This window comes from Lytechinus pictus, chromosome 3, assembly GCF_037042905.1.
Source record: "Lytechinus pictus isolate F3 Inbred chromosome 3, Lp3.0, whole genome shotgun sequence".
Lineage (NCBI taxonomy): Eukaryota > Metazoa > Echinodermata > Echinoidea > Temnopleuroida > Toxopneustidae > Lytechinus > Lytechinus pictus.
Genome location: NC_087247.1, coordinates 18,173,961 through 18,318,139, shown reverse-complemented (window position 1 = coordinate 18,318,139; position 144,179 = coordinate 18,173,961). Strand labels below are relative to the sequence as shown.

At 35.8% G+C, this 144,179-nt stretch overlaps 3 protein-coding genes and 1 non-coding gene across 17 annotated transcripts in view; 2 read left to right on the top strand and 2 right to left on the bottom strand.

Annotated features, from left to right (window-relative positions):
* The window catches only part of LOC129255825 (uncharacterized), a 16,102-nt gene extending 12,287 nt beyond the window's left edge, over positions 1 to 3,815 (bottom strand). Inside the window, exon 1 of the mRNA XM_064096558.1 lies at positions 3,728 to 3,815. The gene's annotated coding sequence lies outside the window, so the exon portion shown is untranslated. The remainder of the gene's footprint in view (positions 1 to 3,727) is intronic.
* Positions 3,816 to 9,292: 5,477 nt separating this feature from the next.
* On the top strand, positions 9,293 to 43,639 carry LOC129256492 (ras-related protein Rab-11B-like). The gene is made up of 5 exons (XM_064096556.1): positions 9,293 to 9,657; positions 18,519 to 18,714; positions 34,131 to 34,324; positions 37,990 to 38,070; positions 39,629 to 43,639. The coding sequence occupies exons 1-5, from the start codon at positions 9,618 to 9,620 to the stop codon at positions 39,769 to 39,771; spliced, it is 654 nt and encodes a 217-aa protein (XP_063952626.1). The 5' UTR covers positions 9,293 to 9,617; the 3' UTR covers positions 39,772 to 43,639.
* A 927-nt stretch (positions 43,640 to 44,566) lies between these two features.
* TRNAK-CUU (transfer RNA lysine (anticodon CUU)) lies at positions 44,567 to 44,639 on the bottom strand. Its single transcript has one exon. It is a non-coding gene; the product is annotated as a tRNA-Lys (tRNA).
* A 15,387-nt stretch (positions 44,640 to 60,026) lies between these two features.
* Positions 60,027 to 143,663, top strand: LOC129257698 (histone-lysine N-methyltransferase 2C-like). Of its 14 annotated transcripts, none has more exons than XM_064096549.1 (51): positions 60,027 to 60,199; positions 67,537 to 67,683; positions 70,834 to 70,871; positions 75,079 to 75,173; positions 76,424 to 76,795; positions 77,031 to 77,261; positions 77,801 to 77,931; positions 78,128 to 78,237; positions 78,414 to 78,518; positions 79,371 to 79,428; positions 80,061 to 80,241; positions 80,867 to 80,981; positions 81,615 to 81,808; positions 82,193 to 82,353; positions 82,889 to 83,064; positions 83,538 to 83,687; positions 84,081 to 84,203; positions 85,056 to 85,190; positions 85,745 to 85,849; positions 86,547 to 86,728; positions 88,608 to 88,772; positions 90,485 to 90,663; positions 91,130 to 91,351; positions 91,854 to 91,994; positions 94,750 to 94,878; positions 95,492 to 95,604; positions 96,170 to 96,370; positions 97,040 to 97,163; positions 97,471 to 97,617; positions 99,318 to 99,419; positions 100,403 to 100,580; positions 101,117 to 101,331; positions 102,040 to 102,113; positions 103,889 to 103,939; positions 105,973 to 106,198; positions 109,817 to 112,630; positions 113,321 to 117,448; positions 127,149 to 127,322; positions 128,113 to 128,316; positions 128,723 to 129,405; positions 131,781 to 131,882; positions 132,214 to 132,323; positions 132,771 to 133,014; positions 133,439 to 133,551; positions 134,238 to 134,358; positions 134,736 to 134,898; positions 135,363 to 135,499; positions 136,179 to 136,309; positions 137,449 to 137,617; positions 138,477 to 138,779; positions 139,138 to 143,663. In XM_064096549.1, the coding sequence occupies exons 2-51, from the start codon at positions 67,677 to 67,679 to the stop codon at positions 139,228 to 139,230; spliced, it is 14,625 nt and encodes a 4,874-aa protein (XP_063952619.1). In that variant the 5' UTR covers positions 60,027 to 60,199; positions 67,537 to 67,676; the 3' UTR covers positions 139,231 to 143,663. The 14 variants fall into 14 exon arrangements, with proteins under 14 accessions (XP_063952619.1, XP_063952623.1, XP_063952621.1 ...); XM_064096553.1 differs by having other exon boundaries at positions 60,064 to 60,199; positions 77,028 to 77,261; positions 91,130 to 91,339; XM_064096551.1 differs by lacking the exon at positions 60,027 to 60,199 and adding an exon at positions 60,582 to 60,717 and having other exon boundaries at positions 77,028 to 77,261; positions 91,130 to 91,339; positions 91,851 to 91,994.
* Positions 143,664 to 144,179: the final 516 nt, after the last annotated feature.

The window sequence follows — 144,179 nt, the reverse complement described above, 5'->3', positions numbered from 1 at the left end:
CGGGTCCTTCTAGGGTGAAAGGGGCACGGAACACGTTCGTGAGGGGGAATTTTATGGTAAAATTTGGCACTGATGCGAGATATGGCACTTGCTAACACATAAGACAGGTCCTCTTCCGATGAAAGGGGTACAATACACGTTCGTGAGTGGGCTTTTTTCCTGCATAAAAAGGCACTTTTTCAGTGCTTCAAAAAGTGGGCGCACTGTGCACCCCGGCTCCCCCGGACCCCCCCCCCCTATATTAGAGTCAACACTATTCTTATCAAACTTGACATAGTATTTTCAATTAAAGTTGAAATAAGAACACAATCACAGATATTGCGATCTTTAGGGCCGTCTGCACCAGCCCGAGTTTTCAAATTAGCGCGCTATTTCTGATCTGGCAAATTATCTTGATCTGCAATCTCAAGATTATTTGTAATGTGAACGCAATTATCGCGCTAGTTCGCAGGATTAATCTCGAGATTGCAATCCCAAGTCAACTTGGGATTATTTGCAAAATAGCTCGCCATTTTACGAATAATCCCGCTAATTCTCAGGTGCAGACGCACAAAAAAAATTGTACGTTTCAATTAAAAACAAGCATTATTGCAGTCAAATTATACTGGATTAAACTGTCTGTTTTGTGTGGCATATTATTACATGTTATATTTTAGTACCGAGTATAAGACACACACCCAATGGGCTTGTGCCAGCAGACCATAATAATACACCTACGACATTCCTTTAAGACATGAAAAGAGGAAAATAGCCATGCATAAAGTGTATTTAATCGATCAGATATTCAAGCAAATTTGAAAGTAAGGATGTCGAATATACAATTGATTTATTTTAGGAAAGATGTCGCTTTGGTAAAAAAAAATATTGCTTATCTCGGGCCCCTCCTCTCCCACATCAGAATAAAAAACTATATTGTCATATATAGCAATGTAGGTGAGAATAGACAACAGTTGAAATAAGAACACAATCACAGATATTGCGATCTTTAGGGCCGTCTGCACTAGCCCGAGTTTTCAAATTAGCGCGCTATTTTTTTTTTTTTTTTTTTTTTTTGGGGGGGGGGGGTGGGGGGGGGGTTATAAATTCCCTGCACGTCTGTTTACCTGGGACATGGGGAGGGGGTATATCCCCTATGCTTTGCAGTTTGCACAATATAAAAACGCTGTATGAAATTTCATACAACATTGTTTACTATACAAACTTTACAGTAGTTGTCTATCAGTTTCCACATTTTTAACATTTAATCTTCAATAACTTAAGCATGGTTGTTCAGAACTGTTAAACAACTATGATGATGAAAAAAAAGTTTCATGACCAGAATGAAGGAGGAAAGAAAGAAAATAAAATAGAATAAATGTTCAGGATGAAATATTTTTTTTGTATTAGAAAGGTCAATATTTTTGCTTGCTCGCTCGCAGCTTTTTACAAATTTTGCAATGTTTATACGACATCATTGCCCCCCCCCAAAAAAAAAAAAAATATCCCTCACAGAATACAATATTTTGTGTCAGTCGTCCCCCAATTAACCAAGAACACCGATCGGCACTCATGGGTTTGGTCTCAAAATTTAATCGTTGGAGAAGCTTTCCTTGTGCGACAATTTATGATTTATTTTATCAAAATCAAGTGCACGGTCCTCTCCTGTATTATACACGCCCTCTGTGGTAAAGTTTGAGAAATGTCTGTCGAAATAAAGCTCTTCCACAGAAGACTTGATTTATCCACCTCTTCGATCTCGGCAAGCCTATATGACTTTACCAAATATATTTGTTGCTTTTATTAAATCAAATTATCTTCAGGATGATTTTCATATTCTGTTTAAAAGAAAAACATAAAAAGCAACGCTTAAAGGGGCAGTGAACTGTGTGTGGTCTCTCATTGACTGTGTTTTATCTACTAATACTACAGAGAATAAATTGACCTATAATGTATTCGTAACAAATGTTTTGAGAGGAAAAGTAATTGTTTTGCTACTTGGTAACATAATTATTGCGGTATAAATTAATGTATTGAGTAGGTAATTAGCATGTTAACATTCAAGTGGGTCTATATTACTAGACTACACTAGCATTATGGGTCAGGAAACTGGCCAGGCATGAGTAGTTGAGAACTCGAGATGGTTCGTATCTACTTTAAAGTATCAAGTTTTCACCATTCAAGTCAAAATAAAAATGAAATAAATAAAAAAATATGTTCAGTGGCGCTCATAAGCCTATGGGTACCTCTCAGTGTACGCTTATTCAATGGTATTGAATTGAAGTTTATTGTTATAGCCTGATAATCGTACTTGACAGTTGCGTGAAACGTCGAGTTGCATAATAATGTGGTCCCGAATGTGGTAAACGCTTCGTCTTGGTTGCAGATCTCAAGAGCGTCGATAATAGGTCCATGATAGGAGTAAGCATGTGTATCATCACGATATTTATTAATGGCTGTCAGACTCAGAGGCCGTTGAAAGTGGGGCAGGGGGAGACCGGGGGAGGCTGCTGCCACATGCGGAAAGATCAAAACCAGATAGTCCGACATTCATTGACCCCCCCCCCCCCCCGCGGTGCACCTCCCGGGTTCCGCTTCCCCGTGTCTGTTGAAAGTTCATGAGATGATGAGTACAAAAAAGTGCTTAAAGGGATACTCCGGGCTGAAGATATTTATATCTAAAAAAATAGAGTAAAATTAACAAAGGAAAATGCTGAAAATTTCATCAAAATCGGATAACAAATAACGAAGTTATCGAAATTTAAAATTTAGCAATATTTTGTGAAAATATAGTTATATGCACGTCATCATGACTATTCTTTAGGTGGGCTGATGATGTCACTTCCCGGCTTTCCCTTTTCATATGTTATTACATGAAATCATAATTGCTTCATTAAAATAATGATGTGTCCATTGTAATGAAATAAGTTGCAGCAATAAATAACTAATGCACTTATTCAGTTGTCAATCCAATTGTTTAAGTTCTTGGTAGAAAAAAATTTGAATAAACCTAATTTCATATAATAAAATAATAAAATCTGACATCATCAGTTTGCTCATTGAATATTCATGAAGACATGCCTAGAACTGTTTCACCGGAATAATGCAAATCTTTAAAGGAGAACTATATTGATTATGAATGTGGTCTCATTATATGTCAATGGAAAGGTAATGATGTGGGGATTATCAGTGGGTCATTCAAAAATAACGAAAATAATACATAAGGTGAAAATCGCCGATTAAAAAACGCTCAAAATGCCTCTCCGAAATATGCCTCGCATCGGTCTCTGAATTGACTTGAATTTGATGACGTCACTTTCTGTACGAGATGCGTGATTGGCTCTCCCACGTGAAGCTCCACTTGCATGCAAAACCTGTTGCGAGGGTACGTTTTCTCCACACTGTCACTGAATACCATGATCACGAAATGAAAGAAAACCCAGAATTTTATCTAGATTTGGATTTTCAAATTGATGATTTTGAAGATGAAGAGAATGATGATGAAATGAACAACAAAGTGACGTAGTTGGAGGTAAATTGGGGGAATTACGCCGATGATGATGAGTCGGACAATTCAACTTGCAACACGATCACATGCCGATTCGCTACCTAACTCATGCAGCTGCTAAGTGCTAGCTATACACCGCGCGGGCCAAATGGAATTCATGAAAATGAATTACCACACTGTCCAGACAGAGTCTCTTACCTCTGTGACTATGAAGAAGGAAAATAATGATAAAACTGTACTTACAAACAAGTGAATGTAATCCGAACCTGAAGGCATCTCAACGAATAGCAGCAGACGATATGCACCGACGATAAACTTCATGTGGCTGGGATAGATTGTCACTCGTTCTGTTAGATGTAATTTTTATCTCATTAATTTGACAAAATTACCAAACTCGGGGAATTATTTATCTATATAAAAATATAGTAACATCTCGTATTATTTTTTAAATTACGATAAAACCTTTTAAAAGCTCGTATATGTGATCGTAATCAAAATCACAAACATGCCGTATTGCTCGCTCGCCTTGGCTGAGAGAGTAGATCTATGCACGTGTTGCACAGCTCTCAATCAAGCTACGCATGTTGGGGATCTTTTACATCTAATTTTAATTTACCTCAACGTTTTCCTTCAAAAAACGTTTTATCGTAATTAAAAAATTATACGAGATGTTACTATATTTTTATATATAGATAAATAATTCCCTGAGTTTCATAATTTTGTCAAATTAATGAGATAAAAATTACATCTAACAGAACGAGTGACAATCTATCCCAGCCACATGAAGTTTATCATCGGTGCATATCGTCTGCTGCTATTCGTTGAGTTGATTTGCCTTCAGGTTCGGATTACATTCACTTATTTGTAAGTACAGTTTTATCATTATTTTCCTTCTTCATAGTCAAAGAAGTAAGAGACTCTGTCTGGACAGTGTGGTAAGTCATTTTCGTGAATTCATTGGCACGCGCGGTGTAGCTAGCACTTAGCAGCTGCATGAGTTGGTAGCGAATCGGCATGTGATCGTGTTGCAAGTTGAATTGTCCGACTCCTCATCATCGATTCCCCCAATTTACCCCCAACTACGTCACTTTGTTGTTCACTTCATCATCATTCTCTTCATCTTCAAAATCATCAATTTGAAAATCCAAATCTAGATAAAATTCTGGGTTTTCTTTCATTTCGTGATCGAAGTATTCAGTGACAATGTGGAGAAAACGTACCCTCGCAACAGGTTTTGCATGCAAGTGGAGTTTCACGTGGGAGAGCCAATCACGCCTCTCGTACAGAAAGTGACGTCATAAAAAATCTCCAATTTCGCGGACGTAATTCTGCGTGTTTGAAGCATTCAGAGAGAGAACTTTAAACTATCAATTTACTGAGTTCCATCGGTCTCCATGATAAATGATGTACACCATCGTGTTCTCCTTATTTTCTCCTTTGATTTGATATATGATTCTCCATTTTTACGATTTTCAATATATTTCTCCTTTAAAATTCAATAACTTTGTTATTTGTCATCCGATTTTGATCAAATCTTCAGCATTTTGCTCTGTGAATTTTACTCTATTTATTGAGATATGAATATCTTCAGCCTGGAGCATCCCTTTAAAAGGTTCCTTTGTTTAAGGTCCCAAACTGAGGTAGATAGACTATACAGCCTATATACAGGCCCATGCCCTGTCTCTGGCCAGTATGCCCCTATATATATCACAGGCGTAAATCCCGGGGAGGATGGGGGATGAATAGGCCTATATCCCCCACTTTTCAAGACAGAAACGATATTTGTTTAATTATCAAAATGATTAATACTACTGTTCATGCGTGGATTCATCTTTGAATGCAGTCAAATTGCTTAACTTGGCCCAATTTTGCATTCTAACAAAATGCAAAATTTCCTCGCGCGGTCGATCCGCTCTCGCGTTCAATAATATAGTTCTTACAAGAATTATATAGGTTATAACAAATCCCTATACGTTTAGCTTATTGCAAAGGATATTATCCGCTGCATCATGAGAGTATGGTTATAATAAGTCCATTTATGAAAACCAATGGCTTTCAAATATGGCTATAACTGATCATAAACAAATCAAAACCGATCAAAACATCATTTTTAGTGAATGTATATGTGTGTGGGGGCGGGAGGGGTGTCATATCCTGGAATCTTTGTGGAAGCGGGAGATAAAAACATTTTGTACAAGTTAAGCGCCAATTTGAGATACTGATTGCATTGACAAACTCAGTAAAACACAGACTCTGTATATCGATCGTACAGTGCCTCTGAGGCAAGGCAGGACATAAATATTTCCCCCACGCTTTACAATGTCATCCGTTTATAGAAGACTCTAATTCACATCTATTAACGTAATTAACGATCTGATAAATATTAATTTTGCTCAAAATTTTGAATGTTGCATCAGCTACCATTATAGTCTTAAATAGTATTCTAAATATTTCCTTTCTGTCATTTTTTTTCCTTTTCATTTGCATAATTGTGCTACTCCACATTTTTTAGAAGTTTATGTTATGGTTATGTGATGGTCTATACTCATTTCATAAAGCACCCTCATTGCTGATAATCATGATCCCATTTTTTGTTCATTTTCGGTGTCACCTTTAACCACTGAGCAAATGAGTTTTCATTGAACAAAATATGAACTGTTTAATCCTTATTTGCTCTCTATTTCTTTCTCCCTTTTTTCTTAAGTTTACTTTATTGATAATCTACCCTCAGTTTATCATCCTCGTGTATTTTTTATGCATGATCATTTTAAACTACTGAAGCAACTTTTTAAAGGCTTGCTCACTACCCCCCCTCTCTCTCTCTCTCTGCATTTCTCCAACAATTACTCACCCATTGAAAGACGAAATAGTCATCATTCTGTCTATCGTGATAGGCCTTTAATTGAAAGATGTACACATTTACAGTCGGCCTATACATTTCCCGTGACGTGCCTACACATCACTTGAAAGAGGTTTTTGGACACCATTCGATCTGTAGTCCAACTACTGATATTTGCTCGCTCGCATAATGATATCACAACAAATCCGTTACATCCATCGACACTGAATGCTGTTAACTGAAAGATGTACCGATCGACGGTTACCCCTGTAGTTGTATAGGCCATTGCAAGGTCATGGCCCTAGCCGGGGGTGCTGGTTCACTCACCCCCAAGATTTTCTTTCGGGGGGGGGGGGTGCTGCGTGCATTAATTTCCTAAGGCAGCACCTCCAGGAATTCTGAAAGGAGTGACAAAAATTGAGAAATGAAATGACCTTATACCCATCCCCCTCGCCCATGGGCGGAAATCCAAGGGGGACAGGGGGACGCGTCAGCCCGACTTAAAATAGTAGGGGACACAATATCAAATGTCCCCCTACTATTTTTGGTCTTTTGTGATGAAAAGAAATACCTCATTCAAAATCGAAATAAAACATGTATTTTGGACGAGATGACGTACGTCTTTAGAGGTGATAACCTTTTTTCTTTTTTTTTTGCTTGTCAAATTTATTTTGGTCGACCTTTCATTTGGGGTGATAACCTTTTTTTTTTTTTTTTTTTTTTTTTTGCTTGTCAAATTTTCCAGCCCCTTGTCCCCCTACCTTTTGGGAGAGATTTCCGCCCCTGCCCTCGTCCTTTTTTTTATTGTCGAAATTCTTTGGACCAAAATGACCTTTATTTTGTAGTGATGCTTGACAAAAAATGCTTGTATAATTTTCATCAGAACCTTCAGTAAAACAAAATCGTTTACAGGGCCCTGCCCTTGGTGTGGGGGTGACACCAACATTTTAGCTGCTGTCGATCATCCCCCTACTCGGACAGGATTTACGCCAGTGTCCTACATACAGGGGCGGATCCAGCCTTCGCCAATAGGGGTGGGGGCCCGGAATTTTTTCAGCCATATTTTCCCCGATCGGCCGCTCGAAGATGATTTTTGCCGGGATTTTTGGTTTCTTTGAAGGGGTAGTCATAATAGTCACTTCTTAGCTTTATTCTAATGAATAAACATAAATATATAATACCATAATCCTTATTTATACAATGTTAGCGCAAAGCGCGAGCTAACATTTTTATTGGAAATATTATGTTTTTTTTTCTAAAATCTTGAACATTCTGGGCAATGTTTGTTATCCTGAAAAAGATGTGTATGCAAATGAAAAATTACTACGAACGTGAAGCGCGAGCAGAATCGAACTGATGGAAAAGATACTGTTAAAGACTGCTTGCAGTTAGCCATGAAGACGCTGTACATATTTTAAAAATCAAATAATGCGAGCGCGAAGCGCGAGCTGAAATTTTTTGACAATTTTACCTAAGGAATGGAAATTCTAAGCACTTTTTGTAACTTAAACAGAATAGGTATATAACTAAACAATAATGATGCGAGCGCGAAGCGCGGGCGGAAAAATTCGAGATTTAAACCTACTGAACGAGACACTCTATTAAGGTTTTGTAAATCATGACAAGGATGAGTAAGTGAGGATCTTCCTTACATTAATAATGCAAGCGCAGAGCGCGAGCAGAAATTTTTTATATACGTTTTGAACTGATCGAAAATGTACCTGTTAAGGACTGCTTGCACTTAGCCATGAAAACGTTTCATATTTCAACAATCAAATAATGCGAGCGCGAATTAAGCGCGAGCTGAAAATTTTTGACTTTTCTTCATAAAGAATGTAAAATTTTAATCAATTTTTGTAATCGTGAACAGGATTATAACTAAACAATTGATGCGAGCGCGAAGCACGAGCGGATAAAATCGAGATTTAGACCTAAAAACGGGACACTCTATTCATGTTTTGTAAATCATGAAAAAAATGAGTAATAGGGGGTCTACCTACATTAATAATGCGAGCACAAAGCGTGAGCGGAAAATTTTTGATATTGTGATCTGAAACTGGATAATGATTCAGAGAACAAGTTGACTATCTGAATAAACATGCGCGCGCGTGTTTCATATTTAGACCTAGAATCTAGGCATTCTTAATACATCTTTTATTATGAAAATCAAAGCGAGCGCGAAGCGCGAGTTTAAACTGTTCGATTTCCGATCTAAAAAAACAGTTATAACTTCAGCTCTATTTTTCAAGAACTTTGTAGGAAAATTTTGAGGTGGATATGGATCGCACTTAATAAAGAGCTAATATTTTTAATTATTATTACTTTCAGTTTTAACATAGGACCGGGACATCCTTAGGACATGTATATGAAAATGATGACTGTCTTCCTATTTCTCTTGCTAAGTGCGAGATGAAACAAAATGGACAATTTAATCATTAAATTAATATCTTATTCATTAATGCATGAGGGCGCAAAATCTGATGATAGAAAATGTTAATATTCAGAACATAAAACTGACATTTTACAAATCACTTTTTTTAATCTCCATATTGAACACAATATGAAAATCACCTAAAAAAAAAAGTAAAAGGCAATGCGAGCGCGAGCGAAAATTTTATACAGTGACATGAAAGATTCTTTTTATTTTCCAAGTCTTCCCCTCATCTTATTTTATTAACTCATCTTCCTCCTCTCTTTTCCCTCCTTTCCTCCTTTCCCCCCTTTTTTTTTCTTTCCTTTTTTTCTTTTTTTGCTCCGCCAATAGGGGGCCCGGGCCCCTCGGCCCCCCCCCCTGGATCCGCCTATGTACATAGACCTTATAATGGTATGGAATATACATATCGTATCACAATATTTCTGTACTCTATTAATACACGTAGTTTTGCAATGATTGCGAACAAAAATTATAAGTTGCCCCAATAATTTAAATGTTTCTAGACCTATTCGTAAATTACGTGTGTGCATATATTGCAATTATTTCGGATCGCGAATGTGACGTCACACTACTGTAGGCGTTAGAAGCCGCCATTGTACCGAATTCGAAGACTAATGTCTATCTCAAATAACTTGGAGAAATCGTCCAAATCTAACGACATCGGTGAAGTTTACCCTCTAATATTGTTTTGATATTCTAATTGATAACCAATTCGAAACGATTGGATTTTTATTGATCAGATTATTGCTCATCATTTTATGTTTATTTGGGAATCCCTACCGGTGACATATCCGGAAGTCACTTCTCAGGGGCGTAACCGAACAGGTTGAAAGAATTTACGAAGCGATACAATTTACAAGATGGGCACGAAAGATGATGAGTACGATTATTTATTTAAAGGTGAGTTTTTAGTAAAATGGTATGTGTCTGTAAAAAGCGTAACTTTGTAGCTTTCAAAGAGTCTAGCGTACGTATTATTACAGTAAATCATTGTGTCTAATGAAGACCGGTTTTGTACGCTGTTGCACCAGTGATAAGCCGACATAAACCGTGTACGATACCCAACGTAACGTACATGTACCGCCTACCGGTACTGTCCGGACGTACAGATGTCAATTGGGCAATGCTGTTGTGCTGATTTAGAAAATTTGTCGTGAACGAACGATGATCAGCCGCTAGACTAGACAGCTGGCAGCCGTCTGTTTTGAGGAGTTTTTCAACATTTTTTATTTTTTTAATTTCTCCTCGTACACAGACGGCTCGCTATCGTGCAACGTGCAGCCACCATGATTAGGGGGAGAACAATTATGAATTAATGCAAAATCCCCCCGACGGGGCACATTTTTGTCTTTATTTCATAAAAATATTGAAAAAGAGTTGAACCAAAATAGAGTAAGAGATTATTCCGTTTTAGTCTGAAAAGCACCAAAACGGGGAAAAATAAACTTAAAAGGGGAAAAACAGTGACTTCGGCTGTCGCAACTTCACTTCCCCATTTTATCCTAACTTAAGTATAGTCACGTATTGTATTACCGGACACTATTGTGATTCCGGACGCGCATATAAATGCGTTCGAAAACAATTTCGTACCGTAAGACTTCCGCAATTCATTTTCACAGATCAATACATAGAACAAGATTGCAAAAACAAGGCGAAAAAATCAAATTTCTACCTTATTTATCTCTAAAATGACAGAAAATGCTTAAAATATCATATAACATAGTTTTGCATTAACAATTGAATGAATTGATATATTTTCTAACAGAAATATGGGCCTGATTTTCCGAATTTCAATCTCGTCGGCTCCTTCGATCGAATGATGAGGTGAGGTGTATTGTGGGTGATCGTCGACCGCTAGTTCTCAAGGTACCGTGCGTGAGGTTTACCGTGAGTAGACCCGTCGACGATCGGCTGCGCATCGATAGAACTTGATGAGCGTCACGATACGAACGAGCACTGGAAAGTGCCATGAAACATGCAGCTAACCAAAAAATAAAAAATAAATTAAGTTATCAAACACGAATTTATTACCAACATCTGTTCAGATTCGATATAAAAAAAGCAAACAAAAAGTTAGAATTTATTCATGATGTGATATAAGAAGAAAAAAATCACAGAAATTTATTCTTACATCATTGTAATCAAGGATATCTTTACCCGTCCGGCGCGCGTCCGGAATCATGATGTAATTTGTCGCGCACGAAAATAATTGTTTTTCGTGGAGGGGTATGCGGCAAGTGCGATGTAAAGAAAATGGTTGGTAAATATAAAATAATTTTATCATATTAATAATTTTCATAATATTTGGAATAGCAAGTGCGAATTTTTCTTGATTGTATTTCCTCTAGTTGTCATTTTTAAAGCACTGAAATAAAGGTGTCCGGCAATAGGATACACTGCCATACATAAACATGGCCATTGAGTCCCCTGTACAGATCGTGCTATAACTTTGGACTCTGTATTTGGTGAGTGGAGCCACCGGCCAACATAGTTCAGCAGAACAACCAACATAACAGAGACCGAAGCTTTTGGTCTACCGCTAGACTAGATTAAGAACAGTCACGTCATTGAAGTGACAATTGCAACATGTATGTGATTGAAATATCTGATCTGAGTAGCCAGGTCCCAGCCCCAGGAGGAACTTTGTCGTAACTTGGACAGTTGAGAGTAAAAATCATTCACTACCGGTATAAACGTCCGCGGTTAGAATGTAGATCTAACACTAAACAGTTAGTGTATGATTTTTACTCTCTTCTCTAACTAAACTTCTAAAGTCCAAGTATAATCAACAAAGTTCCTCCTGGCTAATGTTAGTAATAGAATGATGGGGAGACCTCAAGCTGTATGCACTTTGGTTTACTAACAATAAGCCCTACATGTATGCCAATTTTAACAATTTTTTTTCTCACAATTTGTAAATATCCTAGGCCTAACCCAGAAGAAAATATCACAAAACTCACTAACTTGGGTATAATGTTAGATCTAGGCCTAATAGTGATATGAAAATCCCAACGTATTTTCTGAACTCTTCTTTATTTCGCTGCCCTAAGTCATAGCTTTAAGTTTCGGACCCCTTCTAACGTTACATAGTATGTAACGTTAGAAGGGGTCCGAAATGTAACGTTAGAAGGGGTCCGAAACTTAAAGCTACGCTACACCAATCCCCAAATTCAAAGAACTCCTTGAAAGAATCCAAATAAATTAAGTACACATCCAACTTCATGCATTGGTGCCAAAAATGTATGGGTTAGCCACTACAGGGCTCCATAACACAAAGGTTTGCAATGGATTGCAAATATAAAAGAACCGCACTGATTGGTCCCTGGTCGGTATAACCAAATGCGCGTGTAACATTGATATTGATTGGTCAGTTTATTTAGCGATTGATCGCTAATCTTTGTTACGGAGCCCAGGGCTCCGTAACGCAGGTTTGCGACGGATTGCAAATATGAAAGAACTGCACTGATTAGTCCCTGGTCAGCATTTTAAACCAAATGCACGTGTAACATTGATATTGATTGGTCAGTTCATTTAGCGATTGATCGCTAATCTTTGTGTTACGGAGCCTAGGTGTGTTTGTACATCAAACCATCCAGACCCGCCCTTTTTATGCAAAGAAATAGTATTTCCTGTGTCTTAATTTCTATAGAGGGTCTACTCCATATTATTAAAGGAAAATATGAAATTAAAGTGACTATATTATTGCTGCCTCTGTAGAAAAAAATTGAATACATGTAGGAATGGTTCGTCACCCTGCAGTCTCAGCTTTACACACAGAGTGCGCATTTTGCACTTGAAATTGCATGCGCGATGATTGGTGCGCAGCTTTAGGACCTTTTACCATACTACTCATGATTGATGTTTGCATGGCAGAGATCTACTAGATCTAAAGCTTTTTGTCATGTTTGACTACATGTAGGATGCCCCTTTAATTTCCTTGTGCAGTTTGTGTTAAAACTTTTCCCTTCATACTAAACTCTATTTTTATTTTTATTTTAAGGTCTTCCAAGTCTGCGCAGTCCCCCTTGGCCTTGTCTGCACACACGCGCATCTGCGCGACTCTAGTAAAAGAAGAAGCGCAATGATCGCCAACCTTACACAGGTCTGCAATACATAGGCAGATATTCATTAAAAAATCTAACTCAAAATGGTGGAATAATAATGAATTTCTGGCATGTTATGTTACAGCCTCAAAATGCAGTCTTTCTCAGCAAAATCTCTGAATCGTTTGTAAGGTGCGCAGACAATGGGGCACCACTTTTTTGTTCAATCAGAAAATGACTGGCCTAGGTTTTTTCCAAGAAAATCATATATTTCTCCATAATTTTTGTGAATTTTTTGGCACTCTTATAAGAATTTAAGGAACATTATCAACTGAATTTTTTGCGGAATAAAAAGAAATTCAGGTTTAATCTTAAAAGTTAAATTTTAGGTGCGCAGACATGGGGCCCCCATCATACTAGTTTGCCGAGGGGGGGGGGGGGGTGATATTGGTTTGTAATGTTACGTCCAATTTTTTGCTTGGTAAGGCAAGGGCTAGGATTCTGAATTTTTGTGGTCTTAAAGACTTGACCATACACAACTAGTAATTAATTGCACATCATGACATTGATTTCAATGGCAAAGTAGACATCTATGCAGGGACTGCTGTGTGACAAACGGTTCTTATTAAAAAGCATCCAATGGATGTTTTTAAATAAGAACCATAGAGAACCTAGAGGCTGGCAGGATGCAAACAGCACAGGAACATAGCGACTGCAGTTTTTGTCTCGCCTGCATAGCAGAGCGAGACTATAGGCGCCGCTTTTCCGACGGCGGCGGCGTCAACATCAAATCTTAACCTAAGGTTAAGTTTTTGAAATGACATCATAACTTAAAAAGTATATGGACCTAGTTCATGAAACTTGGCCATAAGGATAATCAAGTATTACTGAACATCCTACCTGAGTTTCAGGTCACATGACCAAGGTCAAAGGTCATTTAGGGTCAATGAACTTAGACCATGTTGGGAGAATTATTTTCAAAATCTTAACCGAAGGTTAAGTTTTTGAAATGACATCATAACTTAGAAAGTATATGGACCTAGTTCATGAAACTTGGGCATAAGGTTAATCAAGTATTAGTGAATATCCTGCTCGAGTTTCTGGTCCCGTGACCAAGGTCAAAGGTCATTTAGGGTCAATGAACTTTGGTCAAGTTGGGGGTATTTGTTGAATTACCATCATAACTTTGAAAATTTATGGATCTAGTTCATGAAACTTGGACATTAGGTTAATCAAGTACCACTGAATATCCTGTGCGAGTTTCAGGTCACATGACCATGGTCAATGGTCATTTAAGGTCAATGAACTTTGGCCGTGTTGGGGGTATTTGTTAAATTACCATCCTAACTCTGAAAGTTTATGGATCTAGTTCATAAAACTTGGACATAAGAGTAATCAAGTATCACTGAACATCCTGTATGAGTTTCAGGTCACATGACCATGGTCAAAGGTCAGTTAAGGTCAATAAACTTAGGCCATGTTGGGGTAATTGTTGAATTGCCATCATAACTTTGAAAGTTTATGGATAGAGTGAATGAAATGTGGACATGGGTGTAGTTGACAAGTCTTAAGTCACCGTTCAAATGTCATTTATGGTCAATGAACGTGGTATTATGTCATTATATGAATGGTGTTTTTGTGAATGATTATTTTATTGTAGTTTTCAAAGTTAGCACTGCTGCTATATTAAATCGCGTAATGCAGGCGAGACTGCCAGAGGCGTTCCACTTGTTCCTTTTTACTTTTAACGTAAATTGTCCTGCCTCTGGGCTTTTGTCATGGAAGAAGATTATTCCGAAGTATTTGGGCTGGTAGCTAGCCAGCAAGACAATTGAAAACTTGTTGTTTTGATTCTCCAGCTATGTATCACTGTGTGTATCGGCCCATTGACATTGCGCTAATTAATGCTTTCCATGACAAAAGCCAAGATGGCTATGTAATATTTTTCTTGCTCTTTCTAAAAGAACTTGTATTCAAATTCCACAGTTCTTCAAAATCTCTGAGTATACAGGTTACATTACCAATCTCACATTAATGTGAATGGGCCTGGGCTAGATTCTTCGATGACGCACTTGTGAGAGCACGAATATGTAATTCTATCAATTGGATATTGTTCTGTACATCACTCCTTGCTGTGTTCACATTGCTCATAAGATTTCAAAAAAACATTACAGAATCCTAAATTAGGCTGAGAGTCTAAAAGAAGACTGGAAACGCTATCAGTTTGAAAAGAGTTAAACTTAAAAAAAAAAAAAAAAAAAAACTCCCTCATGACAAAGTCTTGTCTTGTCTTGGAACACGTGAGGTCATCGAGCAAGCAGGTTATCAGCTTTTGGGTGAATTTAGTTTTGAAGGAGTTCAGTGACTTTATTAGAGTTGTATCTATGTTCAATTTGTTCCAATCCTTGGTAGTTCAAGAGAAGGAGCTGTATTTATGAGCAATACACTTTTGACTAGTTGACATCGGAATTTGATTCTTTCTCGCCTAGTCTGCTGGCTGGTTTGTTGAACATGAAATTGTTGGGGTTGATGGCAATAAGATCTTTGATTATTTGGAACAAAGGCAAAGTCTACTAAACTACAGTCAGTCCGCAAGCCCTGAAAAAGTAGCTTCTTTTATCCAAGTGATATTCATGACTAGAGGGTTTTTGCATAGTTAATGAGCTTGGTGCGAACCAAAACACCTCTTTTTATTCGGCCATTGCTGCTCTAAATATTGACCAAATTTCATGTTTTTGGTATCTTTGTAAAGAAAAAGAATCATTTTTTCAGGTCATGGGTTTGGATTTTTAAAAGAATGTTGTAATATAGGAAAAACTTTTGATCTAAAACATGAAACAAAATATTTTTTTTCATGCAACAAAAGTTGTTGTTTTCAAACTTAATTTCTGTTTGGGCACAAATGATTTTTAGATCATGATAAAGCTGAAGATCTAAGCTTTAATATGATATAATTTTTATAAGAAGATGTATTTTAGATGGGTCAGCAGCCAGCTTTTCATAGGCCAAGTACATTTTGCAGCTAAAAAACAAGAATACTGCGCTCTGATTGGTCATAGAGACCACACACCCACGCAAATTCCAATGTTCCCCACACTGGGCCTCTGCAAGGTCACACTCACCATGTGGTAATCTCTTCAAATTACCCACGCCTGTTTGTTTTGAAAACAGTATTCAGCCAATCAGAACTCTGGATTTTATGTTACTCAGAAATTTCAGAAATCTTGTCTTGCATCTTGATGGAAAAAGCTGGCTGCTGACCCATCTAAAAGATGCCACATATCAAGAGTGACATTGTAAGAAAGTATAGAGTTTGAGCTTTCTGATGATATAAATAATGTTGGTGCCTAAAACACAAAATGTTGCACAATTTGCAAGTGAAAACAGAGGAAGAAAATTCTGTTTGATGCATCTTTTCAGGTAAAAAATTCACTTATTTATCAAAATATTTCATTCAAAAGAAATTACCAATATAAAAGAGTAACATTTACTCTTGCCCATGGTACAAAAATAATCAATATTACTCAAGGAAAAAGTGGTTAAATTCTTTGAGAAAGAAAGTCTCACAATTCACGAGATTTTGCAGGGACATGAATTCAGCCACGAGAGGACTTGGATAAATCTTGCTCATTTGCTCATTAATACAGGGGCTTGCGGACTGACTGACTATGCTCGTTTATCTTCCAGTGAGTCCCAGTGTAAGGATGTAACATGGTCGTGATGCTACTGGATCATTACCCTTCCAGAAACAGACTGCCTCTCTGAAGCTCTTATCTTTTAGCTTCTCTGAAGCTTTTATCTTCTTGGTATCCTGCTTGTGTTAGGGATCCCATTCAGGGAGGCGTATTCCAGGATTGGTCTCACCAAAGTTTCTGATACACCTGTTTCTCGGACACCAGTGGAATCTGGAAAGAAAATTCCTGACATGACTTGGCCCTACAATAATATAGATCAGTGAAAATTCCCTTGATTTTTACTTGTTCGATGCACTAATCCAAATTAACAAGTTTACTTTTTTTTTCTCCTGATCTACATGTACCATGCTCATTGTAAAATTGGTTTTGATAATTGTTGCCTATTTTCTGTTGATCTATTGGATTCTCACTGACTTTGATATCCCACCATAACCATTTTGTGATTTTGAACTTGAATTATTTTTCTTATGCAGCTTTCTGTGTGCTTTTGTGTGTGTATTTTTGCCATTAAAATACATGTACATTGTAGATATGAAATTGCAAATTATGTGTTCAATTGTCCAATGCATTCACATTGGCAATTGATGAGAAATTATTAGTAGGGACAGAGGACAGTTGCTGTGAATGTCCTGTTGGAGTTTTTCTTCCATGTGCACATCTCCTGAATCCTTTGCTCAATACAAAGTGCAAATTCGTGTACAGTAGAATTGCTACACTTTTTTTTTTTACCCCAATATGTAGTAAAATGAGGTTGTAAAGTAAAATTTCTGATTATTATTTTTTCCTTTTTGGAGAAATTTTCACTGTCATTTTTGTCTCGCCTGCATAGCAGAGCGAGACTATAGGCGCCGCTTTTCCGACTGGGGCGGCGGTGGCGTCGTCAACAACATTGAAATCTTAACCAAGGTTAAGTTTTTGAAATGTCATCATTACTTGAAAAGTTTATGGACCTAGTCCATGAAACTTGGACATCAGGGTAATCAAGTATTACTGAACATCCTGCCTGAGTTTTGGGTCACATGACCAAGGTCAAAGGTCATTTAGGGTCAATGAACTTAGACCATGTTGGGGGGAATCAATATCGAATTCTTAACCAAGGTTAAGTTTTTGAAATGCCATAACTTCGAAAGTATATGGACCTAGTTCATAAAACGTAGACATAAGGGTAATAGTGTATCACTGAAGATCCTGCCTGAGTCTCAGGTCACATGATTAAGGTCAAAGGTCATTTACGGTCAACGAATGTTGGCCATGTTAGGGTTATTTGAGAAATTGTCATCATAACTTTAAGTTTATTGATCTAGTTCGTGGACATAAGAGCAACCATGTATCCCTGAATATCATGTGCGAGTTTCAGGTCACATGACCAAGGTGAAAGGTCACTTAGGGTCAACAACTTTGGCCATGTTGGGGTTATTTGAGGAATTGTCATCATAACTTTGAAATGTTATGGATCTAGTTCATGAAACGTGGACATAAGAGCAATCAAATATCCTTGAACATCCTGTGCGAGTTTCAGGTCACATGACCAAGGTCAAAGGTAATTTAGGGTCAACAAACTTTGGTAATGCTGGGGGTATTTGTGGAATTGTCATAACTTTAAAAGTATATGGATCTAGTTCATGAAACTTGAACATAAGAGCAGCAGTGTATCCCTGAATACCCTGTATGCATTTCAGGAACATGGCCAAGATCAAAGGTCCTTAAAAGTTCAATGAACTCTGGCCATGTACAGTAGGGAGTATGTGTTGGATAAACAAGTATGAATGATTGTTTTGCACATGTCTTAGGTCACATGATCATGGTCAAAGGTTATTTTGGGTCAATAGGCATAATATTTTATTATCATATTAGTGTTTTCTTCTGTGAATAATATTCATTAGCTATTTTCAAAGGAAGCACTGCTGCTATATCGCATTGCGTAATGCAGGCGAGACTGCCAGAGGCGTTCCACTTGTTTTATTTTTTTATTGTCCTTGCATTGAATATGAGATTAATGATATTTTTTTTTCATTTTATACAGTTGTTCTCATTGGAGACTCTGGTGTGGGCAAGAGTAATCTGCTATCAAGATTCACAAGGAATGAATTCAACTTAGAAAGCAAAAGCACAATTGGTGTGGAATTTGCAACGAGAAGCATACAAGTTGACAACAAGACGATAAAAGCACAGATATGGGACACAGCAGGTCAAGAAAGATATAGGGCAATTACCAGTGCGTAAGTATCAGGGATTATAAGAGGAAGATAGTGGCTTGGAATATACCCTATCTTTGTGTTGTAACCCGCAAGTGAAAATCTGACCCGTACCGACCCGTATAATCCAATGATTTGCAGGCGGGACCCGCTGACCTGTCGGGTTTGAATCACATAATCTAGGTCTACCATGGGCACTCACTCAATCAAATGTGTTCATTACGACGTGATTGATATCCCCACATTATACAGGCTCACATCAGGACAGGAGGTACATTTACATGTAGAGTAAATTCACTTCCAAAATTGCCAGTTTAATCCACTTTTATTCTGGGGTGGCATTGTAAAGGGTTTGTGCCGATCTCGAAACTCAAAAGCATTGCGCAGTAATTCTCCGAGTCATTTTAAGAATCACTTTAAACAGTGATCATTAATGTTTAGTCAAAAGGTCCTCAAATTGACAATAAATATAAATAATGAAAAAGAATCTGCCATGTAAGAAACATGATCCTGAGTAATCTGAACTCAATTTATTTTACCTTCTTTTATTTGTGTGTTTTGAATGTTTTTATATGTGTCATAACTTCTCCCTACATGTACGCTGTATGGTCTGTGAGTTGGAGAATGAACTCGGCTCGCAACCCACAATAGGGGGCATCCCGGCAGGTTAACTCGTACTGCAACAGGTTCCCGTTACAACACTACCCTATCTTCCTGTTCAGTAAAGAGTAATGATTCAACCCAATTTTAATTCTTTTTCGAATCAGATCCTGGTGCAATCACTTCGCATTGTGTATGCTGTTTTTTAGCAATCAAACTGGTGTTAGTCATGTATTTTTTGAAGATACATAATACATGTGTAAGGTGATAATTTAGTCAACATTAATTTTTATATGCCCGTCTTACGGGACGTATCATGGTATCACGCTTGGTATCCGTTTAAATTCATTGGCTAATTATGTAGAAAGTTTCATAGCTCTAGGATAAATAGTACTTGAGTTACATGTACATGTCTTTAAAGGAGAATGAAACCCTTGAAACCAGCTGAATCCATATCAAAGAGAAAAATCAAAGAAACATATTGTTGAAAGTTTGAGGAAGATTGAATGAATAATAAGAAAGTTATGAGCATTCGAATATTGAGATCACTAGTGCCATGTAGATCCTCCCAACGGCAATGCGACCAAGATCTGTGATATCACACACGTACAACTCCCTCATTACTTTAGTACTTATTTCACTTATATTCTCACTTTTATAGAGTCTATCACAAGGTGAGGTGTTCTCTTTATGAGATGACAATTAGTACAGATGTTTCACAACATTATATCATTGATGAATCGTTTGTCATATGATTAGAATGAGCAAAAAGAGATGTTTTGGGGTATATTTTCAGTGTCCAAATGGGAGAGTTGTACGTGTGTGACATCACAGATCTTGGTCGCATTGCCAATGGGAGGATCTCCATAGCATTAGTGATCTCGACATTCAAATGCTCATAACTCTTTTATTGCTAGTCCTATTTTACTCAAAGTTTTGTTGATCTTATTCTTTGATTTTTCTGCTTTCACAAAAGCTAACTTGCTCCAAGAGTTTCATTCTCCTTTAAAGACAGACCACAAGGGGTGCTGCTGGAAGCGGTGCCACCTGTACAAAGTCTATGGGGATTTTCAATATTTTGTGCTATTTTGGGTAAAATATTAATATTTTTGTGGAAACTCGACTTCCAACTACAAATTTTGTATTAAATTAAATCTAGAACATTCTTCTTTGCTATTAATTGATCTAAAAATAAGTTTGGCAATGTCATTGTCATGTTAATAAAAAAAAAGGTAAAACAAAATACCATTGAAAAAGAAATAGAAAAATTGTTGAAATTGTTTACTTTTCACACTAATTCTTCCATATTGACAAATATTTTCTTCAGTAATTCTTAATATCAATGTAGCTTTTGTGTATAAAAACAGAAAATGTGATCTCTACTATTTTGTAGGATGAAAGTGATACTTGGTTTTGTTACAGATCTTAAATGTAAATGACATACAGTATTGCTCGGAATAAAGTTGACACCCTTCCGAAGGGTCACGCATCTACCGCGAGACAGGCGTGAACCAAAAAATTACCACCAGCCGATTTCGCGCGTGAAATTCACGCGTCAATTTCACGCATGCAGCTGGCAGAAGAGAGGCCCAATGCTCACGTAAAACACGAGATTTTTTCAGATTTGATCTCTATTTATCCATGTAGTTTGCGCCTCAACTCTAGGCACTTTTTGGTCAAAACACGACGCAATCCCGATGCAATCCCGTCGGTTTACTGACGGATGGTCTATTATCACTTGGTCTAATCATCAGATGGGCTAGCAACATTCGGGCTAAACCCACTTAGTCCAATTCTCTTTTAATTCACCATCCCGTCATTTGCACTTCAAGATATTCAACCCGATAGACAGCGGGTTGAAAATCCTAAATTCCCAATAGACAGCGGGTTGAAAAACTGCCTCAAGCGCGCGCATCAGACGAGTCCCCGCTAGAAATCCATGTGCCCAGCTCCTGACCGAGTGACCCAGTTATAGTTACATCTTTGGCTTAAAGGACGAGTAGATTATCTTTCCACTGTTTATTTATGGAGCTAGCTCCATGGTTTATTTTTCAGTGTTTATGTTATCAAAGACGTCTTCCGTTTAAAGGACAAGTCTTGCTTTTTATGCAGGTTCCCTCATATTTCACTCTTTTAAATTGTCTTTAATTCCAAATCGCTATTTTTTTTTAATTTGAATTAATTGTTATGCCTTGTCTGATTTGTATTCTCATAAGTTTTCTGATATTGTTTTCATAATTTTGTTTGTACTTGTGAAATATGTAAAATCAAGTCAAATCAAGGAGATAATCTTTTTTATATTTTATTATTTATCTTTTGTTCTTCAATTCTGTAATTTTAATCAGGTACGTATTTCATTCAAAAGAACGAGTATTTTCATCATTTTTCTATTCATCATTCAAAGAAGAAGATTCGCTTTCCATCATTTTCTGTTCATTGTTTTTTTTTTTTTTAATCAGTAATACATCGTTCATTTAAAGGACGAGTTGATTTGCTAACCATCATTTTCTGTTTATCAATTCTTTTTTTTTTCAATTTCCTCACTTACGTCTTTTAATCAAAGATTCGCTTTCCATCATTTTTCTGTTCATAAATTGTTTATTTAATCAGTTACGACGTTAATTCAAAGGACGAGTATAATTCAGATTTGAGTTTTATTATGAAGTTATGAAATAGAGATTTAGAATCAAGTTAGAATATTCATAGTTACAGAACATTTAAATAAAAATCACAACCTATGAGATATGAAATCCATTAAGAATGGAACAAATATTACTAGATTTTCTAACCGTCATTTTCTGTTCATCAATATTCTGTGTTTTTTTTTTCATCACTGACGACTTTTATTCAAAGATTCGCTTTCTATCATTTTCTGTTCATTAATTCTGTTTTTTTTTGTTTTATCAGGTAATTACGTCGTTCATTCAAAGGACGAGTAGATGCGTTTTTCATCATTTCTGTTCATCATTATTCTGTTGTTTTTTTCATCACTTACGTCTTTTATTCAGAGAAGATTCGCTTTCATTCATTTTTCTGTTCAATTCTGTATATTTTATCAGTTACATCGTTCATTGCAAGAACGAGTTGAATCCCTTTCCATCATTTTTCTGTTCATTGATTGACCCTTTTTTCATTTAATCACTTACGACGTTAATTCTAAGGACGAGTATAATTCAGATTTGAGTTTTATTATAAACTTATGAAATAGAGATTTAGAATCAAGTTAGAATTAATCATAGTTATAGGACATTTAAATAAAGAAAAAACACAACCTATGAGATGTGAAATCCATTAAGAATGGAACAGATATTACTAGATTTGCTAACCATCATTTTCTGTTCATCAATATTCTGGTTTTTTTTTCCATCACTGACGACTTTTATTCAAAGATTCGCTTTCCATCATTTTCTGTTCATTAATTCTGTATTTTTATTTTATCAGTTACGTCGTTCATTCAAAGGACGAGTAGATTCGTTTTTCATCATTTCTGTTCATCATTATTCAGATTGTTTTATATAATTTCATCACTTACGTCTTTTATTCAAAGAATATTCGCTTTCAATAATTTTTCTGTTCAATTCTGTATATTTTATCAGTTACATATCGTTCATGGCAAGAACGAGTTGATATCCTTTCCATCATTTTTTGAGTTCCATCAATTCTGTGTTTTGTTTTCATTGTTCATCAGTTACGTCTTTTATCTAAAGAAGAAACACTGTCCATCATTTTTTGTTCAACAATTCTGTATTTTTGTTTTATCAGTTACATCGTTCATTCCAAGAACGAGTAGATTCACTTTCCATCATTATGACGTTCAGAGGACGAGTAGATTTGCTTTCCATTTTCCTGTTCATCAATTCTGTGTTTTAATTGAATCAGTTTCGTCTGTTTATTCAAAGAACGAGTAGATTTGCTTTCCATCATTTTCTGTTTATCAATTCTGTGTGTTTATTTTATCGGTTACGTCTTTTATTCAAAGATGATTCGCTTCCCATCATTTTTCATTTTTTCGCTATCAATAACAGTTGATTTTATACCCAAAGATATTAATTTACAATATCATCATCATCATTTGTATATTTATTCTCCTCATTCAATTCTTCTTATGTCTTTCACTTCTTTTTGTTCCTGTTCTTCTTTCTTTACCTTTATCTTTACCATGTTCATTCGTTCATCCACCATATCATCTGTTGCTTCTCTCTTACCCTTATCTTCTTTATCCTTCATTTCTTTCTCTTAGACGTCGTCTTCTTCCTCCTACTTCGCCCACTTTTCTCTTCGATCGGCTATCTTGAACCCCCCCCCCCTTCCCGGAAAAAGAATACCCGCAAGTGGCCCTGCTTTAAATGCCTAGCATCAGCACTTTCTGAAAAATCTTATTCAGTCCCCCCCCTTGTATCTTCCTTAAATATTTTTTTTTTGCATGTTAGTGTTACTCTATTCCCTTTCTCTCCGTCCATCATTCCAGCAACAGCCTCCCCCTATATAAGTAATATATCGTCTTTTTACGCCCGCCCGTATAAGACGAGACGTATTATGGTATCACGCTCGGTATCCGTCTGTCCCTCCATTCGTTAACATTTCCTTATAAACATGATAACTCCAGTTTAACTTAACCCGAGGCTTATATCATTTGGTGTGTATATGATACAAGCGTCAAAAGGTCAAGTCACCACCTTCCACTTTTCTTGCTTGACCAATATACTCCATTTTCCTTGTAACCCGAGCGAACACAAAAACATTGACAAAATATCAAAAAAATGTTTGGTCAAACATGAAAATGTTTAAGGGAAATGTTAAAATCATATAAAATGTATGGTTTTCTCAATGCTATAAAACATTTTCCTAACGTTTAGCATTTAAAACGTATTTCCCTAATGTATTTTAGTAATAATAAAATTTTGCAATGATATATTTTTACGAATTGACTCGTTTTGATCCATTTGCATATTATCTCTTGCTAATTTGTTTATTTATATTCATTTTATGTTGCCGTGTACTGTTCGTCTATATAGAACAGACAACCTGGACTTATTGTGATTGTTTCTCTTTTTATCAAGAACAGGTGATTTTATACCAAAAAAATATCATTGATTTTCAATATCATCATCATCCTCCCTTCACATCAGCATCTTCCTCCTTATCATTTTTCTCATGGCCATCATCGTCACCCTCATCACCACTCCGGGCCCCCAAATGCCGACTATATTGGACAATTTGGGGGTGGGCATTGATCATAGACTGGCTTAATCACTGATCAGTGGGCCGGCTTAATACATGTTCTATTCAAACAGTTACACAAAAGATCATTGTGTAACTTACAGTCTTCTCATTGTTAGCTGTTCTATAATCTTCACACCTCTATTCATTGTCCACAAAACGCGCGAGACGGTGTAATTAATTGACCCCAGTCAAGTCCACATATAGCTAGGGTTGTTCAATTCAACCACGTTTCAAGAGTAATTAATATACGAGTAGACATTCCTGATCTTATCTAATATCTGTATAAAATAATGTACACATTAGATAGGGAAGATTGATACTGAAGAAATAAAACAATGTAAGAGTCTTGTACCGTCATACATGTATGACTGATGGAACGATTGAAGTTAAAGAGAAGAAAAGGCGAGAGAAGAAAGGAAAGAATGATCTGAAGAAATAAAATAATTAAATGTATATAGACTTAAAAGAGATTGAACAAGAACGGTATATAGAAGAATAAAAGATAGGACAATAACAATTGATAGTGAATAAAATAAAGGGATAGACGTAGAAGATATTCAACAAAAAATTAAGAGCGATAGAAGAAAAGAGGACCGGAACTATTGATATTGAATAATAAAATAAAGGGATTGACTTAATAGAGATAAGGATAAATTAAGATATAGATATATAGCAGGCGTATGTGTAGGCCTACGTGTAGAACAAGACAGGTTGATACTGACTATGAAAGCAAATGATGGATAAATTGGAACGACTGATAATGATTGAAGAAAAGAAATACATGTAACCCACCCCCTCACCCATGCTGATGCCAGGCCGTCCTCGACTATACCCGATGTTCAAACTATAACTATGTTGTGCATTAAATGAATAAGGTAAGTTTATCTTTCCACATTTCTAGCTGATTGTTTAACTTTAATCATTTTTCATACACATTCATGAAAAACGTATACAGCGCAATTAAATGTCATTTAATTGGATATATTTCTTTTTTTAATTTAAGTGTACTGCCACTTCCTGACATATTGTTTCCTTTATTGTTTTATTGCTTGGTTTTCCCTCATTCGCTCCCTCAATAATTTTAATCACATCATATCACTACTGAAATTTAGGGGTGGATCCAGCTTTTTCAACGGGCCCGGGGGGTTGTATGCTTATTCAGTAAAATCTTACAAGTTGATAAAAAAATGGGTTTCACTCCCAAATGAAAGTAATATATTCCACGAAAAATCTGAACAGAAAAGCAAAAAGAAACCTAAACGAAAAAAAAAGGTCAGTTCATGGCCGTATGCAGCGGGGGGGGGGGGGGATATTGAAAACTTAACATTTTATTTTTTACAAAATTCATTAAAGGCATGCACGAAATGCTTCAATTTCCCTTTACAGAATGGAAAGACGCAATGACAAGCTCGGTCACCTTTCTCACTTCCTTTCAATTTTTTTAATATTTTATGCATCTTGCCCCCCCCCCTACCTGCGAAAAATTTCTGCATACGGCCATGGGTCAGTTCACTTATGTATGTCCGATATTTACCACAACAAATATTTTAATGACTCTCGATGGAAAGGGGGAGGGTGTCTATGCCCCCCCCCCCCCCGATCCTCTACGGCTCAAATCTCAAAATTTTGCTTGTTTCGATTTCACATGGGATTTTCAATTTCAGAACAATTTTCCTTAGTACTTGTTCCCAATCTTTATAAAGTTCTCGCTATGCCTCTTAGAACTTGTTTTTTGTAGTATTTCTCGTTGATATTAGGCATAATCTATTCATTTTATTTTACTCCTAAATCATACCATAATTAAAAGAAAAAATCCATCTCGTGCGAGTACTCGTTTATGCTTTTGCAGATACCGTACCAGAAATGCACGAGCTCGAAAGAAAATCAGATTGCTCGAACTAAGTTACAACAAAATCACCAAATAGAAAGTATTTCGTGCTTTTTGTGCTATCCCGGTGATTGTTACTGAATCTACACTCATTCTCTTCGGTAAAATGATACAGGTATTGTATTTTTTAATGATGGACGTCCATTTTAGAGACAAAATCGGAAGTATATGCACTGTCACTGTCGTCCTCTCTGCCTCTGGTGGCTCTGCTCACATGTACGGTACATGTACGGTACCGTACGATGCCTACCTAGCTTAGCTACCGTATACTATTCTCGTAGTCGTACTAGTGACAGTGTGATGGTAGTTCTTCAAGACTTTAGTTTAGCCCAGGCCTAGCGTTGATCGTATAGGGCCTACCCATATATGCTTACTTTGTCTTTGACTTTGTGGCAATGCAGATATCGACGAGTGAGGGATATGTTAAGCAAATTACATTACAAGCCTTCACAAGGCACAAGCAATTTTAATAATGTTGTCTTGATTCTACTTGATTGTCATATAATTATTAATGTGAATGTCCAGTCAGATCCTTTTTTTTATGCCCAGTCGCCATATAATATTATTACCAAGTTAGTAAAGATCACTACCACTACCAGTGCCATTGTATCTACCCGTACCACTACCATTTTGTTGAAATACTTGTCTTCATCATTCAAAAATATGATTTTGAAATTGGATCATAATTGATCACATCTAGACATTGAGTCTACTAGTAGTAGTACTACACGTACACCGACCTGTCGATGATCGCCAACGTTAGTTGGGCCTACCGTGTCTTGTAAACATATTGGTACTGTAGATCTAGTAAAGGAATACGACCCTGGATTTTTAATAGGCCCTAAATCATTACCAATCAAAAACTGTCGAAGATCTATTTGAGAATATCGACTAGGATTGTAGATCTAGTCTAACCCATGCTCATGATTATGACAGTGCAGAGCTCCGATTTACCTCTAAATTGGATATGCTATCATAAAGAAATACAAAACCTGCATCATTGGACTGAAGAAGAGTAAGTCTACAACATGCACGTACTAACGTTAGGTCTACATTTTTTTTTAAATACAGAGACAGCAAATTAACAATTACAATGTAAATGTTAATTTGCTCTCTGTATTTTAAAAAGATGTAGACCTAACGTTAGTACGTGCACATGGACGAATTTGTATTAAGCAAACATAACTGAAGATATAATACTTACAGTTAATTGACCTGATGTTAATCAGGCCAATGTGATCCATTGTCTGACTTCAGTGGTTCATCTTTGTGCCTTCAGGCTAATCCACCGTTGGGTCTTAGTTAAGACCAAATCTTTACTTATAAGTTATATTGACAAGTATACATCTATATATGAAATAAATGCATGTTTCTAAGGAATGATAAGGGAAAAAATGAGTCGAGCAAGCATTAGCGTACATTCGGGGGGGGGGGGGAGGCAGAGGGGACAGACTGCCCCCCCCCCCTGATGAGTCACGACCCATGCAAGAGACGTATCCCTGCCCCCCCCCCCTAACGAGCGAGCGAGATACAGATGGCCCGCTCCTTTGAACTTGAAGACCTTTTTTTGGTCAATTTTTTTTCTGATATGAAATCCTTAATTTGTGGTTGAAGCCCTTTATTTTTCTTTTTCTTGTCAAAATTTTTCCTGGTATAATATCTTTTATTTCTGGCCGAAGACCTTTTTTTTTGCTTGTCAATTTTTTGACGAATTTGCCCCCCCCCCCCCTTTGGAAAATCCTAGGTACGCCACTGCGAGCAAGAGATAACAGCAGAGGTGACGTGATTCAGTGAGAGGAGAGAATATAAAAACAATTCTGAAAACTACCATTCGAACAATGAAGATTAATAAAAATTGATAAAGATATATGCTTATGACAATCCGGTGACAATAAATTGACACTTAAAAATTATTTTTTCTTTGTTAATTCATAAACACCAGATAGAGCGTCGCATAACAAAACAAAAACACATACACAAAAAAAGGAGTCAAAAGGATTGAGAAGAGTGGAGTAGAAAAACAGGGTAGGATCGAGGGAGAAGTGAGCTGAGATAGCGATAGAGCAGAAATTCAAGAGTGAGACATGGGTCAAATGGAAATATGTCAACATCAAAAACGATAAAAAATAAAATATGAGGAAACAAGGGAAAAGAACACTGATTGTAATTTAGCATGAGTCAAGGACATTCGTGTTGCAATCAAATTAAGCCCTGTACGTCTTGTGTTTGTGTGACTGGATCGAGTGGTGGGAGAAAAAAAAGGAGTTTATCATTCCTTATATCATAATGGCGGAAGAATGTTTGGCAATAATGCACTGAAAATATGATGAAATTAAATCATTCTGGTTGCAAACAAAGTAAGAGAATGACGATAAAGGAATGTAAGGAAATAAACAATAGGTCTGTTTTTTTCAGCCTCGGCGTCTCTTGCTTTTTTAAAATCTAGCCACCCCGCCCCCCTTTCTCTCCATTATCTTTTGCTCTCTCTTTCTTGATCATTTCCCCCCTCCATCTGTCTCTCGTATCTTTCGCTCTCTCCTTCTCTTGCTCGACTCTGTCCCTTCTTATCTTGGATGCTCCATTTTCTTATAACTATTAACTACTTATCCCAGAAAGTACATGATCTCATCTCGACCTGACTTTCATTCAACGAAGTTCAGAAAGATGTAAATTTGAGGTCGATGACACGAGCGTGTATTAAAATTGTGCACTCGCGCAAAGCTCAACAGCTGATCTTTTTTTGTTTGGGTTTCGAGGAGACGGCATCTTACGGCAATAAGTTGTTGCTGTACATCGTAATTTCGAGAGAGACATCGCGGCAAGTCAGGAGGGCTAATTCGAGCCATGTGAGTTGTCCAAATGGTGACATTTTATTAATTATCAAATCAATATCTCTTCGACAGAAGATCGTCCCTCCTTCTGCGGTATTATCGCGGTAATACACGAGATTTTCATTTAATTTCATTTAAAAATCTCGTGGTACATTACCGTGGTAATTTCTCTCAGAGCGCGACTCCCGCCGATGGGAATTTGCTGGTGGTAATCGCGCGCGACCCGATTTCCCATCGACTTACGCGGTAGAGCGCGGTAAAGTGTCAACTTTATTCCGAGCAATACTGTACATGTACATGTAGGTCAGAGACATTCAGACTTACAATAAATGAAGAACCTTAGAAGTATAATTTGGTCTTATGTTATTATAATTTCTTTTAAACTGTATTATACCTTAAATCAGATATTATGTACCCACTATGTAATGGTAAGGCAGGCAAAAGTAGCACACACAATACATACATTTCTTCATTTTTTCTGGAAAAAAATTGCATAGATTTTGGTTGATTTTGAAGTAATTTATTGACCATAATAAACCCAATAAAATTATACATTAATATACATTGTTAAAAAGGTCTGCCTCTGTACTGTATTAAGAAATGTGATTATTTTGGTCATTGGGGGACTACAGTATACAAGTTATTATAATCACAAATATGAGATTAAAAAAAATTATTAATATTTTTCTATTCAATACAATATAACACTAATACATGTACACACCTAATGCTATTTCTGAGTGCATATTTCTGTTCATTGAGCAATTTCCTTAAAAAAAATATATACTTAATTACTATCATAGGGTGTATACTTTAATATAGGGAAGTTTGAAGTTAAAAAGGCGATGCAAAAGCGAAAGTCACCATGTAACGCAAAAGTAGGCGACCTCATGACACATGGCCATGTATGTTATCTTGCCAAGTCAAATTGATAGTCTCATTATGTTGACATAAGAAATTATCTTGTTAAGTTAAATACAAAAACTTTTACGTTGACATGTCAAGATACATAATCTTGCCAAGTATACATTATCATTATCTATTACGTATCTGGACATGCAGACATTATCGACATATTACTTTTTTGTAGTCGACTTGACGAAATACTGTATCTTGCCATGTTAACACCTTACTTTTGACTGGGCAAAATAACTTATCTCACCGTGTTCATGTAGTAGTAAAGTCGACATGAAAAGATAAAACATCTCCCCATCGAGACAAGTAGATAGCACTTTTAAAGGGTACTCGAGGCTGAAAGTTATCAAGATGCGGTAAAATCAGACAAACAAAACAATTAAAAATTTAATCAAAATCTTACAAGCAATATTAAATTATGACATTTTAAAGTTTTTGATTATTTTGGTGAAACAGTATGAATATGCAATGAGCAAGCTGATGCTGTTTACATGTACATCCCCACTTTATAGTCTTTTGTATTTTATGTAAAAGTAATTATACATGTACTAGATTTGATATTTTCAGTTTTTGTTCTTTAGAGCTTCCATAGATACATGTACTGTATGCTACAGTATGAACCATCTACTACTTATACATGTACATTTTACATGTACATGTATATTAGGATTAAAATACTATTCAATATCTTTGTTTCATGCATCACTGAAACGATGCACACACCCTTTTTAAACTGTATCCAATAATGTGATAAACCATCGGTGGTACCGTACATGTTATCATAAAAATGCAGTTTGATTTCTTCTAGTGAAAAGGAAAGCACATTTTACATCCTGTAAATGTTTTTTGTTTTTTAGTATGCACTATTAAAAGAAAGAATGAAGTTATTTGTACATGTATGTTAACATTAACAATTCCACAGATTTCAGTCAGGACCGCAAACATTTTTATGTACAGTCAATCTCAATCAAAGATGTAAAATTGCATATCCAATTCATCAGGAATGATGATTGAATACTGGCCATTTCTCATCCTGTCACTGATTAATACTCTGTGTGCTTGTAAAGTGGTCTGAAGGGTATATTTGTGCATCATGTAACACCAGTTCTTGAAATGACTATGAAACTATGTGTGGCTGGCAGGGATGTAAACGATAGTCATCTTCAGAAGAAGTAGGCCTTGTCTGTCGATATGATTGGCTGCTTGGCAAGGTGTGATGTGTTGTTTATAAACCTGTATAGAAAGCTCATCCTCTCCCTATACATGTACATGTATAATGAATGATGACCATTTATTTGAGGAGGATACATCTTTTTTCATTATCATTTTTTATACCGTATCTCATTGATTGATCTCTTTTTAAGTACCGTAAAAAGAAGTGGAAGAAAGAAAAGTATTTTTGATCAAATGTGGCTAAATCAGCATGAATATCTACACTGATCGCCTAAAATCATTTTGTTGCCTAAGAGAGGGCCTGTTTCATTTCATTTGAATTGCAACTGACGATGTAACGTTGCCTTTATGGCAAAAAAGGGCCTACATGTGTACATGAATTTCATGTACCTTGGAACATGTTACCCACTCAATATATTTTTTTTTAATGAAAATTTTGAAATAAATTTGAAATATATTATCCCCATTTAAAGGACAAGTCCACCAAATAATTTTTTTTATTTGAATCAATAGAGAAAAATCCAACAAGTATAATGCTGAAAATTTCACCAAAATCGGATGTCAAATAAGATAGTTATGGCATTTTAAAGTTTCGCTTATTTTTCACAAAATGGTTATATGAACAAGACAGCAACATGCAAATGAGAGAGTCAATGATGTCCCTCACTCACTATTTCTTTTGTTTTTTATTGTTTGAATTACACAATATTTCAATTTTTACAAATTTGACAATTGGGACCAACTTGACTGAACCATAAAATGTTAAAACAATGGTTATTCCACATGTACAGAGAGAAACAAAACTTTCTTTTACATGACAAAAAGGGGAAAATTAGAATAATTCATATTTCATACAGTAAAATACAAAAGAAATAGTGAGTGGATGACATCATCAGTTCCCTCATTTGCATACAGACCAGGATGTGCATATAACAGTTTTGTGAAATTAGGCGAAATTTAAAAATGTCATAACTTTCTTATTTTACGTCCGATTTTGATGAAATTTTCAGTGTTATGCTTGTTGGATTTTTCTCTTTTTATTCAAATTAACTTTTTGTTGGGGTGGACTTGTCCTTTAAATAAAAGCATGAATCGATTCCTCTGAATATGATGAATGTCAATGCAATGACTTTTCATATTTGAAAAAAATTCAGGTTTGTGAAACTTCTTCATTTTTATTCATAATTTTGTTTTCATCGTAAATATACTATACTTTTCACTAACAAATCCTTTGTACGTGTTCATTCTGTAGTCCTACATGTACATGTACATGTATGCTTACATTGTACAATGTATATCAATATGTAAAATACATGAACATGTACAGTACATGTATGTTGAGACAATTTTGCATAGTATCATCTATTATGCAAGTAATGCAATACATACATTTACATCCAGTTATCCACCAGCACTATGACCTACGAACATAGGGAAGTAGTATCCAGTGGTGCTAAAAAATGAGTGAATCCTACCAGAAAATTAACACATTTAAAGTATTCAAGTTTTGCCATTTAGATATTTAATTGTGAAGTCAGGATGAAGGAGTGCATTTTGTTGTGGGGTTCACTAACTCTAGCTCAACTGAACATGTGAATTTACATTTACCAATGCTGACTGAGAGACAATGAAAATTGTATATTGCATACCTCTTCTAATGCACACAATTGAATCTCAGCATATTGCCCATCCTACCTTATGTACACAAACATTTGTATTCAATGAATGCATGCTTGCATTTCATTAGAATTTCTGTCATGTTTACTGTGAACAAACTTGAGGGGAATTGAAAAAAATGTACATGTACACCCTGTACCTGTTCATGTATTTTGATAGAATAAATAATTTCTACAGTTGTTGGGTCATTTTGTCGTACAATTATTCTATGAGACAGTATGAGTGAATTTAGCCAAATTTTATAGAAATCATTACATTTTCCTTTATTCTCAGTAAGAAGTTTAGTGGTTTTCATATGTTAACACAGCCCACACACTTGTTGAGTCAAAAGCCAAAGTAGATTTCAGACCAAATGTATTTGGTTGATATTTTACATGACAATGATGACATCATATAGGTGGGGTCTCTGAGGGAACACTTACATGTACGGTATTTTTGTTTACAAAGTGATTAATGGAGTGTAATATTTATGCATTGTAAATTCTTCACTTTATGATGGTCCTTAGTTTGGTTTGCTTTATACAGTACAGGGTATGAGTTACTGTACATAATTCTCATCATTTATCCCAAAGGTCCACAATCCTCATCCATCTCACTTCCCAGATACATCATTCATTGTAACATGTACTCTTTGTATCAAGAAGGGAATCAAAACTTGTCCATTTTCTAATGGTGGTTTCTTAAATACTTTCCATTCAATTTTTAGGTCAAATCTGGGATTATTGATTTGTACACCTACTCGACTAGGCTACCCCTACATGTACTTTGCTATACAGTGTAACCTCAAATTTCATCATAAAAATGAGTCCTTTCTTGAAATACACTTTACATTAACAGGCCTACATGTACATGTACTCCAATTTTTTAAATAATTATCATAATAAATCAAAATATGTACAGAAAATATGTACATTATCATTCATTGATGAACTTTAATATGAAGTATAGAGAAGCAGATTATACTTGTACATGTTTGAATGTTTGTTGTTTTTTTTAACCGATAACTCAGAACTACAGTGTATACACAGTCACAAACCCAACATTCTTTCTTGGACATTCTTCTATTACTGAAAATTGAATATTATAATATGTGAAATTATCCTTCTTTCTTGTTTTCACCATTTCCATTCCAGATATTACAGAGGGGCAGTAGGAGCGTTGCTTGTATACGATATTGCAAAGCATCTAACGTATGAAAATGTAGAACGGTGGCTCAAAGAACTTAGAGACCATGCAGACAATAATATTGTTATAATGTTAGTTGGCAACAAGAGTGATCTGAGGCATTTGAGGGCGGTCCCAACAGATGAATCCAAAGTCTTTGCAGGTAAGATCTAAACTTCTTTTTTTTTGCAGTTACATATCAAGTCCTTGTTGTGTACTGCCAACTTTAATTATATGAGAACATGTCAGTGCCTCAATGTGAACATGTCCAAAGATGTCCTCCAAGTACAAGTTTTGAATGTGCAGTTCTAAGTCTTTCTACATTGCAATTGTAGGTCCTGTACTGTCTGTACAGGGTCATGAAGATCAGAGTTTACATGGATTTTGAAAAAAATGTGCAAAAAACAACAAAAAACAAAGCATATGATTGATACCTCCAACCTATCCCCCCCAAAAAAAAGACAAAACACCAAGACTATGTTTAATAGTTGTGTTTCTTTTTTCACATTGCAAAACTTTTGGTTTTAACTTTTATCATGACGCTTTATTATGGTACACTAATCTATGTACAATGTACAACACGTACACTTGGCCACATGTGGGAGAATAATCTCTCTATAGTCTACATGTATACTATGATTACTCACTCCATGGACCCTACATGTACCACATGCTCACTCATTGGTAGTGACCCTGATGTGGTTGGCCACTTTGGGAGAAAGAGTCATAAAAATACTTGGTTTATTAGTAATGCAGTGAACACGTCTAGCTACATACTGTACATGTACCGGTATTTCAAACTACTGTATGCATATTACTCAATGCAGGGAAATCCCTAGACTGCACTATACACATACAGTATGTGTACATACATGTACATGTACACAATAAATGGAGGCTTACAAGTAACAAGTACATTGAATGAAGCATTGGGGTACAAGGAGATACAAGCTTTCGAGTTGGGTGACTTTGGATAATCTGAAGAGTCTGGACATGTTCATAATATTAAGAACACCTTCATGTAAATTATAGTACATGCAATATAATTTTCGTTTATCCATCCCATTTCTTTGTTGGATTACCAGAGAACCTTTTGACGAATCAACATCAAATTTTGTACAAGTACATGTGCTGTATGCATACAATATCTACACTGGCATGTGAGTCACAATGATCAGATTAGTTTTGGGTCCAGGACAATCGTCGTAGGTTATTTTTTATTCATTGTGACACTATTTCCAAACTTTTAATGGCAGATTATTAAATACTTTTTTTAATATTGTGCACAGTCAAGAATCCTGACTTCTATGTGACTTGTATTTCTCAATGTGATGATGTTTCTTACATGTGTTTCATGTAATAATGGTAATAAATAGTAACAGAAATGATGATATTAATTTTAAGAATGATATTAAGGTTATAATTATTTTTATACATCAAATATTTATATTATATTGGATGGCTCAGAATGGATTACCAGAAGAGTTTGGGAAAATATTCCACAAATCCCAGATGAGTGGATTATTGGCCCTAACGATTGGAATATTTCTGGTATTTCATGAAATAGAGCCATCCAACATAATTATTATCATCTATACAACCTGCCCTTCCCCCTCAAAACAAAAAAAATAGGAAGAAATTTGAGTTAACAAGCCATATCACTATCACATTATGGAATCATCACTTTAGAATCAATTTTGGTCATTGACATGCAACTTTACATGTACAGTTGTACTTCTTATGACGTCATTGTGCGTAATTGTGATCTATGCTGCGCATTGCTTTCATTGTTGTACGCTTTGTATATTTCACACATTTGCGCATGCGCACTAGACTGTTGAATATGGTCTCATACTCAACGGTAAATTTTGTACAGGAGCCTATGGGATGTTTGTTGGATTTCTGTCATTTTAGGGATTTACTCTGATACTGCACAGGCAATTGATGCAGACCAAAATACATGTTTTTAATGTTCCCCTAATATCCCCTGCAGCAGGTAGACATACAGTAGGAATTATAAAATAATGATAAATGTTGCCATTATTAAACTTGTCTGTGTCGGTCAGACTTCTATTTTTTGCTTTACATTTAGTTGTATATTAACTTCAAACACAATTCTTTCTGCAACGAGCCACAGGATAAATTTCCCTACTGTAATAGAAAATTCATGAAAATGACAAATCGACTACATGTATCTGAAGTCTGAACCACTTTTTTTTTTCTTCAGGAGATTCTGCATTTTATTCTTAAATCAATAACGAATTAACAACTACAGACAATAACAATGATATAAAAAAATACATTATGTATGTGATAATCGAGATGAATAATAATGTATAAGACTGAAAACTAAATAATAAATAAAGCATGTAAACTATTAAATCGGATACAATTAAAAGGGATAAAGTATGGGTCCTAAAAAGTCCCTGGTGACAACCCTGTATAACCATCAAAATACACTAGAAGTAGTGATGAAAAGACGTGATGTGGATAAATGGAGTTTACTAACCTTTTCATAAATTACATTTTTTATACATGTATCACCTGCTGTGTATTGGCAAAATTATTGAGGGTAACTGTATATGTTTAATGAAAAAAATAATACAGATCATCATAACCATCATTGTTGTCTTTTTGTCATGAGAGGGAGGAGTAAATTGAAAGAATACAAATTCATATAAGATGTATCTATTTGTGTATACCCCTTGAGAGTTGAGATGCAAAGCATTGTGGAGCCCATATCTGTTGTGTCTCAGAAAATAATGCTTTTCATTGTGCAATGAAAAGTGCTTTAATTCATTTTTATGCACTGTAAGCGGAAATGATAGATTCCAAAGAAAAATCAACCATTTCTATAAAACTAAGAAAGAAAGAGGTTTCTATCAAATCAACCTCTTTTATTTTTTTATTGAAATTCTCCTAATTTACTGTTGGGGAATTATCAGGAAGAATTTATGCAGTACTTTTTTGGTTTCAGTACTCAGTCTGGTCAAGCACTTCTTAGAAGTATTTAGATTTTTGCTCTTTATTGTAACAATGATTGAAATGTACATGTAGTACATGTACATTTGGCTTAAAGGGATGGTCCAGGCTGGAAATATATATGTCTCAATAAATAGAGTAAAATTCACAAAGCAAAATGCTGAATAATTGATCAAAATCAGATAACAAATAACAAAGTTATTAAATTTTAAAGATTTGCATTATTCTGGTGAAACAGTTATAGGCATGTCTTTATGAATATTCATCAGGTGGGCTGATGATGTCATTTCCCCACTTCTTTTGTATTTTATTATAGGAAATTAGCTTTATTCAATTTTTTTCTACCAAGAACTAAAACAATTGTATTGACAACTGATTAAGTGCATTAGTTATTTATTGCCACAATATACATGTATTTCATCATAATGGAGACACATCATTAACGGATATATTAAAAAATGAAACATTAAAAAAAGGAAAGTGGAGATGTGGCATCATCAGCCCACCTAATGAATATTCATGATGATGTGCATATAACTGTTTTCACAAAATATTGATAAATTTTAAAATTCAATAACTTCATTATTTGTTATCCGATTTTGATGAAATTTTCAGCATTTTGCTCTGTGAATTTTACTCAATTTATTTAGATATAAATACTTTCAGCCTGGACCATCCCTTTAAACACAGCATGTACACCGCCATGTACCAACTTATGATTTAAGTACATGTATACACACATTCACACAATCAAACTTGAACATTTACATTCCCTTGTAATATACTGGCATTTTGAATATTATATATATAAAACACTTTTCCTTCTTCCCTTTATCTCGTTTACAGAAAGAAATACACTATCCTTCATAGAAACTTCAGCCTTGGATTCAACAAATGTAGAACAAGCCTTTGTTCAAATTTTGACAGGTGAGTCTTCCATACTTTACATTTCCTTCACCCCTTTCAGCATTATTTTTCTTTTCATCCTGAATTTCATAAATAAGGAGGTCATTCCATGCTTCATGTAATTCACCCACGGGCTAAATCATACCAACTCCAAATTTGCTGAATGCATATATTTAGTAATTATTGACATTGTAAAAGCCGGAAAAATAAAGAATTTGCATGATGGCACGCCCTTTGTTGGCATTTTTGGTCAGCCCTTGTAAGGTAATGGGAGTTCCAAGTTTGATGTAAGTGATATCATTGGAAAGCGAGTATTAATTAAAGGACAAGTCCACCCCAACAAAAAGTTGATTTGAATAAAAAGATAAAAATCCAACAAGCATAACACTGAAAATTTCATCAAAATCGGATGAAAAATAAGAAAGTTATGACATTTTAAAGTTTTGCTTAATTTCACAAAACAGTTACATGCACATCCTGTTGGGTATGCAAATGAGGAGACTGATTACGTCATCCACTCACTATTTTCTTTTGTATTTTATTATATAAAATAGGGAATATCCTATTTTTCTCATTGTCAAGTGAAACAACAATTAAATCCTCACTGAACATGTGGAATGAGCATTGTTTAATACTATATGATTCAGTCAAGTTGGTCCTTATTGTCAAATCTATAAAAAATGAAATATTGTTTAATTCAAACAATAAAAAACAAAAACAAATAGTGAGTGAGGGACATCATCGACTGTCTCATTTGAGTTGTGCATATCACTGTTTTGTGAAAAATAAGCAAAACTTAAAAATGTCATAACTTTCTTATTTTACATCCGATTTTGATGAAATATTTAGCATTTTGGTAGTTTGATTTTTCTCTATTTATTCAAATCAACATTTTTGTGGGGTGGACTTGACCTTTAAAGATAATGTCACAGTATTTTGAACGTAAAGGGCTAGTTCAAATACATTGATCTTGTGACCATACTGTGTCCCTGAATTCAACCACATGGGTCAAATTATTTTTAGCCAAATTTTGTTCAATATACCTCTCTAGCAAACTGCATGTATTAGAAAACTGGAGACATTATTTCTTGTTCAGTTTGTAGCTTTTCTGAGCTCTGGCATACATGAAATAGCAGTCCCACACAAATGATATAGTGTTGGATATTGCTACAAATAACATAATTTTGTATATATGGATGTACAAACTTTGGTTTTTGAGACATGTTTTACAACATCTGAAGGTAAATTCTTAGTATGTAGTTCTGGTGTCAGATAGTTGCTAAACCAAGCTCACTTACAAAGTGTATTAGTTTTCAATACAGAGAGAGATCCTCTGATCCATGATTTTACATGTATGTCCTTTATAAACACTTAGAATTGTTTTAGGATTCATTCAAATTACTCTTAAAGTTATTTCCTGGAGAGTTGCATACTTGTATGTAAAGCACCCATCTTGTTTATTGTTAAATTGTTTTGGATTATTGCGAACCATATGACAAATTTTGATTATTTGTGCCTTAGCTTCTGAGTCTAGGCATCAAATTGACCAGTGTTCTAATCTGATTTTTTTTGTGTGCAGAAATTTACAAGATAGTGTCACAGAAGAACATTCGAGATGGTGGTAACGGTGAGGACTCGCCCAGTTCAGATGTGAAACCCATAACCATTCCACCCACACATGGCTACACTGAACCCAATAAGAGGAAATGCTGTCAATCATAAGGTCCAATCTTCTTTACTGGCTCATCACTCGCACACAGGGAGATGTTAAAGAAAAATAAGATATAATGAAAGGAAATAGATATTGAAAATATTATGTAATATTATCTCCAACTCTCTTGGTTATCCTGTTTATGGCCGAATGGGTTGGGGATTGATACCGTACGAGTCGTAGGAATATTGTGGCAGATTCGACCCTCTATCTTTTGTACAAATCTATTTGGTGTGTGTGTAATTTACGGAGATATTCTGTGAAACTTTGCAGTAAGGATGGCGGGGAAACTAAAACTTGTCTGTCAGTACTGCTGGTTGAGAAAAAAATGAATTAAAATCTATTGTACAGAAGATGAGAAATGATGGAAAGTCTTGCCTCTGTGGATAAACTTGTGGCTACATTGCTCTGGTTCCTACACAAACATGCCCCATGACAGGGAAAGACAGCCAATGTTGATGATAACACTCCTGTGCTATGCATATATACCATTTTAGGAACTTCCTGTTACTGTGATGGTAATGAGCAAATGCTCACCAGAGAGCTTTGTCATTTGCAGAGCAGTGTAGCTGTAAAACCTGTTTGATATTAAAGAAAATGTAGCAATTTTAAATTGAAAGAAAGATGAATGATTTGTGTGGTTAATTAGAGGTGAATGCATTCCATAGGATTCTGTAGGCTCCATAGTCTTATTTTAAATCTTAACTGGGTCTGTATGAACACTATTGAATACCCACTCTCTTGCTCTCTGTACAAGGAAATACTATTAAACTCCTGGCACATTTTTTAGTGCTGCAGTAGTTACATGTATGATAGGTTAAATCCCAGAGTCTACAAATTTAGACTCCCTCCAAAGAGGGAGATGGGTTGAATTGAACGTTCCCATATTTTACAAGTTAAATTTCCTATAAAAAAAGGGAAATGAAAGGGTTGTTTATGTTGTGATATTTTTCAGAATGTAGATAAAGGGCATAACTGTATATGTGTCAGCCAGCACTTTATACCAAAAGCACTGTACATTTGGCATGTTTTATGCTTTATGTGGGTGGGAAGGAGGAGGTTACTGTTTACTACGTGGTCAGTGGACTACGGTAGATGTGGAAACTGGTTTGCGGCCATTTTATAATTAATTATCTTGGATAAATTAGGTAATCTCCTCTTGAAATTAATTCAATGTATGCATTTTTTAAAATACTTCCAGAATCCAACCAATGTAGATTCACAACCATAGTAAACTCAATTAGGCAGACCACTTGAATTGAAACAGCATATATGGTCATGCTCTAGTGTAAGAATACTTTGTGAAAATATGGGATATTTTTCTGCTGTACGTTCTTTTATTTCTCATAAGGTTTTTTTTCTTCAGAGTATAATATTTTATAATACTAGAGTGATTATAGAATTATTTATGTTATTCCTGCTCTCATTATTTGAAAATGATTTGATATGTTTGTGAGCCTTTGTATATACTGCCATGATTGTTTTTCTTTAAATGCAGTACCTTGGCCGGGCCATGTACAAATCCTACAAATTGTTATGTTGATTGGATGGAAATCTGCTCTATGTGTACATGCCATGTACAGAGTAAACTGATTATCATCATTTCTTGGAAATGAGATGATTAAAATAGTGTTCGAAATGCTTTTATTACAATTAGGCCTTATTCACAGTATGTATAAACTATTACAATGATTTCATAAAAGAGCTAGCATGCACAGAGTACATTAGATATGTATGTCATCTTGTAGTAGATGACCTCATGATTATGTTGGTAAGGTACACGTATGTCTTAGATTAGCAGTTTCCTCGTTCATGGAAATTAACTTTGATTTTTAGGTAATAATCCAAGGAAATTTTTGTTGGTGCTGAACCTTCAGTGATATCGATTTACTCAGCTCATAATAACCCTATCTGTGGTATGAAGTTCCTCTTATATGGGATAATAAAGGATCCACAATTAATTTTATCCAGGGGGTGTAAAACTACTTTCCAGCAGTCCTTGAATTTAATAATATAATCCTATATCTTTAAAAATAATTTTTAGTAAGAAAATTAGTATTGGTCACACATCATTTGTTACAGGAAAGTGTCCTCTATTTTCAAAAGTCTAAGGCAGTAAGGCTACAGGGATACTTATTGATGTAATGTCTTATTTCATAGGAGTGGTTTATATATATTTTTTTCATTGTTGCAATGCTTGAATCTGTGCGCCGTTCATGTAACAAAGATACATGTACATCATGTAAATGTGAGCAACCATTTAGTGTGGATACTTTCACAATCTTGTCATACCTCAGAAGTGCATTATGATGAGCTTTTCTTGTAAAGAAAAAGAAGAAATCATAAAGAAATGATAATTGAAAAACATTTGTAGCAAAGTCATAGAAAGGAATGCTATGTATTGAGATAACTCATTATTAATTACTGGTGTTTTTTTCTTCTTTTGGTTACATTTGGTATTTTGTGTCATTTCAAATGCAAATGTGATCATAGATGCCATTCTAGTCATCTACATTGTGAAATGTGAATGGTACATATTAATATACATTATCTGGTTGCATCACACCTGTGTATATTATGTGGCTCCAGACTCCAGGTCCAGGATAAACATATGCATGATGCTCGCTATTTTAACTTCACAAGCCAAAGATTGTTGGTGAGGGCAGGGGGAGGATGAGACTGATACATGTATGAAAACTATTGATTGATAAAGTCTATCTAATTGGGTAAACAGATTTTGAGACTTCTTATTTGTAATTGACCATTTCAGATTGCGTGCAACCCTTCAAAAACCTCATCTGAGTTAACTTGTAAAAATATTATTTTGTTTGATAAACTTATGAGCATATTTTATTTAACAATACTTAATACATTTATTTACAATTGTACAATACATCAGCCACCAAAGAATGTTGAGCTCCCCTTCTCCCCCCCCCCCCCCCCTCTGGAAACTTCAGTTTTTTGTAATGCTAGCTACATGTACACATCTTTTAAAAAATTGAGAAGCGCCCATTTACATATGCAGATCTGCATGCAACGCAAATCATATGTACATTTTGAAATACATGTATGAAATCTCTTTGTGCAGTGTATGCAAGTTTCCACAGAAGGGAGTTTGAAGGGGGTGGTTAAACTACTTTGTGTATACCCTCTTTTTCAGTGTGTATGTTAATCTTGACATAACCCCCCCCCCCCCCCCCTGTAAGATAGTATCCTCTATAAAATGTTAAGACTTGTGCAGTTTAACAAACACCCATATTTTCTTTTTTTTAAGATTAAGAAGAATTCCTCCCTAAGGTCCGCAATAGAAAATGGTGTTCCTCTGTACTTTAGTAATTTACACTCTCCACATTTTTCTTTTTGTATGAGAAATTACAATATTATATTTATACTGTAAATTTTTGATTGAAGCAATTCCGATTCAAATGTTTAAAGATGCAATTGTTTTTTTTTTGGCATAAATGATGTGAGAGGAAGATGTTGAGGTGTATGTGTTTTAGGTGCCAAGATTCTATGTTCATGTTTCTTTCATTGCTTCACATAACAATCCATGAAGATTATCATTTTTATTTCATAACAGGTTTGTGTGTCTAATCATAGAGTCTGTATCTGCTTTTCTTGTTAACATGTGTTTAAAAAGGAAAATATATTGCATTTGGTACAAGTATGATTATTGGAATGAATTGTTGCTATATATATATTGAACTTTTTTGGTTACCATCTAAACACATGTTATTCCTTGGAGAGGGAACCGATGGATAGTCGAGAAAATTTGTATTCCTGTTTATGTAAACAAGTCTTGTCAATGTATCCTTGCTCTTTAAGTATTTGAAAATAAATTGCTTCATGGCTGTTACAAATTAAACAATGATAAATACATTCTTTTTGTTGTTTGTTATCTTTCATTGTACCGTCTGTTAAATTATTCAGTGCAGTATTTTTAATTTGATCGCAGATTGTTTTTATGAGGGGGGGGGTAAACCCCAAGTAAATATTAATGAGTGCTCTTAATAAATTTGGTTTTGATAATCTGAGTAAAATAAATAAATTTTATAACTATTTTACACATTGTACAATCTTGGTAGGGTACCAGGCCCTATTTTGGCAGTAAAGGGCAAGTCAAGTTGGTGTGAATGAATATAGAATCAGAATAGGTGAAAGATTTTGCATATTATTCAAAAGAATTACATATCCAATGTGCAAATGAGAGTCGATATCACTATTGTATGTTGGGGGGTATTATACTGTATTGCAATTTTTGCAGATAAGGAGACCATTAATTTGCATTAAGGAAACAAAATTTGTTTCACAATATAAGTAGGGAAAATTTTGAAATATTTCATTCAATATACAATTTTTTAAAGAGTAGTTAGAGGGTGATGTCAATGGTTCTCTCTTTTTTGCATAATACAAGGCTATGCCGCATACAACTGTTTTGAAAAATTAAAGTGAACCTTTGAAATGTACATCTGATTTTGATGAAAAGCTTGTTTATTTGTTTTAAAAGGGCATATTTGTTTTAAAAGGGCATTTTTTCCTATGTTTTTTTGGGGGGCGAGCACCCCTACCCACTCCCTCCCCCGGTTCCGCTGCCCATGTCAAAAAGGTAAAGCAAAGTACTTTTACCCAAATGCTGTTCAAATCGATGTGCGAGATCAGTGTAAACCAAGTGTAGGCCTAAATATATTTTGACACCAATTACTAATCAAACGCATGGATCTAGGCTTTTTATGTGACAAGAAAATAACCAATCAGAAGATAGACTATTAAAATCAACATAAAACATGAAAAAGAAAAAAAAATGTTCGCCCAATGTGGGGCTCGAACCCACGACCCTGAGATTAAGAGTCTCATGCTCTACCGACTGAGCTAACCGGGCTAGCTTGCCACATAGGTGTACGAAAAGCATTATATAGATGTCTAAGTCAGCTGTCGTTTCATTGGTCAATTTTCGATAACACGTTTGGGAGATCTATGGGCTATGGCACGCTGTTATGGTATAAAATACTCGTAAGACTCACGCTTTGACCGAAATATGTCGAGAATTTGCGATGAATTGCGCATGCGTTGTGCTACTTCGGACTTCTATACATGTATTTCGATAGAACTCGACCAATCAGTGCCATCAAATTCTATCGAAATATCGAAAATTAACCAATGAGCGCGACAGGATTCTATCGAAGTATCAACCGTAATATAAATGCAATTCACTGAATGACGTGAATGGCCTGTGTGCACTGGTAGAGGGGGTTGAGCTAATGTCATCAGTGCCTGTGTGTCATGCATGATGAGGGTAGATCATAGAGATGTATACTCTATGGGGTAGATCTAGTTTTAAAATAGAACAATAATTAACACGATTACAAAAGGTATTCCCTGAATATCCTGGACGACATGAATGGCCGATCTTGAGTAGGGCCTACTAACCCATGGATTTTGTGTAGGTCTAATTAGATGATGATCAAAGTAAATAATGATATAAAAAATTCCGGAAATTAAATCATCCGAATACTAATACACGAATATAGTAAAATCTAACTTTATAGCAGTGGCATGTACTAGTAGTTGGGTTGGTGCAAATTTGGACAAAGTGGACCCTCAGTTAATTAATTCAGGCCTGTAACCAGGACCAGGGGTACCCCCCCCCCCGTTTTTTTATCAGGCCTGCATATAGTCTAGAAAAAAAAAATCATTTTTTTTTAGTGGACCCTGCTCGTAGACATCCCCTGCACCACATATGAGTCAAGAACATGGACAGAAATTTTAGTTGTCAGTTTTTTTTCTGGAGGGGGGGGGGGGGGGCTGGGCAAGTGTATATTTTTGTATGTTCAAAATTAAAATTGAGTTATTTGGGTCATAATCTGGGGGAATTTTTAATTTACCCTTTTTTACTGATTTTTTAGGGGGCGGAACTGCCCCCTGCCTTCGACTACTGTGCAAGGCCATGATAGCAGAAGTTATCGTAGTAGTATCAATAATTAAAATGTTTTCCCCCTTATTTCCTTTTTTTCTTCCACCCTTTCCTCCTTGTTTACTCCGTTTGTGTAGCTGAGGTTGAGGAGTAGTTAGTGGACTTTTATTATATATTTTTTTATTTAATTCTTTAATACATAGGCCTATTTCTTGTATTTTATTAGATCTTGTATGACCCATCAGAAATTTGTAAACAGGTTTAAGATCATTTTTAATTATTGCTTAAATCAAGTCTTATTACATTTTATCAAATAGTTAGAAACTTATAGAATTGCCCTTTATTTATATTTTATCCCCCCCCCCCCTCTCTCTCTTTCTACTGCTTTTCTCTTTCTCGAACTCTGTCAGTCTCTTTGTCTCTTAACATTTCTTTGACTCTTTCTTACATCAATCAAAATATGAATGAACATCAATAATTGTTTTCTATTTCTTATATATTTAATTTTCTCAATTTCATAATTCAATAGAAATTATAAATTTGTAAACAGTCTTAAGTTCATCATTTTTTTTAATTATTGCTTAAATCAAAAGTCTTATTACATTTTATCAAATAGTTAAAAACTTATAGAATTGCCCTTTATTTATATTTATCCCCCTCTCTATATAATTCTACTGTCTTCTCTTTCTCTCTGTCAGTCTCTCTCTCTCTCTCTTAACATTTATTTGACTCTTTCTTACATCAATCAAAATATGAATGAATAACAACAATAATTTTTTTTTCTATTTCTTATATATTTAATTTTCTCAATTTCATAATTCAATAGAAATTATAAATCACATTATGAAAAATAAATAACACACCCCTTGAATTCCAACCAGCTTCACAATCGGACAGGTACATAATTATACAGGAAAGGAAACAAAATAAACTTCACATTTAACAATAGGGAAAAGAATTAATAGCTATCTTCTGTACCAATTATTAAACCCTTATCCAACGGGGGGGGGGGGCAATTTGACCCCCCAAATATATTCTGCGATTTATGCACTGAATAAAAATGCCATAAAAGGTACAGGGGTCCATTGTGTTTCAACGCAAGTCAAAATATCAATCGCAAGTCCCAAATGCGCGCTGTTGATTGGTTGAAAATCAAGTTACGCATGATTTTTAGAGTTGCGATTGATTGCAACTCTTTCTGCAACGGGCCCCAGTACTCTTTACATACATGAATATGCAGTGGAACTGATGTCATTCGGATGCAGAAGTCCAGTTACTGGGGCTCACCACAAGATTAGACAACTACAGCCCCAATAATGAACATCTTTAATTTGTGTCAAGTGAAAGGGGTTAGGTTTCACACATAAACCATTTTAATTCTTAAGGAAAAGGATTATTTTATATAAAAATGACATTACTTGTCTAATTACAACTAAAAAGCTTGCAAAAAAGAATTTGAAATCTATTTCTTTCTTTGCAAATACTGGTTTAAAAATATACATTTTTTTATGAGAAACATTTTGATTGCATTTCAGTATAACAAAACTATCATTTTGTGTACAATAATTATTTATGGCAATCAGAAAGTTTGCCATTAGGTTTAACATATGAAATGTTGATACTGTGCATTTTAGTTTTCCACCACCCTCCTATAAGAGATAGCATAAAAAGATAACATTGTTATTGTGATTTCTTACTCAATGAACCACATTGGTATTCTTAACACTGTTATAATTTACAATATGATTACAATTTTATTCATGGCACAGAGGTACAACACAATTGGTTAAACATTAACCACATATTCCAAAATGCTGTAACTGAAGCTATACCCATTTCCAAAAGTAACATTATATTTGTAATCTCGACACGAAGAAATGAGAGTGCTTCAACCCCAAAACGCGCTATACGTCCTTAACCTTAATCCAGACATTATCCATCATAATGATACATGTATGTCCCTTTCCATCTCTTTTTAATCCTTTCGTTTCTTTTCAAAGGTATTTAAGAAGCATTTTTTGTTTTACATTTCAGTTACATAATTTATAGCATAATAGAGTCTGCATAAGTCGACCTTCTCTAAGCCGAATATTCGCCTAAGTCGAAGCATTTTTTCAGACCATGTTGTGCAAAACATGTTATGTATACATCTTCTAAGCCAAATTTCTCCTTATTCAAACAGATTTATGTGGTCCCAAGAGATTCAACTTGGACAGATTCACCTGGATTTTACTCTTTTTTTTCAAATCACACATAAGCAGTTAGAATTAAAACCAGAGTTTTCAGGTTTGAAGGGGAAAACCCCCCATAAGATTACCTGATTGCTTCTCTAAAAATTCCATGATTATTTGAACCCAATTCTAGATTGAGACATATACAATGTTGTTGCAATATACAACACTCTTCTATTAAACTTATTACACAGGCATGAAATGACCTCCCTTCTTCCCTAACAGCCATCCTTTCCCAACCTTATGCAGAAAGAGGTTGATTCAAGGTAACTGAAGTATACATCACTGAATCACAGCACACTATTAAAGTTGCCAATTTCAACACTGGTTTAAAATGGAATATGTAGACTTGAAGGTCTACTCGTCATAGATATTGAGTTCAGCTAAAGTGTATAGTCTTGCAATGATACCCCCCCCCAAAAAAAAAAAAAAAATCCCTTACCATTTACAATCATTTTCAATACTAAAAATGTGACTTGAGTAAACTATTATCCAAATTCTGAATAGATATATTGTTTATTGTACATTGCAAATTTAAAGATGATGGATGCAATGCCTTTGTTTGAATAGCCTGTGAGAACAGTATGTACTGTTGAGCCTCCACAAATACCGGCTGGTTCCAATGACAAGGGTGCAGGTAATACAATGTTCCCCCATCTTGCGCGACACTCCAAACGCACAAAGGACAAATTACAGGTAATGACTTACTACCTTTATATAACCACGGCTTGACATTAGCAGTGGCTCAGGTCAACCAAAAATGAGAGCCCACACATAGTTTGAATAAATTCAAACTTTTTTTATTGATTAAGTTTCGCAAAATCTGCTCTTCGGGCCCCCAAAAATATATATTGATGATTTTATTGGGCCACCTAGAAATGAAACCAGTCTGGAGCCTTGAAATAACTCGTATATGACTGTATGCCATTCCAAGTTAAAAGAAACCTTTTCTTCACATCCAAAAATACATTTAGCTTCAGATCGTTAGTGCATGGGTCTGTCCTTCAGTATGTCACTTGATTCCAAACTTAGGAAATGAATGGTCTTGTTGCATTCTCAATGTCAATGTGGGGATGACAGGTTTGCATTCACACTTGATGGCTCCTTTGTTGCATATGACAGTGCTTTTCGATGCATGAGCAGCATAGTACATCAAACCTGGTGAAGGAGAGATTATGTAAAAACAAATATTTATTAGAACTGTGTATGACAATGGATGTGAAAAAAGTATTAATTTTAACCAGTCATAATAAAAACAATAAAAAATAATGAAATAACTTTTTTTTAAACATCTAATGAAATAAAAATTTACAAAACGGGGGGGGGGGGGGGAATGAAAAAAGGCAATTGTTGTTGGTTAGAGTCTCAGTCATACCATGGCCAAGTATCAAAATAGTTGTGTTTGTGTGTTTCTGTGCTATCTTTAGAAAATGGTTTTTAAGTGTGACTACTTTCCACTTTACCTTGAATAAAATATTGACATTTTGAGATGATTGTCGGATCCGTCTTCTCCAGATTGAAAAGTTTATACCATAGAAAAGTCCTGCATATCAACACAAATTTCTTAGTGAATGATGATTTAAATTAAAGGAGCCACAAAGAAATCCAAAAATAGTTTCTGAATCTCTCTGGAATGCTACTTCAAGTCAATCTGTTCTTCACCATGAAGTGGAAACCCGTACCTCATCTCAGCCGAGCGATTGGTTCTTGAGTCTCCTTACCACCATACGTCTGATAATAAAATTCGAAAATATAAACACATTAATTATCATTACCTTAAATAAAGACATGAATGCATACTTCTTTTCTGGCGAACTATTTAACTCCACCAGAAATCATCGCTCACTCCATAACATCCAAACTCCTGGAAGATGAAGTGAAAGATTGTTGCTTTAAGCAAAGGGCGCTTCATTCATGCTTGTTGCATGAATGATTTTAAAGCATGGTCTATATATGTCAATTTATGTGAATACACTGAGCTCATTTGAATAAAGCATGGTTTAAAACCATAGTAACGAGCATGAATCTATAGTGCCCTCCGCTATAAGCACGCCTTTAAAGTCAAAATCTGCTGTCAAACCTTTTTTGTGAATTCTGGTCATTGTGATTCAACAAAGTGCTTCCTTTAATGTCAAATCTGCAGAAATTGAAATATTGCTTATGTTAAAAAAATACAAAAGAAACAGTATGTGATTGTGATGTCACTGGTTCTCTCATTTGCACACCAGCCAGGAAATGCACATAAACTGTATTGTGAAATCAAGTTTCTCCTTTTTTTTCAGACTGATGAATTTTGCGTGCTTAATTTTTACATTTGATTGAAATTTACTTTTTTGCTATCGTAGACTTGGAAAGTTTTTATTATTCTACCATTTTGAAATTTTAGTAGCTGATTTTTTTTGGCCCGTTTCACGGTTAGGCGCCACTCTACAATTTTTTTCAGGTTTTGGTCCACTGTACAAAAAATCAGAATGAGCTAGATGAAATGTTTTGGTATGCACATGATAGACCCATATAGGGTCTACCTCCCATAGCATAACGAAAGTCCAACACTAAAGTGTGTGTGCACAGTAGTGCAAGATGTGTCCAAATTGGACCTAGCTGATGTCAACCTAGCAAACATGGCTTTCTTCTCAACTTTGCCATATCTTATAATCTAGATATTGGCCAAATGAATATAGCAGTTCTTACATAACGGGTAGTGGAAATAAATCATAAGACTTTGAAAAAAAAATCTGATTATTCTTTAGTACATTTTTTTTCAAAGCCAAATCTGTCGTGCGAATGTGGCATTGTCTGTTCACATTTAAGGGTCTGTTTCTGAGGGGTGTAAAAAAAGAAATTCAAAGCTGGTTGTTAAAATAAATCTCATCTGAGCAAAGTTTAGGTCAGTCATAACTTGTGTAAAAAGTTTGTCTGAGCAACATTCCCATCTGATGAAGTTATTGCAGTCTAAATGTGTAATTTGAAATGTCCGTTCACAATTTTGTCACATCCGCACAAATTTCAGAGTGCTATTTTGTTTATTGTGCGTGTGTTCTTTTAATTGTGGTGATATATTTATGAGTCCATGTGAGATGTAATATAATGCAAAACCATTCCGCATGACATTCAAAAGTTGTTATTTTATGTTGCGATATGTGGTGTCCGTTCACACCTGTCACATCCGCACACCCGTTTTCCCAGAAACAGATTATGGTCTGTATCTGCACTACTTTACAGCTGATTCACTTGGAATTTTGATATGTTTATAGCCTCTGGGATTGGCTTGTAAATAAAACTCATAAAAAGATTGCAGTTTTACTTTATTCTTTGAAATATTTCAAGAAGCTTGAAATGCTTGTGTGGATGTGACATTTTTAGATGTGAACGGACAATGTGATAAACATTTTGAAATAGTTTGGATAACTTGTCATTTTGGACAAAAAAGATGTTTGTACTTGAAAATGATACATCTTTTACACATTATCTGATCATTTTTTAGGTCTTTTTAATTTGCTTTATAATTAAAATCTTCTTTTCATAATAAGCATACAACATGGAAATTCCACTGTTTCGATCAGAGCAAATTTTTATATCATGTGTAAAATATCAATGCCTTTTATTAATTATGATATGATATGACTCTAGTCATTGCATAATAATGGTGGTATGTCTCCCCTTCGATGTAGTTGGAATATATACATTGACAGTTTTTGTGCGGATGTGACATTTTTATATGTGAACGGACATATTACCTATTACCAAATACCTCAGCTTTGCTAGGCCTTTAATACCCTAAAACAACACTTGGTGCAGTGTAACATGATATAAATTAATCAAAATGGTGAAATTAGATGAGGAATGAATAAAATGGGGATAATTGTTATCTATATATTATTGTTGGTCTGTCCGTTCACATCTGAATTGTCACATCCGCACATAATGATGTTGAAAATTTTCATCATTAGAATCTGAAAGGCGGATATTTCCGTGGGTGGTATACCCATAATGTTTCACCTCTCATTTGACGAAGAGGGCGACTGCCAGAAAAACAGTTTAACAAACAATGACTCCGCATAATAAGCCTGTTCACGGTTGTAAACTGCGCACGAGCAGAAAAAGGTCATTGGAGACAACCATGAAGATGGCTTTCAAATTCACTGACATAGGCATTTGTGATTTGATGATTATTCATATATTCCTTTCAAAATATTTATCACATCCAAGCTGAAGAGTAATAAATAGAGCCTTCATAATCACTGGTATTTGACAGTAGCCTAAACAATAGTCAAATGTGCCAAAGGCAGACAATAAAACAAATTTCCAAACTTTATCCCTGATGTACTATTCTAGTCACCTGGTCTATACAATGCCTTTTGTTTTTAGAATTTGAATACTCTACCGGTAAAGCTTACGCAACATCTACATTTGAAAATGATAGTGCTTATCCTAATGAAAAATCACAAAGGTCATTTGAGAAAAGTTGATCATGAGCTAACCGTAAACTGGCTTGTCAAGTCGATGAAAAAAATCAAACGATGGACGGACGATGCGGATATCAACTTCAAGCAGGAGGAATGAGCGTGTTTTTTGTTTGTTGTTTTAAAGCATTCTTTCTTGCTTCTTACAGTGAATACAAACATAAACTGACTTCATAAATTTCATAACTTCATAAATGAAACATCATAATAACTTCATAAAAAATACATCAAGGTACCAGTATGGTATTTCTTTTATAAATTCATCTGGGCCTTGTCCGAGGCCCCATGGGTATTTTGGTTACATGTGGGCTGTGTGATATAGGGCCTAGATAGAGCCCATATAAACCATGGACTCCCAAAATTCTATCTGGGTATTATTGGGCCAAGATGCCCCATCTGGGGCCTATATTCCATTTGCACCGTATGGTCCCAATCCGGGCCCCATATGGGCATGTGGGTTTAATGCAGGCTACACGTGGGTCGTACGTGGAACATAATTATAGAGCCCATATAGCATGTATAGATACTAGATTAACCATCTGAGCCCCATGGAGACTGGGTATGGAATATAGTTTTGCCCACATGGTACTCAGATAGGCCCAAGTACCCCACATTGTGGGTTCCTATACATGGGATCTCTCATTCTATGTACCGTTTGCACCCGGGTTCCCAAATAGGTTCATTAAAAAAATAATTAGTGTCATTAGGTCATTGAAACACATCTTAGCAACTTGTTACACTAAGCAATCTTATCCTATCCTAAAATCCTACATCCTAATCCTAAATCCAAATGATATCCTGCATCTATCCAACGGATCTTGTCATGGACTTCTATACATTGAGCGAGTTTACAAAACTTAAAAATTATGGTTAACAATATTATTTAACCCTAAAACATTCTTATTAAATTCAATGTTATGATTATGAATAATATGATACTGTATATAAACTACATATTTTTTCTTAAACTTTTCGTGGTGGAATCATTGCATACACATAAACATATTAATTATTAAAGCTATATTAGCTAAATTTTTGGTCATTTATTGTTGTAATGAATATTCATGAGCGAAGTCTAGATCAAGGGATATGGAACCAAGATGTGAACCATCTGGGTCCCATGCATGCAGAAGGTTCATCTTGGAACCACTTTTTTCTTGGAATGACTTTTTAAATGTTAAATCAAGTAGATGCAACATGATGTGAATGCATGTGGTCTCAGGGGCGGTTGAACGCATATTTGTGGGGGGGGGGGGCAAAGCCAAATAAGGGCACTTATGATTATGTCAAAATTTGCATTTTTGTGCAAACATGTATTTTCAACATCATATTACGTTTCTGAAGTAGCTGTGTGTTTCGCGATAATTTAGTTGAGGGAAACCTTTTTTGAAAATATTTCTGATTGATTAAATATTTATTTAGCTCTAGTTTCGTTAGCGAGTGAATGGTTTTTAAAATTGAAAGATGTAAAACTCAGTTTATGGTCAATTTTGGCACTACTTACTGTTAATAAGGCATCCTTAAAGTTGTATGCTGAACAGATAGTGACCGGTGACACTTCTTTTTATCACTTTAAGAGAACATAAACTATGCAGAGGCGGGTGTAGTTTTTGCCAATGGGAGTGGGCAGGCAGGGAAAAAAACATTTTATTCACGTTTTCCCTGATCGGCCACTTAAAGTTGATATTTGTTGTTATTTTTCAGGGTGGTCCTAATAATTCCTAAACTAAAGACTTAAGTTTTAAGTACATCTTAGTTTTTTTTCTTACAAATATAATCATGAGGCCTACATCAAAAATGAGAGTACAAAGCGTGAGATCAAATTTTTTTGACATTTCATGTATTAGGCCTATAATATGATTATTTAAACAGGAAAAATGAAAATTCAGAGCAGTTTTTATGATCACTAAAAGGGACTTTGTACTGACATGAAAAGGCGTCTGTTAATATCTTCTTTTAGTGACTAATGATATTGCCCAGTACAACAAACATTGGTCCCATGCTCTGGGATAATCTCTATCCAGATTGCCCAGAACAACACATACGGGTCCCAAGTGGGGCCCACATGTGATGTTCTGGGAAATTTCTATTTAGATATTGTCCAGAATATTATGGGACCCACAGGCTGAGGTGATTTCTATTCAGATTGCCAAGAACAAAACATAGGGGGCCAATATGTGTTGTTCTGGGATGATTTCCATCTGGATATTGCCCAGAACAACACACATTGGTCTCATGTGGGGGCATATGTGTTGTTCTGGGATGATTTCCATCTGGATATTGCCCAGAACAACACACACTGGTCTCATGTGGGGGCATATGTGTTGTTCTTGTATGATCTCTATTCAGATTGCCCAGAACGAAACATATGGGGCCCAAATATGTTGTTCTGGGATAATCAATTCAGATTGCCCTGAACAACACATATGGGGTCAACATGTATTGTTCTAGGAAGATTTACATCTGGAGATTTACATCTGGAGATTTACATCTGGAGATTGCCCAGAACAACACATATATCATGTATAGGGCCCAAGTGGGGCCCACATGTGTTTTTTTTTCTGGGATGATTTCTCAGTATATATTGAGATTGCTCAGAAAAACACATATTGGAACCATGTGGGCCCAACATGTGTTATTCTGGGAGGAATTCCATCTGGAGCTTGCCCAGAACAGCACAGATGGGGCCCATGTGAAGCCCAGAGGTGTTTCTCTGGATGTTTTCTGCTCATCAGAATTGCCTGAATAATATATTTGGGACCCATACCTGGGCCCATACCGGGGCCCATATGGGTGGGTCTGGGATAATATCTGTTTGAATCTGGGTCCCATGTGGTATTCATGTGGGGCATACGGGCCCCAGTCAGCCCGGTAAAACCCATATGGGCCTTATTATTATTATTATTATTATTATCATTATTATTATTATTATTATCATCATCATTATTATTATTATTACGTGTCAAACAGTACGTTCCTTCTTCGGATCAGTATAAAATTATGTTCGGCTTACTGTTAATAAGGCATCCTTAAAGTTGTATGCTGAACAGATAGTGACCGGTGACACTTCTTTTTATCACTTTAAGAGAACATAAACTATGCAGAGGCGGGTGTAGTTTTTGCCAATGGGAGTGGGCAGGCAGGGAAAAAAACATTTTATTCACGTTTTCCCTGATCGGCCACTTAAAGTTGATATTTGTTGTTATTTTTCAGGGTGGTCCTAATAATTCCTAAACTAAAGACTTAAGTTTTAAGTACATCTTAGTTTTTTTTCTTACAAATATAATCATGAGGCCTACATCAAAAATGAGAGTACAAAGCGTGAGATCAAATTTTTTTGACATTTCATGTATTAGGCCTATAATATGATTATTTAAACAGGAAAAATGAAAATTCAGAGCAGTTTTTATGATCACTAAAAGGGACTTTGTACTGACATGAAAAGGCGTCTGTTAATATCTTCTTTTAGTGACTAATGATATTGCCCAGTACAACAAACATTGGTCCCATGCTCTGGGATAATCTCTATCCAGATTGCCCAGAACAACACATACGGGTCCCAAGTGGGGCCCACATGTGATGTTCTGGGAAATTTCTATTTAGATATTGTCCAGAATATTATGGGACCCACAGGCTGAGGTGATTTCTATTCAGATTGCCAAGAACAAAACATAGGGGGCCAATATGTGTTGTTCTGGGATGATTTCCATCTGGATATTGCCCAGAACAACACACATTGGTCTCATGTGGGGGCATATGTGTTGTTCTGGGATGATTTCCATCTGGATATTGCCCAGAACAACACACACTGGTCTCATGTGGGGGCATATGTGTTGTTCTTGTATGATCTCTATTCAGATTGCCCAGAACGAAACATATGGGGCCCAAATATGTTGTTCTGGGATAATCAATTCAGATTGCCCTGAACAACACATATGGGGTCAACATGTATTGTTCTAGGAAGATTTACATCTGGAGATTTACATCTGGAGATTTACATCTGGAGATTGCCCAGAACAACACATATATCATGTATAGGGCCCAAGTGGGGCCCACATGTGTTTTTTTTTCTGGGATGATTTCTCAGTATATATTGAGATTGCTCAGAAAAACACATATTGGAACCATGTGGGCCCAACATGTGTTATTCTGGGAGGAATTCCATCTGGAGCTTGCCCAGAACAGCACAGATGGGGCCCATGTGAAGCCCAGAGGTGTTTCTCTGGATGTTTTCTGCTCATCAGAATTGCCTGAATAATATATTTGGGACCCATACCTGGGCCCATACCGGGGCCCATATGGGTGGGTCTGGGATAATATCTGTTTGAATCTGGGTCCCATGTGGTATTCATGTGGGGCATACGGGCCCCAGTCAGCCCGGTAAAACCCATATGGGCCTTATTATTATTATTATTATTATTATTATTATCATTATTATTATTATTATTATCATCATCATTATTATTATTATTACGTGTCAAACAGTACGTTCCTTCTTCGGATCAGTATAAAATTATGTTCGGCTCGCGGTTCGTGTACGTGTTGGATTAAAATGGCTACTCGGTATATATCTATCTATCTATACATATATATATATATAAAAAGTAAAATCAGAGAAACAAAACACCGGGGAAATAGCATAACAAAGTTATAACATTAATTTGGTGCCAGTTCTGTGCATGTCTTCATGAATATGCAATTTTAAAGCTGATATTGTTATGTTCCCATTCTGTATTTTATTATTATGTTTTTTTTTCTTCAAATTTTGTCCACCAAGAATTTTGAAAAATTACTGATTGAATGTGTAATTGCTTGAACTTATTACAAATAGTAATGAATTCAAACATTAGAAATATGAAGGTGTGGACGTAACACCATCAGTCCACCTACATTTATGTACATGACGGAATGTATTTAAGTGTTTTCATAAAATATTGCTCACTTTAAAATTCAATAATTTCGTTATTTGTTTTTACAATATATTGATTAAATTCAAAATTCAATAATTTTGTTATTTATTATCAAATTTTGATGATTTTTTAAAGCTTTTTACTGCATGGGTGAAATTTCAGTGGGTCACTGTCACATTACCCAAAAGGTAAAAACCCTTAGTGATAGAAGTTGTTTCGTAATAACATGGATTATGGCTCTTGGAAAAAAATAATGATAAGTCAATATATATATATTCATGTATGGCTTGCAAAAAACACTAAATTAATTTCCAGACAAATTTAATGTTGAATACGAAGAGAAAAGAAAAGCGAAATAATTAAGACGCAGAAAAGGAATATCACTTAAGATGATTAATACATATCCTATGCTATTACTATGGTAATACAGTTTCTAACACATTCAGAAAACAAATCTTGCATGTCTTTACCCAGGGATTAATATTCGTGCCAACTTATAATATCTATTCTCACGGGCCTAAATCCCGTGGGTGGGGGCATAAATCTTGATCAAAATTTGAGATCCTGTTTCAAAGACTCATTTCCCATTTCTGAATTTGCTAAAAAGATGTTTAAAATATTTTCCCTTTCTTATGTCTTCTTTCTATCCTTCATCTCCGTTTTTGTTTCTTCTTGTTTTTGCCAACCAAAAAATGCCAGATGATTGCCGGCTCTCCCGTCTACGGCAGATCATTAAAGGGGTACTTCGGGCTGAAAATAATTATATCTAAATATAAAGAGTATGACTTTACCGAGTAAAACGCAGAAAATTTCATCAAAATCTGATAACAAGGAACGAAGTTATTTGTCGTCATTCATACATTGGGTTGAAAAGTTTTCAAGTTTATCTAAATCAACCAAACAAAAAACATGTTAACACAGTGTGAAAAAAAATAATTAGACATGATAGGTTTGGGACCCCCATAGAAGCATAACTTGTGAAAGGGCCCCTTACAGCGCGTATCAATAAAAAGTTTACACTTTGGAATAGTCCTGGGTATTGAAAAATATGCAACATGGGGATAATTTTTTTAACGTATATTTTTGAGTTTGGGTCTAATCTATTAAAAAAAATGAAAGTAAACTTTTTGACTGAATATTACCCTTGACTGAGCGAGCAATGTCCATTTTTGTAAAGCTCGCAGAAATCGGTTTGCGCAAGGCATGCAGAAATGCTAATTTTCAAGCCGTGTCAAGGGAAAAAGAGCGAAAACAAACTGACTGTGCAGTACATTTTCTATGCATTTCTTTTGCATTTTAGCAAATTCAAATAAAACAGATACATTTAAACATTTTGTAACAACTTTGCCATGGAAATTAACACTGTAACCCGAGGTAAACACAACCTTTACCTTTTTGGGGGCCAGCTGGATCTGAGGACTTATCTGAGTGTAAACAAAAGTTTATTTCAGACTCGGCACCTCCAGCATTCTTTAACAAAGTTTTATCATTTAAAGTGCATGGGACCACATTTCATGTTTCCTGTACAACTTGTTTCTCCACACTTTTCTCCAGTTTGAAAATGATTAACAAAACGAAAAATCAAGCCTTAGCCATTTCATGTGAACCACTTTTAGGAAATAAATCATTCATACTGCACAAGAAATTCCTCTCAAACTAAGTTACACTTCCCAAAATGTCATATTGAATCATTCAAACACTCATTTCATCATCAAGCCGTCTTATTATGGAATATAGTCAACCTGAACCTCAAAAGATAAACTCCCTCTCAGTTTTTAAGAAATATTTAAAAGATAATATAAAAGTGCAATTTCAGCTTGATTCTCCAATATTAAATATCTCCGATGTCAATTTCAATTATTATAGTCTATGTATGTATACTCCCTCTTTTCTAATGATGTGCGTAGTTAATTATAGTTTTGTTTATATCTGACTTCAACTATTATGTTCTATCATGATATGTATGTATATTTTTCTCATGATAATTTTACTGTGTATAATAAGATATATTTTGATTGGTTTTTAATATGCAGGACCCAAAGGGAGAACAATTTTACGTTGATTGGGCATCCTGTTGAAATATTGTTAATAGATAATTAATTAAATAAATAAATAAATAAATAAACGTATATGGAATTCTACATTATTCAGGGCCAACATTTATCTATTTTTTCCTTATTTGTGGTTGATTTTTTTTTTTTGGGGAGGGGTGTCAGTCCCCAAAGCCCCCATTCTAGAACCGCACCTGCTTTATATACCCAGGAATCCAGGATTTTCCAAAAGGGGGGGGGCAAACTTTTCGGAGGAAAATTTTGACAAGCCCCCCCCCCAAAAAAAAAAAAAAAAAAAAAAAAAACAGGTTTTCAACGACAAATTACAAATTAAGGATATTTCGTACCCGAAAAAATTTGACAAGCAATAAAAAAAAAAGGATTTCAACCACAAATTAAGGGTAAAAAAAGGTATTCAATAGCATTTTTACATTACAACAATATTTGAGTAAGTTGACGGCCAGTCGGAGTTCTCAGGTCTGTATCGACCCCGTGACTATAATAAAAAAAAACCCATCTGTATTATATCAAGAAGCAATTGAACACAAATCATCAGGAGTAACTCTTTGGTCTCATACCATTTTGGCCTTACTGTTGTAAGCAACGACGAACCATCTCGCATATAATAGACTTTATTTTTTATCTCCATATTATATTACAAATGACTTTTCTAGCCTTGCTCAATAGTCGATACCGCCCTTGTTTTGAATGTGGGGGTGGGGCCCTGTGTACTGTATATAGACAGCATGCGTGGTCGCTTCTGCTGTGAACGTCCAGGCCTCAGTATAGAGCATTCAGTGTAGCACATACAGCGAATACTCGTAGTATATTTCACCAGAAAATACCCTTGTCAATGCACCGAAAACCAATCCTGTGAGTATATAAATAGACAAATTTTTCCTCAATAACGACAAAACCATGTTCAGAACAGTCGATGAAAAGATAAATGAAATGAAGATTCCCGAATATGATGCGGCGTTATACCAATTTGAGAAAATTTCTCCAAATGTAGTATTATGAACATATAGTAAAAAGGGTCGCTCCGTTCACAACATAAGATTCATCCGCGGAAGAGCAGAAATATAAAATAGAGCTAATAAATATAAAATATATGATATATACATCCTTTCCTGTATATCTTTTAAATAAATGACACATTAAAATCATATTTATGCCTATTTCTATTCAGTAGAAAAAATTTCCATAAAGATTGGGGATCTACATTTTATCATTTAAATCTCCCTGTTTTGGAGGTCACATAGAGTGAAAAGGCATTCAATATGGCGGCATCATCAGTAGACAAGTAATCGTGATGAAAATATTCAAACCCTTTGTTTCTATTAATGGGCATCAAACCCCGCCTGATATCCACCTGCAAAAGTGCCACCACTGTAAGTTCTTTGATTTTGTTTAAGAATTTGTTGAAAATATTTTTGATATATTGTTGGTTTTGCATGTTCATGCAGGTAAATTCCATCGTTTTAATTAACAAATTACACGTCCGCTTGGCCGGGCTTTGACTGAGTTTGAGCGTGCAGCTAGTTTTTCAGCTTGGCATTCATTCATTGTTTTAACCTCACTCACTAACCTGGAATTCTGGATTGGGTGGATATGATTTAGAATTTGGAAAGCAGGCATACTAAATTATTGTATTTTATATTATATGACTGGAGAATGCAATTACCAGATTGCATTTGGAAACATGGGAAATGGAATAATTAACAGACTTAACTACATTAACAATAACATTCTTGGCAGTGGCTTTGAATTTGAAATGCAAAACCAAAATAATGAAGTACAGTATTGAGCTGAGATTTTACAGATAATAATATGCATATTCGAGCTGAAATTGAAGTGAATGGAGGCAGAGTAGCTTAGCCTTAGTCGGTTAGACTTAGATAGAGCGCATGTTTTGGATAAGATCGTAGATCTCAACGTGAGTCGTGATGACAAGGGTTTGAGTCCCGCTCATGCCGAAACGCGTCTAACAAAAAAATCTGATGCTAGCCTATCATGCCTAAGTATAGCATTGTGTGTTACTAGCATGATTACCACTCATCCACTGTATCCAGTGCAGGTATGAATGCAGTTGGAAAACACTCAGTCCATCGGAAAGGATGCAAATGGTGGTCCTGGGTAGGCCTATAGCCGAGAGTCACAACCTATGCACGTTAAAACCAATATGGCAATACTAGACCTCTAGCCTAGGCTGTAGTACTAGTAGTAGTAGTAGTACACTATTCTTCAAAGCGTAGGGTGTGCACCCGGTGTATTGCACCTGCATGTCCCGGCAAAAAGTCAGGTCAAGTCAATCTTGACGTTTATACCGGTATGTCATAATAATCAATATAATGATTGTGGGCATTAACAGAAAGACAAGACAGACAAGACTAATATGAGAACATGTCCAGCTGATAGAACATGATGATCAACCCTTTTCACATGCTGATCTAGACTCTAATCTATCTACATGTAGCCTATATCTCATATTTTATTTCAACATGATTAGATTAATGAATTCACAGGACTCTGGAGTCCTTCAAAAAAAAAAAAACACTCAAAAGGGCAAATAGTAGTAAGGTAAGCAGGGTTTAATTACAATTTACTTTTCAATGAAATTACTTTTTTTTTCAATTACAGTCAGGCCTACCATTTTGTCAATTACAATTTCAATTACTTTCTATAAAGTCATAAATGATATACAGGATGTATATCATTGTATGTATTCTGTATGAACTAGCAGACGGTACTAGCACCACCTATTTAACAATTCTAAGTTACAGAGAAAGTTAAGAAACTGACAAGATGCAGGTAATACATGTATTATGTAAAGAGCACGGATTTTGCCTATTACATGTAGACCCTCTACACTCTGATGCTGAAGCACTTGATCCATGAAAAACGTCATGAAATTAGATCATAAATTAAGTAAGTTTATTGTAAAGTAAATTGAATGTGATTAAAAGTACCGTAATTGATGTCAATTACTTAAAAAAAAAATTACTTTACCTTTCAAAATTTCAATTACAAAATTACAATTACTCAAAAATTTAATTAATTACATAATTGATCAATTACCTTGTAATTGAGCCCCCTAATGGTAAGGTCCCCTAAGAAAGCACAGTGCCCCTTGTCATTTGTCTGCGCACTTGCCCATCTGCGCGATTCTAGTAAACTAAAGAAGATACGCGATGACCACAAACTGTACACATGCAATACATAGAAGGATGTTCATTAAAAAATTTGACTGTAAATGGTGGAAAATTAATGAATTTCGGGCATTTCATGTGGCGACCTCAAAATGCAGCTGCAGCCATTCCCATCAAAATCCCTGAATCATGTAAAGTGAATGGGTGCGCATACATGGGGCACCATTATTTTGTTCAATCTGAAAATGACTGGCAGAGTTTTTTTTCCTTAAAAAAATATTTTATTTCTTTCAAGTTTGTATGAGATTTTTTGCACACTTATTCATAAAAGTGTCCTACATTCCTTTAGGAATATTATCAACTTAAAATTTTAGTGAAATGATAAAAATTCATGTTATCTTAAGTTAAATAATTCAGGTATGCAGACATTGGGCCCCTCTTATTTATATTACATGTACCTGTTTTTTAAGAAAGTTGGCGCGGCTAGCAAGCCTGCATATATGATAATGCAAGGTCTATTAAAAGTACTCCAATTTCAGGTCAAATTTGCAGATACATGTACATGTATGCTGGAGAGTCAAGCGTCTAAACAATTCAGGGGTTCTCCATAGGCCATTTCTGAGCACTTAAAAATTTAACTTACAACTGTAAGATTAAACATGTTTTCCTTTTTAGTCACGAAAATTCAGTTGATAGTGTTCCTTATATTTTTATTAGTGAGTGTGCAAAAAAGAAAATTTGAGAGAAATATATTTATATGAATTTCTTGGAAAAAACCTTGGCCAATCATTTTAAGATTGAACAAAAAATGATGCGCACCCATTCACTGTACAGTGTACATGTACATACAATTCAGGGAGTTTAATGAGAAAGGCTGCATTTCACAGCCGTCACATGAGATTCCTGAAATTCAATAAATTTCCACTATTTTGAATCAGATTTTTTAATGAATATTTGTCTAGATGTATTGCAGTTGTAAATTTAGACCTGTCTCTCTGTCAGGGATTCATGTACATGTATGCTCCGCTGAGACTGAGGCGGGTCGCGATACGAATATCGTTGATTGGTAATCTTGTGAGTCTTCTTTCAAGGGGAATTTGGGCAGTTGCAGGCATCAAACTGTCATTATTTATTGTGATCTTGGTCATGGAAATTGACATGCAAATGCTTTGTTCTCTTGTTTACGACGACTGAGCTAGCTGAGCTATGATGAGCAGGTTAAGGCGAAAGTATAGGTATCAGTTCACGTTGTGTAGTGTTCTTGTTTACATGTACAATACATGCAGTTAAAACTAACAAAAGATTTAATCCCAAATTTCCCCTCCAGGTATGCACAAAATTGCACCATTTAAAGTCCCAAAATGCAAAAAGTCCCTACCGTGGGAGGGGGGATACCCCCTCCCCCCTTCGTTCGCTTCTCTCCCTCGGGCTTGGTCGCAATGCTCCTCGCTTTAGTATGTCTATTTTTTTTTCAGGATTGAATATCACCCCTGTACATATCTATCGCACTTGTTTACAAGTTCTCTATCCACATGACATTAGAGAATTTGACTATTTTAAAGCATATTGCATGAAACAGACTTTGTATTTTGTAGTTTATTGCCTTTCCATTTCTGATATTGTCTTTCTGGAACTAATCTATAAAACAAACAAAGTTATATGCCATACCTGCATCTCTCTTGTTTTACATCTGATGTCAATGGATTTTCTAAAATAATTTTACTTCTCTTTATTTATTAATTTTTTTTTTCATGGGCACGACCTATAATGATTCAAGTAGCTCCATGCACTTACTGTATCTAGTGATACATGTTGGTACATATTCACCAATAAGGGTACACCTACATGTATGCCTACATGTAGTAGGCCTACTAGAGAGTACTTTCAAATGTTGGTTGTTTTATTAGTCTTTTGAACTATTTACTTTTTTTAATGATTTCTGTTGCATTTAATTGCATATTGATCATAAGATATCAGAAATTTGTATACTCTGTAAAAAAAAAAATGTAAAAGAAGAGGGTAAATTTGATTTTAAAAAATAAGAAATCGAGTAATACATGTAGTGTATGACACTGAGAATTTCATCAATATTATATACATGTAGGAAAGTAGTGCATTTGAACTCCCCTTGGAATCATTTTGTACATCCATGTGATTTCAGGTCTTCACTATATGTACAGAATGTAAATGTAATCAATAAAATATAATTAAATGCATATTCAGCTCTCATACTTTAATGTTCATTCCATGGCCTGTACATAATTAATGTTATTTCTCACAGTTATTTATTTTGGATTTCCCTTTGAATTTGGGGGATTTCCCTAAATTTGCATTGATTACGTGCACATACATGTACATGTAGGCTAACAGTTGATTTTTTTAATGATTTGTCATGATTGGGATCATCCTGAAGCAGAGTTGAAATTACATTTTATTTTTAGAGAGCCATTTTGAAATAAAAATGAGAACCATTTTTCATTTTACCGGAGCCATTTTCAGTTTTCGAGAGGCATTTTTTTTCATGATTCAGCGCATTGTTCATGATTTAGTTTATGGATATACATGTAGTTTATAAAATGTGGACATAGGGGTAATCATTGTATCACAGACAAGTCCTAGGTCTCATGATCAAGGTGAAATGTCATTTAGGGTCAATGAACGTAGTATTGTATCATTATATGAATGGTGTTTTTTGTGAATAATTATTTATAGTAGTTTTTAAACTCGGCACTGCTGCCCTATGTATTTCGAATCGTGTAATGCAGGATAGACTGCCCAAGGCGCTCCACTTGTTAAATCTTAAAGCTTATTTATAACAGAAATACAGTGCGTCCCACAAAAAACAAAACCAAGATGTAGCGATGATTTATTATAACTTAATCATGAACACAATAGACAAATGACCTACTAATGTAAAGCTTAGAATCTTCTCTTTCATTTAAACTTAATTAGATTATTCCTCATTCACGCATGAGTGAGCAAAAACAATTTGAAGAAAGGATACCAAAAAATTAATTTCAAAAAGAAAATCACATGACTAAAAAGTTTGATATCTGCTCTTTTATTTATTACGTTAATCACAGAAAACGGTCAAGAAAAAAAAGTTCTGTTCCCTCGAAACAATGCTTGTATTTCCATAATTTCATTAAATAAACGTGTTTTCACTAGTTTCCCACAGAAGCTATCGCACTGTTAACAAAAGTCTTAATGCCTGGCCGATCGTCAACAAAACGGAGTGTCGAGTGAGTCTGAACGCTATCCTGTAAAACCTCTTCATTTTATGAAATTATTGAAATTCAAGCCTTATTTCAAATAACCAGAACTTTGTTATTTCTTGACCATTTTATGGAATTGATGTATCAAATTAAAGAGCATATATTGAACTTTTTAAAAATGTGGTTTTCTTTTTGAAACCCAGATACAGCCCGCCAAGTGACTTTTTGATATCCCCTCTTCAAATTGTTTTTGCTCGCTCATGCGTGAATAAGAAATAATCTAAGTAATTTCAGATGAAAGAGGAGATTCTAAGCTTTACAATGGTAGGTCATTTGTCTATTGTATTTGTGATTAAGTAGATGCTAAATCATCGATAAATCTCGGTTTCGTTTTTTGTGGGATGCACTGTACATGTATACATGTGAAGTGAGCTTGACAAATTGACAATCATATATCTTAATGGAGTTGTTTGTTGAGTACATTTTTTTGATTTTTTTAACAAAAATATTGTTTGTACAGTATTACTAGTAATCACGAGAGTGAAGTTGGCTCAGTCGGTAAAGTGTTTGTCCGTGGAACCAAAGATCGTGGGTTCAAGTCCATCCCGGACGGATGACTGAAGCCAGTGCGTTGTGTGTAAACGTCTCTCCCCTGTTTCATAGATGCAGGCTATGTTACAGTGGAAAACACTCCATCCCTCGGATAGGACATTAAATGGAGGCCCCGTGTAGAGGAGAGTCACCACCTTTGCACGTTAAAGGAGAATGAAACTCTTGGAGCAAGTTAGCTTTTGTGAAAGCAGAAAAATCAAAGAATAAGATCAACAAAAGTTTGAGTAAAATAGGACGAGCAATAGAAGAGTTATGAGCATTTGAATGTCGAGATCACTAATGCTATGGAGATCCTCCCATTGGCAATGCGACCAAGATCTATGATGTCACAGATGAAAAACTCTCCCCTTTTGGACACTGAAAATATACCCCAAAACATCTCTTTTTGCTCATTCTAATCATATGACAAACGATTCATCAATGATATAATGTTGTGAAACCTCTGTACTTGTCCTCTCATAAAGAGAACACCTCACCTTGTGATAGACTCTATAAAAGTGAGAATATAAGTAAAATAAGTACTAAAGTAATGAGGGAGTTGTACGTGTGTGACATCACAGATCTTGGTCGCATTGCCAATGGGAAGGATCTACATGGCATTAGTGATCTCAATATTCAAATGCTCATAACTTTCTTATTATTCATTCAATCTTCCTCAAACTTTCAACAATATGTTTCTTTGATTTTTCTCTTCGATATGGATTCAGCTGGTTTCAAGGGTTTCATTCTCCTTTAAGAACCCACTGCAATGTAGGGGGAAACCCCGGTGTAGTGATCCACCTGCATTCCCCCATCCAGTTATATCGGGAGGAGAGAACTGCGGGTCACAGTTCTGTGTGCGCCCTTCTACATGTACATGTAGGCGACCCAGATTGGCTGGCTCATCCAAAAATGCGCCTTTGAACGTCTTTGACAGATATACGGCGCTATACAAATGCTATGCATCATCATCATCATCACTTTACCACTTGTTTGATATAAAAAATTGGTACAGAAATATTCTAACATTACTATTAGTGCTATTATTGCTTGACCTTTCTTTCTAAATCTCATTTTGTATCTTCTGCTTTTCTAAACTTCTTAAATGTATATACTCACTTATTGGTACATGTATTTGGAATTTAAACATGTTTATGCTAAATCAATGTGCTTAATATGCTGATATTATAAAGAAATCCTCTTTTTCATTGTAATTTATTCTCAATTTCCTCTGCTCGTACATTACCAATAATAGATATTGTCTCATCGGCCTCTATCCAAGCCCTTTCCACCGCCCTCTCGCATCACACCTACTCTGCCATTACCATGCTGCTCTACTAAATATCTAAGCTCTCTCTACTGGTCCACTAACCATATACTGGAGCTGATAATAATATGTCAGGTGAGATTGTGTTGTGTGTACAAAACTCTGTGTCCTTTCAATTCAAGTTAAGATTATTTTCATATTCCACATCAAATTTAACTGTAAAAGTTGCAATAAATGCTGAGAAATAAGGGGGGATGAATGAAGATCACAATAAACTTTAAGATCAAATGGTAATTATACAAGATGAAGTATTTATTTGTGTATATTTGTATACATGTACATGTATACAGTGTAATGCACCACCGATTACCCTGGGGTACCGTAGTACCCTTGGTACCATGTTCAATTCTCAGTCAGACATCGCTTCACTCTAGTTTGGCTTCACTGTAATTTTGATGCGGACTGAACTTAGCAGCCAAAATCATGCGAACGTGCAAGAGACTAACGAGTGAGCTGCCACAGGCAGAGCTTATGGTCGCTATTCAGTCCAACTAAATCAAAACAAAGTACAGAATATTCACCTCTCTAGACTCTGAAAATTGTTTTATGATACTGCACACCATGAAAGTCTACATGTGAGACTACATGTATGGTATTTACATGTACTGAGTGTATAGTAAAACAATCTTTCAGAGTCAAGAAAGAGGTGAATATTTCTTTGTTTAGTAGTTTCCAACTAGAACAATTTCAAGGAAAATAGATGGCTATTTCATGAATAGAAAGATGTAAAATGTGAAATTTTAGGAACTGTTGGGGAAGTTTTTCCCCTAGGCCCTAGATCTACATGCGTATACTAAACAGTTGTCAAAATATGTAAACATTAATGCTTCTAACAGTTGTTTGAATGACGTTTTGATTTAGCCCTAATTGAAACATACTTCTTATTCAAATCGCTGTAGCAATTCCCTATGTGACCTTGCCCTACAATCAGGTGTATTGCCATGAAAACAAAAATTCACAAATGGGACATAATTATGAATTGTTGAACAGCAGGGGGAAAAATTCCATGGGAGATAATCATAAGATTGCAGCTTTCTGACTTTCAATTCACTTAAATTAGTCCATTTCACAAGTACATGTAGAAGTAGATCATCATATATAGGCCTATAATTCAATGCTGAAAATTGAACAGAAACACTGCAACAATCATCAAAATTGGATGAGAAATAAAGCTTAATTAATTGACATTTCAAAATTTTGCATCTTTCAGTTAATTAAATTCATTCAGATTTTGTCCTTTGAGATATGATTTACAAAGTATAATATGTAAGGTGAATTTTTTGTGGATTTTTTTTTTTTCAAGGGAAACATGTTTTATACAAATTATGTATGAAAATACATGTGCAATGTACATGTATGAAATGATTTCATGTAATAAAAAATGAGAAAAGGGAAAATGGGGACATGATACATTTATGACCAGCAAACCTAATGCATATTCCTGAACAACTGACTTTTCATAAAATGTTTCTAACTTAAAAAATCAATAACTACATTTTCTTTAATCAGATTTTGGTGAAGATTTCAGTGTTTTGCCCATTGAATTTCTTACATGTATATAAAGGCAATATTGTCAGCCAGGAGTGAATGTGCCACTTTAGGTACATGTACCACATTGTAAGCATCCCTAACTGTAATACCAAGTTTGTATTAAAATGATTGTTATTTTTAATTCAACATGAACCTACATGTACATGTAAATGTACATTACATACATGTACCTCAGTTTCCCATTTTCTAATCAATTCCAACTCCTTGTTCTTTGATGATATAACATTGTAAATAGTGAAAACCTTCTAGAGAAAAAATGCAGTGTCCATCTGATAATGGATCAAAAGCAGTTTGATGAGCTGATTTGTTTTACTTATAATATATGTAAACACAGTTTTGTTTTAATTTTACTGGAATTTGCTGTAATTTTCAAGGACTACATGTACGTGTACATTTAAATGTACATGATAACGTACATTAGGCCTATGTACATTTACATGTACATGTACGCTGGGTAAGATCCATGTATTTGCAACATGTACAATGTATAATATAGATTTGCAATAATGGCCAAATGCCTTTTGTACATGTATGAGTGGAAGAATATGCACAGTATACATGTACTAAAGGCCCTGATGTAGATATGTACATGAACATTACATACTGTATATTGTACTGAACTATACAGAATATTAAACGTCCTGAAGAATCGGTGAAATTTGTTCAGAATCTAATTTACACCAAAGTCACCTTGATTTGTATTTGGATTTTTCAAGACATTGCTCTATGTATTGTCTTGTTTCCTTAAATCAAACTTATCATAAAAACTGTCGAATTTGGTGTCTTCTTAAATGAGAATTTACTCTTTGTACATGTATGTTATACTGCAGGACTACATGTACTTTAATGTGCATGTACATGTGTACTGAAGTTCATTTCTCTGAAAATGCCATTCCCTTAAAAAAAAGTATGGCAGCAATTTTTTATTACTATTTTTTTTGTATTTTACAATTGTGTGTACATGTACTGTATGTTAAAAAATCACTGTGCATCAAAATAATGCAAGGAACCCATAAAATGTTTTAATAACCATATTTGAAAAAAAAAAAAAAAATCAAGAGCAAACAACAGGAGAAAAAAAAAGAGAAATGCTTTATGAATCATTTCAGAGGTGTGATGGACAAAGTAATCTTGTCTTTGTTTTCATATTGTACAGCTAGTGACTGCTGGTCTATCTGGCAATTTTTCTCGTGCTTTAGTTTTAATTTGTTCAGATTACAAAAAAACTTCTATGATAATGATAATTGAATGATAATTTTATTAGATGTACAGTATACACTATACATGAAAATAATGCTATAGTCCACAAGCATGAATATTTTGAAATTTGAATTTAAAAAAGGAAAAATTATTTAGAAAATATCTGTACTTTGACTGAGTAATTAGCTCTTATCATGAGCAAATGAAACAAACCTTGGAAGTGATTTTCCCCTAAATACAGCTTTGTAGTCCTACATGTATTGCCCTCAATGAAAGTACACATACATGTATTGTACAATGTACAGTACTTTTCTTCCAGTACATGTACGGTATACCATCAAATCCATCATCATAAATAATGCAATCTCTCTTGACATGGATTTTTATACATGATCAGCTTTATTTTGTTCTCACTTTGTATTATATATTTCATAGAAAAGTGACAATAATGAAAACCACTTTCTCCCCGTACAGGACGCAGGAAAAGACTCGGCCAAAAGCCAGAACCAGAGGTGAGTTGAATTCTGTGACAACATTTCATGATAAATTCCCTGAAACCTCTCAATGTTTTCATTCATTTTTTATGCTGTTTAGCAAGAACGTTAATATTATATAAGAAAAGTAGAGATACATTACCTTTGTTATAAAAGATCAATAGTGGTCTGATGTACTGAAACCAGGCTCCACTTTATTGTGTGTGTGTGTGCGGGGGGGGGGGGGGGGGGATAAAATTCAAAGAATGTTTGAAATGTAGTTTTGGCATTGGGTTGAAATGTGGAAGAATTTGGAGAACCGGTCTCAAAGTGATGAATAAAAGTTTAAATGCTTTAACCAATGCTGCACATTAACTTTTTTATGGTGACCGGCATTCGAATATGGTTAACACAAAAAAATGTTTACAAATTTTGTTAAACATTTAAACTATATATCAAGAAGTGACAAAAAACACCTCAAAATTTACTGAACATTCCCTAAATTCATATTACCGGTATACAGCTTTGAAAATTTTTAGAAAATGAAGTGAGAAACTACATGTTCTCACATTTTAATTTCCAAAAATACAGAATATTGCCTAAGTTTCAAGTCTACTTATATCTACATGTACAGTACATCTACATACAAAATACACCAATTTGAGCATGTGGGGACAAAGGCACATGGTTTGGATGGCTTTACCGACATACTACTATCAAGAAAATAGAAGTTATAACACCACTTGAAATAAAGGTTTTTGTCTCACTTGCATAGTAGAGCGAGACTGTACAGTGTAGGCGTTGTCAACATCAAATCTCAACCAAAGGTTAAGTTTTTGAAATGTCATCATAACTTAAAAAGTTTATGGGCCTAGTTCATGAAAATTAGACATAATGGTTATCAAGTATTACTGAACATCCTGCCAGAGTTCGAGGTCACATGACCAAGGTCAAAGGTCATTTAGGGTCATTGAACTTAGACCATGTTGGGGAATCAATATCAAAATCTTAACTGGAGGCTAAGTTTTTGAAATGTCATAACTTAAAACATATATAAACCTAGTTCATAAAACTTAGACATAAGAGTGATGAAGTATCACTGAACATTTTTGTGAATTTCAGGTCACATGACCAAGGTCAAAGGTCATTTAGGGTCGATGAACTTGAACATGTACATCATGTTGGGGAATAAAAAAACAAAATCTCAACCAAGGTTAAGATTTTTAAATGTCATAACTCTGAAAGTAAATGGATCTTGTTCATGAAACTTAATCATAAGAGTAATCAAGCATCAGTGAACATCCTGCATGAGTTTCAGGTCACATGACCAAGGTCAATAAACATGGCTGTGTTGAGGTACAGGTGTATTTGTTTGTTGAATTGCCACCATAACTTATGGATCTAGTTTTTGAAATGTGGACATAAGGGTAATCAGGTACCACTGATCGTCTGGCACAAGTCTTCAGTCACACAATCAAGGTCAATTGTTATTTAGGGTCAATGAACATGGTATTTTATCATCATACATGTATGTATGAAGGCTTATTATATTCACTCGCGTCGCGTTGGTAATCACACGCGTTTTTTATTTTTGGCGATTTTTTTTTATTTCGGTGCGATTTTTTTTCTAACGGTGTCTTCAATGGGACAAACGTACTGGAAAAATAAAATGAAATTGAAATTCGAGTTTCGTTTTAAACCGGCAAGTGCCTTAAATAAGATGTAGGCCTACTCGACTACTGTTTTAACATAACAAATAAGCAAATCAGCCATGTGGCTCAACTAACTTAGAATAGATCCGGACTTCTACTGTGTCTTATACGAGGACTCCGAGTCGGAACTTGCCATATCTGCCACATCGATATTACATCGTATCATTCCCATATGCGGACATGCCTGCATGCAATGGCCCCAAGGCGGCCGGACCCGGCCGCGGTCGGACACGACGTGCATCGGTAGCATGGAGCAAGCTAACGTGAGTCGAGCTGGGTTAGATCCCATGTTACATATGAGGCGCCGATTGTACCAATATTATATAGAACAATTATTTGTTATATAATCATTATTTATTGAATAATAACTATTATTTGTATATAATTTACATTTTGTTTGAAAATAATTACTATTATATAAAATAACATTTCTAATTATATATAATTCCAAGTAATACTTCATTATTTGTAAATAATAATAGTTCGACATTCCATTATTTATAAATAATGATTATTTGTTTTTCATTATTTATAAGTAATGATTGTTTGTTTTTCATTATTTATAGATAATGATTATTTGTTTTTCATTATTTATAAATAATGTTTATTTATAAATAATGGTTATTTGTATATAAATAACGATTATTTGTATATAATGGCAAACTGTAAAAATCGTTTATAAATAATGATTATTTATAAATAATGGGATATTGAAACAAAATTGTTATTAATAAATAATGAAACACAATGAATTTTCATTATTTATAAATAGTGAGGTAGATATTTCATTATTTAACAAATAATCGTTATTTATAAATAATGGAAAACTCCAACATTAAATAATGATTATTTATAAATAATGAAAAACAAACAATCAGTATTTATAAATAATGAAAAACAAATAATAATTATTTATAAATAATGAAAAACAATTAATCATTATTTATAAATAATGGAAAACTCCAACATTAAATAATGATTATTTATAAATAATGAAAAACAAAAAATCATTATTTATAAATAATGGAATGTCGAACTATTATTATTTACAAATAATGAAGTATTACCTGGAATTATATATAAATAATTAGAAATGTTATTTTATATAATAGTAATTATTTTCAAATAAAATGTAAATTATATATAAATAATAGTTATTATATAATAAATTATGATTATATAACAAATAATTGTTTTATATAATATTGGTACAATCGGCGCCTCATATGTAACGTGAGATCTAACTCAGCTTGACTCAACTAGCTTGCTCCATGCTACCGATGCACGTCGGGTCCGGCCGCCTTGGGGCCATTGCATGCAGGCATGTCCGCATATGGGAATGATACGATGTAATATCGATGTGGCAGATATGGCAAGTTCCGACTCGGAGTCCTCTATAAGACACAGTAGAAGTCCGGATCTATTCTAAGTTAGTTGAGCCACATGGCTGATTTGCTTGTTTGTTATGTTAAAACAGTAGTCGAGTAGGCCTACATCTTATTTAAGGCACTTGCCGGCTTAAAACGAAACATCCCCTGTGAGTTTCAGGTCACAAAACCAAGGTCAAAGGTCAGTTAAGGTCAATAAACGTAGGCCATGTTGGGGTAATTGTTGAATTGCCATCATAACTTTGAAAGTTTATGGATAGAGTGAATGAAATGTGGACATGGGTGTAGTTGACAAGTCTTAAGTCACCGTTCAAATGTCATCTATGGTCAATGAACGTGGTATTATGTCATTATATGAATGGTGTTTTTGTGAATGATTATTTTATAGTAGTTTTCAAAGTTAGCACTGCTGCTATATTAAATCGCGTAATGCAGGCGAGACTGCCAGAGGCGTTCCACTTGTTTTTAAATGATTTCTGTTTCAGTTTCTGTTTATGGTAACTCCCGTAGGACCTCGGCAGGACAGCATTTTTGCTGGTAAACGCCAAGCTGGTATATAACCAATAACCTAGGAAACATTTTATGCTTGGTTAATCAGTCATAGTGGCTGACTTTATAGACGACAGATATTACTCTTGGGCCTTTTCATTTAAGTGGAGAGAATGGCAGAGTGGGGATTCGAACTCACAACCTTGCGATTATGAGTCCAATGCTCTAACCACAGGACCACACGACCCACTTGCTTTCAAATTTTGCTTTTGTTATGCACAAAGGTCAAACGTAAGCGCCAATTTATTTATAATGTTTCACATTTAGTTAAAAAAACCCATAATGTTTCAGCTCTATACAGTACTTATTTTGTCAATGAGAAAGAATAGGACCATTATGTACATCAAAGGTACATGTAAGGTAGGGCAAGAACAACTCTTCTGTTCAAGTGAATGTGTACTTGAACATATGAATCAACCATAATGTTTCAAGAGCACTCTGGTGAGTGGATATGAGTATTTTTTTTTTGGTGACATTAGATTTGATTGAATATATTACTATTTCAACATTTATGTGTATAGAAGTAATACTCTTTTAAGTAGATTTTACTTGGTTTACATGAACAAAGATTTTTTATGTTTTGATTGAATATTGTAGGTCTCGATGGATGTGGAAAACATTCCGCAGAGGAGAGGGCGAGGTAGGCCAAAACGTGAAACATTCAATGTCAATGAAAGGAGAAGAGGCCTCAGGTATGTGAAGGAACTTATACTGTACCTGGGTGGAAATAAGCAATGTCCCACTTTTCAATATATCTACATGTAAACCCTCCATGAACAACAGTTTGGCTGCTCAAATCTCCAGAAGTGCCTGCATGTGTTATAAGCTAGACATTGTGAAGCAATCGACCTCAATATAAATCTTAACCTAAAGGAAAAAGGGTACTTCATCAGGAAAATTTATAATTTACATGAAGTAAAATGAAATAAGTAAAATACAGAAAATTTCACAAAAATCAGCCAATAATTCTTCATGCCATTATATGTATGTTGGTGAAGCAATGTTATGCATTTTTATGTTGAATATTCAGTTAGTTAATATTTTGGTGTCATCTTTCTGCTTTTTCTTTGGTATTGTATCACATGGAGATACTGTCATTCAAGTTTTTTTTTTGTTCAAAGATTGTGAAAATAGAATTGATTACTAATTCATTACATAGATTTCCATTGTCATATTAACTTATTTGTTACAAGCAAGATATTTTTAGATATGTATGTGAAAAAATGAAATAGTGAAAGATTGTACAAAATGAGAAAGGGAAAGCAGGGACTTGACATCATCAGATAACCCACTGCAAGCTCAAAATATTTTTTTCCAAAATAATGCTAGCTTAAAAATTTATACATTCCTTATACCTATTTGATTTTGAAAAAAAATCAGTGTTATCAAAAAAGGAGATTTTTTCTGTTATCAAGTGATACTTCGTTTCACCCTGGAGAACCCTTGTGAAGTTTTAAATTACTTTCAGCATAAGTATTGAAAAAAAAACCCACTTTATTTCATGATGCTTTGGCATATTAAAATACCTACTAATTATCACTAAGCACATAGGCCTAAATTCATGTAGAAAAAGGTCAAGGGTAAGAAGTTCATATCAGGTTAAATTCTTTTAAAGAGGAATCAGAATAATTTTTCTGGTATTGCATAGCAATTTGCTCCACATTCTGTTATAACTGCTACATAAAGGAAATTGGGTAATTAAAAAAAAACATTTTTAGAACATAGTTGAAAGCTTTTATCTAACAACCAGAAATGCTAATGAAATATCAGAAGTAAAATCATTCCATGTGAATAAAACTTTGTCTCGAGTATAAACCATTTGACTGCCCACTTTTTTTTCCCCTGTCCATGTGGCACATTGACTAATGGGCTTCTAGAGACAGTTGGCTAATTGGTATAATGTTTTGACTTTGAAACTTTGTTCTCCATAATTAAATTGCAGAGTGGAAGATGGAGGTGAGGAGGAGCCCACGGATCTTGCAATAACTATGGATACAACTCTCAGTAACTTGGAGGTCATAGACCCCTCTAACAAACTAACCTTGGACAATGAATCACTGGAGGATGACCCAGAAGACGATGACCCCGGTGACATGTCCCATATGATGGACAATTCAGAGCAATTAGTGGAAAGAACTTGTAGCGACCAGTCACTGGTCAAGTCTTTGGATTCTTACAGTGCTGCAACGGACAGTGGTGTAACATCTCCCGAGCTGAGCCATAGAGGGGTCAGTCCGGGGCATATGGGAGGTTATGGGATCGGTATAATGGATGAAAACCAGTATGAGGATGATGCTATGGATTGTAATAATGGGTAAGTACATCCCAATGTCCTTAAACAGTTAATTGTTGAAACAAACTTTACACACCGTGTCCCAACCATTTCCACCGGTACTCGAATTGATTTCTTAGAACCAGTGCACCAAATTAACTGAAATATATTGTGACAAACTGTCTTTTATTTATATATTTTTATCTGTTGTCGGGTTTCTATTTAAGAATATCATTTACTCATTGCTGTATTTTGTTTGATTGATTCCTTCCAGTAGCACAGATCCAATCTGTTCCCTCTGCTGCTGTGGTGAGCGGAGCTTGCTAGGGCAGGGTGACCTGCTGCGGTTTGAACCCACCCCAGGATTCAACCCTTTCAGGAAACCCTTACCCAGGTCAAGACGGACTTATGAGGAAGATGCTCCTTATAATCCCCATGAGAGGAGTCAGAAGCATCTTACTTGGAGACGAGCTCGAGGACCCCCCAAGACTAATAAACATGGACAGGGGTAAGATGTCTCTTTTATTCAGATTTCAGATAAATTTCCAGCATTAGATCACATGTCGTTACTGTGTGTTTTGCATGGTTTTTTTATCTCCATCCAATTTTTTGTGCATTTCTGCTGTGCAGAATGGTGGGTTAAATGACTTAATTCACAGAGACTGGCATATCTCTGTTTCGTATAGGTTTTCAACACTACCAAGGTAGGAAGTCACAAGAAATTCTTGGTTTCGCTAATTTTCTTGATATCTGTTCGTTGATGACCATTCATAAGTGTTTTCAACTTAATTAACTCAACTGTCATGAAATTGCCATCTCGGTAACAAGCACAACTGAAATTGCTGTACTGACAATTTTTTAGTCAAACTAATTCAGTATTTTCATGGAGGTTACTATCAATGGCAAAGTTAACACAATTAAACAGGACCCTGTGCCTGCCCTCTCCCATAATTTGACTATTACAATTGTCAATATTCAGAAAGTGGGGGAATGATGTTTGCTTGTATGTCATTACACCTAAGACTGTCTGTATTTTATTTATTCCAGGGATAGAAGTAAATCACCTCGTAGGAGTAATCCAGATGCAATGAAGGACCCTGCGTTAGAGGGTGTGGATGAATTGAGTCACGTTGGCCATGCTGAAGAACCCGATCTCCATACTCTCTTTGAATCAACAGGTGAGGAGTGAAACACTTTTGAAGAGTTCTTCTAATTTTCAAAATGCGGGGAAATGTTTTAGATCATGCAGAAGCAATTGCGAAGTGTCCATTTCCTTGCTTGGCCTTATTCCTAGGATTAAATAGAACAAGTTTTAAAAAATAATGGATTTTATTATATAATTTCTCTCTTTATTATATGATATTTCCCTCGAAGGTCACACAACAGCACATCATTGCTGTGCTGCCTGGTCAGATGGTGTTTGCCAAAATGAGAACTTTCAACTCCTCAACGTAGATAAGGCTGTATTCTCAGGTATCACTCAGGTATGTATTCATTCCGACTCCGGTCTTCATTGTGTATCCTAAGTTTATTTTACATTGATAATATATCAGGTAATAAAAGTGTTTTCTGTTTAAACAAGTCTTGTTTTGATCTGAATTAATTAAACTCATTGTGATTACCTTCATTGTGATTATCATGTCCTTTTTCCCCACCACAGCGCTGCAGTTACTGTCACAGGTTTGGAGCCACTATTTTCTGTGTGGAGCAAGGCTGTAACAGGGTGTATCACTACCCATGTGCTGCAAGCAGTGGTTCCTTTCAGGTAATCCTCTACCCATTTGCCTTGTAACTAGACCAAAGGGTGTCATTATTGATTCTCATTGGTAACTTAACCAAGGGTCCGTGTCCTGACTAGACGCAAATTCTTATCCAAGTGCTGTGCTTCATTTAGATTAAAGAGATAAATGTAGCAAACAATTCATCTTGGTTCACTTTATTTTAATTTATCTTTTTCTTTTCATTTCCTTGCAAATGTGATTTTTAGCATTTTTGATTGCAAAGTATTACAAATTTATGAATTAGTTGGTTAAATACTTAAATTATGGTCTATATGTAAGGTAATGAAAGCAGGAAATATCACTAAATTTGCTATGAAAGGCTCTTTTTATATTAAGTTTAATGCTATCAACTAAAGTTTGCTGAAAGTAGTGGTTTGATGAAGTTTATTCTGGGTTTTAAAGATCCTTTTACATGCAGATATATTCTGATTTTTTTTTTAAGTCTAGATTTATTTTTTAATAGTACACATTTTTTTCTATGTACTCCTTTTGATTTCTGGATATTTGTGAATCCAAAATCAATGAAATTGTATGTGCATTTCTTGGGATTTTTCATCAACATTTATATTTGTTTTGATCGTGGGTCTGGGGCACTGTAGAGCTATGACTGGTACCAACCCCCCCTACAAAAAAGTTAAAGCATGCAAATTTTTTGTTTTCTTAAACCCTTGGAAATATTGTCAATTTCTCACATGTCCCATGTGTGCTATTATTGTGGAGATAATTACGATGTTTCTAGACTTTTAAAATTGAAATGAAGGTGTTGTCTTGTTGAGATCAATTTATAATTTCTAAAAACTATAATTTAATATGTTTTTGTGTTTTCCCATATATAGGGTATCAAGTCTCTAATTCTGCTGTGTCCCGAACATCTGGATTTAGCAGAGGAGAGGGGTAAGTTCGATGATAAATTTATGTACCACATCCATATCAGTACAAGAGAGAATTATTACTGATGCAGAGACAAAAGCTCTCATTCACAGAAAAATACTAAAGAAACTGGATTGTTTGGAAATAGCTATGGTGTTCGTAATATATTTGTTATCTTGGGCTTGGTTAGTTGTTGTGTAGCAAAGGTTCAAGAAATACTAGAAAGCCACAGTATTAGAAAAAGATTTGTCCAATCCTTATTGAAGGGCATTGAAAATCAAAATTAATAAATTGAGATTTTGTTGCAAGAAGGGGCAAGGTGCAATTTCACACTGTATCATTTAGCATAGTTACATAGAACATAGAGTTGTGAATGATAGTTGTATTTAAAATTCTATTAGTACATTCCATCATATTTCTTTCATTTAAAGTGGACAAGTTATGATTTATGATCTGCCAAGCAATCTTTTCTAGCTTTAGATAGTTTTGCATAATTGTTGTATAAGTGTATAATTTCTACATTTCATCTTCTTCTTTCAGTTAAAACAGAGGAGTTAGAATGCTCTCTTAGTGATTTACCAGAATGTGCTATTGTGATTTATCATTGAGTCTTATAATTTGTATAACTTAATATCTACTCATCTTATTCTTTTCAGTTGAAATAGAGGAGTTAGAATGTGCCATCTGTGACACGCCTGGTAACCTCTCTGAGTCTTTATTCTGCACCAGTTGTGGACAGCACTACCATGGCTCTTGCCTAGACCCACCCGTCTCCATCGATCCTGTAGTAAGGGCAGGATGGCAATGCCCAAACTGCAAGATATGCCAAACCTGCAGGTTAGTGGAGACTAAACAATGTGATCTGAATTCATGTTTACTTACATTGTAAATAACCCAGCATCAAAGCAAAATCACCTTCAGGACAGGTCATTTCTTTTGTGAGATTATGGAACAAAAATGACAAGTCTATCATAAAAAAACTTCAAACTGAATTTTGGCTGTATTAATTGCGATAATGTGTTTTGCAGGACCACAGAATCAATGTAGTTCATACACTTACCAAGTTCATATCATTGTATATTGGGCACTTTGAAGAGAAATTGTTTTCAGAGTAGTAACAAATAAAACATGAGAGCAGTTTTTTAGTGTAGCAGTAGGCTACCAGGGTATATGAAATTTCTCCCCTTGACCCTACCAAATAATGTCTAGAAGATTGATATCAGCTAATATAGAGGTTTTAAAAGAAGAAGAAAAAAGATTCTGCAGTAGACTATGTTGACTGTAATGTATGTTGTTAGCCAGCGGGATTTACTAGATAATGTTAAGCAGTAATGGAGCTCTGCCAACCTAGAATTGTGCCCATTTTAGTGCTTTTGTCAAACATGTCCCTTGTGGTGCTTGAGGTCTTTCGATCACTGGACCAAAGATAGGTGACAATGAATGATTTTTATTTATGTTTCAGGCAACCTGGGGATGATAACAAGATGCTTGTGTGTGATACATGTGATAAGGGCTATCACACATTCTGCCTGAAACCAGCTATGATCACCATTCCAAAGAATGGCTGGAAATGCAAAGTAAGTCATCTTACATGTAACCCTGCCTCTGGGCTGTTTCATAAAAAGTTGTTTGCAAAGGTATGCATGAACTAATGAATATATGACTGGAACATGGGAAACTGCAATGGGCTTGTGGATCAGCCATATTAAGCTTTATTTGATTTGAATTGAATTGAATTAAAACTGCATTGTTGACTGACTTTCTAATTAATATTCTTCCTGTAAAAAGTATGTTAATTGCTGCCACTCTTTGAATACAATATGCTGAACACTATCAGTTTTGCCCATGATATTCCAGTCGTGCGTAATGCTTTGTTCAATAAACCTACATTTTCAAGGGCTGATACCAGTGTAACCTTTGTAGAACATAACCGTATCCCGTAGTGTAATAAGTAAAGACTTGTATACAGTTTGAAACCAGTAACTTGGAAATACACTATAGTAGTCCCTTGAACTATTTAGACAGCTTTTTACATAAATTGTGAGAAAAATTTGTATATAATTGAAACTATCATAACTTTATTTTATTTTTCATATCCGTTATTTTAATTTGTTGTGTTTCCTCTTTTAAAAATACATTATATCCCTATTTGATTCTTTTTCTTGATTGAACTTGTCATTTATCTTTATTGTTTTTCTTCGCATTTCCAGACCTGTAGGGTATGCACTGATTGTGGTTCAAGGACACCAGGTAACGGTCCCAGCTCAAGGTGGCATCATAACTACACAGTCTGTGATAGCTGCTATCAACAACGCAACAAGGGCTACTGTTGCCCCATTTGTGGCAAGGCATACAGGCATCATACTACGCACAAAGTCATGGTCCAATGTCATCTATGCAATAGGTACGAATGGGTAGTATTGTTGGCTAAACTTGAAGCTGAAGTACTGTAATTGCTTTGAACAGTAATTTTGGGAGAACTTCACCTGTTTAACAAGATTCAGCAACATTATAATACACACTTTCTATTTATCCTATCTGTAGTTGTCATAGGCATAGTGCTTATCCAAATCAAGAAAAGTTGTCAGATCTGACAACTTGTCGTACAGGAATGTTTATGAAACCCTCCCCAGGAGGTTAAAATCAAGCTGAATTATATCGTAATAGATCTAGGTAGTAAGTTCTGACATAGCAAGCTAAGCGTCTAAAATAGTGAAAGATAGCTGAATACCAAGTATGGTGAGAAATGCTTATTTTCAAGGTAATATACATGTTTGTGCACTGCTAGGTATGTTCATGCTGAATGCGATGACAGGACGGTTATAAGCAAGTATCAACAGAGCAAGGCTGCAGGCCAGCCCATACCGTACAAGTGTCCAGACTGTCGTCATAGACCAAACAGGGGACTAGAACTAGAGAGGAGAAGATCGGCCAGCCCGTTTGAGGATGGTAAGTAATAAGGATATCAAGTTACATTCTGAGATGAATATGTCTTATGTGGCCATGATGCAACATTCCAAAAACCATGTTGACAGTATTTATAGGAAATACATTCTGTGCTTAAGAAAATAAGTACCGTGGGAAAAAGTAAATGGGGAGAAAATGTAGAAGGGACTTTAACCCCATGGGAGATTAATATCTTAATATTTTAAATGTGTTTTTATATTCAACAATTACATTTTTGTGCTATTAATAATAGCTCTTCATGTGAAACAAAAGGTGATTTTTTTCACTGATGCATCTTTTTTTGTTAAGAATTCTGTTATAGTGTGGAGAGAAATGTGTTTTTTTCTGTTACTTGTGAAAGACTGATTATTATGTTGCCTTCAAACCAGTGCTTTAATCCAATGAACCTCTTTTTTCCCCATGAAATTTCAGTGGGAGAATGTTGAAAATTGACTATTCCCAATCTCAAACTTAACTAATTTTGGTTTTGAAGATTTCTTTAACCCAATCTTTAACCCACCTCTCTTTTTCCTATCAGGGGCAAGAAGTCCTTTTGCCTCTAGCTCAAGAACACCTCCTCATCTTCCGATTCCTGATGACACCTCTCAGGACATGTCACTGAGTGCATCCAGTGTTCAGGAGGATAGTCTTAGTCTAAGTAGTATCGACACAGATTACACCATGATGTCAGACGATAAGAAGCCAGAGTTACAGGTATGTTGAGCCCTCACCAGAATGGCCAAGCCCTTCTGATTGTCAAGGAAAACTCCTTGAAATATGAAGAAGTTGAACAGTTCCCTTTTCTTTAATTATTGCTATTACTTCCCAATCTTACTGCATGAAAAGGGGTATATTAAAATTTGTATCTCTGTGCCAGTCGTCAGATGTCAAATCCTTTAAAAACAGTTGGTAAATCAGTTGCAATTCACTTAATACGATTTTGATACACGACAAATTTCTTGCAATATTTAATGTTTACATGGCTTCAGAGGACCTCTGTGAATTCAATTGTCATTCCTTTTCCATATTTGTGTCTTTTCGTATCACCCAAACAGTAAGATTAATACAAGTTCAAGACATTTTAGAGATATTAACAGCTATTTCTCATCACCATGTAGCGTAATTCATTCATAGACATGGTGAATGATTTGAGCTAATAACTAACATTGATATTTTGTAATTTTTAGCAGGAGTTTTCAGCCTCCTTATCAGGATCTAGTGGGAGTTTGTCAATGACTTTTGCCTCTATCACCAGACATCATGGAGGAGGTAAACCACTGGATAGACTCAGTCAGCTGGAGAGGATGGGAAGAAGAAGATTTAGTGGAAGGCCAAGGGTAAGCTTTCCATTATCTTGAGAAAGTAAAAAACTGTCCTGGATGCACAGTTGAAGATAATAAATCATTTGATTTTAGAGGACGGTAAATTAGCCCAGAAATGGTGTGAGAAATGAAGGGATGCAAGAGGGCTTGTCATGCGCATACGAGTTACACCAGTCATTGCCAAATAAGCTTGTCACAGCATGAAATCTAAAGCTGCCTGTTGCAGCGGATAAATTTTTTTGTATCGCACCATAATTTCCTATTCATTTTGGTTTTGCACAAAATGTTTCTTGTGTAACAGGGTTTTTTTTGGACGTAGGACTGTACATACCATGGGTGAAATCTTCTCCCTTCGACAAAAACTACTAGTCAGATTTGAAAAGTGAAATATTGTGATTATTGTTGCAGGGAAGAGGCAGTAGTAGCTATGCAGCTGTAGGAAGGAGGAGAAGGCAAGGGAGTAATGTTGGTGGGAGGAGAGGTCCCAAACCCAAGATCAAGATCGCTGCCCTACCTCCTGCATCACCACCGGTAAGTCAACTGATGTTAGTGAAGATTATACAGGGCATCATTTCATGAAGTTCATTTGCATTGACAGGTTGTCATTTGACAATTATCGTAGTAACAGTACAGAGACTGGTGCTTCTCAGCCAATCAAAACCAAGGATTTCACTGAATTGGTCATTAGCTGACAATTTAATCACTGCTTATGCCATTCTTGAAATGCCCCCAATTGATAATTGATTCATGTTTATATTTAATCAGTGATTTTACCTAGTTATGATAGTTTGTGATGTTTTTTAGAAAATGGTAGGACCATTCGAAAAACCTTAATGACCCCTTGTAATCACCCTACTGCGTAGAAACCATATAATTGAGATAAATAGTTTACCTAACGCTGCTAGTTCAACTTCATTTTGAATCTTGGTCACCCATTTCCAGGACCAGTGCATGCTATCACAGTATAGTGAGCAACAAGAATAAGTGAGATAAGAGGGATACTAACTTTGACACTAACTTAAACATCTTGTTTGTTTCATAAAACATGTATTTATGTAAAAAAAAACAGTATTTTAGCATAAAATATATTGTGGTTAGTACTGATTTGACATATTCAGAAGTAAATATCTTCACTGATCGGTTTTTTTTTTTGTAAGTGCAGAAATGGCTATACAATGACGAGGAAATGTTAGTGACTTTTTTCTTAATTAGCAAAAATAAATCCACTGCAAATTTTTACCTTAATAATCTTCCATTAAGGGTTTTGCATTAGCTTTGAAAATAATTAAAAGCTTCAATGCTGATATTACTTCAGCAAAGTCGAATGTAGGAAAAAGGAATGCTGTCAATTGAATTCAAGTGTAAAATGTCCTGCTTTCACAGCCGTCAAGTGAGTTGGAAGTGTTGGACCCAGTGGTGGTAGAGAAACCTTCAGCTAAGGAGAAGGATGATGAAGATACTTCCATGCATAGTACAGTGGTCCTCTTCTCAGTGGATGACAAGTTCACTGCTACTCAGGTAAATCATCAGGCTAACACTCCTGGGAAGTGTGTTCAATGGGTTGAAAGGGGAGGGGGGGGGGTGGAGTGGCTCTCTCGTAATCTCAGGCATTGACCATGCAATCATAGCAAATATTGGCTTGCTTGTCACATATGATATGCTCTACAATTTCCAGGCTTTGGAGTTTCATTAAAGCCAATAACAACTAATTAAGGTATTGCTATTGGTATTGCTTTGGACTTATTGGGGCTTTGCTAAATGTGCAAAAGTGTTGACATTCCTGAAGCCACTCTTTGTGAAACGGACATACAGAGAGCAAAAGGGTTGTAAAATGCAGACAAATAAAGGAAAGTAAATTGTTTTTCTTGCAGCCATTGTTAGACTTGGAGGTCAAGTTCTAAAATGGAATTATCGTTGATGTGTACCGTAATGATAAGTTAATTTGAGTATACAATACATTGCTGCTATACTCTGTCTATTTGGAGGATTTTTTTTCCATATTCTAATCTATGTTCTACTTTTGACATGTTCTTTTGTGCATGTTAACAATTGTTTTTTTTTTTACTTTCTAGGACATGTGTTTGAGCTGTGGTAGCTTTGGCCTTGGATCTGAAGGAAGATTAATAACATGTTCACAATGCGGCCAATGTTATCATCCGTACTGTGTCAACATAAAGGTATATCTTTATCCTCCCCTTAGTTCATTGTATAATCTGTACTATGTAAGACAATATTAGCATTTTATAACACTCGCATGAAATTTGGAAACCTATTTTACTGGCTCTATGAGTACAAGACTTATATCTAGCAGGTACACCTGTCAAGAGAACCTGCAGTCCATCTCAACTGGTGACACTGAAACCCCAGATGACAACAAAGAGAGTGCAATACTTTATGCTACAGTCAGACCAGTAAAACCAACTCCCAGCATACCAATGGTCTGTTATTGGTAATAACATTCTGGCATTTGTCGGTCTGGAGTTGGTTTACAGACGTGATTGTAGCATTACTCAAGAAAAAGTCCTTTAAAAGAAGTAGTAGGCTTGGACACCTGGGCCCCGTCTTACAAAGAGTTACAATTGATCCGATCGACTACAACTTTGGAAAGCCAGCAATATCATCTTAACTGCATGATTATTCAAAATATTTTCTAGATAATGATGCATATTTTATACCTTCATCGTTTTCTTGAAAATTCAGTGTGCTTCTGTTTGTTTATAAAGGACATTGCTCAAAATTTTCCTGTGGAGAAAAAATTGATGTTGATGGATTTCCATACAGATGAGGTCGATCAGATCTATCGTAACACCTCGTAAGACGGGGCCGTGAACCTCTATGAATGTGTTTTAGCGTGATACCTTGATTGTGTTTCAGATCACGAAGGTTGTATTATCGAAGGGCTGGAGGTGTTTAGACTGTACTGTGTGTGAAGGATGTGGCAAGTCAAGCGATGAAGCTAGGTTATTACTGTGTGATGACTGTGACATCAGCTATCACACGTACTGCTTGGATCCACCGCTGCAGACTGTGCCGAAAGGTGGATGGAAATGCAAATGGTAAGACATTCCAGTATCATTTTTGTCTCGCCTGCATAGCAGAGCGAGACTATAGGCGCCGCTTTTCCGACGGCGGTGGCGGCGTCAACATCAAATCTTAACCTAAGGTTAAGTTTTTTAAATGACATCATAACTTAGAAAGTCTATGGACCTAGTTCATGAAACTTGGACATAAGGTTAATCAAGTATTACTGAACATCCTGCCTGAGTTTCAGGTCACATGACCAAGGTCAAAGGTCACTTAGGGTCAATGAACTTTGACCATGTTGGGAGAATTATTTTCAAAATCTTAACCGAAGGTTAAGTTTTAGAAATGACATCATAACTTAGAAAGTATATAGACCTAGTTCATGAAACTTGGGCATAAGATTAATCAAGTATAAGTGAACATCCTGCTCGAGTTTCAGGTCACGTGACCAATGTCAAAGGTCATTTAGGGTCAATGAACTTTGGTCAAGTTGGGGGTATTTGTTGAATTACTATCATAACTTTGAAAATTTATGGATCTAGTTCATGAAACTTGGACATAAGGTTAATCAAGTATTAGTGAACATCCTGCCTGAGTTTCAGGTCACATGACCAAGGTCAAAGGTCATTTAGGGTCAATGAACTTTGGCCAAGTTGGGGGTATTTGTTGATTTACCATCATAACTTTGAAAATTTATAGATCTAGTTCATGAAACTTGGACATTAGGTTAATTAAGTCCCACTGAATATCCTGTGCGAGTTTCAGGTCACATGACCATGGTCAATGGTCATTTAAGGTCAATGAACTTTGGCCGTGTTGGGGGTATTTGTTAAATTACCATCCTAACTCTGAAAGTTTACGGATCTAGTTCATAAAACTTGGACATAAGAGTAATCAAGTATTACTGAATATCCTGTACGAGTTTCAGGTCACATGACCATGGTCAAAGGTCATTAAAGGTCAATGAACTTTGGCCGTGTTGGGGGTATTTGTTGAATTACCATCGTAACTCTGAAAGTTTATGGATCTAGTTCATAAAACTTGGGATATAAGAGTAATCAAGTATCACTGAACATCCGCTGTGAGTTTCAGGTCATAAAACCAAGGTCAAATGTCAGTTAAGGTCAATAAACTTAGGCCATGTTGGGGTAATTGTTGAATTGCCATCATAACTTTGAAAGTATATAGATAGAGTGAATGAAATGTGGACATGGGTGTAGTTGACAAGTCTTAAGTCACCGTTCAAATGTCATTTATGGTCAATGAACGCGGTATTATGTCATTATATGAATGGTTAAAATAAAATGATTATTTTATTGTAGTTTTCAAAGTTAGCACTGCTGCGATATTTAAATTGCGTAATGCAGGCGAGACTGCCAGAGGCGTTCCACTTGTTATTAAAATCGTTTCATTTAATTTAATTCAGAGTGAAATGCTATTCCACATTAGGATATGTATGTGACAAAGTTCCTCAGTTGAAGATGCGTGAATGTACACCATGGGAGCATTTTGTGAAAAGCTTTCAGTGATTTTTCACTGACATGTGTTATAAACTATTGCAAATTATGATAATTATCAACTGAGAGTAAATTGGTCAGTATATATTTTACATTGAAATTAACTTATAATACTTTGTAAATCCTTTCATATTTTCAATCTTGCAGCATTTGTGTCTTTTTTACTATTTTTTAAAGAGCATTATTTGAGGTGAATATGGAGGTAAGGTAGACTCAGAACATTTATCATCGTTGTCCATGACAATCTAACCTAACCTTTGCATGTCCGTTTACTCTTCTTTTTTTTTTAAATCCCCAAGTTTCAATTCAAGAATCGAAAAGTAAAGAGAGCCCCAGGTTAGAATCAAAACAGCCCAGTTGACATACTTTCTTGTTGAATTTCTCATTGATTTAGGTGTGTCTGCTGCACTCACTGCGGGTCAGTGACGCCTGGGGTGAATTCTGACTGGATGAATAACTACACTCAGTGTGGCCCCTGTGCCAGCATGACACATTGTGCATACTGCCTCAGAATCTACAGGGACAATGAACTCCTCTGTCTGTGCTCTCACTGTCAAAGGTACATACTTTTCCTTTTTACCAGGAAAAGAGATTGAATGAAATGTTGAGACTTATGACTCAACTTAATAGCATCGCCTCCAATTAAGTTTTAAGTTACTTTTTTTTAATTGAAAGTGTTATTTTATATAGGAAATCATTGTAATAAAAACAAAGACCAAGACAATGTGTGATAAAACACATTAGTTAGGTTACAAGCAGGAGAATGGATTGTTGAATATCATTATACATTAGTTTAAATTTTCACAATTTAAGACTTCCTCCCATGTGTATTGCAATTAGAGTTATTTAGATTGTTGTTTTTAAGTGATAACTATTGCTTACACAGTCTTTATGTTAAGGTCATGTTACAAAACTACCATTTTAAGACTTCATTGTATTGTGACGTTTTCATTAATAAAAAATACTTCATGTGTGATTCATTACTCAATATCAAGATCAAGATATCTTAAACCTAATTCTCCCGGGGGGGGGGGCCATAATGGCCCCCCCCCTCGACAATTTTCGCGATATATCTGCTTCGCGAATTTTTTCTACCTCGCCGCTCACTGACTTTTTACTTTCAAGTCTCGCGCAAATTTTGAGACCAAATTTGTGACACCCGGGTACGCGGTTACGACATTACGCAACATTATATAAGTGCATGTCAGACCCAAAATTGCTCATAAACGTGATTTCATGTACAAATCCAATGCAAATAGTGTATTTAGCCAAAATTCATAAATGTATCATTATTTCTACTTTTACTGATTAAAGAGAAATTCCAGTATTTGCAGTAAACACTGATTTCATGAGAAAGTCTGTAAAACAAGGCTTAATTGTCAGTATATCATCGAGGATCTAGATCTGCTACAGTTACATAAACTGAACTTTGTGAAATCTTGAAATCTACGCTGAAAAATGTTCACACTGAAGATCACCAACACAGATAGGCACACGTGGGACAGTGTATTATTATTGCTAAAATAAAGACCCGACGGAAGTGACCGAATCCGCGCTTATTTTGCTTATTTCTCAGCAATCACACAATTTCTTCCAGAATCCTTTGGCACATATTTTTTATTCATACAAACAGACACTTAGGTGGTCATTATATTAGATTCTGTAAAAAGTCATTTTTAGATCGTTACCAAAACTGGAATTTATCTTTAAACTTAATTAATTTTGCCTTGTTTATGATCAGAATTAAGTCTGGAACGATTTCCATTGAAAAAACAATAAAAAACCAAAAGTAAAAAAACAAAGAAATACATAAGAAATTCATAAAACAATAAAATACATAAGAAATTGATTTCCAAACCGAAGTTTTTTTTAATTGCGATTGTAAGAATGCTACAAAGAATATTTTTACCAAAAATTAGCATTCTAGGAGCTTTATTTAGTGAATTAGAGCAAAAAGTATGATTTATGCATAAATTAGCATAATTAATTCATATAAAATAAAATCTCAATATTTTGGAAAATTTTACCATACAGCCTTGTAGATTACATCACACACTACCAGCGTGCAAATTTTTGCGTCGCTCGCGCGATCGGCGGCCGAGATCTTAAGGGGGGGCCATAATGGCCCCCCCCCCCGGAATGACAAGAATCAAAATACCCCGGGAGCTTGAGGGTTAAATCACATCTCCTAAGCTTTTACCATTTTCAGGTATAAAAAAATTAGTAAAGTTGTTTTAAAATGCGATGATGTTTCCCCCTTATTTCTCCCAGGTGGCAGCATTCACTTTGTAACGGCTTATACACTGAAGATGAAACAGAGAGGGCCATGGATAAAGGCTTTATCTGTATCCTATGCAGACCCTTACTTCCTGAACCGGAACCTCAGCTTCCAGAACCCAGTACAGAGGAACCACCTCCTAGAATACCAAAACTAGCAATAAAAGAACCAGGTATAGTCATTTTAAACATAGACAGTATATTTATGTAAAACAAAAAATGCACCTGGTGTATGCAATTCTATGTCAGCATGGTTGAAGCTCGGTAGAAGTTAAAAACTTTCATTGATAAGGCAATTTACACCTGTGATGTTCTGATCAGTAAAACTTGGAACTTTAGTGCGGACGATATGGCCAGCCTAATGTGTTTTTCAACCACATTAGCTGCAGTTATAAAATGCACAATTAGATTGATCTATTGATGATGAAAATACATGCAATATTTTTTGGGGGGAGCCTTGATATAAGTGAAATCATTAGAAATAAAGTCATAAAATAATTTGAGCTCATATTTTCGCACTTTATATCCCAGTCATTCATGAAGTCATGCATAAATTTTACAAACAACTATGTGCAACGTCCCTTTGTATTACACCGCTGCACAACATCCATGATTCATTTGTTTGATTTCTTCATGCAGAACTACATAATAAAGAGTTCTCTGTAGAAGGTGTGAGACTGACTGAGACAGGCTTCAAGCAGATAAGTAGCATGGCAATGGCTCGTACTCACAAGAAATCTAAGAAGGTCAGATCCAGTCTGAAGATTGGTAGCCTGGCCATCCTTCGCAGCTTGGCTGATCCACACTCGGACATCTCCAAGATCGCTGATCAGGAGTATGACCCTGAAGGTATTGGAAGAGGTATGGAGAATATTGAGCGGCTCAGTGTTTTCTCCAGAAATATTGCTTATTATAAGGGTTAGGTGAGAAAAGGTGTAAGATGTATAGAGCACATATATACAGTCAGGCAAATTGCCATCAATTCCAGAATTGTTGAAAATATTGCAGTCCATGACACTGTTGAATAAAAGTTGCCATTAATTGTAACTCTTCCATCAATTAATTGACCACAAAATGCATGTATTGAAAAGTATTGAGTTCGACGGCCAATTCAGGGTGCTTGGTTTTCATGAACATATAAGCTCTCCTTACCATTGGAACATCCCAAGAATTATCAATTCGCTGGAAAAAAAGGTATTTGAAAAGCAACAAGCATCTAGAAAAACAAATGAAAACAACTGAAGACTTACTGCCTTTCAATAACATTTATAAATGAGATTACTGGCTATCGATGAATTACATCTTTGTACATATATAGATATACAATTATAAATATGCTTTATTTTTTTCTCTTTCTAAGTAGATCCAGACAAATGGAGGGGAGTAGGTCATGGTGAGAAGAACGATAGCAGTGGAGGCGAGGGAAAGCATCATCATCATCATCATCACCACCATCACCATCATGACAAGAAGAAATCAAAGCACAGATCATCACTAAGGCCAGGTAAGTATCCAGTGAGATGATTTATGCAAAATGTTAATTAGTGTATTAATTCATTTATTAATTCATTCTATTTACTCCTTTGTGGTTGTTTATTGAATAATTCATCTATGTTTTTGTTTATTTGTTATTCATGTATTTATTGATATGAGGACGTTAAATTGGCTTGCAATTGAACGCAGGTTAATTCAGTATCCCTACAGAATTTAATCGCTATCCATCCCTTCAAATGAACCAGACATAAATTCTAACCTTCGGGGAACCGGTGCCAAAATCAGTAATTGCCTTAGAAATGCTGGTATTGTACCAGACTTGAAAGCCAACTCTGGGGGTTTTCATTAAAGGGTAAAGTCCTTCTCTTCATTGGAACAGCACCAGAATTATCAGTTGCCTATTAAAAGCTAGTTTTGAGGTCCAAAGCGTGAAAGATGGCTTTAATATGTTGCCCTTTAACCCTATGAAGACTGGGGGGGGGGGGGCTGATTCAGCCCCCCTCGAAATTTTTCGCGATAAATCCGCCGCGCAATACCAAAATTGTGACCCCCAGGTACGTGGTTCCGAAATTACGCAACATTTCGTAAGTGCATGCAGACCCAAAATTGCTCCAAAACGTGAATTTGTGTACAAATCCAATGCAAATAGTGTTTTTAGCCATAGTTTCATAAATGTATCATTATTTTCCCGTTTACTGATTAAAATCAATTAATTCCATCTTGTTTATGGTCAAAATAAACTCCTCAACATTTTTGTCTCACCTGCATAGCAGAGTGAGACTATAGGCGCCGCTTTTCCGACGGCGGCGGCGTCAACACCAAATCTTAACCTAAGGTTAAGTTTTTGAATTGACAGCATAACTTAGAAAGTATATGGACCTAGTTCATGAAACTTGGCCATAAGGTTAATCAAGTATTACTGAACGTCCTGCTTGAGTTTCACGTCACATGACCAAGGTCAAAGGTCATTTAGGGTCAATGAACTTTGGCCAAATTGGGGGTATCTGTTGATTTACCATCATAACTTTGAAAGTTTATGGATCTGATTCATGGAACCTAGACATGTTAGTAATAAAGTATCACTGAACATCCTGTGCAAGTTTCAGGTCACATGACTAAAGTCAAAGGTCATTTAGGGTCAATGAACTTTTGCCAAATTGGGGGTATTTGTTGAATTACCATCATAACTTTGAAAGTTTATTGGACTAGTTCATTAAACTTGGACGTAAGAGTAATCCAGTATCACTGAACATCCTGTGCATATTTCAGGTCACATGACCAACGTCAAAGGTCAATGAACTTTGGCCGTAATGGGGTATATGTTAAATTACCATCATAACTTTGATAGTTTATGGATCTGATTCATGAAACTTGGCCATAAGAGTGATGAAGTATCTTTGAACATCCCGTCCGAGTTTCAGGTCACATGACCAAGGTCAAAGGTCATTTAAAGTCAATGAACTTTGGCCATGTTGGGGGTATTTGTTGAATTACCATCATATCTCTGTAAGTGTATTGGTCTAGTTCATAAAACGTGGACATTAGAGTAACAAAGTATCACTGAACATCTCATGCGAGATTCAGGTTACATGACCAAGGTCAAAGGTCAATGGACTTTGGCCATGTTGGGGTATTTGTTGAATTACCATAATAACTCTGTTAGTATATTGGTCTAGTTCATAAAACTTGGACATAAGAGTCATCAAGTATCACTGAACATCTCATGCGAGTTTCAGGTCACATGCCCAAAGTCAAAGGTAATTTAAGGTCATTGAACTTTGGCCATTTTAGAGGTAATTATTAGATTGCTGTCCTAACTTTCAAAGTTTATAGATATACTGTATAAAATGTGGATATAGGGGTAATCAAGTATCACTGACAAGTTTTAGGTCACATGATCAAGGTCAAATGTCAATGAACATAGTATTGTATCATTATATGAATGGTGTTTTTTGTGAATAATTATTTTATACTAGTAGTAGTTTTCAAAGTCAGCACTGCTGCTATATTGAATCGCGTGATGCAGGTGAGACAGCCAGAGGCATTCCACTTGTTCATTGAAAAAACAATAAAAAACAAATAGTTAAAAAACAAGGAAATACATAAGAAATTTCAAAAACATTAAAATGCATAAGAAAAAAAAGGTGATGTTGAATTTTTTTGAATTACATTTGATCAGGTCCCCATAAAGAGTTTGTGTACCAAGAATTAGTATTTTAGGGGCATTATTTAGTTAATTAGAGCAAATTTTTTATTTTATGCATAAATCAGCATAATTGATTAGCAATGAGATTTTTTGCAGAATTTGATCTTATAGTTTTGAAAGCCAAATTAAGGCACAATGTCTTCATGAATAGGATGTCAATTCAGACTTTCCGTAAAAAGCACCTGGAAGAATCAAGCACTTGATACATATAGCTTGTATTGCACTAAGTGCTTTACAGATGTATTATGACCGGCCTAGCTGCATTCTGGTGTACGAAAAGATGATGACATAAGAGGGTTATACAGTCCCCTTTACTTGAAGGAACCTTAGAGGTATAAGAATTGTACTCGGCCTGAAACTCGTTTTTAAGCAATGCAGAAATATGTCATTGGTTCATTCCTTCTGTTTGTATTGTGTGAGCAAATGCTAATAATATTTTATATGCTGATCTTACAAAGTAGCAATATATCAAGGTTCTCTGTTTGTTGATATTGTAGCAGGCTCATGCGGTAGACAATTACTACTGTAATACCATTAATGAAATACATTTGGCTTGCAGGTGTAGGAGGTTTCATTGCCAAACCCAGGGGCTTTCATTCTCACAAGGAGAACCGGATGGCAGCTATGAGTAGAAGTATGTCAGAAGGGGCTCCAGATACCATGGATTCATTCCGGGATCAATCAGAACGTAAGTGATAACTTCCTTCCAAAATGCTGCTTTTCATACATGGACACCCCCGTCAAAAAAAAAGAAGAAAAAAAAGCCCACTACTGGTATTTCAGAGGAAAACACATTTCTTGATGATATTGGTAGTGGTGTCCTTGGAAAGATGACAGTAGAAAGTTTATTTTCTAATGGTTGCTTTCAGTAGAGATAAGTTTTTTTTGGGAAGACAGGTACCTATCTGAATGACATTGTGACATATGTAACTCAGCCTTTATTGTAACAAAATGGGTGTAATTACTTGTGAAACCAAGCTCTTCATCTTTAAGTTTGAATGGTGTGTTGCATACTTCAGATGCATGTGCAATGTAAAAGTGAGGCGACAGTGGAGAGATGATTAAAAAATGAAATGGTGCATGATGACTGTTATGTAAAAAAAGGCACTACACATCATTTCAAGAATAATCCTTTCCACAATTTAGACAATCCTCATGTTATTCCAAAAGAGAATAAAAGTACATGATAACCTGGTCAAGTTATTATCAAACTTGAACCAGCTTACACATCAGATGTCTATTGAACAACAAGATTATCCGATCTCCTATTTGAAATGTATTTTTGATATCTATTTGATCAGTCCTCCAGAGAACTCATTCACTAGGAGAAGAAGGTTACTATGAAAAATCAAAGAAGAGGAAAAAGGCTCACAAGAGAAGTCAGCTAGAGAACCAGTTTCCATCATATCTTCAGGTATGTCTTAATAAGCCATCAGCCCCAGTTTTTCATTGAGATTGAATACAAAATTTTGTCAAAAAACACAAAATTCACTGAATTTCACAGGAAATATGAATTTGAAAGATTTAATTTTGAAGTCCAGTAAAAGGTAACTACTGTCTGTACATCTACAGAAAATCTAAACCAAACCTGTGTGTCGGTGTGTTTAGCAAGTGTAAGCGAATCCACAGGTTCAGCTGTTTAAACCTGTCTAAAACTTTGGTAAACTACAATAACGTGAATTATACTGGAGTATCATCGGAAATTTCCATCTTACAAAGTATAAATCTTTTTCATCCATTGATTCCTTGTGAAGTTTTGAATTTCGCATTTGAAATATATAGTTACCCCTTTTGGTAGTCTTTATATTTTTCTTTAAAAAAGGCCCTTTGAACATTGATGTTCGCATAGTAGAGAGCTGCAAAAATGATTATCACAAATATTTAGCCCATTCCATGCAATTAAAAAGTAGAAGCTATAAGTTTAATATGAAAATGGGTTAATGAAATACCTTTGCTTTCACTTTCCCGTAATGATCTAGGAGGCATTCTTTGGTAAGATGCTGCTAAATTCAAGTAAAGAGCAGCCTACCTTCAACACCAAGTTGGATATCTCAGACGAAGAGAGCAAAAAGCCATCTCAGCAGAGTAGAGGTACTGAAATCATCAAACTGCCCTCAGCAGACCAGAAGTCATCATTAAGTGCAAGCTCGTCTAAACAGACCCAACCCAATCAAGCAGAGGTACATGAACAAGGCCATGTAGCACCTTGTGATGTAATTAATGTGTTGAGTTAATTTTAATTTTTGTGCAACGTTTGCCATAGACTTTCAATTGAAATTCATTGTATTTTTTATATTGTTACAGGGAAATGAGCCATATAGAGTATATAATTGATATATTCAAACTGATTGAGTTGAGGACTCAGATTTTGAACTGAGACATTAAATTGTGACATTAAGGTCAATTTTAGTCATGATGATTCATATCAGATTTTGAAATGTGCCCTTCATTTGTTTCACTATGTCGTTCAACTCCCCCCCCCCCCATACAGATTTTTCTGATTGCTCTCTGAATTGATTTCAACTTTTTTCAACAATATTTTGTCTACTTCAAATCTTCTGATGTTTTGTATTAACCATTTGTCTACATTATTGTATTTTAAGTAAGTTATTGATTCTATTGTTGACTTGATTGCCATTACACTAAATAAAAAAATAAAAATAAAAAACATGTTCTAATTGTGAAAAAGATGAACGAAATATTGTGAGCTTCAATTTTTCCCCTGATATTAAGGGAGAATGTTTCAGAAAAAAAGGTCCACAAATAAGTGTAACTTTTAGTTATAATACAATCTTTGTGAAACTTCCCCCACAACTGAAGCCTATTTTGAAATCTCCCTTGTTTACCAGGCTGGTGGAACGGTAGACAGTGCTGCGGGAGAACTCGGTTCTGGTGAAGATCCACTCAACTTCTTGCCTCAGGATGAACTCTTTGGTATGCTGATAGGAGATGGTCTCGGCAAGAATGGTGAAAGTGAGTCAATACTTACAAGAAGCATTTATCAGAAATGACAAATAAAAATTGATCAATGAAAAGCCAATGAAAATCCAATATACATATGTATATTCAGTGTAACCAGCAGAGTATTGTTGCTTCTGATTGGTCATTGGTAATCTTTTTTAACCAAATGTACATGCAACAATGAACATGATTGGCCATTTTCTTGTTTGTTATTGATTGCTAACCTTTGGGTTCTGGAGCTCCGATTAAAGCAAAATGTTTTTTGACCCAATCTGACTGTTTGGATATGTAGTTAACCTTTTTTTGTATTGCTTTTCAGACCTGGATATTGACAGCATTGATGCTGAAGCTACACAGTCTAGTACAACAGAGTCAAACGCACACACAACTCAAGCAAGTTCATCATCAGATCACATGAATGAGCTGGATTCATTGCTTTCGTATAATTTACACATTGTTCCTGAAGGTATGCATATTTAGTTCTGCACAGTAGGGGGGGGGAGGCGAGGGGAGGGGAGGCAATTTGAGTTAAAGAAATAAATGTCCCTCAGCAAAAAATCTTTGGAGAACCATGACTGCGTTCTTGACTTTTAGCAACAAAATATGGACATCTGAAGGTATTTCAATCATACTCCTAGCATGTTATTCAAGAAGTCAGCATTAAGAATTGCACTTCTTTACTAAGCCATGATATTGACTTTTGATGAGTCTCCAGCTGCTTGCAAACTCATTGGTATATTTGAATATTGTTAGATACATCATCAAATTGTCCTCATAATACAAAATTCATTATTGATAAATCAGCATAAGAAAATTGTGAGGATAGTTTTTGAAGAAAAAAACATTAGCAGTCAAGTAAGTGAAGTCTGAAGCAATTATTGTGGCACAATTATCAGGTCTCCTCCCAAGTGAATGGAAAATTAAAGAAATCATTCTTTTGTTCACAAAGGCCCTTGATGTTTAATTATGGCACATAGCACCAATTTGCACTTCTCCCTGAGCTTGAGAATGATTTGCATGCCTTTCGTATCATCAAATTCCAATTAAAAGCCGACAAAGTGGATCCTTATCAAATGGCCGTTTGAGATCAGACCTTATTTTGACTAACCTCCAAGTTGACTCTTAACCCTCAATCACCCGGGATATTTTGATTCTTGTCATTCCCGGGGGGGGGGGGCCATTATGGCCCCCCCTTAAGATCTCGGCCGCTGATCGCTTGAGCGACGCAAAAATTTGCATGCTGGTTGTGTGCGATGTAATCTACAAGGCTGTATGGTAAAATTTTCCAAAATAATGAGATTTTATTTTATATGAATTAATTATGCTAATTTATGCATAAATCATACTTTTTGCTCTAATGCACTAAATAAAGCTCCTAGAATGCTAATTTTTGGTTAAAATATTCTTTGTAGCATTCTTAACAATCGCAATTAAAAAAAACTTCGGTTTGGAAATCAATTTCTTATGTATTTTATTGTTTTATGAATTTCTTATGTATTTCTTTGTTTTTTTTACTTTTTGTTTTTTATTGTTTTTTCAATGGAAATCGTTCCAGACTTAATTCTGATCATAAGCAAGGCAAAATTAATTAAATTCAATCAGTAAAAGTAGAAATAATGATACATTTATGAATTTTGGCTAAATACACAATTTGCATTGGATTTGTACATGAAATCACGTTTATGAGCAATTTTTGGTCTGACATGCACTTACATAATGTTGCGTAATGTCGTAACCGCGTATCCGGGCGTCACAAATTTGGTCTCAAAATTTGCGCGAGACTTGAAAGTAAAAAGTCAGTGAGCGGCGAGGTCAAAAAATTTTGCGCAGCGGATATATCGCGAAAATTGTCGAGGGGGGGGGCCATTATGGCCCCCCCCGGGAGAATTAGGGTTAACCGGTCATGGCTTTGAGGTGAATGTGATTTATCAAATACATGTGCGACGATCAGATCATTTTTTTTTTTTTTTTTTAACTAAAAAAGTATATGAATGAAAGATTCTTCATTTTGTTTGGGCAGTAGAATAATTACCTACAAGTGATACATTTGAAAGAGTCTTTACACCCTCAGCAGTATTGCTTTGGGTTTGTTAACTGGTACAAAGGAACCTTGTGGTGGGCAATTCTTGCTAATACCTTGTTGATATACTTTGTTGTATTCGTCAGATTTGGCTCACATAGACAGTAAAGAGGTTGAGGATCTATTCTCAGGGGTACTCAGTCCAGAGGGTCATCATCAACCTGGCTCCACCAATACACCAACATCAGGTAACACTATCATGGCTATGTTTGGGGTCCTCATATTGCATGAAAGTTTCAATTGATTGTACGCTAAAGCTTTACTATTCAAATCTATGACAAATCATGTACAAGAAAAATATAATCTGTTTTAAATATCAGTTGCATCTCTTTATATTACATTACCCTAGAACACAAAGAGATAGAATCAATCAAACAGTTTGTCATAGATATAGGTTTAATTGGCCAATTGTTCATCTAAACCTAATAATTGTTTTACAGAAACGTGCAATAAGAGTTATTACAAATTCCTCCCCAAGATCAAGTACACAACCGTTCTTAAAAAATCTTAGTATACTCTCTGTCAGTAATATTAAGCAAATAATCACTGTTGATGAAGGTGATGGGCAAACTATCACAAGGCAAGCTAGATGTAGCTATCTTTGCGAAGCTGAGGAAAGATAGTGAGTGCATCCAATTTGCCGATGAAGCGATAGTTTGCCTCGTCACCTGAAATCAAGAGGTGTTTATATGATTTATATTCCGCATCAGGAACCACGATATACGAAGAAACGGCTAACAGTATGTCTCTATTAGAAGAATTTTTATTTTTTTCTCTCGAGGTATGCACCAGATATCACAATTGTAAGTCCAAAAATGCAAAAGCTCCCTACCTTGGGAGGGTGGTGTCCACCCTTCCCCCTTGGTTGCTCTGCTCCCTCGCAATAATTGGTTCAGTTTTCTGCATTTCAAATGTTGGCAAGTCTGCTAAACTCTTGGCTTTTCCCTCCGTATTTTAGATTATGTGGTACTTCTAGGACACATGGTTCATGGAAAAAGTGAAATAGGCCATGCAAATGAGTGGATGACATCTGATATAATTCAGTTTGCCCTCAATTAAGGATCCATGATTGTAGATTAAGTGTCAATTCAATATGACTACAGTTTATTATTCCTTGAATTTACCCTTTTCTGACTTAAATACTTCAAATTATTTTGTCTTGTGAATCCAGGAGTTGATGGCAATTCCCATTCAACAAGCACAACGATAGCAAGCACAGCCTCCCAACAACAGCAGCAACATCATCATCACCATCAGCAACAGCAACAACTCCAGAAGCAACCTCTCCCACATCTTCCGCTTACACAACAGCTTGTACAGGCTGCTAGTATTGGACATTCGGTTGCAAGGTAATACTAGATGCATTTTGTACAAATAATGCACATGCAATTAAGACTTAAATGTACATTATTTATCTTATGCAATAGAAATATATCAGTCCTACAAATATCTCCACAGATACAAACAGTCCTGGGTCCTGTTTTGTAAAGGCTTGTAATAGTAGCAAATGCACAATTTCTATAGCAAATATAATAACAGCCAATCAGATTGAAGGAATTCAGTAGCTTTTAACTTATTGCAATTTTATTATTAACATGTTTTATGAAATGGGCCTCTGGAAGCTGCTGTCTGATTTTTTTTTTAATGTAGCCTGCAATAAGGAAAGCTTGTACTGTCAACAAATACAACATATACCTTGTTGATAGAAAGTGTCTGTTCCAAGTCACACATTATTTTAATATTAATTATCGCCCCAGCTTTAGCTCTGACTATCGTTTACAGCGCTCAGTGCATTTCAACTGTATACCATTCTTATCTGGATTGAATGCAGCACACGGTTAATGTTGTCTATAGTTAATTATATATCCTTCATCTTGCTTTACAGTCCTGCTTTCAGTCCAGACTTTGCTGAGCCACCAAGTCCATGGCCTGGAGGGGGTGGTGGAGGCGGCGGTGGAGAGGCTGATGGAGAAACCCTGTCTTACAACCAGCGCAATATCAAGAAGTGGGAGAAGGATGAACCACTTGGTCACCAGGCAACAATCTCACCTGTCCTCTATGCAAATATCAACTATCCAGATCTCAAGAAGGATTTTCCAGGTTGGTTAATGAGAAATCTTTATTAACTGGAGTGTATAATGGATTGCTATTAAACCTGAGTCATAACAGGTTATTTTTAAATGGTTCCTGCCAGTGGTTTTTCTTGTAGAGGCCGGTGAAATGAAGAAATACCTAAAGAATTTAGCGTCACCATGGACTGAAAATTTACCAGATGAAGAACAAAATTCCTCATCTATATATTAAAACTTTCACATGATATTGAATTTCAAACCTTTGGAATTAATTAAGATTACGAAGCAGGATTTCTCAATTTTCTTGCTAGCAGTCATTGGTCTGTAACGTTATGATATTGCTACAATGTGAATGGGCGCAGCCATATTTATTCTGCATGTTTGATAGTTAAAATTATTCCAAGTACCGCTGGTGTATCTTGGGGCGAGAAGTGAAGAATCGTACTTACAGTCTTTGTCTGTGTGAATTTTGTATGTATTTATTTCATCAGACCGCTGGTCTGCAGGATATTGCAATGGTGGACTAGTCGGTTTGACTCTGCCCTAATTGTTATTTTTACCTTAATATCAAGTCGATTTAACTTCCAGAATAAATCAGTCAAAATTGTCATTCCTAGACCTGATGCTTGTAAATGTGACAGAAGATTTGGTGATTAAAATCATAACTGGATTTTGTAATTTTGATATCATGATTATAGACTTGGTAATATAAATATAAAACGTTAATCATTTACAGATTGGCCTTCAAGAGCGAAACAGATTGCCAAGTTATGGCGAAAGGCAGGCTCTGGAAACAAGAAACCATTCCTGGTGAGTAACAAGAAATCCGTTCTACAAGTTTGTTTTCTTTACGTACTGTACTTCATCTTCCCTCATGTTGTTCACTTCACCCCAGTGCAAATTATCACCCGTTATCATGAAATGCATCCAAAACAAAGAGTGTTCAAATGCCTTTTGTCACCTAGTTAAGTTGCTCCATTATCCCAAGTTATTTGATTTTGTATTCCTTGTCTGGGTGTTGATAAGAACATGGTCATGACTGGACCATTGATTGCATCTAGTTTACATACTCATTATACTAGGTTTAACTTTCAAGATAAGTGAAGACTCCAAGTGCCTATATATATTACTGACTCCCTTATGTCGCTGCATGTCAAAAAAGACACAAATTGATTAACAGTCCCAATCCCCTTTCAAAAGCCATATGACGAAACAAGAATTGAAAATAGGAATAGGAAGAAAAATGCAAGCAATAGGCAATGAGTGTATAATAATCAGTTCATTTGGATTGATGTGCAGCTGTCTAACACCAAAAGCATGTGCTTGCATGGAAAGAAGAATATTTCTACAGTGATTAATACCTATGTTTCTATCATACTTTGCATCTTATATGATGAATTGGTACTATTCATCTTTAGTTTTCCTCGGACTACATGCTGAAACCACCATTTTGCAGATTTTCATAGCGGGGGATTTAGTGAACACTTATTTAAAGTCTCCATATGACAGAACCGATTTACAGACACAAAATTGTTTATGAACTTTGTACATGTAATTGTATACTGTATCCATACTGTAGCTTAATTTATATAGCCATACTGATAATCCTAGTTAGTTGTATTGAAGTGAAAAAGTCATTATTCATATGCATGAAGCAAAACAATTATGTAGGCTATACCTAGTTCAGTGTGTATCTTTTTCCTTTCACTCATATTAATATCCTTGGAAAATGTTCCAAGTCTTTTATGTGTACCTTCACTCACAAAAAAGGAAAATTTGTTTTTAAAGAAATCTTGACCATCCCCCATCAAACATTTATTTATTACAAGAAGAAAAAAGGGAAAATTACCTTCAGAGAGGACGAGATAAGATGACAGATGCATATCCATAACTTATTTGAATTTTCTATTACGACTTGTTATGATAAGAAAATATATAAAATATATAAACTTCTAAAATTGGTATTTGCTGTTTTGAATAGCATTTACAGAAGAAATCTTACTTTCAAAACAAATCATAGCAGTTGATTTACAAAGCTATTCATAAGTTACTCATGGCTTTATGCACAACTTCCACATTTTCTGGGATGCTAAATCAGATTGTCTTAATCTTAATTTATTCCGATTTGCTCATCTTGAAATTTTTATAGTTAATCAAGCATCCGAATGCTGTGTTTGTAATTTCACTGGGGTTACAGTGAATCACTAGTGCTTTGTTGGAACACCATAGAAAAAAATGTGATATTTCATAATCTCATTTGGATCAAGGAAATACGCCAGTTGTGCATCTGTTTGTAACTTACAAACAGCTTTATCCTCTGTATTAACATGCAATCAAGTTGATATGTTCCATCTCTGCATTTATCAATCTCAGTTCTTTTAGATGAGATGAAATCATACTGTTTATTCATTTTAATATTATGTATATATATATACATGTACATATTTATCCAAAGCCATGTGTTGAATTGTGTGTTTGAAAGAATAAAAAAAAAATGATATCATGCATGATCACCAGCAACCATTGTTTTCAGCATGTGTTGCCCCTTTTTGCCTCCCCACTTTTTCCTCCTACCACTCTTGCAGCAACTTGCGAGGGAGAATCGTGCCGCACAACGCATTAAGGAAGCCCGGAAGGTATGCTCAAAGCTCTGTCAAATCCATTTCCATACTGCTGCTTTCTCTCTTTCTCATTCCTATCATGTTGCATATGATTTGTTTCTAACGTTCCCTCACTGTTAAGCCTTATTCAGATATGGTTAGATAAAACCCAGCAACATTTTCCTTATTGTCCAGATGTGAGACAAGTTGCCTATCTCATATTGAAAGTTGTGTGGGTGAAGTTTGTTAACATAACTCATCTTACGTTATATCATATTTATTTCATTGCAATATTATGAGTCATTATGAGTCATGTCGAAAGTTTGTCTGAATAAATCTTGACAAATTATTTTAAAGAATAATTGTAACTTGTTTTAATTCATTCTGTGACAAAAAGGACAATTTTGGGTTGTTAATAATTAATCTCATTGACTTAGTACTCGAAAGGATGTTGCTGAGTTTTGTTCTACTGTTTCTGAACGAGTCTTACCAACACTCCTTAAATTGCCAACATGATCCTAATTTTTTTACCTCCAGCATTTTAAATCACATTAAGAATCTTCACACTGCACAATCATAAACACACACTATTTATTTTACTTCCACCATTTCCTCTCATAACTCATTATATAGACACTCGGATTAAGTGAATAACCTTGTGAGGGGATATTTACAATCATTAAGGAGATCAATGTGATTCTTGAGAGCTTTTATAAAAAAAAACCCCAACTTTTATATGAATGCACTGAAGGGATCGTGGCGATTTCTCGTATGTTAAAGTCTGGGATCTTTAAATGTATGTTTGGATGATATTCTCAATTTATAAAGAAAATTGAGTTCATAGCTGAAAATTGAAATCAGTTTTTACTATCACTGATTTTGAAGCGATTGGAAAAAGCTATTAGAAAGACAAAGAGGCAAGAGTGAAATAAAGATCCACCCTGGCTTTCTTGATTTTATGTTTTCTAATTGATTTCCCCCCATTTCAAAATGACCAATTTAAAACAAATGTATAAACTATTTTTTTTTCATGTGCAAGATTCATTTAAGCATGTATGCTGCATTATAATTGTTTGCATGTGTGTTATTATTGTTCCCTTATGTTTCAATCCTCTGTCAAGATTAGTTTGAGAAATTTTAACAATTATATTTTTGTGATTTACAATATTTGTGTTAGGCATTGTAGATATGGAATAGAAAATTGTATTTCAACAATCCTTATTACATTTTCCTGGTAAGTAGTAAAAGAATTTGATTGGAGGTTGGTGCTTAATCAGCTATATATTGGATTCTCCAAATCCTATAAGTTTTATATCTGGTTCATTTTAGACCCATTTTTTAATATCAGAAGTCTAAATTGGGTTTGACAAGTTGACATCCCACAGATGTATGTATATGTGTTAATTTTTAAAAACACATATTTCTGTTTTGTTAGAAATCCAAGAAATTCGGCTTGTGACCATTTTGTGAGTCAACCAAATATTTCTCAGTATCCAAAGGGTTTGAATAGATTTGTAAATATATTTTTCAATATATTTTCACAGTTAGGAATATTGGCCTGTTATAATAAGTTTTCTTTTGTGATACTAATAGCTTCATGAGGCCTATGTTGTTGGTCTCTAGATGCTGACACAGTGTAATGCAGGGTCTGGTGAAACAGTCATTAGCATTTCATCAACATTTTCGTCCCACAAATTGTTGGATCCAACAACTTTCCTTGATATCGATTGGGTGAGAAGTATAGTTTCCATGGTTACTGTTGGTTAAAACATACTCTGTCAGAAAAAAAGACTGACTGAAATATTCCCTAGATGAGGCCTGTAGCATCTGAGGCAAATGGCTTACAAATGTATTTCCTGGTTGTGAATTAAAGAATTGTGTCAAGTCATCACACTAATAAGAGTTTACTAATAGGAGTTTACTTTTGTCATTGTTTAGGGCAATAACAATTGATTATTGAATATAGTAATTCTGTTAGTAAAAGGCAAACCATATTCAAAAAGTCGCAGTCAAAATTGTATCTCATTTATATCACACCCCTCTGGTCTTCTTTTTAATACTACTAATAGATCCATCAACAGAAGCGTCAGAAGTTTGATGGCGCCATGGTCGGTGAGAGCCAGGATGGGTCTGGCATCAGGGCACCACTCCAACAAGGACAGCAGCCGCAGCAATTGCAGCAAGGACAGCAACCATCTACTCTGGTTCCTCAGGCGCAACGGAGCCCAAAGTCATTGCCAGGTACACCTATGCCAGGAACACCTATACCAGGAACTCCCATGTCTCCTGCCAATGGTAAGAATACTGAAACATGTTTCTTAAAACTTTTTATCAATTGACCTTTGTTTAGATATGTTGAGCCAAAGCTCAGCAACATTTTTCAGGCATGGTGAAATATATCCCTTGATTTATGGTAAGAAAGGCACATTATTCACTTCTAGTTGCACAGAGGCCATTGAATACCTGAAAATATCTTGTTCTTGCGATAAATAAAGATCTGTTTAGGGGTTCCATTCGGCTCTTGTTAGTATATTGGATTGACATGATTAAATTTTGGCTCTCATGAGGTAGAAAGACAAAGATCACAGATGTCATCTACCAGAAAAAAATCTTGTTCTGGTGATAACTGAAACATTGTTTGAGGTTTCAAGTTCAAACTTTGCTCAATTGTGCATATGTGAGGGAAGATGATCTGGATAGATTTTGAGGTCACATGGTCAAAGGTCACAGAGGTCAATCTTTCAAAAATTCAAAAATTTACATGTAGTTCTGTTATGTGTACTTGATTTTGCAAATAGGGAAGCATAAATATGTTTTGACTATGAGAAGTCAAAAGTCCAGTTTGGGGGTCAGATTGCTACAAAAACTGTCTTGCTGCTTTAACATTTTTTTTAATGTCACATAATCCATCAACAAAAATGTTGATAGTTCTTGCTCTCAGCCTATTAAAATTGCACTGTTTCAGTAGCTTTTAACAGTAGCTGGTATAACGTACCATTGGTAGGTAGCAGTGGCGTAGACAGGTTCGTACACCTGGGGGGGATGAGTGGGCTGCCAACGCTAGTGAGGGCGCGAAGCGCCCGAGCGAGGGAGCGAAGCGACCGAGCGGGGGGAGGGTGTGGGAGGGGGGTGTCCCCCCTCCCACGGTAGGGAGCTTTTGCAATTTTGAACTTGAAATCGTGCAATCTGATGCATACTTAATGAGGTAAAATAACACACACAAGCGCGCACGCACACACGCACATACTCACACACACACACACACGGGTGCGCGCACCACTTACATACTACGCCTTGAATGGACAGACATACATCGACAAGATCTACACACCGTGGCATACGAATACAGAATGGACTGACACATAGTATTGCATATTGAACCACACTACGTATTTATTTATCTCTGTGAATTTTGCTGTTACACCTCTTCAGAAAAAAAAACAATGTCAACTGTGTACACGCAGGTATAGTCTTTGTTGTCTTGATATGGGTATGTGGTTATGAATGAAAACAGCCTCTGTGGCCATTTGTGAATAGAACACATAAACAACAAACAAATAACAATATGTCTGTTCATTATAAAGCATAATGAATACGTACATACTATGCTTTTTTTTACCTCAAAGAAACAGGCATAGTATCCATAGATGGATATTGGCTGGCGGCTCATTAACATACAGATACAAAAAACATAAACAGTATCACTATGATCCATGGAGTAACAATACTGCTTTGTAAGTTTGTGAAGAAATCGGAACCATAACGGCATTGCATCGTTTCAAATTAGGGCATTATTCACTTCTATTTGATCTCAGTCTTATAATAGTAATAATAGTAATAATAATAATAATAATAATAATAATAATAATAATAATAATAATACAAATAAAAAATAATACTAATACAAATAATAATGCTAATATTACCCTTTTTACACACGCTAAAATTTCCTTAACCCCGTACTATAGGTGGGGCTAAATTGCTATTTAGCCCCACCTATAGTAGGGGTTAAGCTTAGCTAGCCCACTTTCTTTTTACACAGCATTTTTGCAAAGTGGGCTAACCCCACCTTTAGTACGGGATTATTTGGCCCTGCAAAAAAGAAGGGTTATCCCAGCAATTGCGGTGCTAAGAGCGATAGTACGGGGTTAAGATCGCTAGTGTAAAACGAAAGTGGGCTAAGCTTAACCCCGTACTATAGGTGGGGCTAAATGGCAATTTGGCCCCACCTATAGTACGGGGTTAAGGAAATTTTAGCGTGTGTAAAAAAGGTACGAGTGAAGTACTTGTACTACGAATGATCGACAAAAACCACTAGTCCAGGGGGGCGTTAATTTCATCAATATTTTCGTCCGACAAGTTGTCAGATCTGACATCTTTCCTTGATTCTGATTGGTTGAGAAGCACTGTTACTATAGTAACTGTCGGATATAATGGGACTTGTCAGATAAAACGTCCGACAAGTCCTTTCATGAAACGCTCCCCAGGGTTAGCGAGTTTCGTGTGTGAAAAGCAAGCATTCCTTATCCGGGGTTATAGAAATAACAATTTGGCATGTGTGAAAAGGAAAAAAAATAGTACGGGGTTAAGGATAGTACGGGGTTAGCGATAGTCCGGGGCTAAGAAAATCCTGTGTAAAAAGGGTAGTTGGTTCCTTTTATCTCGCATTTCAAGACAGGGTAAATTCACACTGCGCTTTACATGAAACAAACTTCTTTAAACATTTCAAACTTATGTCTTCATGCATCAATCAACATACTTTAAATGAATACAAAACAAAGTGCATCTTAAATAAAACAAAAATAAATAAATAGTTAACAATACAGAAAAGATGTAGCTGCTGCAAGCTTAACAACAAACTAATGTATACCAGTCAGTCCTGATATCAGTATTAGTGTAACAATAGTCATATAGTGGGAGCATGAAGTTGAACAATTCATGATTATACATAATTATATATGTTATAAAGATAGTAGTATGGTACTCTCTGTCACGAATTATTATGTATACTGTTGTATCACATTCATTTTCTATTCTGTTTTAGATTGCGCTGATGCATTTTGCACACAATGTATAATGCCTATAACACGTGGTTTGCCCCATTTGAACACGCAAAACTCGTGGTTATCTTTTGGTTTCCACACCACGAGATTGCGCGCACTGCAAAATATGCGCGATTAATCTTGTGGTTATCTTGTGGTTTCCAAACCACAAGATAACCACAAAATACTTGTAAGATTTTCTTTTTTTTACCGTCTGAATTGGCTTTCACCGTGTGAATGCGGCTAATAACAATAAACACAATTACAATAATGATGAGGATTATTATCATCATCATCATAATTATTATTATTATTAATATTATAATTGTTATCATTATTATTATTACTATTATTATCATCATTATGACTTATTAAGTATCCAAATATCATTCCTAAAAACCTGGGGGGGGGATGATTGTACATGCCATCCCCCCCACCTTGTGAGGTGGGGGGGATGCATCCCCCTCATCCCCCCCGTTGTCTACGCCCCTGGTAGGTAGTCTTATGAAATGGGCTTGGGATTCACTTTGATCTTTTACATTCCAGGAAGTATATTCTGATAGAACTCAGACATTATTAGGGGAAACAACAGTTATAAAAGCAAACTTGTACCAATTCTCTTAAATTTGTTGATGGTGGAAAATGTTTAAAACTAAATAATATACTTCAATATCCTTTGGACTGTATCACAAAATTTGAGGATTATTGGTATGATTCATGCTTATATGTATATTGTGTTCTTTTTTTTTTCTTAGATATAACTATGAAACATCTTTTATCATATGTTTTAAAAATCTTTTAATAACCTTGGAGTTATATTTGAAATTAATTAGATAATTGTGTGGTTTTTTTTCTATTTTTATCTCAACAGAATTGCCACATTCCAACTTAATGAACACAAGCAATCAGAGCCTGTCTGGTCATTCTGGACTTCCTGTCCATATGCCCCTGTCAAACCAGTCACCAGGAGCCATGAATGTTGACTCCATGCCACCATCTCCTATGGTAGCACAACCATCTAACATTCATCTTCAGTCTGGAAGGAGTGGAACGCCCAGCGTGTTAGCAGGAAGATCTCCTCATCATTCAGAAGAGATAAGCCATGGTGTTGTTGGTGGTGTTAACACTCATCAGCAGCACTTGGCATCCCTGATAGCAGGACAAGGTGTTACTCCTACATCATCCAGCAACCACTTGCCTGTATCAAACAACCAGTCCATCATTGATAGGTTACAGTCTCCAGGAATGCCTCATGGTTCTGCATCACAAGTGCCTCCTGGGATGGGAAACATGTCTCCAGCTCATGCAATGTCAGTGGGGTCTCCAGCACATGCAATGTCAGTGGGGTCACCAGCTCATGCAATGCCAGTTGATATGCCTATTCATTCACCTCAGCAGGCTCCGTTCATGAAAAACCAAGTATTTCAAGATGGTGCCAGCAACCAGAGTCTGTCACCTGCAGCTGCTTCTACCCCTGCTGATAGAGTAGGTTTGAACGATGGCAACAAACATGCACAAAAACAGCACATAAGACAGTTATTAGTGAGACAGCAGGAGAAACGACGTATGCGTCGAGAACAGCAGCAAATGCAGAATCAGAATTGGAGTGGGGAATCACATCAGCGTCCTCCACCTCCCTATCCAGCTAATGCTTCATCAGATCAGATATCTCCTGCTACAAATAGTGAGCAAATGAACTCCTTCCCTGGAACACCTAACACGCCAAGGCCAGAAGCTCCTCCTACATTCGTAACTCAAAGGTCTCAGGAACAGTTCAATTTAACCCCAGAACAGACAGATGAAGCATGGAGGCCAGGGCAGTTTACTCCTGGCCTTCAACGAAGAGCTAGTGATGGGGGAGGTCGCATGCCTGGGCCCGGACAATTTATTGAATTGAGGAGAATAGAGCAAGGAGCAAGAATGCCAGTGTCTGGACCATCATTGTCACCAAGACCACGAAACATTGCCCTACTCCAGGAGAAGCTCCATCAAAGAGCTTTACAACAAAGAACTGCCCTGGTGGGGTCAAACCCATTAGATCCCTATGATCATATGGTGAGGCAACAAGCCAATAATAGGACACCTACACCCCGACAGCTAATGACTCATCCAAACTTTCATGGCAGGTCACCTATGATGTCTCCAATGGGAGATCATCCTGCCCAACAACCTCATTTGCCATTCCAACAACCAACTCCTCCTTTCCAAGGTCCTAACACAAATGCAATTCAGAATCACCAACCCAGAATTCATAATACAATACCTGCTCAGCAACCAGTATCATTGCAGAGTGACCTTCATTTGCCACCCGGTCAGGATCCAACAATTGCACCTCAGCCAGATGACCATGATGCGCAATTGGAAGATCTGTTGTCTGGTGAGCTTGATCTCATTGACTTTGCTGGAACTGATTTGGACACTAACAAACATTCTGCTGAAAACCAACAACTTTTCAAAGATTTTGGTTTGAGTGATGAGGCACTTGATGAAACAGCTTCCACAAGTAACACTCCTAAGGATTCACATTCTTTGAAGGTGGAAAATGGCATACTTCCAGCTGCTACAGAGAAAAGTCATGAACAGTCTACCTCCATTGAGCCAACTAGTTCAGAAAAAGAAACTGATAAAGTGTCAGAAGACAAGTCTGTTTCTAATGATCTAAAACGGTCTGAAAGCTCAGGTGTATCTTCGGATCAAACTAAAGTGGAAGAAACCAAAAGCTCAGAAACAAGCAGTGTACCTGACATTGGAAGAGACATTGCTACTGTAAGTAGTCACACTTCTGAAGATTCTTCTAAAGATTTGATGAGTCATGATGACAAGCCATCACCACAATCAAAAGGAAGTGATCCTTCTGATGCAGTTTCAAAAGAGAAAACTGGTGTCCAAATTGACAGTGTAAGTACTTCAGAATCTGTTCCTACTGTTTCTTTGTCAGCATCAGCCTCTGTGTTACAAACAAGTACCGTAGTTCCAGTCTCTTCAAGTTCAAGTGAGGCGCCCACTATATCCACAACCTCTTTGGGTGGAACAACAATCAAATTAGAACCAGTGGACAATCCTCAAACAAACTGTGAACATTATAAAGTTTCAACTGCCATTTCTGATGAGATGATAAACACATCAAGTGGTTCTCAAGTCTTAGAGAAACAACAGTCCAATACCCAGGGACCTTCAGGTAATGCTTGTCCAAGCTCGTCATCAGGGGAAGCACAAAAAATACAGAACTCTTCTGTCAGTGTGCCAAGAGGGGATGTCCCAACAATTGACCAGATTGCTGCCAACATTTCTGGTCCTGTGTCAAGCATTCAGCCAAACAGTACTTCTCAACTGCCAGTTGCTTCAGTGGGCTCTCAGACAGTGGTATCTTCCCAGCCTACAAACAGCGATGGCACTCAATTACAAACAAGTCAAACTCTTGTAACGAGTGTTGTGAATGCACCTTCACTTGTTTCTACTAATCCTCAGAGAAGACAACCTCTGCTCCATGAACAACCTCTTCTCCTCCAAGATCTACTTGAGAAAGAGAAGAAAGAGCAACAGAAGCTGCAACAACAGTCTGGGAATATAGAAGCAGCCGTCTCTGGAAAAGTAGATCCAAAAGCCAAGGCCCAAGGCTCTGATCCATTTCTGGATAATCTCGATCTTGAAAGATTACAGGCTGAAGCAAAGATGATTGCTAAAGGTATTTATCTGTATAGTTTACAAAAATCTTTTCAAATTTGTGTTTGTCAATGAAATTACAATCGAGCCTGGATGGATTGTAGGATGTATTAAAAATGAATAGCTGGATGTCATATGTTAAAATTTGATCCTTGTATTATTTTTTATTCAAGGGTGTAGGAGTATTTGTATATATTTATTATTTTTTGTATTAAATATGTTCATGAAACATGCATATATGTTCTAAAATGCGGTGGATTGCGTAAAATTAGCTTAACTGGCACAGTCATCCTGGTCTTCCTATGGCTTAACAAGAACAAAACATTAACATTGAGAAATATGTTTACAATCTTAAATCAAGAATTGAATAATCTAATTGTAAACAAATGTGTATAGAGTAATCATTAAAATGTAATTACAAAAAGGAATAGGAAACATGAAATATAAAAACAAAGGGGAGTGTAACCCTAACAGTGATAGGGTGAGTGGGGAAAGGGAATGTTTGGAGTCTATGTACTGCAGTTTAAAATTTTTGGATTTAGATATATTATTAATAGGGGATTATATAATGAGATTGTGTATGAAGCTGAATTGAATAGCATTAAGTTTATATCATAGCTTGTTTCATTGACCTTTAAAATCACATGGTGTCAGACACCTTGTAGGAAACTGTCATATTAAATTTCTTCTTTTTGTTGTGTTTCCTACATAGAAACTGAAGATTTTACCATCAAACCACCTGGGCCACATGCACAGCTTCTTCTTGCCATGAATCGTCAATACCAGGTGCAAATGCAGCAACGCCATTTAACAGATCAACAATCTGGAACCAATGTGCCACTGATTCCCCCTGCTTCTCCAGGGTTACGACCACCTAGAACTCCTCAGAGTGTAGAATTTGGCAATGTTGATTCTGTAAAGGATCCGATAAGAAGCAACAGCACTGACTTGTTCAAGCAAGGACAGACTGTTCCTCAAGGACTGCAAGGAGTGTCACATGTAAATGCTCATGGACAAGAAGTAGGACCATTTTCTCCTGGCCACCCACAAATGCCTAGTTTCCCACCTGGTCCAAGGTTCTCTACCCATGAAAACATCCCGACACATCCTAGTCCAGGACCTGTCTCACCGATGTCACCGATGACTCAGAATCACTTTGGAATGAGGCCTCGGGGTCCCATGGTTGTACAGAATGCTGGAATCGGGGGACGCCCACCAATGCCAGGATCAGGCATGCACATGCAAAGTGATCAGATGTCGGTGCCGATGCATGGCATGCAACGGCTTCCTGGGCCTGGTCAGAGAATGGGAATGCCAGTTATTAACAGAATGCCTGGCCCACAGGTTTCTAACTTCAGATTTCCTGGTAGATTCATGTCTCAGAACATGCAACGGATGCCATCTCCATTCTTTGGTGTGGGCATGGATGGAATGTCACATGCCATGATGAACTTTGATCCATATGACACCACAGAAGAAAAAGCTCCTGAAGATACCAGTACTCCTGAGTATGAAGAATGGATATTTAACAAAGATCGTAAACTACAACTTAGGTTGAAATTCTTTGAAAATGAGGTTGGTAAAGAGAGAAAGAAGAAGAAGGCTCTGACATCTAGACAGCGAGCCTGCCGCAAGAACAACAAAGTGTTTTCTGAAAATGACAGACTTGAACTCGAAGCAGTGCAGCAGAGACATTCTAAGCAGCAGAAATATTTGGAAAACGTACGTAAGCAGCAAAGGCAGCATGCTATTCTCCTGCAAGAATTTCGGATGAAGCAACAACAGAAACTGTCGTCGAATCATTCACCCTTGGGTCATCATAATCCAATGATGCCAGGAATGATGTCACCACAAGGAATGATGATGCAAGGGCAAGGACCTAACCCTGGCATGCACAGTCCCATGATGGGTGGACAACATTCTCTAATAGCTCCAGGTGGGACATCACCAAATATACCTCAGCAAATGCTGATCAATCAGGGAATGCAGTCTCCATCTGCCTCAATGATACAGGTGCCTCAATCTGGAATGATACCCCAAGGTCAGATGATGGGCCATGTTTCACAGCAAGTTCCACATCCCATGCGATCACCAATGTCTGGGGAGAGACCTCCATTTGTTGTTCGATCAGGTCAGCAGTCTCCAATGATGCATGGAAACCAAATCATGCAATCTGGAAATGGAGGAATGATGGTTATGCCAGGACAGACTAGTCCGATGGTTTCAAGTTCAATGATTCAAGGTGGAAACCAAATTAGCCAGGGTCCAATGATGACAAATAGCAGGCAACCATCTCCTCTCATGCCTGGCAGTAATCCACAGACACCAATGATGCCTGGCAGTAATCCACAGACACCCATGATGCCTGGCAGTAATCCACAGACACCGATGATGCCTGGCAGCAAACCTTCAACTCCAATGATTCCTATTAACAGCCCACAGGCCCAAGGTATGCCAGGGAGCAATCAAACAAACATGTTACCTGGTGGAATTAGCTTACAACGGGGTACAAATTCACAACAGATTCTTGTACAACCTTCCCAGCAATCGCCAATGTCACATGCATCCCATCAGGGTAGCATTGGTGCTTCTTCACAGCAGCAGTCTCCCATGGCAGCACAATCACCAATGGTTCCCCAATCCCCAATGGTGCCTCATTCTCCGATGGTTCCTCAGTCACCCATGGTTCCTCAATCGCCCATGGTTCCCCAGTCGCCCATGGTTCCCCAGTCACCCATGGTTCCCCATTCACCCATGGTTCATCCAGGACAGCAGTCACCTGTTGTCTCTTCTGGGCAACAACAGTCTCCAATGATGGTACCTCAAAGCCAACAGAATTCTCCCGCCGTTCAAAATAGCGAGCAGTCACCTATCACTGCTGGTAGTCGCCAATCACCAGCAGTGACACCAGGTGTTCCATCCCCCATGGTGCCCCCTGGAGCCCAATCCCCTATGATGCCCCTTGGAGGTCAGTCACCATTGAAGCAAGCTGGTCAACAATCCCCCATGGTTCTAGCTGATCAACAGTCTCCTTTAGTTTCTCAGGGTCAATCATCAGGTCTAAACAGCAGTCACCCTTCTCCTATGATGCCACCACCTTCACCTATGATGACTCATCCTGGACAGCAGTCACCAGTAGCATCATCAGCAAATCAAGGTGCTTCTGTTAGCAGTCAGCTTCAACCAAGGCAAGCTGGAACACCAATGCAATCCCCTATCCAATCGCCAATATCTGCCAAATCGTTACCACAACAGCCTCCAACTGAAAAGCGCATGCAGATCAATATTGGACAAGACAACAATCCATTTAGTGAAACATTCCAACAGAGGGAGAGAATGGAGCGGTTACGTGAGCAGCATGAGAGACAAAGATTGCAGCTTGCCCAGGAACTAGAGCATGTGAGAGCTATGCAGAGATATGAACAGCAACAACAACTCCATAGTTCTCATATGTTCAATCCACATAGGCTTCCTAGTCCACACCAAGCACAGCAGCAAGGCAGTATTGGCCAATTCAATCAAATGCCTAACCCAGGCATGGTGTCTCCTAGCCAAGTTCCTCCAGTTCACAACAGTTCTGTAGGCATACGTCCTCCATTTCCATCTCCACAAGCCCCTCTACAGTCACCTGTCCAATCACCGTTCCCGAGGGAGCCCCTACAACCTGGGATGATATCATCTCAAAGTTCAACACCAACTACAGAAGGTTTTCCAATGCCACCGAGTTACCCAGGAATGCAGACCAAAGTACAAAAGCCAAAGAAGAAGCGAGCAAAGAAGAAAATAGGTGAATCTTTCGGCCAAAATCCAACTCCAGTACCTCAAAGCCCAGTAGGAGTCCTTGATGAGAGTGCCGTTTTGGCTGCGATAGGTCATTCTCAAGATAAAGGAGGTATGGTAATGAGTGTACAAAATATCCTTCAGAATACTTCACCTGGAAGTGCTACACATCAAGCTTTGCAGGCCATTATGGCTAATGATCCACATGCCAATGTGGACCTTGCCAAACTTCAACAGAGTCAAGCAATGTTGATGATTGGAGACATCAATGCCAAAGCTGCCAAGGATGGGCTTTTGAAAAACAATCAAAATCAACTTCTGAAACAGCTTTTGCAAGGACCTTCAATTTGTGCATCTGGAATTGTGAAATCAATACCCAGCAAGCCTGGTGTACAGAATCAGTTAGACAAAGTCACAGGAGAGACCAGCAATTCAGAGAATACACAAATGCGACAAGAATTTGATTTAGCTGTGGATATGCAAGATGAAGAAGGTCCAATAAAACTGACATCAGAGCAGCAAAAGCAACTGGAAATAATTGAGCAATTACCTTATGTTAAGAAAGATGGAAAGCCTGCTGAAAATGATTTGCAAATTTTACTTGAAATCCACAGACAAGGGAAGATTGACTATCCCCCTCCACAAGAGACCAAAGAAAAGCCCCCTGCACCCCCTGTAGTTCCACCATCACCCCAACCCACAGTCAAACAGCACAAACACAAGGAAAAGAAAAAACACAAAGAGAAAAAGTCCAAAAAGAACAAGGAAAGTAGGTTTTCATCAGTGGAGGAACTGATGGCTGCCCTGAAGCAGATGCCTATGCTGCAGTTAACTGAACCAGAGGTTGGCGTTAACTTTTCCCTCTGCCCTCTCTTTGGAAGTGGAACAGTGAACGGAGGAACCCGGCTACGAGGTGCCTTTGGACATGCCATCTTGGATGGGGTTCCAGACTTTTACGATCATCTTCTGTCTGGCTCTACGTCGGACACCAAACTCAAGCTACCCCTTGGAGTAGTGAATGGTCCCACTTCACTCAAGGAAATTGGAACCAAAGGACAAGGTTAGTACACTTACCACATCATTGCTGTTTTGTTTAAGAGATAATACTTTAGAATAATATATATGGACATACCCCCCCCCCAAATTTTTTTTTATAGTTGATGATAAAATGTTTTTATCTCACTTTTAGATGTGCTTTACTGTCCATGATTAACTAAATTACAAATGGGGAAAAAATGTGTCCGACATAATACATCATAATTATTTATATACATGTAGTGTATAGAAAGAGATAGTTCTACATTTAAACTGAGAATGCTGAACCCTGTATCAAGGGCTTATGTACAATCATGTGAAATGGTCTGAATTACTGTAGTACTTATGTTAGAAGGTCTGAAATGTCAAAAAGTTTTGTTAGCCAATATGGATTAATATTCAATGCTTGGGTGTTAGGGAAGATGCATCTAAAATGTCTTTCATTATTGTAACCTGATAAGTTTATCAACTTTTAACTATTCACATACACCCATATCCTATATACTATAAACATAATTTGATATTTATGGCACTAAACACTAGAAAACTGGAGAAAAGCTGGGATGCAACACATTTAAAAATAAAATGTTCAGGAAAATGTCAAACATGCTTTAGCCCAAAATCTTTTACATATGGGATAGTGTAATGGCTTCATGTTGGGACATAGCTGGGATTTGAAGGTATATTAATTTTGAATTTAGATAATCACATTTAACCCACCCCCCAAAAAAAAAAATCACTAGAAAATTAAATATTTAGTTTTTTCTCTCAAGTGGTGAATCAACAAAATGTTCGGACTCAAATTAGTTTTTTTCAAGTTTTGTTAATGATTTGAAATAGCATTGGAATATTCTTTGGGGGAAAAGACCAATACTTTTTGAGTATCAAATCAACTGAGGTAACTAACATGATGAAGATTGAGAACAGGCAGGAAACATGAAGTTTTATGAAACCAGGAATTGAACAATGAGAAGCATCAAGAGATAAGCATCAACTATTGGCCTGATGTGCATGATTAACTATGAAGTAATGTCTAGGGGTTCAAAAATGCAATAAGTATTAGGTCTTATCAGCCAAGATACTGTATTTAAATGTGCATTTGATGCCATGTAGGGATTTCAAATATGGTACATTTGATGTGAAGAAAGTAATTTTGAATGCAAGTAGCATGTCCCACTCACTTTGCCTGTTGCATAATCCTCCCCTGGAAAACTGTTATGTATTGCTGTATTACCCTTTGATCGCCATGCTTGCTTCGTCATGTCCTTGAAAGCCAAAACACTTGTGGAAACCGATCCGCTCACTTGAAATAGCCACTGTTGAGTATTTTTGTTTGTCTGCACGGAGGGAAGGTGGAGGAGCATAATGTGCATGAAATAGAGCACTTTTCCGTGTAGGGTTTGTCACTATCTGCGCTTACAATCACACTAAGTGGATCAAAGAAGTTTGACTTTACAGTCACTTGCAGAATTATTTAACCCCCTTGAGTAAGTATGCATTTTTTGCAACGTTTCCAATTTTAGTTCTTTATTGCATAAAACACATGTGTATAACATCAACTCAGTTACTATCAAATTCAAGACAAGACAACAACCTCTGTAGCATTGCGATGCTTTACTTGTACGTCGCTAATTTAGTCTCAAATGTTGCACAACACTTAAAAAATTTGTCAAAATTTTGCACCGCTATCTTTGTGTATTCCAGAAAAGTCATGCAAAGTGTCGAGGGGGCATCATGGCCGCTATTCCCAGTCCTTTTAGGGTTAAAGAAAAAAAGGAATTGTGTTCATTCCTGCATTAATAGATATTGCCGATAAAGCAAATTAATGTCATTTTCATTCATGTCTGTGATCACTAAGGCATAACCTTTAATTCTTTGATGATCCTGGCTTGTTCTTTAAGGGTTTTGATTGAGGCCATGCCTTAATTTGACATATAATTTTTAGTACTAGCATTGTAATTGTCATTACTAATTTTTTAAAATGATTTGGCAAATGAAATTAAAGTGAAATGACCTCCATTGCATTTTTTCACAGGTTGTCCACAACATTTCATTTTCATTCAATTTCAATCCCTGTCAAAATGAATTCAATCAATTGAAATATGAATGAAAGGATATCATATTGTATGTAAAAGAAATTTGAATAGTTAAGTCATGATTATTAGATGTTTACAAATGGTTCGTCAGTGATCAGAGAAAGGTATGAAAATTATACGATTGTCTAAAACGACATATATCTTCATGTGTAAATGAATTTCATATAATTTTGTTGATGTTACATGTGTGTTTCATTTCATAAGAACTTTAATATACTTGAATTTTGCAAAAGTGCATACTAGGCTTGGGCGTCAGAGCCAGGTATTTGATTCTACTAAGCTAAGAATCACCTAATGCATACTCATACCATGTTGGTTGGATGATTCACTAGTTCAGGCTGATTTTCAGACACACACGGCTAGGAACAGTTCAAGATATATGGGGGGGGGGGGGTGGAACTAATAATGAAGGTAAAGTTTTAAATTTCAAACCCTTTCTGTGATATACATATTGGACCTTGATTTCCATGTCCTAGATCAAAGAAAGTGAAAATTGGAAATAGGATAAGATAAGCATGTTGTATTCTTTATTTCCTTGTCCAAATTAAACTTTGGTGAGTGCAAAGTCTTTTCTCTGCGGATGTCACCATTGTTATGCACACTTCACAACAGAGGACATTCCTGCAATCTCTCTTCTGTAAAGGTGGACCGCAATCATTGTTCAGTACAGAGTGAAATGATTTCAATACAGATCAGTGAACCTGATTGACTTGTGGAGGGACTACTCATGCACCTCTGCGATATTGATGTCAGCTGCAGTCTGATAATCTAATTTGTAAAATCCAATCTGAGCTTGGAAGATAATTATTGTCTGTATTGAATTAGTAAAAAATTCCATTAAAATGGGATTCATTTAGGAACGCCCGGAAAAGCGACCACTCAATAATGCTAAATCAGGATTCAAAATATTGAGCCTCATTGATTTGAAAAAGCCTGCTGACAAGAATAAGAGTATTTTGAGGTGCTCTTAGCATTAATGTTCTGTATCAATTACTGAAGCAGTCTATTGTTCATTTTTCATTTTATTTATTCATTTTTTTCATAAGGGAATTAATAAGTTATTCATGAGACATGTTTGCTTCTTTGTGAGTGACTGCTCCACATGCACAAAATTATTTTTCCATATATTGCATTGATTTATCAGAACACTTATTCGCTGAACCGTTATCACTGACTAATAATAAGCTACACAAAAAAGGAAGCAGTTACAATGAATACCATACTAATGTAATTATTGTTTCTTTTTGTGGTGGCTACCAATACTATTCTATCATGCTCTCAAGATAGTGATTTATTTATTATTATCTATGTTATCTGTAGTTTAAAGATATATTCAGCAAAAAATAGAAGGAAAAGTAGTCAGTTACAGGAGCTAGATTAAATAAAGGTAGTAATATATAGAGGAACTACAGGTTTATTGTAAATTTGCGTAGAGGAGATATTATTTGCTTGGCCTGTCGATCTGTATTGATGTTAAATAAAACCTGGCTCTAGAAATGATCATGGCATAATTTAGGTGCAAAGATATTTATAAGTAGTTTCACTTTTTTTAATGGACACTAGCTTTTGATGTACACATAGGGTTATCATCTGCAATATTGAAGTTGTTAAGTATGCACAACTGCTTTAGCTTCAAAGCATTGACTGACAAAAGAGAAAGTTAAAAAAAATAGTGATGTGCTCTGAGTGGTGCATGCCTCCTCTTGAACCCCCTTTCCTCAGCCAATACCACCACCACCACCACCATCACCAACACAGTTCAAAGTTCAGAGGTCACTGTCCTGACAGGTGACGAGGTCATGCGAGAGATGCAGTCACACCAGCGCACAATAACCCGCACCATGAATCATGCGTTCAGCGGGGGAGGGGCACCCACCCACCCGGTCGCCCCGTCACCCTCTCTCTCACAAGGTGAGGCTGCAGTCAAAAGATTGAGAAAAAAAAGTTGTGCCTGCTTGTGCTCTTAAACCAGAATTCAGCCTAGTGTCCTATAGTCAAGTTGTTGTGTTTGGTTGTATGCTATCAATCTTCATATATAAATATATATCTTAATTCCTTGCCGTGCCGCTGCCATCACTATTACTACTTCTACTTCTTTGGTTGTTCTACTATGATGACTCCAATTACTGTGACCACTATGGCTACTACTATGAGCTACAACCATGCCAATGGTAATCACAACTACTACTTCGAACAGTAGTACTCGTAATGATACTACTACTACTATTACTACTACGAAGACTACGAATACTACTACTACTATACTACTACTACTACTACTACTGCGGTTGCTACTACCACTTCTACTACAACTACTACTACTACTACTACTACTACTTCTTCTTCTTACTACTACTACTACTACTACTACTACTACTACTACTACTACTACTTACTACTACTACTACTACTACTACTACTACTACTACTACTACTACTACTACTACTACTACTACTACTACTACTACTACTACTACTACTACTACTACTACTACTACTACTACTACTACTTACTACTACTTACTACTACTACTTACTACTACTTACTACTACTACTTACTACTACTTACTACTACTTACTACTACTTACTACTTACTACTACTATTTACTACTACTATTTACCACTACCACTACTTTTACTTAATACTACTTACTATTCATACTATCTCTTCTACTATCGACAACAATATAATAACTACTGAAATTCATGCCTCTTCCTCTTCTTGTGTAAACTTTCACATATCACTTGCCAAGTAATCATTCCTTACCATATACCTCTTTACATAATCTCTTGAATACTGTTTGATTCATCTTAATTGCATTTGTGGCCCATGTAATCATAATTAAAAATCATCCAGGAATTTTGATTGAAGAAACATGGCAAGGCGTCTTTTGATTGCAGCTTCTACTTTGTGCTCAGTATTCAATTGGTTATTTGACATTTTAGTTTGACAGTTGTGTTTCTATTTGTGAATATTGATGGAATATTGTGACTTTTCACTGCTTGTCTATACTCCTGGTGAATATTGTGTTAATAAAGGGCTAAGCATGCAGAATGAATAGATGTATATATATATGCATGTCCTAAGTGTATTAGTTGCAACTTCAACTTTTCTTTTATTTTTGATTATCACTTATCTCACTTCTGATTGTATCACAGATACGTGTATTCAGAAACAGATTGTATTCCGGGCATTTTTGTAGGATAACACTTTAAAAAGTACAGTTATATACTGAAACAGAAACGAATTGAAAAACAAATGGGAAGTGGCTATTACTTTTCCAAGTTGATATATGTTTTATATGAAAGAAAATACATCTAGTGAAAATTACAGTCCAGGGGCGGTATTCTGAGGTCATTTTATCTTTAAAATATTTTATTTTATCTCTTAAAATGAAATTGGTATTCTGAGATGACATTTTATCTCTCAGATAAAATTTTAAATTTTATCTTGCGTATAAATTTTATCTTGCGTATATATGATACGCAACAGAGCAGTGGCTGTGTAGACATACCCATCGCGTATCTGGCCATTGCAATGCGGGTGATGTGCTTGCGCCCAAGTTACTTTGAAGAAAAAATGAAATAAACTTAAAAGAGGGCAGGGGCTATTTTATCTCCGCGACGTTGATTTCGTCAATATTTCTAGGTGAATTAACTCCAAATGTTGACATGAAAATGAAGAAAAATGATTTATTTATTGAAAACAACACCTTAACGTTTTATACCTGTACAATCAGGAAGTATATCATAAGACTTTTATTGACCAATATTGTCTTTTAAATAATGATGCTTGAAAACATGCGATATAGACTGAAAAAAAGATGAGAGTTGTCATTTTTGTCTCGCCTGCATAGCAGAGTGAGACTATAGGCGCCGCTTTTCCGACGGCGGCGGCGACGTCAACATCAAATCTTAACCTAAGGTTAAGTTTTTGAAATGACATCATAACTTAGAAAGTATATGGACCTAGTTCATGAAACTTGGACATAAGGTTAATCAAGTATTACTGAACATCCTGCCTGAGTTTCAGGTCACATGACCAAGGTCAAAGGTCATTTAGGGTCAATGAACTTTGGTCAAGTTGGGGGTATTTGTTGAATTACTATCATAACTTTGAAAATTTATGGATCTAGTTCATGAAACTTGGACATAAGGTTAATCAAGTATTAGTGAACATCCTTCCTGAGTTTCAGGTCACATGACCAAGGTCAAAGGTCATTTAGGGTCAATGAACTTTGGCCAAGTTGGGGGTATTTGTTGAATTACCTTCATAACTTTGAAAATTTATGGATCTAGTTCATGAAACTCGCACATTAGGTTAATCAAGTACCACTGAATATCCTGTGCAAGTTTCAGGTCACATGACCATGGTCAATGGTCATTTAAGGTCAATGAACTTTGGCCGTGTTGGGGGTCTTTGTTGAATTACTATCATAACTTTGAAAATTTATGGATCTAGTTCATGAAACTTGGACATAAGGTTAATCAAGTATTAGTGAACATCCTTCCTGAGTTTCAGGTCGCATGACCAAGTTCAAAGGTCATTTAGGGTCAATGAACTTTGGCCAAGTTGGGGGTATTTGTTGAATTACCTTCATAACTTTGAAAATTTATGGATCTAGTTCATGAAACTTGGACATTAGGTTAATAAAGTACCACTGAATATCCTGTGCAAGTTTCAGGTCACATGACCATGGTCAATGGTCATTTAAGGTCAATGAATTTTGGCCGTGTTGGGGGTCTTTGTTAAATTATCATCCTAACTCTGAAGGTTTATGGATCTAGTTCATAAAACTTGGACATAGGAGTAATCAAGTATCACTGAACATCTTGTACGAGTTTCAGGTCACATGACCATGGTCAAAGGTCATTTAAGGTCAATGAACTTTGGCCGTGTTGGGGGTATTTGTTGAATTACCATCCTAACTATGAAGTTTATGGATCTATTTCATAAAACTTGGGATATAAGAGTAATCAAGTATCACTGAACATCCCCTGTGAGTTTCAGGTCACAATACCAAGGTCAAAGGTCAGTTAAGGTCAATAAACTTAGGCCATGTTGGGGTAATTGTTGAATTGCCATCATAACTTTGAAAGTTTATGGATAGAGTGAATGAAATGTGGACATGGGTGTAGTTGACAAGTCTTAAGTCACCGTTCAAATGTCATCTATGGTCAATGAATGTGGTATTATGTCATTATATGAATGGTGTTTTGTGAATGATTATGTTATAGTAGTTAGCACTGCTGCTATATTAAATCGCGTAATGCAGGCGAGACTGCCAGAGGCGTTCCACTTGTTGTTAAAAAGAAATCTCTGTAAAGACGCGCAAGCGTATAGTGCAAGCGTATTTGAAGTCAATAAATTTGCGCAATCTCACTCCTTCGCCACACTTCCTAGCGGAATGGATTTCCATTGGTTGAGTGATATGAGAGAGCTACATGTATAAAAGCGCTTTTCTAATTGGATATTGATTAAAAAATAGGTGTGTCTTACAGAGATAAAATGAAGATAAAATTGTTCTCAGAATACCAATTCGGAGAGATTTTAAGGGTACCAGTATTTTATCTCACTGATTTTAACGGAGATAAAATATCTTATTTTATCTGAGATAAAATGGATCTCAGAATACAACCCCTGACCTTTAACTCCACTGTAAGTTGTTACTGCATCAGAGCATTTTTTTGTATGTATTCAATCACAACCTGCATCATGTTAATCATCTGCAATTCTGCATGCCAGTATATTAAACCATGCTATGATAATGCTATTTAATCAATACAGTAACATCACATAAGAATAAGAAGTGTAGATATTTACTACAGTATTTTGATATCAGAGTAGATTAGCACACAAAAAAGCAATAAAAATGAATTTGGTAATCTACAAATTTTATTATCTAAGTTTTTATCAAAATACATGTAAATCATAAAAATATCACAATATTTACAAAGGATTTACAAGATAAAGGAGGTAGCTTTTAAATGATGTTGCAGTGTTTCAGATGAAGCTACATGTATAACATTGCCAGCCAAGTCTGATTCATGTTTGTAAATAAGTGGTTTATGGAGGCAACACAGAAACAGTTGCATGATATGATTGAGAAGAAAAATCATGGATGGTTGAAAGTGCAAAGAAGTTACTTTTTTCTATGACTGAATAATGGTTGTACTCTATTTTCCTTATATGCTCTCAATGTATAAGTAGTTATAACATGATTGTCTTTGCATGATATGCATAGCTTTGATGTAATCATGAAACGACATACTTTTTAAAAACTAAATACCTAAGTTTAAACCAATTCTCAGTATAATTGTTTGTCATATTGAGTAGATGTTTAGATCATGTGGCATGCTTTTGAATGTAATACCTCATACAAAAGTTTTTCTTATCAAGGCTTAAAATTGTCACTAACTTGACAATTAAAATAAGGTTTACAGTTTATGAAGATTTTGAATTATGGTAATAAAATGATAATTAAAAACAACATGTCAGGGATCCTTTAAAAAAAAGGTGCCGGAAAGGCTATAAAGTTGTTCTTTAGTACATTACGGTATGTTCATTTGATTTACTCTTAATGATTTATCATATCACCCAAGTAAAATCAACCATCAAGATATCTTTAAAACTTATTTTGCATAGTGAAGCCTAATTCCATTCTTCTGAATTTGCTGTGGAAAGAGAACTTCTGCTTAAAAACCAGCTGTGTGCAAAATAAACACATATCATTTATTTACATATCATCCTAGCTTGCAATTCTCTCTATGAGATTTAAAGAGACAAAGTTTTGTGCACCAAAGCAGTTTGTATGTGATCTTGATTATTTCCAAATTAGGGGGTGTGTCATATCAGATATTTTTTTAGTCACACAAAAAGAACTTGATGGATTCTCAATTGTTTATACCACTGCACTGAAATTGACATATGCTTCATAAGCATGTTTCAGATGCAGATTTCATCCATTAATGAACAGTTATTTAGAACATATAGAGTATTGAGATGGATCCAGTACTTTTGTCACAGAGTACTAAATGTATCCTTGTTGGTTTAGTTTAAGTGCACTATTTATGTAAAATATATAAATTAATGTACATAAATGGACTAATTGATTTAAAACTAGGAACTAAAAATAATCCTCAAAACCATTTCAAGGAGCATGAATCAAGCACTTTGCGATAGGTGGGCATAAGCATTATTTGGACCCTTTTCAAATTTAGACCACCAATTCTAATTGGATACTCAGAGGCATTTTCTGATCATATTCGACTGGATCTCTACTCTATTTTTAGATTGTGAAAATATTACAATCATTATTAAGAAATTATGTTTGCACTATAATACGATAATCTGTGCATTTGTCAATTTCAGCTCAGAAGTTAAACATTTTACAATCTATTTGCTTCTGTTAAGCTAGTGTAATCATGGCCCACCTGTAGAGATGATGGAAATAATCACATACCAACTGTTTCATTTTGTTTAAAAAAAAAGTAGTCACAGGTAACTGAAACAGAGCTTTCTGAAACACTCATGGTATCAAATTACTGGCTTGACATGAGCTGTTACAGTGATTACCTGTATTCATATTCTATACATGCTTCATTGAAAATGACTTGTTTCTCTCAGTAGCAGGGGATATAGTGATATCATCATCACCAGAATGCGAGGAGAGTGAAGCTCAGGAGCCAAGTAAGATGAAAGGACTACGTCTCTTTACTCAGGATGTAGAACAGGTCCTGGCCAGTCAGAAGCGGTCGGGATCACCTACCATTCCCATCATCAAGCCAACTCCAAGGAAAGGTATGGTCAAACTCATTCTAGACGATAGGTCATATATAGCCTGTATTTGATCAGCCTTTTAATGGGAACATTGATACTTATGTTGTATCATATTTTTCTTTGTAAATTTGTTTATAAAAAATGAATATAGAATGTCTTTGTACATAAAGCATTTTCAAATGTGTTTGATATAACCACTTTTTAAGTTTCCATTGTATGCAAATTTAAGGAATTTCAATGATTACTTTCCATGAAAAATAGTTTTCTTATAAGGATTGAATAAAAGATACTGATACAATACATTTGAAGGCAGTCTCATTTGAATTTTAATGTATGTTGGGCTTTGGATGAAAAACTATTGAGCCAAAGAACAAAATGACAATTTGTTTTGATAGAGGCTACTTTCATTATGCTAATGTCTGAAGTCAGAACATAACTCTTTTTAATTATTATCCTGGATGAGCCTTTAGTATTTAGTATTTCATGGATTTCATTTGTATCAATCACACTAGAATATATTGTAGATTAATATCAGAGTTTCTTGTGAAATGAATTTACCAAATTACCTTGGATTGCTCCTGTTCTCTGGAATACCATTCCTTCCATTTTACAAAATGCAAAGTCCATAGAATCATCTAGTTTTGGTTTCACAACATTTTGGTTTTATCATACATCAAAAATTTATCTTCCATGTTCATTTTTTTATCCCTTCACACCTCAGAATGGGCAACCCATGCAAAAGGCATGCTTGAAATCTTTTATAATATTATAATATTAACAATTATATTTGTATTCTAATTGTAACTTGCAGCTGAAGCAGGGTCTTTAGGGAAAGGCAACACTGTCCAGGTAACCTTGAAGCTGATGCCAGAAGTAACACACAACGTGGAGGGAGTCCTTGCTGCCTTCTCCAAGCTCCTAGGGATCAAGGAACCATCTAACTTTGAAGTAGTCAATGAGGCAGGGCAGAAAGAGAGGAGAGGGAAGTGGTCTCAAAGTACAAGTCCTATTGCAGGTAAATAGTTATGCAGTAAATGAGTTGCATGCAGGATTTTCCACATGGACAATATTCCATTTTGGAGTATGCCTGCCTATTTTGCCTTTGTAGCATTTAAAGATGTTCCACAGTTAAAGTCCAGGACATTCCGTAGTTAAATGAAGTCCAAGATCAACTTCAACAAACTTTGTTACTTCGGTACCTATGTAGGCCAAATATATATTTAAAAAAATAGAATTGCGTTCTTTTTTTGTTCTGCCTTTGAAATTTTCATGTAAAGCATTGGACCATACCTGTCCCTGAAAGTAGTTTTTATGGCTATCTTTATCATCCTTTTTTTTTCTTTTATGTATAAAGTGATTTTATAAGTTTACATTTTTAAATCATGTCTCATTTCTGTTGTCTCTGATTTGTATCTTCCCAGATGTCGCATTGAAGATATCTCCAGAGAAATCTTCTGTCTCGCCTTCCCCTCTCCCACCTTCAGTGAAGCCCATCAAGATTACCTCCAAGTCATCTGTGCTTAGTGGCTCATTGGACGATCCTAAGCTACACTTCTGCAGGCACTGTGATGTCCTGGTCGTAGGAGAGGGTGTTCGTAAATCTGCAACACCTACCGACAAGAATGTAGTCTTCTGCAGCGGTGCATGCTACCTCCAGCATACCATCTCTTTGCGGTCACAGGTGGCACGCACCGAAGTCAACGCAGGACGGGTAGTCAATCACCGGAGCTCCGACCCTCAGGCCAGTCCGATGGATGTCCTGTCACCCAAAGCCAGCATTTCCTTGCCAACATCCCCCTGTACCATTCCAAAGACACCACCTCAGTCCAAGTCAACGCCGATCTCGCCTCGCTCTCAGCCTGCACAGCCTGTAGTCTCTTCGCCTGTGGCTGCTCAACCTGCGCACACCTCCTCAGAGGGAACAACTGCAACTCCATCATCCAATCAGGAGGTTTCACCAGCCAGGGAAGAAAAGATGATGACTGATACAGATGAATTGAAAGTTACTATCAGCGAGTCAAAGATTAGTGAGGGTGGCAGGGAGGAATTGAGACTCACTCTCAAGACTGGAACAAGGAGGAGACCTGCAATTGGAGATGAAATGGTAATTGTTGCATTGTTTTACATGTTCAAATGTTATGCAGTATATTTAAGTATCAATATTCTCTTGGTAACTACCATGGTATCAGGTCTCAGGAGCCTCTTTCTCTCTCTATCAAAAAAAGTTTTCTTTGGTAGTTACCATAATAGCGTTTAAAATGGGAGGAAATATTATTAGTGGAAACTTGCACCCCCCAAAAAAACGATGAAAGTCCAGCTGTAACGCTTCTCTTATCTAATAATAAGTTTTAGTAATTCTCCCACAAGTGTTAATCATTATTCCAGGTTATTTCTACATGGCATGAATTTTTATATACCGTAAGTAACGGACTATAAATCGCACCCGTGGATTAACCGCACCCCCAATTTTGGACTAAAAAAAAAAATCATCACACTCTCTTTCTAAATCATTCTCACATTTACATGCATATTTGAGGTACCAAGAAACGAAAACTAAGTTAAAGATTTCAAAGTATCAAAGAGATTACCGGTATACGGAAATCTGTTGTTCTTGATCAATTCATCTACAAATGATAGCAAGAAAGAAAGGTTCCGACATTATTGGCCACTTACACACTCACCTCACAGTGTAAACACACACACAGCTATGACAGCATGCACTGCCGTTCTTGTACAATTATGCTACACTACTGACAGCTACTGCGTCTTTCCCGGCGTAGGAGAGGAAGAAACATTCACATTTCCTGCATCACAACCTCACTATCACTTTCAGAATTTGTCTAGCTTTCGATGTCTTAGCATGAATTTTGGATACAGAATTACAGGAAGGTTCAAGAAACATAGAAATTCACATTTTTATATAGTTGTTTTTTATGGCTTCGTGCTGTATCTCGTGTGGTGGTATCTTATGAAAAGCAAACAGGAAAGAAAAAATAAGCATTGCGCGCACTGGCAGTAATTTTGTAACTTTGGGGAGGGGAGGGGGTAAAATGAATAGCGCCAGCTTAACCCTATGAAGACTGGGGGGGCTGAATCGGCCCGCCCCTCAACATTTTTCGCGATAAATCCGCCGCGCAAAATTTTTTGACCTCGTCACTCGCTGACTTTTTACTTTCAAGCCTCGCGCAACTTTTGAGACCAAAATTGTGACCCCCAGGTACGCGGTTCCGAAATTACGCAACATTTTGTAAGTGCATGCAGACCAAAAATTGCTCAAAAATGTGAATTTGTGTAAAATCCAATGCAAATAGTGTTTTTAGCCAAAATTCATAAATGTATCATTATTTTTCTTTTACTGCTTAAAATCAATTAATTTTATCTTGTTTATGGTCAAAATAAAGTCTCCAACAATTTCCATTGAAAAAACAATAAAAAACAAAACGTCGAAAAACAAGGAAATACATAAGAAAGTTTAGAAAACAATAAAATACATAAAAAATAAATGTCATGTTGACATTTTTAAAAATAAATTTAATCAGAAGCCTATAAAGAGTATGTGAAACAAAAATTAGCATTTTAGGGGCATTATTTTGTTAATTAGAGCAAATATGATTTTACGCATAAATTATATTTTTGTAGATAATGCCATGGGTAATGCGCGTGCTGAATCAGCCCCCCCCCCCCCCCCCCCCCCCCCGTCTTCTTAGGTATTGAAATAGCCAGGTCTATTTAGGGTTAAGTTGCACAACGCATGCGATATGCAAGCTCTCACTCTCGCTCGGCTGTGACAAAATTTTACCGAGTATGCTTGGCGTCTGTTTGAACTTAGCCAGGGAACTTTGCTGCTTTGAATCAATGACTTAAGAATAAAGTCGGAATTAGTGTCATGAAGGTAGGTGCGTTTGTTAATCAAACATTTATGAACAAATTTGATTAAGGTCGTAATAATCGCTTCCCATTACCCGCGGATCATACCCCTCTAAGCGACATTGCCCTAGGCGGCTACGCCCGGCCACTTGATGTGTTGTGAACTGGCAGACGTCTACGTACATGTTCGGAAGGTGTTACGATGGGCTGCTAATTATTATTTTCTTGAGTCTTTCTCTGGCCTTATCATAACAGACATCAAATATCATGTTTAAATAGTTATAGATATAAAATAAACCAAAACCGATTTCCCTGTGAATAACCTTCGTTCAGGGGGAAATGGACTTGGTTTATTTTTTCAGGCCGAGTCTGGCTCAGACCTATCACCGTGGATAAACCGCACCCCCGACTTTTGCTTCTACCCCGCCGAGAAAAAGGTGCGGTTAATAGACCGTTACTTAAGGTAGTTCATATATATATACAACCAGGACTTTGCTATGACGTGACCATAGTTCATAAATTCGTAAAGTTCCCTTTGTATTTTGTGATGTTGTACACAGCCATTTTGATTGTTATGAAAATGACATTTATTCGTTTTCTTTCTTTGTGCAGCCTTTGATAAAGAAATGGAAGAACATCAAATGGCGTCGCTGGCATGGTTCATTTTCTGGTGGCAAGAAATACAGACCACCTAGTGATCAAGATATTGGCCAGGTAAGAAATAGTTTCCTTTCCTTACTGCCTGTCCAATAACTACATTATCCTCCTACAATAGCATTAGTATTTGAGTATAACATTTTAGTTTTATGAAATATGTTTGAATTGTGATATCAGGTATTGTGATATCAGGGGAAGGGAGGTGGGGCTGGTGGAGAGCACAATATAAATAGGTCACATTTATGAAAATATGTATAATGGGGGGGGGGGGGTAGGAATTACTAGGCCTTTACTCTAGTATTCCTTTTATATCTGCTTTTGATAGTCTTTACACACCAAAATCAAAGAGTTTAAGAGTACTAAAATTGTGAATCGTTGGTCTTTACAGTTAATCAAGAAATTAGGTACTTCACTGAGACCAAGTGAATCACTACGAGATGCCAGGTGTTGTGTGCTCTGTAATGGATTAGGAGATGGAGAGACCAATGGCCCTGCTAGGTGAGTGTGTTTTGCTTGTTGATAAATCTCAAACTTAAAAACTATGCTATCCTTCCACATTCACACCATCATTATACCGTTCTTACACAGATTGCTCATTTCTAATTTCAGAAGCTGCAAAATTATTTAAGTAAATAAAAAAAAATGAGTAGTTCATTGTTCGAATGGTTCATTAATTTACACAGTAGAACCGAAATGATTTCTTTTTTTCTTTTTACCTCTATGAAAGATAGGATGTCAAATATCTAATAGAATTACAAGTTATTAAGAACCTTCTTTAGCATAAGGAAGTGTCACCATTCATGCATAAAGTCATCGGCATCTAAATAATAGCTTGATAACACACTACCATGATGGATAAGTAACCCAAGTTAAAGACCATATGAGAACAAACAATAATACTTTATTGATATTTACTATACCCTTTCCTACCCTAATTCGTATTAGATTGCTGAACCTGAATGTAGACTCATGGATTCATCTCAACTGTGCTCTGTGGTCTGATGAGGTGTATGAGACCCTCAATGGCTCACTGATGAATGTTGAGACGGCCATCAAACGAGGGCGCACCTGCACCTGCTGCTATTGCAGCAAGCTTGGAGCCACCATCTCCTGCAACAAGCAACGTTGCTGCAACGTCTACCACTTTTCCTGTGCCATGCAGGACCACTGTATGTTTTTCAAGGATAAGGTAGGTTTTCCTCTCTTTAGTGTTTTCATTTTTTTTTCATCGAGACTTATTGTGACTTCTTTGGCCCACCTCATATAATCTAAGTGAAAAAAAAAATATTTTGAAAAAAATATGCCAAAGATAATTGAATAAGTCATGTAGTAATGACGTTAACTACTTCATTGCTTACGCAGACCCCTCCCAATTTCCTGCAGCGCTTGGCGTATTTGACGGGCTTTAGTTATTTCCTGTTGCAATCTGCCATGCCTGAACAGTTTATTTAGCATTTTGAATGTATTCAAGAAGAGATGAATATTCATAGTCATGTCATGTTTGAAATTAATTTTTTTTTTTACAGTGCTTATTAAATGTCTTTCCTCTTAACAGATTTCCCTTTTTGAGGATGCACTGTTAATTATCAAACCATTGTATTTTTTTATTTCAGACAATGATGTGTCCACTTCATGCTCCATCTAGACCTACTGAGAGCACCCTGCAATCACATGTTGTTTTCAGAAGGGTTTACATCAATAGAGATGAACATAAACAAGTAGCAAAGTAAGATCATATCACACATTGTCATTGTTTGCTTGGTGTAACATCACCTTTTAAAGAAAATACAACATGGCATTCCCACTTCCATAAATGAATTTCATTGATAAGAATTTTAAATTTGAAAGTCAATGTTTTCAGAAAGCTAAAATATAAAGAATGCTGAATATCATACAATTATTTTCTTGAAAAAAAAAATGTTTTGGGGTATAAAGCATTAATATTCATGTTCCCCTCAAAGCTTTCAGGCCAGGTTTGTGTACCTGTGACTCATGCACAGAGCTTAGTAGTATCCTCCTCCATTACATTATTATTTTTTTTAAAGTTTAAAACACATCAACTTCAAGAAGTTAAGTAGTCCTTATGAACTTGAGGAGCAAGAAAAACTTCAATATGCTATTGACTTGGATTCACCCATCCCACAAAGTCATCCAATACTTTTGGAGTTGTTAAGTTTTTACCACATTTAAGGGAACCATAAAGTATTATATGTGCATTTTGTTTAATGGATTGAAAATCAGTACCCAGAAGGAATTGACATGGCTTGTGGAATGAAATACAACATATTTCACTTTCTTCTATTATGAATTCAAAAGGGTTCATTTTGCTACTACTTGGCACCCAGTAGACCAATTCACTCTCTATGATTCAGCTGCTATTAACTTCCTCCTGCTTCACTTTCTACTTTTTAGCATCATGACGATGACAGATCGCAGGTTCACAGTACGAGTTGGTAGTCTTATCTTCAAGTCTCTGGGACAACTTCTACCTCATCAGATGCACCTGTTCCATTCCCTCACCTCCATCTATCCTGTAAGTAACTAATCATCAACCAATAGACATTGAGAATAAAGGTGACATTTTGCACCCCCCCCCCTCCCCCCGCTGCAATATTAGCTGCATTTTGTAGCTGTTTGCATCCTCAAGTGTCCATTTGCACCTCGAGGTATATTTTTCGTTAATCCATAGTGGTTCAAAATTGCTCCCTCCTGAAGACATTTTAAAAATATAACTACTGCAATTATATTAGCACTTTGTAGGTGCTTGCATCCTCAAATGTCTATCTGCACCTCAGCCGTACATTTTATTTCTTGCTCTCTCCTGAAGGCTTTTATGAAAATACTACTACATAACATTTATACTTAACTTAAACTTATTGCAATTCTGCTTTTCTGGAATAATCTTTATAGGTTGGTTATGAATCCATCCGTTTGTACTGGAGCATGCGGTACACCAACAAGCGATGCAGTTACTCCTGCACCATCCAGGATCAGGGTGGGAGGCCAGAGTTCAGCATCCGCATCATGGAGCAGGGTCATGAGGACATCATCTTCAGGGCAGATACTCCAAGGAGTGAGTAAAAATGCAAAAGCTCTCTTAGCCAATCAAATGCAGGGATTTTAGTAGCTTATAACAAACAAATAGCAGTCTTAACTCTTCTGAGGTTTGTAGATCTCATCTTCATGGCTGATACTCCATGTAGTGAGTAGAAAGAAATAGCTCCCATAGCCAATCAAATGCAAAGATTTTAGTAGCTTGTAACAAACAAATGTTCATGTAAACTATTCAGGGTTGAAAGAGGAATACATGGAACTTATCATAAACAAGCAAAGTATGTTGATAAATAGTGACACTTCTCAGCGGTTTAAAGACCTTATCTTTAAGGCTGTTTTCTGTGAAGTTGATTGGATCAATCACAACTCTGTAAGACGGTACCCCGAGCAGATTGCCCTTAGTTCCAGTGTTCTGCTTTCATTAATGTGCTGTAACCTGTAAAGATTGATTAAATATATGTGATTTTCAAATTTCACTATCAGATGTATGGTACAAGGTGTTAGAGCCGATTGCCAAGCTAAGACGAGATGCAGACATGCTCAAAGTCTTTCCAACCTTCCTGACTGGTGAAGATCTTTTTGGCCTTACTGAAGCAGCAATCCAGAGGATCACTGAATCGGTAAGTATTCTATAAAATGTTCTATTGAAATCTTTTATGGGGAGAGGGTTATTGGCTTATAAATGCTTCTTTGTTGTATTCCTACAGCCAGATGTATCTTCAGGTCATATGCATTCTCAATTTTTTACTTAAAATTTGTCATAACCACTTTCACACAACTATAGTTTAAGTTTGATCCAATGTGAAGATCATATTAGTCCATGACGATAGTATTTTATCACAGTTTTATAATTAGTTATTTTGTGACAACTCCTGAATTTCGAGTCTTTTGCTTGGGCATGGTAATTTGTAAAATTGTTGACTTAATTGTCAACTCTGAGAGTAATGGGAGCACCAATGCATAAAGCTGGGTTACAAGAGTTAATATCCCTTACATGGTTATAAGCAACATAATCTTCTTTTGTTACAGATTTGATAAGGCTTGAAGTTGAAGGATTAATTAAAAGTTGCCAGGTTTCCCCATCAAGTCTTTTGCAGTTGTATTGGATTGTAATTATTGTTACGTAATGAAGTAATAAGGAAATTTGAACACTTATCATAATACTAACAATCATGACATATATCCGTCACATACATACCCTTGTGACTGTCAGAAAATTGCCTCTATTTTGAAGAGTAGAATGACAAAAATATTTTTATAAATTTAGACTAAGTCTTTTATTTTCCTCTCTTCATACAGCTTCCTGGAGTTGACCTTATCCAGCACTATACTTTCCGATTTGGACGATCACCTCTGATTGACCTACCCCTAGCTGTTAATCCAACTGGATGTGCCAGGGCTGAACCAAGAAGGCAAACACACCTCAAGAGGTAAGTGGCATTAGTGCACTTTTTGTTATGTAACCACACAGCTGCCAAGTAGTACGATTTTTCCGTATTTAGTACGTTTTTGCAACCAAAATAGGGCAGTATGTTTTTTCTTTAAAAAATACGTTTTTTGTATTAAAAAATAAAAATAAAATTAATTTATTGAGAAAAATCATCTCTATATGTCTCTATTTCATAAAACGTACACAAATATGGTTATTAGATCAATGTAATTTCAGGTAACTTGTTTTTTTTTTCAATCATTTTGTAAAAACCAGGGTGAGATATACACAAGTTTCAATGTTGGTTTTTTTTCATCTGCAAGAGCAGTGCACATTTTAGCTTGCATGCAGCTTGAGCGCCGTGATGGGCGAGTGCGCCAAGCATTTTATTATGAAATACACTTTTTTGGGGAAAAATACAAAATATTTATCTCACACGGTAAAAATACTGATTTTTTGTCAAAATACTGATTTTGGGGGATAAGAATACTGAAAATGCAAAATGCAACTTGGCAGCTCTGACCACAGCATATTTGATAACCCAGCTTCCATCATGATACTTGTGGTGACCGCTTGTTTGATTTAGAATCTATGGTATGTAAAGCTCTCAACAAGACTCTCTTGAGTGAAACCCTTAATGGGAAGTTAGACTGCCCTGTTGGTTTGAAAAGAAGACATGGCATACCTACAATTGAATCACATTGTGCCTTTTAGATAATGCTCATAATCAAAGGCCACTAAGTGCTACAATCAAAATCCTGCTAGATCAGAGATCAACCGGGTACTTGTGATTACTGTGGCATTTAGCTCATTTGTGCACATACAATGGTGAAATGATTCTGCCAAGGTTTTGATATTTGACCAGTCTAACTTTATGATGATATAAAGAGCATGATAGAAATTAAGTATAGAGAGTAGCCTGAATTGCCTAGTTCATAGAAGAGCAAATCACATTGATGGGGGGGGGGGTATTAATACATAATGATTTGATACTTTGTTTGAAAATAGTTTCTGTAATTAGTATCATGGTTCAGTACCTATTTTTCTATCCAGTCAAATTCATGTGTTTGAAAATTCTAAATCTAAAATCATCACCCTGATCATCACCCTCTGTTTATCTTCCTATCTATTTGTCTTTAGACCGCATACATTGACGAGCAACAAGACATCCCGAGGCTTCCACACCACTCTAGCTGGAGAGGTTGCATCTCCATACAACAAGCAGTTTGTACACTCCAAGTCATCACAGTACAAGAGGTTGAAGACAGAGTGGAAGACCAATGTATATCTTGCAAGATCACAGATCCAGGTGAGAAGAAAATATCAATGATGGTATCCAATGGTAGGAGTCCTCAGTGGCTGTTTTGGTATTCCAAATACTTTAGTAGTACTAATAGTGATGCTTGTCCTAGATGCCCTCTGCCAGTGTGTCAACTGAAATGACATGATCAGACCCAAAGTAGCCAAATAAGGGCATGGGCAGTCTAGTTTGGGAAGGATATCTGGGTTGATCTTACATGATTGGCATGATAGGCAACATTCTCAGTCTCTACACAATTGTTTTGGGCATGTCCAAAGTATTTGTGTAGGTATAGAAAGCAATGTCGATCAAGGTAGACTGCTGCAGATCATGGTAGACTGATCCTGATAACCTTGCCTTGAGGCAGACCGACCTAGCCCTGCAATTGCTTGATTAAGACTGATTGGTAGTGGGAACCTTGCAGGATGGCAGTATGCCAATGGCACTTTGATATCAGGTCAAACTACCTAAGTCATATTATGAGAAATGACAGTCTTGAAAATCACAAAAAAATCAGTTGAATCAATAAAAAAGAAAATTTCTGTGGAGAATTTAATATGGAAGTAAGTTTTCATTAGCATGACATATCATGACATGACTTGTCTTTAGCGTGACTCGTTCATGGCTATATTGACATTGCAGTGTGAGTTGAAGATCCTGGTTATAAAAATGCATAATAAAATTCCTAGAAATTGTTCCTGAAATTTCTAATGGTGCCGTTTCCAGTGAATGCTATTATGTAACTTTTTCCCTCTTTTTTTCTTTTTTAAGGGGATGGCTGAGGATGAGGAACATGTTGAACTTTTTTAGTTATCATTGTGTCACACATTGTATTATTATCCTCTGCTCATCTCTCTTGTAATAATAGGGCTTGGGGTTGTATGCTGCCCATGACATTGAGAAGCACACCATGGTCATCGAGTATATCGGCACACTCATCCGTAACGAGGTCGCCAACAAGTGGGAACGCGACTATGAAGCTGCAAACCGTGGTGTCTACATGTTCCGAATCGATGACTACACTGTAGTGGATGCCACAAGGAGCGGTAACCCCGCCCGCTACATCAACCACTCGTGCAACCCCAACTGTGTGGCAGAGGTGGTAAACTTTGACAAAGACCAGAAGAAGATCATCATCATCTCTAGCCGAAGACTGCAGAAGGGTGAAGAGGTAGGTTTATCTCGCAAACTTAAGGGAAAGACGTTGTTCGATAAGTGTTAACTTATGTGTAGCTCACATTGATTTTCAGGAAGACTGGCTCTTATTTCAGGTCTTCTGATATCTCTAGCCGACGTCCAAAATGTCTTTTGTCATGTGAAGGTAATGTCTCATTTCAGAATGATTGACCTTGTAGTCCTTTAAAGAATTTGAAAATTGTCCTCTTTCTAAAAGGACATTTCTCTTCAACCTGAGTATGTATGAGTTACAAGTATTTCCTCTTGTTTTCCACTTGTTTTAGGAGTTCATCCTACATTTAAGTTGTAATAGTAGCATCCTAAAACCTTGATTTTTTTTAAAATCTTCTTAGCTGACCTATGACTACAAGTTTGAGATTGAGAATGACCAGAACAAGATTCCTTGCCTGTGCAAGGCACCCAACTGCCGCAAGTGGATGAACTGAACTGACACACTAACTACTGGACATGCCGAAGGACACGCCCAAGGACATCCCCAACCATAGACACTCAATTGCTTAAGAGGAAGGAGTCCTGGCTCAAGATATCAACCAAGCATCCAGTTACTCCAATGCTGATGCAAGATACAGCCTGAGAGCAAGAAACATCTGTTTAGTCAGCCAAAAACAATCTGAATAAGTAAAGAAAAGGTAAAGGCGATGGTAATATCTGTGCGGCAACATGCAAGTAATGAGTAATCAAACACGAGATGTAAAACAAACCATTCTCTATGATGTGATATTGAGAAGACCCTAACATTGTCACATCTCACATGATAGTAATTTGAAAATAGTTGTGGAAAAGATTGTGAGCTATCAAATTATTATTGTATTAATATATTACAAAAATATTCTAAAGATTCCCCTTCAAAACCCCTCATATTACACAGTTCGGTAGAATAACGGCTGAAACGGCCCAGCCAAGAATTTGTGTATATCCTATCCATGCTTTTTGTATGTAGTACATGTGAGTCACTTTTAGACTATTTCTTCCAATATTTAAAATCATGATCATATTAGCTAGAATAAAGCTGCAAGTGGTTTCATAGCCATCAAGATATTGTTCAACATTGAATCATGGACATACAACAGATTAAATTAATAAACATTGCCTATTAAATGATTTATTTAGTCACGTCATGTGATTGTCATAAAGCCTGTAATCATGCAACTCATTAGACGTTAATTACTTCCAGATACGAGTGATATTGATAATTTTGTAACTTCTGAAGGTTTTCATGGCGAAGAAGAATAGTGTAGTAGGTTTCACTTTACACCATGTATCTTTCTTGGACGAGTGTTGGTCCTGAGTGTCTTTCTCCTGAAGACGACAAGAACACACATGTCGAAACGTCAAGTTTGGGTGGTCCTTTTCAGGACCAACACTTGCCCAAGAAAGATACATGGTGTAAAGTAAACCTACTACACTATTAATAATTTTATAAGGAAAATAATCATGTTGATTAATGAAATGTGAAACTAGGGAATTTTATCATTTATTTGAAATGCATAATTAGGAGATTTTATTGGCAGCCTTCATTGGCACTCGCCAATTCTTGTGTTGAATTTATAAATGATAAAATCACTAGGACTTTAAATGCATTACTGAACAAGTAAAGTTAGACTTCTTGGAATTTGCACCCATTTGTATCATACATACAAGGAAATCATGATAAAAAATCCATCTTCAGTTTTCAACTTCATGACAATATCCAGTAACATTTTGAAGCTAAGACAGATTGTAGCCATACTAGAATTGAAGTCCTGACTATTTGTAATCATGCCATCCTATCCTTAATGTGGTTTACACGATGAATCATTCCGAGTGATTTTCAGTCTTTAAGATTGATTCCAAGTGTTGTTCAGACCCCTGGAAGTAAATACTCCAATGGACTAAGGTAATCATGTTTTTGTTTTTGCAATTTGGATAGAAATCATGGGTGATAAAAACATCTATATGTGGGGAAAAATAGACCTATTCCACAGTCACACCAACAAGCCGACTCAGAGCTGACTGTTGGAAGTTGTTTGAAATAAAGCAATAGCTTTGATCAGTATGGGTTCGGTTTGATTGATGTGACTCTATTATTTTGTTTCAGGAATGCATGTTTAGATTACTATTCCTGCACCTATTGGTTGAGAAATGAAAGAATATGATACTACATGTAATACAATATAATGCTTTAGCAGGAGCAAAGCAATCATGCATCAGACATCCTTCCTTAAAAAATGAGTCGCGTGTTCCTTACCTTGACTCTGAACGAGAAACTTCCAGGCACATCGTAACAAATGTATATTACCTGCTGTGACAATACATTTGTGACTTGACTGACATTTGGCAATCTATATATAATATATATTTCAAGCCACAGTTTGCAGTGTTTGAGTTCATAGAAAAGTGCTTATATAGTTGCTAAGATGTAACAATTATGATTTTGCGTTTTCATACGCAACACTAATATTACATGAAATATTCTGAATATATTTTTTATCATTTACCAGTTTGGAATTAAATACTAGCATAAAACAGCTATTTGAATAGAATAGTTATTTGCTTGCATTCATGTTTATGGTACATTGGATTTTATATTCTATTGCCCGATTCTTGGTTTTAACAAATGGTTTCAATACACTTTGTCATATTAGAAATGAAGTATTTGAACTTGTGTGAATCAGATAAAAGAGGAAATTCATTGCAAAAGTATTTTGAGATAAAATGAAAGTCATTCCTATGTTGTGTATACTGTACAAATTGTCTAATTTCTTCATTGTACATATGTATAGAGTCTTGTATGTTGCATGTATGAACATGACCGTTTGTTGTTTTTGTAGTTTTAAATGAAAACTATTTTGAATATAATTTGGAGAGAGAGACCAGAATGAAATATCTATAGTGTAATACCATGAATTTCTGTATTGATATGTTTATAAATAATTTAAGAATCTGTATATATTTACCATTTTCTTGTTTTCTTGTGCATGGCAGAGATATTACTAAATTGAATTGTATAAAAATACAGTGGTCAACAAATTTGTATAGTTTGTTACAATCTGTGTGTATTTGCTACTTATGCACAGCCTGAAATGGTCTTTTCCTTCCTCTTATTAATAAATTTTATATTAGGTACCTCATCATTGTGTACAATTTTTAAATTGAAAATTATCATGTTCATACAATGACAAGAAAATGAATTTTGTAGGCCCTTCTTGTGTAGTGTTTGTGTACATATTCATGAAATCTTTGCTATGCCAGTATTACTTTGTTTTCCTTTCTTCTCTCTATCTCTCTTTTTTTCTCTGATGATGTCTAGACTAAGAATGGGAAGATGTTCAGAGGGACAATATCAGCATATGTTTTTGTTGTCTTTATTTGCAGTAATATTGGACTCTGATTAATAGTATGGTGCTTTATGGGTAATTAAGAAAAAAATGTAATTTGTGTTTTTGCCAACTTCAAATTTTAGATATATTATGTGGATTATAATTGTGGCTGTGTTGTATATTAAGATTTTATCATCATTGGGAAGATAAGAAAACAGTGCTGCAATTTGAAGGGTAAAAAGAAAAGAAAAGAGAGAGAGAATGGCAAAGAATTATTTATCAAAAATTATTTTGGTTGATGTATTGGGTTTGCTGGTGTGTATAATAAATTTGATGCGCAGGAATTCATTAGTGTTTGTATACATTAATTTCTTTCTAATTTCATTTGCAATATGCTAACAACAATTGGTGAAGTAGTATAGTGATTAAAGATTATGTGACCCGCGTGATTAGAAATAACACATTTTTTAGAGGACAATCTCTTTTATTAAAAGGTCAAATTTACTAGTTTAAAGTTGAGTTGAATTAATGGAATTGACCGAGATGAATATATAAAACTAGAGACTTTGAAATACTACATGAGAGCTATATCTGAAATCATGAACACTTTCCTATCTAGTTGATACATTATCTACTGACTTGTTCTGAATTATAACATTGTATATTGGGGGGAGGGATTGTTTTTTTTTCAGCCAGGCCTACATCAGAAACAGTAGGAGAATGCATATTTTTGAATGTCATTTAATATGTTTGCTCTACGTCGAGTGTATTGTATTCTTAAAGGTAACCTAGCGTTTCCATCTTTAACAAATTATATTTTATCATAATGTGATTTCTGAGGTTGTAGAAAACGATGTGTGACTTGATATTTTCCTTTTGACAATACAAGTATATATATATATTTGAAATATGGGAAAGGGAGAGAAAATGTTTAATATATCGAGAAAAAAAAAGAAAAAAAAGAGTTTTGCCTGTAAATTGTGAATATGATTACAGCAGCTTTGAGATATTTTTACCACATTCTTTAACCTTCCCCCAGTTTACCTTTCTTGTATATGACTACTAGGTATGCAAATAAGAAATTTCCATAGTCTATTTTGAAATAGTTTGTAGGTCCCTCTGTAATGTGTATATGTGTCCATAATGTTTTCTCTTTAGTGATGTGTCAAAACCTGATTCTTCAAGAGTTGTGTTTTTAACAAAGTCGTATATTTTATTCCACCTTTTTTTCAGTATATGTATTTTGTAAACATTTTGAATAAAAAAAAAAGGTACTACTGGTTGATCCTACAGTGACCCTAAGATTGGAATAAAATCTGCACTTGATATTGTTTGATGGCACTCAGTAACTGTTTTGTAAATAATCGTTGAATTAAGTTTTGTGGGCCTGGTTTCAGTTATCTCTTGATTTTTTCTCCCTGCTGTATTTGTTTTTTTTTTTCATGATAAAAATGCATGTGGTGTAGTGGAGTGTGTTGTCATTGTACATGTACTTTGTTCTTTTTTTGTCAGCAAACGTATTTGCCAATAAAGTATCAAACCTTTCAGAGAAATAGTAATTCACTTGTCGGGACCTCCTCAATATCACTTGCCATTTACAAACAAGAATAGGAGAGAGGGAAAAGCGTTTAGAGGAAGAGAGAGATAAGGAAAGAGAGACGAAGAAAAAAAGAAAGTGGAATAGTAAAATGTTGATGAAAACAGAAGATGTAAACATACTGGATATCTGATAGAGGTCATCAACTTCATCCCTAATATTTTCTGTCACTTCCTTGATTCCCGCTGAGAAAGTAATGTGATTTAGTCTATTCGACAATGCGAAATGAATTATATCACGTGCATTTCATGTGAACGATAGGGCATAATTTAATCAAGCGTATAAATAGTTATTCGCTTTCCAAATCCCATGAATATTATATAGGCCTATAGTCAACATACACAAAAGTTACTTTGAAAAATACCAAATAAATCTCAGTGACACTGAACATAGGGTAACAAATTATCATTTACTTTTCAAAATTGTTTTTAGAAACATTTCCAAATAATAGCCTTTTTCGAAATTTTCAGAGAAAATC

Coding starts and splice junctions, on each gene's coding strand:
- LOC129257698 (XM_064096542.1), top strand. Junction 78,238..78,413: donor TATTCTCAGGTATCACTCAG/GTATGTATTCAT, acceptor TCCCCACCACAG/CGCTGCAGTTACTGTCACAG. Junction 99,420..100,402: donor CACCAATACACCAACATCAG/GTAACACTATCA, acceptor TTGTGAATCCAG/GAGTTGATGGCAATTCCCAT.
- LOC129256492 (XM_064096556.1), top strand. CDS start 9,618: ATGGGCACGAAAGATGATGAGTACGATTATTTATTTAAAG. Junction 9,658..18,518: donor GTACGATTATTTATTTAAAG/GTGAGTTTTTAG, acceptor CATTTTATACAG/TTGTTCTCATTGGAGACTCT. Junction 18,715..34,130: donor TATAGGGCAATTACCAGTGC/GTAAGTATCAGG, acceptor TTTCCATTCCAG/ATATTACAGAGGGGCAGTAG.